The sequence below is a fragment of the Phyllostomus discolor genome, chromosome 8, assembly GCF_004126475.2.
Source record: "Phyllostomus discolor isolate MPI-MPIP mPhyDis1 chromosome 8, mPhyDis1.pri.v3, whole genome shotgun sequence".
Lineage (NCBI taxonomy): Eukaryota > Metazoa > Chordata > Mammalia > Chiroptera > Phyllostomidae > Phyllostomus > Phyllostomus discolor.
Window position 1 is genome coordinate 19,626,550 of NC_040910.2, and position 118,206 is coordinate 19,744,755.

Here is a 118,206-nt window from a genome sequence, read left to right on the forward strand (position 1 = left end):
ATCCCTATTACTGTTACCATAGAAGAAACGGAAGCTTGTGAGACAGTGAGAAAATGAGTCAATTCCATCCCTGAATGGAGCTAGCCATGGCGTTTCAGAGTATATCATTACCTTGGAGATTTTTGCCTACATAAGACCTGCTTAATAGCACAAACCTCATTTAATTGGACCTTTAAGTTTTAACGGGTTGGATGTGGGGGGTGGGAAGTGAGAACTGATTTTTGAGTATACTCAGAATAAATTTTGTACTAAATTGGTTAAAGTTCCTATGAAGCTAAAGTACTGTTAGAAAGTAAACCAAATAGTAAGTTAGGGGAGAAGTGATCTGCTCTTTCTTCAAACCCTTTCTTTCACGCCTCCTCTAAGTCCCCTTGCTGCTCCCAGGACCAGGAACAAGAAGTAGCCTGAGCCAGGTTACTTTCCAGCCACTCCTTGACATGCTTGGCATGAATGTCTGGCTCCCAAAGTATTTTCTCCGCCTCTGAGGCCTCGTGCTCTGTACAATCTGAACACAGCGCTCTTTTGGACTCTGCTGTCCACTGCTTGATCCTTTCAGCTTAGGCCTAACAGGCCTAATAGCAGGAATTATTACTTTAATCACTTTTTTAAGTTTCTTGTGAAGATCACACATACATTTGGGATGAAAGGGCATTTTCCCAGAGCTTTACACAAACAAGAGTCAGGTTTTGTGGATTTGTCTGCAATATGCACAAGCCCTGGGTGAAGCAATGGACTTGTCTTCTACAATCTACATTTGGAAATATTGTGAATGTACACTTTTTCCTCTTTATATACAGCACAGAAAATATCCCATGAAAAAGCATTTTATTGAGCATGGGCTGTGAACCAAAGTGTCGCAGGTTCAATTCCCAGTCAAGGTACATGCCTGGGTTGCAGGCCATGACCCCCAGCAACCACACATTGATGTTTCTCTCTCTGTCTCTCTTTCTCCCTCCCTTCCCTCTCTGAAAATAAATAAAATCTTTTTGGAAAAAAAAGCATTTTAGAATTTATGCCAACCTAGATATATTCCCTGCACTTCCCCTGCCCAGGTGTGGGACTCTCTGCATGAAACCTTCCTGATACAGCAGCTCGCAGCAAGCTCTGCCCTGCACTCTCGGAGGTCGTCTGCTGCACTGATTTGAAGCAGCACGTAATGGCTCCTGTCACCCACAGTGTTTGTCCTGTCTCTCCAACTAGATGCAGACTCCAAGGTACAGACCAGGCCTTTAACTCCTCGGTATCCCCCCTCCCTACGTAACACGATGCTCTGGCAGGGGAGGCTCTCAGAATCACATCTGCCCTCATGGGACGGTCTTCCTCGTTCTGAAGCAGCTTGACTAGTAATGATTGTGTGATTTTTTTTTTCCTCCAAAAACAGAAAACATGCCATTCCCAGGAGGTTGGGGCCTGTAATGCTCAGGGCTCAGACACTGTGTTTCCGAGGCTGCCCCAGAGTCTGGTATCGGAGAGTGTCGCAGTGAGCACATCCTGTTATAGAGAAGCAGCCTGGTCCCAATTCCAGGCTCTGTTCGGAGTTTAAAGAGCACACGGCCTCAGACAGTCCTATTTATTACTGGTAATTGGATTTGGCAAGGGGAGTTAATTCCTTGTAAAAATACACAGACAACCTATTAAAAGTAACACTCAAAGAAGAAAGTTAAAAATACATAATTTGCAAAAGGAGACTAAATTTCTCAATTCAAATACAAGATTTTTGTTTTTAATTCTATTTAAAAATTTTCCGCTGTTACCCATGTTTATTGGTAACATTGAGGTGGTTAAAAAAGAAGAGTCAGATGTGAAAGTTTAGCTCAATTGCCTCAGAGACTGAGTTTTTTTTTCTTTCTTAACCTTTTGTATAGCTTTTAATAATGAAGACTTCATAAATGGTAGAAAGATGAAGTAGGGTTTCCTAATAGTGAATATCCTGAAATTTTAAGCAAATTTTATATACACGTTCTTTGGAGAAAACCCAAAGCTGTATTTAGATTCTCAAAGGAGGCTGTTAATCAGGAGAGATTTTAAAACATAGGTGTTCTTCCTATCCACTACTTTGGTTTAACAAAAGAGATAGAGACACTTCCAAATTATTTTTATTCGAGGTCCATTTTACATGGCAATGCCTTTCTTCCTTATTTCATAGTAAACAACAACAACAACAAATCCCTCCATCTTCAACAGTCTCAAAATTTAAAAGGAGAAAAAGAAAAACCACAGGTAGCATTTATTCAAAGGCTAAACTTGTATAAAAACCCCAGGTACCTATGTGGAACTTGACAAGGGTTTCTAGACTTGCTCTTGAGAGCTTCGGCCATCTGGAGTCCTCAGAGGAGTGGGGCTGCTAAGTCATTAAAAAGTGTCCGGTTTTCATTTTGCCTGATTACAAATGCAGTTATCATCTCCCTTCCGTCCCACAAAACCCACAGAGCACTTAACTGACCCCCACCCACACAGCGAAAGCACTCACTGGAGGGTTCATTAGGAGCTGCGCCTCTTCTGGACTCGAAGCCATCTTCAGACTGCTCAGCACAGTGCGCCTATTACACTCATTAATGATAGCAAAAAAGAAGTCGGCTGAGCTTGTGGGAAAAGTTCTTACAGAAAATAAAAATCAGAAGAACCACCCTCTAGCAGGGGCATTGTGTGGGATAGCGTTCGTTTCTAAGAACTCTGGCTCGTTAATTAAGCAGGGTGGAGGACAGGCGGCCTGAGAAGAAAAACAGGTTTGCAGTGAAAGCAACTTTAGATTTTGCTCCTGCCGCTGTGCTCACCATTAAAGCAGCAGGCGACACTCCAGCTGAGAACAGTGGCCACCCCAGTGACAACAGCAGCGTTTGGAGAGCAAATAGTTCTAAAAATAGATTTTCTATCTTTTACGCTGAAGGTAGCTGCAGAGCACGATTAAAATCCCAAAGAAAATGGCCAAAATAAAAAAATTAAAGAGCCTCATCTGCTGTTGTTTACATGTGCTAAAATATACTTTGCCCCTTCCGTTTTGACATCCAAGCCCCAGTCTGTTACAGAGAACAACACATCTCATTACCATACTAGAGAAGAAAAAAAAAGAGAGGGAAATAACCTATTAGAGGAGCATTTATTCTTAAATAAACATTTGCTTTGCCTTTTGTCATGTTTTTCCTCCTTGTGTTTTTAAATCTCCCTCTTGTGGCTGAAACTTTAAACAATACGTAGCTTTCGGGTAGACTAGTTACTTCTTGTCCAGTGGCATTGGAAATGTTTCATTCCAAGTAGGATGTTAATTCCCCATAAGGCCTTTTGACAGCACTGGCCTAACATCATTCAAGCTGCCCCACACAAAACCACACCTGAAAACAGTGAGTTAGGAGAACCCCATTAATTATTCAACCTGTGCTTCTTCATGACCTATTGTAGTCATAGATATTTGTCGAGAAGTGGCAGGGAGGAAATCACAAATGCTAATATGAGACTTGAAATCTATCTTACTGTTTTCGTCAAGATGCATGTCTTATAGTACGACCTTCCTAAGAGTCCATATGTGCATATAGACTCTTCCTTTCCAGGTTTTGATTCATATTATTAGCATGAAGGAAGTGATTTCACCACCATGGGAGTGAGCGTGTGCTGGGAGGAGAGGGGTGTATTACAGGGATCCTAAGTGAGCTCAGTTCAGGTCTGTTTCTACCTTCAGGAATGGGAAGATTCCACCATCTCAAGAGGTGCCCACCCGCCCTTCTCCCGGGCAGTTAAAAGGTAGGTTGCTTACATAAGGAACTGGATAAGATCTGCCAAGGTCGTGGGGCTAGGACTGGAATCTTTCCTGCAAGGCAGAATCGTCAAGCAAAGTACTACAGGCTGCTGTTAAAATGAGAGTCCCCTGGGATAGCTGGGGCGGGGTGGGGGGAGGGGCGGGGAGTGGGGGGAAGGCGGCAGCTGATGCAGCCCCAGGCCCAGGCAATGCATGTTGTCCCTTGCAGTGCTCTTTCCGGGTCGGGGGTGCTGGGCCATCTGCAGAGCCAACTCAGCTCCCACAGTTCTTGGACCTTCCAACAATGTTCCCCTCAGTGACCTTGGCCGTAATCTTCCTGGTTAGTGTGTGGCCCCTGTGACCTCTGCTCTCAGGGCCTTTCTTTTCTCCTCACACCTTGGAGGGAATCATTTTTCACCTGGGCAGGAAACCCTGCTCTCCCCAAACTCAACTTTCTAACATTTTGTCTGTGTTCCAAATCCCATTATTCTGCTATGGTCCCAGCTTTGGAAAGCAAAGGTGAACAGGATTTACTTTCTTCCTGCACTGTTCTTCTTACAAATAAGATAGTTCATGCTTGCCTAACCCAAACTATAGGCCATCCTTGCAAGGCCTGGCCTCCACCGACCTCATCACACTTGTCCCCGTTCTCAATGTTTTCTTTAGGCTCCTTAACTGATTCATGTTCTTCCCCTCTCAGACGGAGCCTTTGTGCAGGATGGTGTCCTTTTATCTCCCCTGCCTGGTTAACTTCTATTTACCACTGGAACCTCAGGTCTCAGCTCCTGACGCTTCTTTAGTGACTCCTGCCCTGACCTTGAGACTAGGTCAGGTTCCCACCTTATATGATTTTATAGAAGCAGGTACTGCTGTTTCACAGGGTGGTTCGTGTCATCATGGAGTCATGTCTGCCTCCCCCTCTGGACTGCCAGTTCCATGAAGGCAGGGACTTTTTTTTCATTCTCACCATTAAATCCCTAGTGCCTAGGAGAGTGAGTGATATAGGCTCTCGTAGAGTGGAATCATTTTTTTTTTCACTACAATATTTAGAGTCATTAGGCTTGAGTCACTTCTATTTGGAAAACTCTGAATTAAAGAGGTAAGATAAATCTGGAGCTGCGAGGATTTCTCTAACTGAATAATGGAACTTGGCAGATATTGATCAAATTTGGAAGAAAAAGACTCAAAGTTGAAATTCCACAGCTAGGTTGATGTTGTGAAAAAGTTATTAGTCTCAGAGTAGACTTAAATTGTACATACTACATACAGTCCAGGAATGAAGAAATATACTTTTTAAAAAAATTAAACTCTACAATAACCACAACCCCCCATTTCCATTTAGTCCAGGAAAACAACAAACAGTATTTCCACTTAAATATAACTATCATTTGGTTTAAAACAATTTCTTCTTGTAATTATTCAGTCATTGTGGGAATTAAACTCTTCTCCAGCATTGCCTGTGGGTATAGGTGCAGCAACCTGTTACGAATAGAAAAGGCATTATGAAACAGTAAACTAGTCAATATATGGTGGTTACTTCCCCTATAGGAAGAATAAGATTAGACAGATTCTTGCCTCATGCTACACACAAAATAAATCTAAATAGGAAAACAAAACTTGTAAACTAGTAGAAGAAAATACAGAGGAATATTTCATGGCCTTCAGGTAGGGACATGAAGAAAATAATTAGTATAAATAAAAGAAATAGAGTTAAGTGATCTCTGTCTGTGAATGATTACAAAATGATCTGTATAGAAAACATACTCCAGTTACTAATAAGAAACTTTGGTGATGTGACTAGAAACAAAACAGTCAAAAATCATTTACTTGCCTCTACACTAGTAGTAACAAGAAAAAGGGAAAATATTCCATTTGCAGTAGCAAATAAACTATAAAATATTTAGGAATGAATTAAGAAGGTAAAGGGTATATATGGTAATCTGAAACAAATGTGATAATATCAACATTAATTATGTAAATTGGTAAATGTTTGTATTGCATATGCTTTCCTATACTTTTTAAAAATTAAAAATTTAAAGTGTGTCAAATTAATGGTTATTCTCCTGTAATACTACACATGAGCCTTCTTCTTCCACATTTATCATTGGCTGATTTTACAATAATTGTAAGGAATGAAAGTGGTGGCTATACATGGACTTGAGTGTTTTTATTAGTTGCTTGTGTTCCCTTACCTTTTGATAAGCAATCATTACATGAACAGTATGAAATTCTCTTAGACATTCACTTGAGAGTGGAGGGCTGAGGCAAACACCTGTCTGCAAACCCCTCCAAGAGCTGAGAGCTACAATTCTGGATCTTTGCAGGGAGTTGTCCCTCAATGGGGCAGGTAGAGACATGAAAACACCTCGCATCTCTATGCTGAGTTATCTCTTTTGCAATACAGAGAATAAGGGGTGGTACCAGCCAGGAACACAAACAATGACTTTGCGTTCACAACAAGGACAGTTTAGTGGCATACAGAGAGGAAGTTAGGGGAAAACGAAGGTCTGGTTTTTATTCCTAGTACAAGAAACACGACCAAACTTTTCATTGACTTCTTCATTCAACAACCTGCTTGTATTTAATAGGTACTATCAGGGAGCTATACAGCGTTTATACAACAGTCCTACCTTAAAAAAAATAAAAAAACCCACCACCTCATTAGGATTTAACAGCTAAGAAAAAAATAAAAGTGCAGTGAATCCTATCCTCTCCATTTTTCTTCCTGACACACTGGCCGAGACTTCTCTGATCAAAGAAGCTGGCTTCTTTGGACTTAAATTGGGCAAATGCATGAAGACCAACATGTCATTCATAGTACGTTAAACCAGCAAGGCTAGTTTTTCCCCAGTTCAAAACTATGCTATAGTTCCTGTTTTACTTGGCAAGAAAGTTTGTAGTTTTCATAGTGACGGTAAAGATGTTTAACAAAGAGAATCACCAGAGGAGGAGATTTTCGTTCCAGAATTTGAGGCCAAATTTAGAAAACAATCACTTCAGTTCAGACAGGAAAATTTGCATATACACCCATGTAAAAGATGTTTTTTAAAAAAGTTGGACTCTGACACTTCATTCAAACATGTATATTTAAAATCAATCCTCTAAAACATTCAACTAATATTCAGCCTTTTTATTTTGAGCTATTATTGGAGTGCAATCTTTTATCTGCATTCTGAAACATGAAAACTCTGAAAAGCTTTTTGTGAGCCATTTGGTGGCAAAAGCTGACCTGACATGAACTTATTTGACAATAAGCCTATGAAACTGTTCAGCTATTTAGATCCTTGACACATCTGAGTTCATGTGAATGTCTCCTGCAAAAACATTGATGTTTCCTTGTGCAATGCTGCCCTGGTTGCCTCTGGGGGTATTATGTAATTAGAGTACACACATACAGTTATCTTATTCAAATCTGAGAAACTCTGAATTCTGAACATGCTCCCGGGATTCTGGATAAGGGACAGTAGAAGTGTATTCAGTGGAACAAATGTCCTTGATATGTTTGTTTTGTTAGGGGAAATGTATACCTATGTTTAAGTCAGACTTTCTGGATTTGAATTCCAGTTCTGTCATTTGTCACATTTACCCATACTTAAATTTCCTCAGCAGTAACATGGGCGTGATGACAGTTGAAGTTATTCTGAGAATTAAGTGAGGTAACACATGCAAAACAGAACAGTGTCTGGTAATTAACATTTAATACATGTCAGCTATAATGATGAGTGTATTAATTTATATTCCTGACAACAGTGCACCTAGCTCTCTATGCTCTTGCCTGCTGTCATTCTCTATAATCTTGTCTACTGTGATAGACCCCCCAAAGATTTCTTTGTTTTGCTTGTATTTCTTTGATTTCTAGTGATATTGAAAACATTTTCATGCTTTCAGTATTTTTATTCTTAATGGTTTTCTTACTGCTTTTTAAAAGATCTTCCCTATTAAAATACTGAAATTTTTACATTTAAATATATTTTCCTAGCATTTGCAAGTTTCTTTCCTTTCTCTCCCTCTCCTTTTTTCCTCCCTCCCTCCCTTCCTCCCTTCCTTCCAGAGTCAAATGCCTTTAGGATTCATTTTGATGTATGACTCAAAAAAAAATCCTATAGTTAGCCAGTTATCCCAATACCAATTATTGAATAACTCACCTATTTAACCACTGATTAAAAACTGTTTTATTTGTTCTTTCATATCAAATTTATTGTTTTTCTAGACCTCATATATTATCCCTTTGATGATCTATTAATTCCCTTTCTTTTATATTTTATTTATTTATTTAATCCTCACCTGAGGATATTTTTTCATTGCTTTTAGAGAGGAAGGGGGGAGGGAAAGAGAGAAACACCAGTGTGAGAAACGTGGAGCAGCTGCCTCTTGTACATGCCTCGAGTGGGGACCAAACCCTCAACCCAGGCATGTGCCCTGACCAGGAACTGAACCTGCAACCTTTTGGTTTATGGGACGATGCTCTAAATAACTGAGCTTCACCTACCAGGTAATTCTGTTTGTTATACCATATTGTTTAAACTTATGTTAAATCAAATAGTACTTGTTTTCCTAAAAATTTTTAGATATTGATACATAGTATTTATTCTTCTAGGTCAAAATCAGAATTACTTTGCAAAATTTTCGACAAATCTGCATTAGGATTTTGATTGGGATTAAGGTGGAGGAAAGATATATTTCAATATTGAGTGTTCCCACTTATTCAAGGACATTGTATATTTCTACATTGCTTGTTGTTTCATAAACTTTAAAGTCCTTCCTAATAACCATAGCTGATTAACACATTCTGAAATAGGCATTCCCTTTTAGTTTGTAGCAACTGAATTAATATGTGAATAGCTTTATTGGTACTAGGTAGTTGTTATAAACTGAGTGTTTTTGTTCTCTTGAAAAATTCTTGTTGAAGCTGTAACTCCAGCCTCCCCCCCCACCCCCGACGTGTGTTCACCGGCCTGCAGTAAGCATGGAATGCTGTGGATGGCCCATCGAAACACAAGAAAAACATACACAAAGACAACCAGGTCCTGTGAGGAAATAGGGACGGAACGGCCACTCTCTCTAGTGGAGAGCACCCCTAAGGGAGAGCACCTCGTTCCCCTGCTTGAGCAGGCTTTTTATTGGGTTCGTTTGCACAGGAATTCAGGTAAAGCTCATTACTCATTGCCAGGAAGTAAGGATCAAATAACAAGGAACTCTGAGGGCCTATTCTGAGTCAGGGTCAAAGAGCTGTAAAAAAATTTGAAGGAACAAACTTACTTCTTCCTTGGACCCTTATCATTCAATTGAGAGCATTCTAAACAAAGCAGGTTTCACAGGATTTTACATATTCTTTCTTAGGCCTGATCACTCCAGGAACCTGCCCTTTCCAGCACAGGGCGGCACCACCCTGTCATTGTTTCATGCTTAGGTGGAGCAAGGGAAGTAAGGCAACTAAGAGATTAGGAGATTTTCTCGCAGACAATGAGGACTCAGGCTGTGTCAAAGCCAAGGGGCAAGGGTTCATCACCCTCTTTTGCTGTAGCCCCCAAAGTCCTTCCTTGGGGGCCTCCCACATGATCATGTGTCTTAGGTGGTTCTCCCCTTGGGGAATCTTACCCATCATTGGCTAACCGACCAAGCACTGGGGGCCAGTTATAGATGAAGTAAAAGGAGCAGAAGCGGTGCTCCTGCCAGGGAGATAAGCTTGTCTCCTTGGTGGCTTACGGTTCCAAGGTCATTCCTTTAGCCTTAGCCTTGGCGGGGTTACAGCTTCTGATACCAGGCAGGGTGGTTCCCAACACCTCCCCCAGTATGATGGTGTTTGATTCAGAGATAGGGCCTTTGGGAGCAAATTAGGATTAGAGAGGCCAGAGGGTGAAGCCTCTACCGTGGGATTTGTGCTCTTGTAAGACAAGACACTGGGACAGCCTGGTCTCTCTGTCTCCTCCTCCCTCTCTGTACTGCACAAAGAAGTCATGTGACTATCTACAAACCAAGGGGAGAAAGGAGAGCCCTCACTGTAACCTGACCATGCTGGCACCCTAATCTCAGAAATCAGCCTCCAGAACTATTAGAAAACAAATTTCTGTTGTTTGAGCCACTCAGTCTACATGGTATTTTGTGTTTGGTTATGGCAGCCCAAGCAGACTACTACGGGAGTGTTTATGTTACTTCATTTCCCCCCATACTCTGGATTACCATTGGCTTCACGGCCCAAGGAAATGGTGCAACTGAATGAAATAATGTCCTTACAGAAAGGGCTCCTTTGTGATGAGTACTTATTTTATTGAATTGCTTTGCACAAGGATCAATTCAAGACAAATGAAGATTTTTGAGTCACTTATTCCCTATTCAAAGTGAATAAATTTTTAGTTCTACAAATAAATTGCATATTTCTAGAAATGTTGACTTCCCTAATTTATCACACAGCAGAATGCCAAGAAAATTTGTCATTGAAGTTTAGTGACCACAGTGTTAATACTCAGGCATATCTGGAAGTAGTAACAAAAGCACCTTTCCAGTCATTCCTTATAGTTGTGAAAGTTTTTAGAATTTGCTAAATGTGTTAATATGCAAAATATTCTTTCCCCAAAAGAAATTCAAGTGAAGTGTCAGTCTCTTTTTATGGATGGAACAAACAGTTCAGAGAAATGAAATGTCTTTTGCAAGGTAGCATAAAACTAGGACTGAATTTAATGTATTCCATTGAATGAAATTATTTTCTGAGAACTTACTGGGTGCATACTATGGCTCCAACCTAGGCCTTTACCTCCTGTGGTGATAGGAACTCCCAGCAACTGGTGTAGTTTCTTGGCTGCCTTATGCTACCCCATCCTTAGCTCAGGTTAGCTCTTGGTGCCCGAAAAGACCCGCCTGCCACTGGACTCTGAACCTGCGGGCAGATGAGCGGTGATGCCTCCACTAAGGGGCACATTTCTCTCTGCCAGTGTCTATAAAGCGGCTACTGGGCCAGTAATTGAAAAGGGTATCTCTTGACATCTGAAGTGTTTGCTTGGGAAGCTCTCCTTCAACTCTTCCCTCCCCCAGTTCATCCCCCCACCAATTATTCTGCTTTGTACACAGTAAAAGGGATGTTTGACATCTGTTTTTAGGTTGAAACAAGAGGACAGGCAGGCAGCATGAAACCCACAGGCCTTGATTTACTCAGTGTCCTACTTTATCCTGAACCAAACCTTTCACTCACAGTTCAGTTTAGTCATTGGCAGTGAATCAATGTTCCAAGTTCAACATAGGATATGTTGTTCCATGAAGTGGAGAGAGGCAAAAACACAGAACAACAGGAATTTATAAGGCCAGAAACAATGAAAATAATACCACATTTAACTAAAGAACAGGTGAATTGTAAGTCAAGTTGTTTTTTGAAAAAACACGTGGCATTGAGTCCCAACTTGTACTGACCGCATAAACCAGGAGCAAGGTATGCGGTGCGATTTTCTATGTCCTGGACAAGTGAGTTTTTTAAATGTTTTGTTCTGAAAGTTATTTAAATCTGCATATCTTGTGAATTTAACACAAAAGTTCACAACATTGGCAACTTAAAGTTTATCTTTGAATTTAAATCCACAGGCATCTTTTTCTTATTCTTTATATAGCAACCTTGTCTTACTTGATCATCTTTAGATTCGTTGTGCCCCAGAAGTTAAAAAAGAATCATATCATATATATGTATGTATATATATATATATATATATATATAGGAAAAAGGAATAGATGCTTCTAGCACTTTGAAAATATTAAAGTTGTTTTAAATATTTTCAATCGAACTCCACTGGAACCTGTGTGTTAGAATGGTACAGCATTACCAAATCAAAAGATATCCCAGTATTTCATTATTAATAGTGCTCCCGGGAGAGATCTTGTGCTGGAGCCATCAGCATGGACTCAGCAAGCTCTCTTAAAATACTTCGCCCTCAGGCTCCTAAACTCAAAGGAAAAATACTAGAATTTTCTTTTACAGAGTATAGAAAAAAAGCATAAAGGTCTATAGATAGAATAACACAGGACTATGTATGTGACAGGGAATTACTGCATTTTAGTTTGGGCTCTGAGATTTTAACCAAATCATTTGGTATTTTCAGCTTTTAATTTCCTCATCTGTAAAAGTGAAGATAATAATTCTTACGTCATACGGTATCTGGAATGATTAGAATGGAAATATTTCACCCCCAAATGTTATGAAGTGGAAGAAGCGGGGAAACGATTGTGGAGGACTCAAAACGCACAGGCGCTACTGCTGCAGCTGTGGCTCTGAGGAGCCACTGCAGGTCCACGATCTGCTGCGCTAACCATTTAAATCAAATCATTAATAAGAATGCCTTTAATTCAATTTAAATAATCCACATTTCACTCTAAAAGAAACTCTCTTCATTTTAATACATTTTTAAGCCTCGCTATTATAAAATCTCAAAAGCAGAGTAAATCAACAGTGGAAAATAAAAACACTTTCTATAAATATTTCCTTCCAAATATGTCTTTTGTTGTCACACTAATAATAATTCATATTAAAAATAATCTGAATAACATTTTACATTGTTTCAAAATACTTTTCAAATGGAGCCCTGAATTAGCTCTAACTTAAATAAGCATACAATTTATAATTTAAAAATAGAAAAGTTTGACACATTGTTATATTTCTACTGTTTAAAACTTTTATAGATGAAGAGTAAATAATTTTATACAATATTTTTAAACATTTGGTAGACAAAGCTTCCTCAAACAGATTTTTAATCCAAAATATTACTATAGGGGTGGAGGGAGGGATTAAATACATTAGAATATGCTAAAAGGACAAGTCAGTTTTTCCTAAAAATAAAATTCAGTAAAATCAAGAAAACAATTAAATATTACAGATTATAAGCTTCAGCTGTTAAAATTAGAAAACTAAGAACCACATAAGTTATTTTCTTTTCTAGTAACAGCATATGTAACCTTCGTATTTACTTTTAAGAGTAGTCTTATTAAAATATAAATATCTTAAGAGCTTAATAAATGTTTCAATAATGTACTTTGCTATTAGACATACATACAAGTATTTAGGGAGAATCCATAGCATCTTCTGGTTATACATTTAAAGAATCTGACAAGGTCATAGTCTTTTGTTTGACCTTATGTAGAAATAACTTGAACATAATTAAGACAAATTTGAAATCATTTTGGTGTATAATTGGGTAAGATTTTATTTTTAGTAGTTTTTTATAATTTCTTAGGAGGATTAGCTAGTTGTGAGAAAAATTAAGTAATTTAAAATTAATACTTGATACTTAAGAGTCTAGTTATATGTGCATATATGTATTAAAATCAAATAACTAAGCAATAATAGATATTTTGTTTCTTAGGTGAGGTAGATAAATTAAAATATTCTGGAACATAATCTGAACATTAAAAAAAAGGAAATAGCAATCACTGAGTCAACCTGTATAAATCAGACAGCTGGAGAATTTTTTTATTTTTAGCATATATACTATATCTCTCAAGTACAAGGCCTCTGATACACATTTCTACTTTCCAAAAGCTTGCTAATTTGAAATTCAAGTTTTTCATTTACTTAATGATTATTTAATCTACCTAGGGAATTTTTCTATTCAGATCAAAGACATCTGCAAGTAAACCGAAGACTACTAATTTTTCATTTTTTATGTTTAAGTGGTATTTTCCTTTTCTATACCTCATATAGTAAAATACAGCAGGTAACGCTATTGCTCTTCAGATGTTATATAATAATTACTTAGATGACAAAGAGTTAATAAAAATTTCAAGGTCTGCTAAAGAATTATGAAGCTCATCATTCATATCTTGGCTTCTAAGAAAAATTTTAAGAGTATCTAAAGCAGTTACTGCCTCGGTTTTTGATGGTAAAGGGAGTTCAGTTCCCAGAGATCCACCGTCATCCTCTTCATCAGAAACATAAAATCCGGTTTCGTCTGATTCACTGTCTTTGGTCCATACCTCGTCACCATTCGGCGCTGCCTCACACGTCTCCAGATCATCGTCCAGCGCAGCGTACTCTTCTATAGATAAGCCTTCGGGAAATTCCACTCCTGCTGCCTGCGCGTGGGCAACCAAATCGAGACCGGTGTCAGTCTCTGCATTTGTCTTGTCGCTTTCTCCCTGTTGAGATTTGAATCCTGCCTCTTCATAGCTCTTGACAATAGTCTCAGGGGTTACAGCCCTCCAACAGAGATGCAAGGTATCCACTGCATCTAGCAGGGAAAATGTAAATTCTTTGCTGCCTTCAACAGAACTTAAAAATTTCTTGATAAGACAATGTCGATATTTGATTTTAAGGCTTTGAATAACACCTTGTTTCATAGCTATAAATTTGGAAGACAAGCATGATGGGAAAAATGCTAACTCAATGGACTTTAGGTTCTTGACCTCTGGATGTGCAGGAAAAGAATCAACAAAAATTACTACTCTTCGTTGCTGGGCTTGAAATTTCTCATCAAGCTTCCGCATCCACTCTTCAAATACATCTGAGGTCATCCATGCCATTTTGTTAGCTTCATAATGCACAGGCAATGATTTTATACCTTTGAAACAATGTGGATTTCTGTTTTTCCCAATGATAAGCAAAGGAAGTTTCTCTGAGCCATCCATGTTTGTCCCAACCACCAGAGTTATTCTGTCTTTGCATAACTTTCCAATTGAGCATGTTTCTCCTTTAAATGCAAATGTATTTGTAGGCAACATTCGATAAAGCAGCCCAGTCTCTTTTATATTAAAAACATTTTTAGGATGATAATCATTTAAATAATAAGGAAGTACATTTTGGTGCCAAACAGTTGAAGGGTCTGCTGATACACCTGTAGCTTCTACAGGTTGAGCTCTGAATACTAAGCCATACCTGGATTTAAAGCGATCCAGCCATCCATTACTGCACTTAAAATCATTATGTCCCAGTTTCTGGGCAAAATCGTTAGCTTTTAGACGCAACATTGGGCCATTAACTGGCACATTTAGACACTGAGCAATTCGATACCACCTCATTAATGCCTCTTCCAGATCTGTGTAGAAAGCAGTTCTCAGTCTTTTTCTCTTTGGATCAAATCTCAGAGACTCAAAAGCTTCTAGAACTTTGTCTTTATTCTTCATAATAGAAGACAAAGAATTTTTCTTTATTCCATATTCAGCTGCAATCTCTGCTTTTTTCTTGCCACTTTCTACTGCATTTATGATGTCAATCTTTTCTTCAATGGATAGACTTTTCTTTTTTTTCACTGTTACAGGCAGAGCTGAGGCATCTGCAGAAGCTTCTGCCATCTCACCCAGTGCTTATCCAGAGATTTCTCCTCTTCCTGGGGTCTGTTTCTTTAATTAAGTTGCTTTTCCAGTGTGACAGCAATTGCTGCCCTTTCTCCCACTTCATATATTAAAAAGTTAGTACTAAGTCTTATTCCTTAGGAAATTGATGACTAAATATATAGTATGCAATAATTTAGAAGAGAAACTTCCTTCCCCAAGACCTTGTGTAGCACAGTTTATAGTCTATTCAGAGTTCCAGAAGTAAGCGAAAATAGAAATCTCATTATGTCAGAGCTGTCCAGTCCTGCTGATGTATTTTTGGAACTTCAATCCTTTAAGATGATCCATTTTATCCATTCGGGCATTAAACCTCCTGTTAATTCTGCACAAAGGCCTCAGAGATAAGAGCAAACAGCGTTCAGAAATTTTTATGCAAAATGTTACCCTTTAATTTCCAAGTCTTCAGGGCAGAGAAGAAAACAGTGGAATCCTTCTAGGGCTTGACCACATATCTTCTGTCTCTTGAAAATGTAAAAAAACAAAAAAACAAAAAATAAACCCCAGCATTTTTAGCAATGATATGTCAATTGAATATCAAAAAGAATATTTATACTAATTAGTTATGCTTTTAATACTAAAAAAGAATGGGAGCACATTTCTGAAAACATAATAACCAAAGCAGGAGAAATGCTTACCTTTGGAAGGGCCTCTGTAACAAGCTCTTTAGCTCTGCTCTGTCATTTGAATTTTCACTTGCCTTTGCATGGTTTGTAATATATACTTCTGAAATAAACCAGACAAATTTAATCTGTTTTGAAAATGTGTGCTTACCAAAATTAAAGAACTAAAAATGATGCTGGATGTATCTTTGGCAGCTATTTTTTACATGCAGTCACAGACTGCCCCCTCTGACTTCTCTAAAAGAAAAACACAGTCAGACAGCAGTCACAAGGTCCAACTTTTAATAGCACACGGGAGATGGTGTCTCCTTTATCGGAATCTGGTAGAAAACGCTGCACTAGGCCCTGGCTGGGGAGCTCCATTGGTTAAGTGTTGCCCTGATACACCAAGGTGGCAGGTTTGATCTCTGCTCAGGGCACCTACAAGCAGCAATCAATGAAGGCATCAATAAGTCAAACAACAAAGCTGATGGGGTTTTTTTTCCTCTCTCTCTTTCCCTTTCTCTCTCTAAAAGCAATAAATAAAAACTTAAAAAAAGAAAATGTTTCGTTAAAAATCAAATCGTGATTTCATTAGTTTAAGAATCTAAATCTTATTCTATCTAAATGTGTGAAAACCTAACTTTATTTTATTGATTTGACACATTAGCCAGATGCACAGAGGCCAGACAAACTTGACAATGCATCGGAGTAAACAAATTATCAAGAGGACAATGCAGAAAAAGACCTAGACTAAGAATAAAAAGGACAGTGACCATGGGTCTTAACCTCCCCACTTCCTTACCTGAAAAATAAAGGGCCTGCTGTAGTGTAAAGATACAGGCTTTGGGGCTAGGCGCACCTGAGTTGACAGGTGACTCTACCACTTAGTACTTAATGAGATCCTGGGTGGTTTACTTAACCATTTGACCTCAGCTTTCTTATTTGTAAAATAGGGGTTAACTACAGCACCTGCCTCAAAGGGTTATTGAGCACTCAGTGAGATTCCGTGAGAGCATGTACAGCACTGAGCAGAATATTTAGCACCTTACAAGGTGTTCAATGAATGTTTGGTGATGATATCCTCATTCTCATCTTCTCTCTAATGTCCCTTTTGTTAGGTCAGTATATAAAATTCTGGAATCTTACTGTACAGGGGTCGGCAAAAGTAAGTTTACAATTTATTCTTATATCATCACTTATTATTGTATTATTTGTTTGTATTACTTGTCTTTTTCCATACAAACAACTATAAACCAACCTTTGCCCACCCCTCTATATACTGAAAGCAAAGTCTCTTAAACCAAACAGTACTGAATCTACAGGCTTCAGGCCTACTGCAGACCCAGGCAGCAAACCAATTTGACATGTGGGTGTTACTGCTGTGTGAAATCGTGTGGGTGCTCCATCCCTCTAGCTTTTCTCTCTGTCCTCCTGGATTTCAAGATGACACATGCATTTTTTTTACACAAAATTTATTTTTAAATTTTTTGAGAAAATTCTTCTGCCTTTGTTGTCCAAATCAAAAAAGGAATTTTTGCCATAGGAATTACAACCAGTAAAGAAGTTTGCTGTTGTTATTACAAGAAAGGCCTTAATAATTATTATGAGAGCCTAGGTTTTAGTTTCCAAACCACTTTGCTTCCTATATTCTGAACAACTCAGGAGGAAGGTGCAAGCGGACTTCAAAACTCATACAGTTATAATGGGCTCGAGTGCAGTCTGGAATCCAGGCTCTGTCTCGTGTCAGGTCAGCCATGCCTTTCACTATGTCACAGTGTCCCTGAGTCACACTGGGGGAGCCTCCTCTGATAACAGTTACACGTCCCATGCCCCCAGCACCAAGCCCAGTCGGCATTTCCAATGCCTATCCAAACTGAACGACAACCACAAAGGGCAGTATCAGACCCCACAGAACAGGCCATTGTGAGTTCCGTGAACACAAATAACCACCGAGGGAAGGATGTGACCATTCAATAAAAAACAAGTACTAATATATGGGATATCCCATACATTTTTGTGCAATTTCCTATACATCATCTACAATTATTTCAAAGTAAAAATTTAAAAATATCTTGCTCTTATTAGGAAGATACCAACCTTCAGAAACTGAGGTAGCAAGAACCGACTTTTAAAAAAGACAAAACCAAGGAAAACTACTCTTCAATCTGCCAACTTCACTCTCACTTTTCTTTTGTCCTTCCTCTTTTTCTTTCTGCCTTATTTCATTTGTCAGATAGAAACCCTACTATCCCAATTACAAGGATTACAGAAAAAGTAACTTGAATTTCCTCCCTTATACCATCTCAAATGAAGCAATATAATATATATATAATCAGAGGTTACTGGTTATCTTGATCAATTCGATAAGTGATATGTCTATTTAGGGAGATATTGATTATTTTTTCTTATAAGTAATAGTATGTATTTCCTTTCAAAACAGTAGTCAAAGCTACAATATTCCCTTGTAAGATACAATATATCTTTATTACTGAAATAACACATTTCTAATGCTAAATTGGAGAAGCTAGACCTTTTCCCTAGAAAAGAATAAGGCACCTAGTGCCTAATCAATGAAGCTGACATTTTGCATTCTCCCACAATATTACATCTGAGAGAATAGCAGCAGCAAATATTTCTCAGAATTGTTCATTCTCTCAGTTAGGCTCATTAATCATTCTACCCCTTGAAAATATTACAGCAGAGAAGTGCTGTACTACCCATTAGAGCCTATTTTCTCTTTGTGAACAATGGAGCTAACTAAAGAAAACAATGGTCAATTCTACTGGTAATAATGGAATTGTAAATCATCTTTCAAAATAGAAGATACCTATTTGGTTTTGGTTTTTGTCTGTCAGAATGGTAGTATCTAGTGTTCTCTTGGATGCTGTAACATAGGTTATTAGGAGGCATATAAATTGGTACAAAGCTCATGTAGGGCAAATTAGCAATAGGATACAAAAACCTTAACAATGCACATAACTTTTATTCAGCAAGTCCATTACTTAGGATTTTCCCCCCAAGTAATTATAGATATAAAAATAATCAAGTTTATAAATGTATTCGTTTTTGATTGTTGCATAACAAAATTACCACACATGTAGTGCTTAAAACAAGAGCCATTTATTATCTCACAGTTCTGTGGGTCCAGAAGTCCAGTGGGCTCAACTGGGTCCTCTGCTTAGGGTCTCATAAGGCAGAAATCCAGATGTCAGTCATTTGGGACTCTCATCTGGAGGCTCTGGGGAGTACACTGGCTTCCAAGCTCATTCAGGTCATTTGCAGACTTCAGCTCTTAGTGGCTGTAGGACTGACGTCCCTGGTTTTTTGTTGGCTGTCAGCAGAGACTGCTGTCAGCTCCTGGAGGCCTCTGTCAGGGGCTTGCCTGTGGCCTTCTTCATTTCAGCAACAGAGAACCTTCCTCATGTCAAATCTCGCTCACATTTCCAATCTCTCTGACTTCCTCTGCTGCCACCAACAGGAGAAAACTCTCTGCTCTTTAAAGGCCCATGTAATCGGTGCAGGCGCACCCAGATTAGTTCCCCTTTGATGAACTCAAAGTCAACTGATTAGTAACCTTAATTACTGTCTTTTGCCTTGTAAATGGCACATTTTTTGCCCAAATTTTTGAGGGAAAAATAAGGATGCAAATTATACATGGGTATAATGATTAATACCATGGGTAACAATAATCCCATGTATGCTGTGCACAGAAACGTGAGTGTGCATTATATATGGCGATATACGGTACATCTGCAAAATCCTTTTTGAATGTAATATAACATAATCATGGGAATGATATCCTCTCACATTCACAAGGGAGGGAATTATACAAGGTGAGGATCATTGGGAATCATCTTAGAATTCTGCCACACTATAATATTCCTCAGTTGTTTTATAATTACAGACAAGATTGGAAATAACCTAAATGTGCAACCAAAAGTATTACATAAATAAATTAAGGAAAATCTCTATGCTGAAATACTACTGAGCCACTAAACATTATTTGATGATATGAGGAAAACTGAATGCTTTATTAAGTGAAAGAAGCAAAATACAAAACTGTATACCAACAGATAAAACAGACACTGAAAGTGACGTAAAACCAGGGGCTCATGGCTATTCCTAGAGTGCTTAGTGCCAACAAAAAAAGGTTCTCACTAATGATTTGTTGAACAAATGAAGAAAAAATATATACACATAGAAAAAAGGCAACTAAAATGTTAAATGTTAACTCTGGGTAATGGAATTACGAATAACTTCAGTTTTTTTTCCCTTTGTAGTTAAAACCATGTCTACTCTTATGTTCTACTCATTCTACTGTTCAAGGGCTTCTTTAAATGTTCCATTGATCAACTGGGACTCAAATCAACAATGTGAACCAGAAGGAAGAAATTCAACTGGAATGAAGAAACAGAATTTAAAAAACAGAGAGGCTTAGGAACCTCCAGGACAACTTTAAGCACTCCAACATCCAAATCATAGGGGTGCCAGAAGGAGAAGAGGAAGACTAAGATATTGAAAACTTATTTGAAAACATAATGAAGGAGAACTTCCCCAATCTGGCAAAGGAAATAGACTTCCAGGAAGTCCAGGAAGCTTAGAGAGTCCCAAAGAAGTTGGACCAAGGAAGCACAGAGCAAGGCACATTATAATTATATTACCCAATATTAAAGATAAGGAGAGAGTCTTAAAAGCAGCAAGAGAAAAGGAGACAGTTACCTAAAAAGGAGTTCCCATTAGACTATCAGCTGATTTCTCAAAAGAAACCTTGTAGACAAGAAGGGGCTGGAAAGAAGTATTCAAAGTAATGAAAGGCAAGGATCTACATCCACGATTACTCTATCCAGCAGAGCTATTATTTAGAATGGAAGGACAAATAAAGTGCTTCCCAGAGAAGGTCAAGTTAAAGGAGTTCATCATCACCAAGCCCTTATTATATGAAATGTTAAAGGGACTTATCTAAGAAAAAGAAGATCAAAACTATGAGCAGTAAAATGGCCACAAACTCACAACTATCAACAACTGAACCTTAAAAAAACAAAAATAAACTAAGCAAACAACTAGAACAGGAACAGAACCACAGAAATGGAGATCACATGGAGGGTTATCAGTGGGAAGGAGGAGGGAGAGAATGGGGGAAAAGGTACAGGGAATAAAAAGCATAAATGGTAGGCACAAAATAGACAGGGTGAGGTTAAGAATAGTATGGGAAATGTAGAAGCCAAAGAACTTATATGTACAACCCATGGACATGAACTAAGGTGGGGGAATGCTGGTGGGACTGGGGGTTGCAAGGCAGAGGGGGATAGAGGGGGGGAAATGGGACAACTGCATTAACATAATCAATAAAATATATTTTTAGAAGTGTTCCATTAATCAGTATCCTCTAATAAAGAATTTGTTTCCAGAGAATTACACTGTGCAATCAGTAACTACGTATTTTTCCATGAAAAGGGAACTGTTAATAAAGTGATGAAATTATTACATTACCAGAATTCCCCTAAAAAAGATCTGAAGACAGTACCTCTTTCTTTTCTGTTGAGGAAATAATATTGATAAATAGTATACAGTATTCAAAATCTAAGGCAAAGAAACAAGGTTACATTCATATTTACTTCATTCATAAAGGAATAATAGCAATATCCTTTAACCTGTTGCCTCTTTCCTTCTGGTCAATAAATGAAAGGTAGGCTGCTAGAGTTCCTCACAAGCCAAATGAATAAATGGTACCTGGTTTTTGGAAAGCTGAATAATAGCCAATAATAGTACAAAGGTAAATAAGTAGAAAATCCCCCTGTCATAAGCATACACAGCAGGCAGCTATTCCCTTTTTTTTTTTTCTCTCCAAACATAATTGCCAACTGAGAGAAAAATAGTTGTCATCTATTCTTCCTGAAAACTGGCAAGTGGAACTCCCGAAGCTCTAGGGGAAAAGGGGGAGAGAGATGAGGGAGGGAGGGAGGCAAGGAAGGAAGGAAGGAAGGAAGGAAGGAGAGAGAGAGAAAGAGAGAAAGAAAAGGAAAAAAAGAAAAGAAAAAAGAAAGAGGAGGAAGGCAGGGAAGTGGTTAAGAAAGAAATAAAGGAAAAAAGGAAGAAAGGAGGGAGGAGCCCTGGCAGGCGGCGTAGCTCAGTGGATTGAGTGTGGGCTGGGAACCAAAGCATCACAGGTTCGATTCCCAGCCAGGGCACATGCCTGGGTTGCAGGTCATAGCCCCTGGCAACCACACATTGATGTTTCTCTCTCTCCTTCTCTCTCTCCCTACCTCCCTTTTCTCTCTAAAAATAAATAAATAAATCTTAAAAAAAAAAAAAGAAAGGAGGGAGGAAAGAAAGAGGAAGGGAAAAAATGTCTCCATCTAAGCAAGGCTACATTTAAAATAAGGTCTTTCCGGTAGTATGAAAAATTCCCCAAAGAAAGTACATAGACTTTCAGTTTTCCATCACCAGCTCAAGCAGCTTCCAGTGTTTTCTTCAAGCCAACCTGCCTTCTAATTCCCCTTGGAGCAGGAGAAATCATTGGTAAGATTAATCCTGTACATAGCCTTGCACAGCATTACACTATGTTATGAGGACTAATTATACACAGGGCCAGAATCACACTAGACTAAAAAGTACCTGACGTGAAGAATAACACCGTCACCAAGTAGAAGTTAGCATTAGTTCCAAGTGGGTTCAAATCCATCAGAATCTCTATCAAAACCATTAGCAGCTTCCAAGGACACCATCCAGCTAAGGAAAAATAACTAGAACAAGTGTCCATCTTTCTAACATACAAAAAACCTCTGAGTGTAACAGACTAATAGACTAACTGTAACGCAGCTACATGACCCCAAACTCAAGACAACTAGCGGGAATCCTTAGGGTACCAGCCAGCTCAAAACAGTTAAGTACGCGTCACTCAAGAACCGCCAGCACTGGCTTGCACCTCCTCCTCCTGGTCACCCTTTTGGGACTTCAGAACACTTGTGTTTAGCTACCAAATTCCATTCGGTTTCTATACAGTAAGAGCAGTAATTATTCTAATTGGGACCCTTTTCTTATAACTGAGAAGACTAACAAGATGGCTTTGAACAAAGAAGTCCAGAGTAAGCTATAGAACTTAAGTTACAGTTTGAGTGAACTGGCATATATTTGCTCTTTCCTTTTAAGAACAGAGCTATGTAAGATAAGAGTCCTTTACATACAAATTTATGTTTTGGAATTTCAGCGCTGTTTTTTGCCAGAGGAGGTGTCCTGGAGATTTCAGAACATGAATATTTTTTTTTTACCTTTGAAACATTTTTAGTGTCATGGGTATTTACTATTCATGGATATGGGGAAGATATCGGTACAGGGATATATTGTACTGTTCACTGTGTTGAAACTCCCTAGAAATTTGAAGAGGCAGAGTCTGCCTTTGGGCACTTATGAAATAAGTTATGAAGTACATCTTGTTAGTGAATGTGACAAGGAAAAGCAGGTGAGAAATATGGTCTAAAGAAGGATAAACCCCACGGAGTGCACTGTTACGTTTCGCCTTTCTACAAGTGAAATGGCGGTAAAAAAAAGAAAGAAAAAAAGAAAAAGAAAAAAAGTGGCCACGGCTGTCAAAGGAAAAGCAGTCCAGAACCTTGAAGGGAGACGTGTGTGGGCGAACCAACTGTGTGTACAGTATGTAAATGAGCTTCACGTATGTCTAGCACCATTGCGAGGCCATACATTCCCTCTAGTCAGCGCTGGAGCTAGGGAGAGTATCCCAAGTCCCGTTTGGGGCCTCAATTTAGGAAACTACAAAAAGATCTAAGAGAAGGGATTGTTGCGCGGTTTCTACAGACCGGGCAATGATCTTATGTAAAGGGCAAACAAAGAAAGGAGAAATCAGTGGTATGGATAAAGAAAGAGAAGCAGGAAAGAGCAGTATCGGGAATCCACTGTCAACGAGGGAGCAGTGCAGAAAGTGATCACAAAGACAGAGCAAGTAACAAGAACACAGGGATGGGGGGCGTGGGTGGTCTGGTCTTGCTGAAAGGCGTGAGCGTGAGTGACGTAGCGGGAGGGGGCTCTCCAGGCACTGAAGAAGCGGGGCGGGTGAGGCGCCTGCATCCCACCAGTTCTCTAACCCCGCATTCCCTCCACCCTCCCACCCTTCGCGGGGCTGGAACAACCTCCGTACTCTCCGGCAGCTGAGAAAGAAGCTTTGGCTTTCCGGTGATTTGCGTGGCGGTGAGCTACGTCCACTTCCACCCTCCCGCCACCAGCTCACCGTCAGTTGGGAGAGATGCCTAACGCGTGAAGCTGGGGTGTGTGAGTGAGAAAGAAGAATGCCGAGGACTCCTGGAGACCTCCGACCACTCAAGATCAGGCCCGCGCGCCCTTCCGCAAGCTCCCAGCTCTGCCCTGTGCCTCAGAACTCTCGTACACACCCCTCTGTGATCCCGCCGAAGCCAGAAAATTACCAGGGCAACGGCACCAGCGAAGCCCCGGATGTGGTTGCTAAGGCCGCAGCGAGAGGGGCGGGGCTAGCCTCCGGGAGAGGGGCGGAGGGGTCTCTTGGGAGACGCGCTGGCACCATAGAGACGTGGCCGGCTCTTGGAGATTGAGGGAGAGAGAGGACGTCCAGAGCCAAGGACAGCGTTACTTCCGGTTTCCTCACTTCCGGCTCCGCAGTTCGCGTCGTAGGCCGGGTTGGGAGGTCTCCCGTCTGTGTCCTCGTCGGTTGGTCAGTGAGAGGCTGTGACAGCTGCTTTAGCTTCCCGCCCCCGAGAAGCCGAGGTGCGTGGGGGGAGGGGAAGAAGGAAAAGGCCCAGGTCCCGTTTCCGCTCACTCCTTCCCAGGGTTAAGATCATTCCGGAGAGCAGCGGCAAGGATCTTCCTCGACGTGAGAGCTGCGGGGTTCCCAGCAGACAGGTGAGGGCGGAGCTGGCCCACCTGGAAGCAGGCGGAGGAAGGCTAGTCTGAGTGGTGGCTGTGGCGGACACGTTGCCTTTGGGGTTCCGGACATGCACAGGACACTTCTATGCTTAGTCTTTAGCATGTTTGCCCAAGTGTTCAGTTTTTGGTTTCTGCCCTTTCATTCCTCCAGTCCTCCCTGAGTGTGTCCCCCGAAATAGCTGGGTAAAGAGGGAGGCCTGGCCCTTACAGGGCGGCACCCTCTTGGCTTTGCATGCATTGGGTGGGAAGAGGGGTTGCAGGATCCAGGTCTTTCTCAATTAAGCCTCAGAGTGGGCCACCTTCAGGTTTGGTGTCCATACTTTATGTCTCTTCTCTCCCTGCATCCCCCACTTCCTTTCTCCCTCAGTGCGAGACGGGGGACAGTGATAGTCCCTCCGAGAGTTTCTCCGGGCAGTAGTGCAGGAGAAGCCTTGCTTAGGAAATGTCCCAAGCCCGACTGCTCGTGGGAACGTCCAAGGAATGCTGGAGTTTGGGAGGGAGGTTGTGCTGTCGTTCCTCTTTGCCAAGTTACTGCTGTTTACGTGTCTAGGAAAAGGAGAGATTTTTTTTTAAAGAACAGTTTCTAGATGCTTTTTCCTTTTACTTTATTGTTACTTCCTTTTTTTGTTCTTATCTTTCTCCAGCATTTTGATCTCAAAAAAGTGTGTAGTTTACACTTCCTGCAAATCCTTTAGCCACCTCCCTTTTTAGGATTTCTGTTCCTGTGCCTTAGTCATCTCCTAAAGTATATACTTTCTCTGACTTGGTTCTTATTTGATAAGGAAAAGTGGAAGATATGCAAGACTTTTCATAAACTTGTGCTTTGACCTGCAAGGGTGTGTTCACGTTTATCGCTTAATTAACTTCATTGGCATGGAAATGGGCACCAGAACTGGTTACTTTAAATGAGTCCTGTGTTAAGGCTGCAGGAATTGGCCATGGCATTGCTGCTCTCTCAGAGTGATTACAACACACTATATGTTAGTACTGTTTTAATCCACTTTTTTTCCCCGTTTGTCCTGTTTGTTTTCCTTGCCTAGCATGACCAACACCCTCTCCCAGCCACCACAGTCTGACGCTAGAAAGTATTTCTAATCTTATTTTATTTCCTAGATTAAAATCTCTGCCTCACTTTCATTATTTTTCAAAGTAATAAATTATCTTAATCTTGGGTTATGTCTGTGACTCAACCCCAACTCTGAAATTATGTGCAAAGTTTTGTGTGAGTGCATTTTGGCATCGGGGGAGGGTCCATTCTTTTTATCAAATTCTCAAAGGAGATATATAATCTCCAGATAGTGTGTGTATGTGTGTATATATACAACATATATGTATGCTGTATATATATATGATATATAACCCCCAGTTGTATAACCATGTCTTAGTGTCTTGTTGAAGTTAATGGAAACTTTTGTGGGGCTTTATTTTTCAAAATTTAAATAGCTTGTTTGGGGAGAGTAGAATGCAGAGATTCTAGCTTTATACTGAAATCTCTCTAACTACTTCAAAACATCACTGTTTCTAAATTCCTCCCTACACCTAGAGAAGGAAGTAAGTTGCCTACTTTAGTTCCTGATTTGTGGTTCTGAGGTTTCTTTTTAGGGATAGCTATTTGTGGCCAATGCCATGAAGATACAGTGTGTTTATAAATTAATGTGTTTATTAGTTTTTAAGTGCATATTATATATCACCAACCTAGATACAGTTCAGTGTAAAAAAATAAATTCTTATTGCACTTTGCACTCGTTTTCCCGTTTTTCACTTTAGGCATCCACTTTGGGCCTTGGCTTTGCCCAAAAGGATGGGCAAATAAGATGTTTCATAGTGTTGTCTATAAGCTTTCAATATACTTTTGCTTATCATAACATCCCCTTTCCCACCATTCTATAATAAGTATATTAGTGATTGTTCTCTCTTTTGAATAAGTTAGTACCCTTCCAAATCTAAAGCAAGTTTAGAGTGCATATTTGAACTTACTGATTTGGTTATGCAGTATGTGTTGATGAAGGATTAAAGTTCTAAATAGTTTACATTTGTTTCATAGAGTGTTAGAACTTGAAGAGACCTGTAAAGCTTATCATAGTCTGTATAGAGGAACCAGTTTCTTCTGCTCACAAAATAAAATAATTTTCTAACACCCTCACTTGAGGAGGAGCAGAAAACATAACTTTACAAAGAGTAAATTATACTATGTTAGTTTCCTTCTAATGTAATGACGGAATCAGGCAATGTGGTGTTATATCTAACACCATAACAACAATTAACATTCATTTGCTTACTGTGTGGCAGGCATTATGCTACATGCTTTGCACAATGATCTCATGTAATTTTCACAGCAGCCTCAGAAGACAGCTAAAATTCCCATGTTTATAGATGAAGAAACTAAATGATTACTATGAAACTAAATAATTAACTGAAGCTAAAGTAATCTGCTCAGGATTACACAGATGGAGCCAGAAGTGAACCTAGGCCGTCTGACTCCCGTTTGTGAGCCCTTAGCTACCGCTCTAGACAGTTTCTATCATATTTTCTTTACATCTTGTTTGGCCTGAGTTAGAGGTATCTCACCTGCTTTTTTGTCAGCCATTAAGAAAATAAGATATTTTCTTTTACTAATCTACAGTGGACAAACACCTGGTTGAAGTCATACCGAAAAGTAGGACAAAGAGAAATAAATTTGGAGTGTTATTTGATAGACTTTTGCCATGGGGATGGATATAAATGTGTGTGTGTGTGTGTGTGTGTGTGTGTGTTATGACATGAGGAGTAGAAAATGTGAAAATAAGGATTTTAAATAATAAACTCAGCATTGTGAGAGTTGAGAGGTACGTATACAGGGTCCGGCAGAAGTAACGCCTGCCTGAGTGGTTGGTAGGATAAGAACACGGGTGTAAGAATTTATAGCTTTGATTTGAACATTTTGGCTAAAATGTCATATGGTGTGCTTGATTGTGATATTGTTACAGAATTACATGCTTATGATTTTGAAACAAAGGTTTTGTAATAAAAAAAGGCATTATTTGTGCCAGACCCTGTATACTCCAGAATGATAGATTTGGGATAGAGTAAGCTATAAATTCAGGATGGAGGAAGGAGTAAAAAAACAGAGAATTTACGATGCTACTTCTATGGGTGAAGAACTAACAATATATGTACAGACTGGAAAGAGTGGTTGCACATAATATGGAAGATGACGACTTAGGGACCATGACAGTCTCAAAGTCAGATAAGTACCAGCATTAGTTCTAGCGTGTGTGAAGAATAGTGTAAAACAAAAGAATCTGCAAATAATCTTATCTTTGGTCTCAACTAGCTTTAGGCTGTCATGGAAGCCACTGAACAGCGCTTGCAGAGTCTCAGCTATTGGCTGCTAGACAAAAGTATATTTTTTTCCTTTATTCCTTTTCCCTTTGTTCCCTCTATCTTACTGTTATTCCCCTCTCCTCCATTACTTTTAAACCTTCATCTTCAGATGGTTATAGGCAGGTGTTGTTGGAAATTGCTCATATCTTTTGTGAAAATGTGGCAATATCATTGCCAGTTCTCACCAAAGAGTTTTTTTCTTTCATTTTTGTATATCTCTGACAGCTTTGGGCTAGCAGCTCTTCAGTGTTCAAGCTTTATCCTCTTTTACCCTTTGGAAAATTGTGACACACCATCTTTGGAGCAGGATCGTAAGAGTAGCAGAGTTGGATGGTGAACCCTAAATCATCCAGGGGAGAGAGTGAGTTCGCCAGCTCATTTCTGCTAGCATGAAATAGTGCTTCAGACAGGTTTTCCAAACTTTCCTGCATCGTGGCACTCATGGAAAATGGTTATATTTGTATGACAGGCTGAGCCAGGCCCTCCCTGGCTCGCTGGAGGCAGAGGGGGCAGGGAGAGAGGGTCAGGATTTCAGCACATCTGTGATCCATCCTCAGCACACTGAATGGAAGGAAAGCTTTGGCCTAAAGAGGAATCTGTTACTCTTTGTTTAATACCTTCTGTTTATTCAGCATATAATGATTTACAAAGCACTTTGACATACATTCTCATTTTATTTTTATTCCACTTATGTCAGGACATTATGTTATGTAGGTAGGACAGATAACATTACCATGTTACACATGAAGAAGTTGAGATTTTAGATCAAGTTCTTTGTATGAGGCCACACGTAATAGGGATGGGTCAGGTAGTCAAAACCCAGGTAGAAAGAGTCCTTGGGGGTTAAGCAGTGGCAAGTGACCTCCAGAATGGCCAGGATCCTGTCTGTTTGGTTTCGGAGTGCTACCTCCAGCATCTAGGACAGCTCTAGGCACGGAGAAGTTCATCATAGCTGTCATTCATTGAGTGCAACTCTGACTAGGCATTATGCTTTATAAATGCTATCTGTGTATTAGGAATTCTTACTTTCTGGGAACAAATGAAGGAATAGGTGTAAAAAGCAGCAGGAATATTCAGTCTGAGGTCACTCAAGTAGCAGAAGGAGAATTCAAGACTCGGTAACTGAAGTCGCTTGACTCCAAAGCTTGTACTCTTCTCACCGTAGTGACTAAATGATTTTAGGACATTGCAGAGTAGAGATTGGATTCTAATTAAAGGGTGTGACACTGGTGACAGGAGGGTGATGATGAAAGGAAGATAGGCAAGTGGACCGTTAAATGTGTATTTGTAGCAGTTTTGAGGTAGAATTCTAGAGATGAAGACTGCCTAATTGGATTTCCAGGGTATTTGAGGATGGGTGTGGAGCAGAAGAGAAATGTGCTAAAACTCAGAGAGTAACTTGGTCAGTGGTGCCATAGGCACTGCTAACTAAAGGCTTAAAAATCTAGATCCTCTTTATATTTGGCTAATGCTAATTGTAGATTATTTCCTAAAGGTAAGTTTACAGATTATTTTTATTTTCCTCTTTCTGTATTTCCTAATTTTTCTATATAGCACATTAGTTATACGAGTAACATATTCTTGAAATAAAAGTTCAAATAATATAATAAGCAGATGGAATGAGAATTTCTACTTCTCTGATCCCTCTAGGCCCCACACCCACTTCTAGTTAATTCACAGTGAAATACACGAGAAAGCACTAAACCCATGATAAGACCATATGCCTATTTAAATTAGTTAAAAATAGGATTTAAAAAACTCAGTTCCTTAGTCACACCAGGCACATTTCACGGGCTCAGTAGCCATATGTGTCTAGTGGCTGTTTTACTGGACAGTGCAGGTTTAGATCATTTGCAATAACACCGGCCAGTTCTGCTAAAACTTTAAAATACTGTGCAGTTAGTGACATAATTACTATACTTTTGAACCAAGATTTTAAAAATCTGTGTCTTGCATTTTTTGTATTAGCTGATAAAATATTGCCATGTTTTCTCTCAGCTTTCTGTTTTAATTAAATACAGCTGGTCAAAGTCTGATGTTTTTCTTGGATATTTGGGGCTATAGTTAGCTGCTTTTCTAGGATAAAGATGTCAGCTTTTTTAAGAGCCTAAGTGTTTTCTATCCCCTTGAACTCTAGAACTGTATCTTGCTTTGTAGTTGGCACCCTCTTGAATAAAGGCATCTCAAATACAGTATGTCTAAAACTAGATTGATTTCCCTCTCACTTCCCACCCCTCAGAAAACCCCAAATGTTGGTCCTCTGTCTTTGTTCCTTATTTCAGTGAATAGACTCCATTATCTTTCCTGTTGTAAAACTCAGAAAACTAGGAGTGATCCTTAATAACTGTCTCTCCCTGATATGTCCAGCCTGTCAGGTTTTATTAATCTTGAATCTGTCTATTTCTTCCCATTTCTACTGCTACCACTTTAGCTCATTACTGTCGTCTTGCCTAAAATTTGGACACTGGCCTGAATTCTTGTCTGCCTACTTCTGTTTTGGTTCCTCTCATCCGTTATCCATCCTGATGGCACAGTGATTTATTTTGGAACACACATCCGATTGCCACTCTCCACTCCTCTCCCCCAGTCTTTCTATGGTTTCCCATTGCTTCTAGGGTAACAATGACACTCCTCAACAGTGCCTGGGCCTCTAGCCCCATCTTTTCCCATGTTCTGTTTGACTCTCCACTTCAGCCAAGCCAGCCTTGTTTCAGTCCTTGTATCTGTCTTGCTCCTTACCATTCACCATTCCAAGGCCTTTGCTCGCATATACATTTCTCCCTGTCTGGACCACTCATTCTTTACTTTACCTTCACTTGTCCCCTGGCTGTCCTTCACGTCTCAGCTGAAGTTTTGCTTCCTTAGGGAATACTGGAACCTCCAGATCAGATAGTAACATCATACATTTACCACAGTTCCAGCTTCTATTTGCTTGTGTGACTACATGATTGTCTTTCTCTTCCACTGCCTCCAAACTCCGTGAAGACAGGAACCACATCTTATTTTCTTGTTTGGCCCATTGTTGAATCCCTAAAACCTAGCTGGGCTTAGTGCCCAACACCTAAATATTGATTGAATTTCCAAGCTGATATTATTAGAGGTTTCATTCCATGGATTTTTGTAATATAGGATTTTGAATATTAATATTTATAAATATAGTAGATAATAGAGTAGTGGTAAAACTGCCAGTTATACTACTTTTTTAAGTATGTGAAAGCAAATTAGTATTTTACTAATATAAACTTACATTATTATTGAAAACAGTTATAAAATATAGCACAGTATTCTTAGATTACTGTATAATAAACTCATATTTTAGAACAGTTTTAGATTTACAGAATTATTACAGAGATGGTGTATAGAGTCCCACATACACCAAGCCCAGTTTTCACTATTACTGACATATTACATTGGAATGATACATTTGTCATGATTCACAAACCGATATTTGTACATTATTACTAACTAACGTGTTCAGGTGGCCTTGGTTTTCTCCTAATGTTCCTATTCCAGGACCCCACACAGGCTCACACATTACATTTCGCTGTCATGGGTCCTCTTGTTTCTCAGATGCCTGGCTTTTGATGACGAGTTGATAGTTTTGAGGGTTGTTGGACCTGTATTTTGTAGACTGTTCCTCAGTTGGAATTGTCTGACGTTTTTCTCATAATTAGTCTGGGCAGTGAGTGTGTTTTCAGGAGGAAGACGACAGAGGTGAAGTGCCATTCAAGTCTCGCATCAAGAGTATATACTGTCAAAATGCCTTAGCACTGTTGATGTTAAACTTGATCACCTGGCCTGAGATATTGTTTATTAGGTTTATCTGTTGTAAAGTTACTTTTTCCCCCTCCTCTTTTTGCACATTGTGGTTTTAATAAGAAAGACACTACAGGAAATACACACTTAAGGAGTTGAGGGTTATGGTCCACCTCCTTAAGTGGAGTAGTACATAAACTTTTATGAATACTTCTGCAAAGGAGATTTGCCTCTTCCCCCCACTCATTAAATTAGTCATTTGTGTTTGTGTGTGTGTGTGTGTGTGTGTGGGTGTAAGTGTATATACACATCAGTATTGACCCATGGATATTTATTTTATACCTTGAGTTATAATCCAGTACTAGTGACCTATTTTGTTGCTCAGACTGTTCCAGCTTTGGCCGTCGGGAGCTCTTTCAGCTGGTTCTTTTAAGCAGCTTTCTACTTTCTGGCACTATGAGATCCTCCAAGCTCACCTTGTGTATTTCTTGCCCCAGTTCTAGAATCAGCCAGTTGTTCAAGGAGCGCTGATTCCCTTTACCAAAGGATGGTATAAGAAACCAAGACCTGGGCACTCTGTGTGCTTATTGTTGTTGGGGTTGCTGCTGGGAAATGTGAACTAATTCGTGTATGTGTGTGTGTGTGTGTGTGTGTATACGCACACATACATATCTATAAATACTTCTTCTATATGTAACTGTATCTGTATAAAGCTATATTCTTAGATTATTTGCTCTGAGCTTTTTCCACTGAAAAATTACCTGTGAATATTGACGGGTTTATTTTAGACAGTTTTGAGAATTTAGTAACAGAATTAAAGTAACTCTCCAGCTCTCATTCTTGGTTGGCTTCACTGCTAATGCTCTGGAATTTAGCTAGCCATCTATGAAGAATGAGGACACAGTACACTGAATAATTTAGAGTTTATTTACAGCTGGTTTTCTTTCAGGGAGTAATTTAGTTTTGAGAGTCTTATCATTTTACTTCTCATTAGTTTCTCTGTAACACAACCTGAATGGGGAAAATAAAAAGACTTTTCCAAACAGTTAATTTAGTTACTTGGTTAAAAGTTGGTAAAAATGGTAGGTGTGGGAATAATTGATTACCTGTTAGATTGATTTTTAAATTGTTTCCCATTACTAGATGTAATTGAGAATTATCTACATTTTGCTTAAACTTTCTACTTTAGAATTGTCTAGACTGATTTGCTTATCTTAATGAACAACCTGAATTTATCACTATCTTACACGCATGCAGTAAAATAGCTTTTGCAAATACCAAATAGTTGTTAACATAAAGGCAGCATGATGTGATTCTTTATTCTCTTATCTCTTTTTGTTTGAGTATTCTACTTATGAAAGAAAATGTAATGTACATTAAACATATTAATGTGGTAAATACCATTTTCAGTTCAACATCATTTGCATTGGACAGGGAAAAGGACTTTTTTCCTATTTTAAGAAAACTACCATCATAAAAAACAAAATTATTTTAAATTGTTTTGACTAAGAAAGCTTCTGTATTTTGGATATTATTTTTCAACTCTAAACGTGTAGTTATTTACTGTGGACACTGTGTGTTTAACTCTTTTTTTTTTTTTTTTTTTTACTGTAAACAAGTCAGTTCAATTTGAATTACAAAATTAAAACAAGCCTTCCCATTCTCTTCCTATGTATTCATGAGTGAGAAAAGGTAGACATGTTTCGATAGATTTCATTGGGAATGAAGGAAAGAGAGCCACTTTCGTTTGTCTCAGCCTGGTAGCCAGTAGGCAAGTTCAGATGCAAGCAGTCCCAAGTTCTGCAACTTTCTCCCCTAAGTTCCCTGTATTTACTACCTTAGCTTTGTCCTTGGCACAGCTCCTTGGTCCTATATGTTATATTCATAGCACTTCTTCAACTTTTTTACTGAAGGACCCCTGAAAGAACTCTTCAGAGGTTTCTTTGGAGACCCGTATTTTATCATAAAAATTCAAGGTATTTTGTAGAAGACATATATGTATTGTTTTATTTAAGTGAATTTTGCTTTAGATTCCATAATATCATACTTATTTTGATAAAAAGTGTAAATTCTCGTTCCAGTATGATGTACCATGTTTATCCTTTTGCTTTCTGCCCTGTTTATATCTGCCTTTGGGTGTTTTGAGAATAGCATTTCAGACCCTTGTGGTATGTGAGCCCCTTAATTTGAAAAAGTCATGTTATGATATCTGATCAATAACACTCATCCCTTAGTATTAATTTCTGAGTCTTTAACTCATTGGTATAGTGGAGACTCAAATGCAGTTTTTCATTTCTGGTATCCATGGAGTCTTTCATTTTCTCTTAACTCCCTGATCCTGGCAAATATAGTACCCCCTGCCGTCTCTTTCTTGGGTCCTAGGAATACCCTAAATGCATTTAAGAGTTTTAAGGTATAGAATACTTCCTCATTATAGTTTCCCTTTGGATAGATCTAGTGTGTTTAATTTGTAGAAAGCAGAATGTGATTTTGATTGTAAAATCAAAACAACCCCAAACAAATCTAAAGAACAAACTAAGCAAACAACCAGAACAGGAACAGAATTATAAATATAGAGATTATTTGGAGGGTTATCTTCTGGGAGGAGGGAGAATGGGGGAAAAGGTACAGGTATTAAAAAGCATAGTTGGTAGCCCTGGCTGGCATAGCTCAGTGGATTGAGCGTGGGCTGCGAACCAAAGTGTCACAGGTTCAATTCCCAGTCAGGGTACATACCTGGGTTGCAGGCCATGACCCCCAGCAACTGCACATTGATGTTTCTCTCTCTCTCTCTTTCTCCCTCCCTTCCCTCTCTAAAAATAAATAAATAAAATCTTTAAAAAAAAAAGCATAGTTGGTAGGTACAAAATAAACAGGGGGATGTCTAGAATAGTATAGGAAATGGAGAAGCCAAAGAACTTATATGCATGGCCCATGGACAAGAACTAGATGGGGGTGAGGGAGGATTGCTGGAGGGAAGGGGGATACTGGGTGCAGATGGGCAAAGGAGGAAAAATTGGGACAATTATAATAGCGTAATCAATAAAATATATTTAAAATAAAAAAACAACCCCAAACAGTTGGATGAATGATATGCTTCAGGTGACGTTATTGTTTATGCATTTTTTACAACTCCTAATTAGTAATTCATTTTATAGGTTATTGGTTCTTACACTCATTCGAGCATAAATACCTCTCACTGATTTAAAGAAGTGGAGCTCAGAGATGACTTCAGGCATCTTTGGCCTCCAGTACAGACGCGTCTATGCGGCCCGAACACGAATGGTAGTTTTGTAAGAGGAACTTACCATTCTCTTTTGAGGACAGTTTTTAAAAGATGACAGTGAATTTAGGTAAAGATCAGAAAACATTTTAAACAGCACAAATTATGTCATTAACTTTTTACCACTTGTCATTCCCTATGTATGTTAGTTATCAAAGTTATGAACTTCTGAAAAATAAATGTGAAGAAGGTCAGAGCCTTTAAAGAATATAAATAAAACACAGGTTTAGTACTTATCTCTGCTATTCTTAGAAATTTGATTCCCTGTTTCTCTGTCTGCCTGGGGTTATTTGGTCTTTTCTTGAGCCGGATGATAATATATTTTCCTAATTGGTGCAATTGTTTAGTGCGGAGGAGCAAATGATAACTTCTATGTCACAAGAAAATAGAAGGCAGCAAAAATGAACTTCCTGAACTTTCTTGTTTTCCATTCTACTCTTTGCTGTCTCCACGATTCCTTCCTCCTCTTCTCCCCTCAGTGGAAGACATTGCCTCCTGTCCAACGGTAATTTCTCTGCCTTTGCTCAGAATTCCTTATTGTTTTTAAAAGCTTTTTAAAAAATCTCATATTAGACTTGCAAAAATAGTACAGTTTCCTTATATTACTCACCCCTCCTCTCCTAATGCTGCATCTTATATAACCCTAATACAATTTTTATCAAGAATAGGATATATAGTTATATAATTATAAAATTATCAAGAATGAGAAATATCAGTACAATATAATTAACTAAACTATAGACCTTATTGGAATTTTACCAAATTTTCAACCAACTGTCCTTTTGCTGCTTTAGGATTCTATCTAGGAACTCCCACTGAGTTTAGTTATTTCTCTATAGTAACTTTTAAACTACTAAGTTTCTCAACACTTTTCTTATCTTTCATGACTACAACACGTTTGAAGAGTACTGATCAGTTATTTTGTAGAATGTTCCTCAATTTTGGTTTGTCAAACGTTTTCTCATGATTGGACTGCGCTTATGCATTTTTTGCAAGAATACCACAAAAAAAAAAAAAAAACAACGATGTTGCACCCTCAGTGCAGTATATCAAGGGGATGACAATGTTGACAGGTCTTCCTATTGGTGATTGCTTATCACTTGGTTAGGTTGGATCTGTTGAGTTTCTTCACTGCGAACTCCGAATTTCTTCATCGCCTCTCTCTCCTCTTCAGTAGACAAAGACCTTGTGGGAGATGCTTGGAAATTATGTAGTATAAATTCTGTTTGTCCTCAAAACTTTTGCCCTCTTATTGTAGTGTCGTCAGTGGATCTTCTTATCTGCAACATTTATTATTGTGATGTTTGCCTAATGGTGATTCTTTCCCTCTTTCTTTTCAATGTTGATTAATTGAGATTCTTTTGTAAGGAAGAATTGTCTCTTTACCCCCTTTTACTTATTTATTTGATTATTTATGTCAGCATGCACTCATTAATATTTGCCTCATTCTGTAGGTTTGAATTCAGAACTATCACTTATTTTGTTGCTCAGTTTCAGCATTGACCATGAGGGGCTCCTCCTCTGCTCTTTCTACAAGCCCCTCTCTTTTTTTAATTTACTTATCTTTAGAGAATAGGGAAGTGAAGGTAAACAAGAGGGAGAGAAACACCAATGAGCGAGAGAAACATCGATCTGCCTCTCGTACATGCTCCCGCCAGGAACTGAACCCACACCTAGACACGTCCCCCCACGGGAATCTAACTGGTGACCTTTTGCTTTGCAGGGTGATGCCCAACCAACTGATCCACACCAGTGACACCCTCCCTTTTTTAATTTAACTTTCCTTTTGATACAAGAAAATGTTCTACGCTTGTAATTTCCCTCCCGCAGCCTTAGAGTCAACCACTTCTCCTTAGAATGCTATGTAGAGGCCAAAGTCTGAGCACCAGTTATGCTCATTGGTGTGGGGTGTCACTACTTCTAGGCCCTCTCAGTGAACAAAGCTAGGAAACCTATACATATAAATACATTTGTGTGTTACATTTGTATATTACACACATACATTAAAAACCATGATTTTATACTGAAAATTGATTCCAGTCCAACACCACAGGTTTTGTTAGCATTTCTCCTTTTTTATTTATAATTTTTTTCTCCAACAGTGAGAAATCTAGTTCTCAGTATTTATATTCTATTTATTTATTCATTCAATTCTATTATATACATAATTTCAAAATTATTAATCTCTACCCCTGTGAAAAACTTTTACTAGTTAGATTAACAGTATTTATATATAGTTATGAATACAGTACATATTAATAGATCTTTTAAATTCTGCTTCATGTCTCAAATGATTTTATCAAATTATTTTTTAACATTGAGATATGTATTCTTACATTCTGCATACTTTTTCTGAACTTCCGGTTTTGTTTCTTTCACCTGTTATAATCAGTAGATACTCATATGATTGTAGATACTTTTACAAAGCAAATTATGACTGAAGTAGATATGTTGTAGGATATTTGTAAGGATGTTGATGAAGTGATACACCTTTTAACTAAGTGATTTAATGTGTGTTTAACACATTTTACTTTTAGGCATGTCTGACTGCAGCAATGGTACTGCTACTCTTGGTGCATCTAAACCAGCCACAGAAGAAGTCAAGTCTAATTCTGAGGTGATTGGGTGGCATTTATACTGCTTTTCAAAGACAGCCCATCGCAATCCGAGTTTTAGACTGTACACACGGACTTCATTGATCTGCACATGTATTGGTCCAAACAAACACACACACAAACCCAAGGAAGGAGTCGGGGGGCGGGGGGAGGTTCTTCATTATAGGAAGCAAGTTACCATTTGCCTTTCCACAATGAAATGAATGTAAAAGTTGGGTCAGGTTATAGTTTCTAGTTTAAATGTGAAATGAGGTTTCTGTTGAAATAATAGTAGTTAACGGTTCATGTTTGAATTCATCTACTCTAATACTCTTTCTAATTAGGTATGCTTCAGAATCCAAGCGTACAGTGTTTTTTTTTTTAATATTGAGTTCTGGATTTCAGACTCACTGAATCAGAATCTACAGAGATAAACACAGGGCCATGTATATTTTTCTGTTTATTTGCTTTTGGAAGTTCTACAAGTGATTCTAATACATACCACCTAAGTACTACTGTTCTAGTCCATTAGAATAAAGAAAAGCATATTAGGTTAATTTATAGTGCAGTCAAGTCACTAGATATTTTTAATACCATTACTAATACTAGTAATACCTCTCATATTTATAGTGCTTAAAGATTTACAGAGTAACACTTTCACATTGTCCCACCTAGGTCCTTAGGTCAATTTGATATTCGGTTAGGTAAGTAGAATAATTATTTTCCCCATTTATTTGTTGCACATATTTAACGTCCGGAGAAGTGGAGACTGACTTTTAGGAGTTGGCAGGGCTGGAGCACAGCACTGGGTCTTCTGACTCCAGTGCAGTGTTTCCAAGCCACTTTGCCACCTGTACATGGGGCACAGCGGTAGCCACAGCATTTTTTTTTCAATGACGTAAGGGTTGTTTTGTTTGTTTTATTTTGTTTTTTAATTAAGAAAAGAAGAAAACATGAGCTTGGCTTGCTTTGTATTCTAGTCCAGTCTTGATTCTAGCAGATAAAGGTAGATTCTATTCTTTGTATTTTTAATATTCAAACATTGTACTTTGAAATGTGTTTAAACTGCTGCTTCTATATCTGTGGAAGAAATAATAGCCTAATAGGCACCATTCACTGAGAGCCTGTTAGGTGCCAGGCTGGGTTTTACACGTATCTCACTCAGTGCTACAGTGACCCTGTTTGCATTGGAGGCAAACAGGAGGCTTTCTACGTCATTTTGTAGATTAGGCAGTGGAGACCTGGAAGAGTTAACCTAGCCAGTGAGGAGAAGGGCTGTGACATGAGCCCAAAGAAAGTAGAAAAGAGTAGTAAATGTAAAAAAACAATTAGGAAAAATATTACTTAAAGGTAGAAGTGAGCAAGTTTGGAAAACAAGCGAGTAAGTTGATTTTTAACAACAGAAAAGGAAAGCAAGCAAATTAATTGTGTTCGGTATTAATATATCCTGAGATTATTGATTGAATTTTTCTGTGTGCCCTTCAAAATAATAAATACACCAATTTCTAATATCCAAGAAAAATATACAGGTACTTTCATCCTTTTTTTTTTAAAGTAACCACCATATTTTTAAAGATTTTTTAAGTTTATTTTTAGAGAGGGGAAGGGAGGGAGAAAGAGAGGGAGAGAAACATCAGTGTGTGATTGCCTCTCACACGCCCCCAACTGGGGACCTGGCCCGTACCCCAGGCACGTGCCCTAGACTGGGAATTGAACTGGTGACTCTTTGGTTTATAGGCTGGCACTCAATCCACTAAGTCACACCAGCCAGGGCACTTTCATTCTTCTTTTATGTAACTCAGAGGTCTAAAAAGTGAATTAAGCCCTGGCTGGTGTGACTCAGTGGATTGAACATCAGCCTAGGAACCAAAAGGTCACAGGTTTGATTCCTAGTCAGGGCCCAAACCTTGGTTGCAGGCCAGGTCCCCAGTTAGGGATATTCAAGAGGTTACCAGTTGGTATTTCTCTCCTCCTCTTTCTCCCTCCCTCCCATCTCTCTAAAAATAAATTAATTTTTTTAAAAAAGTGACTTGGGTACAGATCCTACACTCAAGGTTTGTGTTGATTAACAGGGGATTTTGAATTAAATAAAATGTAGAGTAATAATACCTTAGAGTGGTACAGACGAAGAATTATAGCAGTTCAGTGGGGTATCAGCCAGGAATATCAGTGAAAGTGGCATTTAAACTGAGGGTCATAGTGTGGGTAGAATTTGAGCACGTGAGTGATGTTGGTCACTGTTTGAACAGAGACATAGAGAAAGGAAATTGAGAGACATGTATAAGAAAGTGTGAGTAGTTAAGTTTGATTTAGTAGGATCTGAAGAAGTATAATTTGTAGGTCATGGAAGGATTTTTTTTTTCATGGAAGGGTTTTGAGTGTTGGGAGGAGTTGGCTTTTATGTTGTAAACATTGGGGAAGGAGGCAGACATGTGAAACATATACATTATTTCATAAAATAATGTAAAGTAGTCCTACTACTATAAAGCAAGGTAAGGGACTAAAAGTATGTAGAAGGGTGCTGATTTATATCAGTTGGTTGAGCTTCCCTTTTTAGATAATATTTGAGCAGAAACCTGAATGATGTGAAGGGGAGAGTCTGCTGTGAAAATCTGGGAGTAAGAACCTTCAAGAAAGAGAAAACAGCAAGGGCGAAAATAAGATTTGGTGTGTTTGAGAAAGAGTGGTGAGGCATCTGGGGTTAGAACTAAAGGTTGGTGAGGAAAGAGTGGGAGGAAATGCAGGTTGGGGTAGCTGGCGGCTGAGATTGGTTTCGCATGGAAATGAGGATGTCAGGCAGGTGGTAAGAACGTCGGGAGATTTGAAATGTAGGTAGCACATGGTCGACAACAAACAAATTAGATGTCAACACTACTACAATTAAAATATTTGTTAAGAAAAATTTGCAACATGAAATGAAAGTTAAATAATAAATGCATTCCCACGTACGCATCATCCAAATTTAATAATTATCTGGATTTTACCACATTTGCTCTATCCATTCCTTTATAATAATACAGTAGGTTTGAGGGTCATCTTCCTTTTAAAACATAAAATTGCCTAGATAGAGCAAAGATAAAAAAAGAACAAGGCTACACACAATAGCATCTGTGACCGTGTTTCAACTCTGCATCAATATTGGCCTGTGTTAGAAGAGCGTAGTTAGGGCGCCCGTAGTGCCGGTTAGGAAGCGCCGCTGCACTGGAGACACCGGTGTGGAGGGAGCTGCTCCACTGTTTGTCCTGTTGGTCCTGAGCTGAAGTTAATGTGCTATAATTACAACATCTTCCTATGGCATTTTTAGTTTGCCAAGCAATTACGTATTTGATCCTTGTGGATAGCTGTAGGATGTATAGATGAGGCTAATAATCTTATTTTATAAATGAGGAAATTGAAACTTTCCTCCTTTAGGGAAGTGAAGTGACTTCTATAAAGTTACATAAAGGGGCAGAGGCTGGCCGTTAAATTCATGTCTTCTGATACCTTGGTTAGATCTCAGATTTCTTGCAGTAGGCTTGTTCACCTTATACTTTTGAACCATGTTGAATTAATGCTTTGTAATAAATACATTAACCATTTTTAAAGAAGGCCATATTTTACTAATACAGAAGGAATTTCAAAGACTATTTGAATTCTGAGTTCAATAGAATTGCTTTCTTTTTGTAGGCAAAGAAAAATCTAAATCCATCTGACACAGAGGGCATTTGTACTTTTTGGTACTGGAACAAAATATAGCCTCAGTTGACATGCATAATTAGTCCACTTAGTGCTGCGCCCTTCGTTGTCGAAAGCCACAATTACAGCAAATAGAGTTGAATATTTTTTACTTCTTTCTTCTTTACCACGGTTTACTTTCTTCACTGCACTTTTGTATAGAATTGACTGAAATTAAGAATATAGTCTTTTAAACTAGAAGAGAATGTAACTACCCTCTGAGAGCAGAACAAAATATCCACTGAGCATATGCAGTCAGTAAACAGCATTGGAAACATTTCACTGTATTTTTTAGTAAATTATCAAATAACATTTTAAAATGGCAGAGTTAAGCAATTGGATAAACTTTAAGCTTATTATTATATCACTTTATTTTTGCTTGTCCTCAGTGGTTAAAGAACAATGTTAAATGTGTTTTAGGAGATAAAATGCCTTGTACAATTTCAGAAGTCTAACTACTGCTAAGATCTTGGTATCAACGCTAATAACATTCTTTTACATCCTTTCTGGAAAGTTTCCTTTGTTTTATAAGTATTTTAGAAATTAGGTTTTACCATTAATATTTCCATATGCCCTCTCTTATATTGTTAAGATAGCTTTTTAGTGTTTGGATCAAATTTTGTTCATGTTACATTACATCTCTTTATTTTCCACGGGGTGTTCACCTGTAAATGCTGACTGTCAAGTGTAAAGCTTTTTAGAATATTACGTCAAGGTATACTCTCAGGATTTGAAAAACTTAAGTAGTGTCAGAGTCTTGGGCAGTTACAGAAAAGGTTATGGACTAGGAGATGAGTTGGCAGGGAGAGGAGTCACTGTGCATTGAGGGTGAAAATGAAGATAATAGACGTTCGGTTGCCTAATTGATCAGTATGGAGAGAATTAGGGGAAGCAGTTGGAGAAGTAGGTACAGGTCAGATTGTAAGAAGTTTACTAGCCATGTTGTAACTATTGAGAAAGTTGTTTGATGATCCGATATTTTGAACTTTTATGTAGTAAGATACTGGCCCTGCCTTTCCTCAGCCACATCTGGTGGAGGCTTTCCCCAGGATTGGAAGGGGGCTGTGGGTGGAGAGCCAAAAATTAAGATAGGTGTCATACTTGGCTAAAACCTGACTTGGCAAACCAAAAAGAGGGAATTTTGTCTTGCTGTTTTAAAAGATCTAGCATTTCATTCATATGTGGAATCGAATGAACAAACTGAACTATCCAGCAAAATAGAGACAGACTTATAGATGGAGAGCAGGATAACAGCTAAGCCTGTTTCTAAGCCAGATGCATTTTTATTATATTAATACCCTGTTTATTGTAAAGGTTTAGATGGGTTATAATTATTTTTTAAAATGCTATATTGGTGGCTTTTTAAGTACCATAAACATGAATATAGTCTTTTGAATTTCACCTTTTATGATTTGGTGTTTTTTTCTCTTTTTCAGGAGTCTACCATGGCTCAAGATTCTCCCAAAAATTCAGCAGCAGAGATCCCAGTGACCAGTAATGGGGAAGTTGATGACTCTCACGAACATGGCTTTAACAGGGTAAAACTTCTTCTCTTTCTCTTGATACAAAGAATCACAATAACCCCTTAAATGTTAAGACCAAAGTAATCAAGTTTATTGTAGGAATAGTTTCTTAGATGGACCAAAATGCCAGGAATCTAATGTATCACGTGGGCTAACTAGGTTGGTCATCTCAGTGATTTGTCAAGGTTCAGTGCCAGGTCGGGAAGCACTGAGACTTGGAAGTTGCTGTCAGTAATTCTATTGTACGACCAGGACAAGAGCGTGTCTCACAATTTTGGCTTATAACTTTACAAAGCTACTTAATTTTGTTTGTCATGAGAGAAAATATTAACTCTAGATTATTCTTTTAAACACTGGCACTGCCCAATCTCTTTTTTATGTGTCATTACTATGTAATTCTCAAGTAGTCTACTCCTGACTTGGCTGTTCAGTTTCAAAAGTGCTGTCCAATGCATACTCGACCCAAAGGAAGGTGAAGCTAGGGGTGCTTTTGATCTGCCTCTCATTTGAAATTGCCATTCAAGTGCATTTTAATGGGAACACCATGTGTTTGGACATAATCTGGGCTCAGACTTTAACTGTGTAATTTCTAGTGTTGTAACCTTGGGCAGGTATTTATTTAATCTCTTCTAGTTTTTGTTTTCTAATATCTATAAGTGAGAATCGTATTTACTTCTATGGGGATATGAATATTAAAAGGGATAAAATATGTAATATGCTGAATATAGCCCTAGAAATGATAGTGATGGATTTTTTCTGGCGATATTTTTATTAAACATTTGTTTTTATGATATGTGGTACATGTTTACAATTTTAAATAACTTTAAAAACACAGTTTTCATATTTTTAAAAATGGTTGGAAGATCAATTTTTTTACAGTTTAAATAGGACTCGCCCTGGCCATTGTGGCTCAGTTGTTTGGAGTGCTGTACCATAAACCCAAAGGTCACAGGTTTGATTCCTGGTCAGGACACAGGCCTAGGTCGCAGGTTCAGTCCCAGGCAGCATGAGAGGGGCCACCAACTGATGTTTCTCTTTCACATCTGTGTTTCTCTCCCACTCCCTCCCTTGCCCTCTCTCTAAAATCAGTAAGCATGTCCTTGGGTGAGGATAGATAAATAAATGGGGCTCTCTTTACTTCATATGTTTACGAATAAGATATTTTAGTTTAACAGAAGGTGATAGATCAGAATTTCTCAATCTCAGCACTATCGATGTTTTGGATCAGATAAATTCCTTGTTGTGGAGGGTTGTCCTGTGCATGTAGGATGGTTAGTAGCATCCCTGGCCTGTTCCTGCTAGATACCAGTAGTACCCTCTGGTTGTGACGAGCAAAGATGTCCCCCAGGCTGGGGCGGGGGGGACTCACCTCAGGTTGAGAACCACTGTTTTAGCTGCATCATTTTAATCAATTTTACTTATTTTTGCCTCGGCAGTCCTTTGGAGAGACCGAATGTGTCTTCAGGCTGAGGTTTCCTTAATTGCAAGTGCTTTAACTTGGTTTCCAAGCACAGCTTGTCCAGTATAGAGTGACTTTCAGAGAAGAAACAGACCCTTAGATTTTGAGCACAGGAAGGAAATTTTCATTTCAGGTTTAAGTCTTTCTGGTATTTGAAACACTAAGACACACCTGCATAATTAGAAAACTCAAGTTACTATCATTAGACTCTACCTATTTCTTTATAAACTTCTATTAATTCAAATAATTATACCAAGATTTTAGAGAATGATTGCTTTGTCTTATTTTTGGTAACACTTCCTTTTGCAATTTCATGCTGCAAATGCTTATTGTGTATATACTTATATACCAGATACTGGCAATATAACAGAGAATAAAAATACCTGCCATCAGGGAGTTGATACTATAATAGTGTAATGAAAGCTAAAGATCTTTGATTAAGAAAAGTGCAGTGCATATAAAATACTGCATTATTTTGGATATTCCCCTCCCCTCTTAAACCTCTTCTTCTTATTGTTGCTGCTAGGGGTTTTTTGTCTTGTCTTGTGTTTTAAGCTTTAGTTTACATATACTAAAAAGCATCAGTGTTAAGTAGCGTGCGGCTCAGTGGAACCACCACCCACATCAAGATGTAGACCATTTCCAGGACCTGAACCGGCTCTCTTGCCCTTTTCTGGGCCAGACACCTCCCTTCTTTCCAGGGTAATCACAACTCTTGCAGCTCTGTCCTTATAGATTGTTCTGGCTGTTTCTGCACTGCATATAGATGGAATCATATAGTATGTACTCTTTTCTGACTGGCTTTCACTCAGTGTTATGTCTGGGAAGTTTATCCATATTGTTTGTGGCAGTATTTAGTTCTTTTTCATTATAATATTAATTTTCCATTGTGTTAATAAACCACAATTTTCAGTTAGTGGATACCTTAGTTGGTTCCAGTCTGTTGCCATTATGAACAGAATTGCTGTGTCCGTTCCTGTACACATCTTTTGGCATACGGTCGCATATTTCTGTTGCTACCTAAAGGTGGAATTGCCAGGTCATGGGTACATGATGTTTGGGTTTGGTAGATAATGCCAACTGGTTTTCCAAAGCCGTTGAACCAGTTGATTCTAGTAATGAGTGAGAATTCTAGTTTTCCACATCCTTACCAATTCTTGGTAATGTCATACCTTTTAATTTTAGCCATTCTGGCGGAAGCATAAGGGTATTTCATTGTGGTTTTGATATGCATCTTAATGGCTCACTGATGATTAATGATGTTGAACATATTTTCATGTTCACATTGACCATTTGGATATTATCTTTTATGAAGGGCCTTTTCAAGTACTTGGGCCATTTTTCTATTGGATGTGTGTGCCTTTTCTAGTTCATTGTCAGAGTTCTTTACATATTCCAGGCATACGTCATTTGTTTGGAAGTGTGTGTTGCAGACATTTTCTTCCAGGCTGTAACTTGCTTTTGCACTCTGTTAGTGGTATCTTTTGATGAACAAAAGTTATTAATTATGATGAAATCCAGTTTACCAGTATTTCCTTTTAGCAATTTCTGTGACCTTTTTAGGATATCTTTGCCTGTCCCAGAATGATGAAGATACTGTTTTCTTCTAAAAAATTTATTGTTTTGCTTCTTGTGCTTAGATCTGTGATTTATCTGGAGTTAAAATTTGTGTATGGTGTGATGTAGGAGTTAAGGGTTTCTTTTTATCATATAAATATCTCATTGATATTCACGGTCTATTGAAAAGAGTCTGTTCTCCACAGGGGGCTTTTGGACTCTTATTTCTTGGTCTTTTTGTCTATCCTTGCACTAAAACTACACTATCTTTCTTACTATTGTAATTAAGTGTGGACCAAGTTATTAGCCATTAACCTTGGTACCTGGTACTTAATTCCTCTACCTTTATTTGCCTTTGGGTAGCATTTTGGGCAGCACTTTTTTTTATCCTTTCAAATTTTAATTTTAGAGAATCTTACTAGAGTGAAGTGCATTACAACATACTATATTTGTATGAGTTCTTGTGCAGTCAAAGCTGGTTAACTTTGTAAGTTTACTCTTTGGTGAATGTCAAATTCTATTTTTAGAGATTCTCCTGCATAGTTATTTCGCTTTCTGTTGAGAGGTAGAGAAGTTAAAAAGGAAATGTTGGCTCTTCCCTAAGTATATGTGAACTTCACCAATGGGAAAGGCTCCTTAGAAGAAATAAACTAGCATACCCCACTTCACTCCCTTAAAGAAATTCAACACCATAAAATGTTTCCATTTGCATCTGCTCTTATGAAAAATATATGCATGATGAAAGTTTCTTACATATTTAATATGCTTTAATTAAAATAAAAGTGGAATAAAAATTGGCTTTGTGAGCCCTTTCACCATGAGTAAAAAACAGTATTTCAAAAGCATCTTTTAACCGTTAGGAATAAATTACACTCAAGATCTATATTTCATTCACTATTAGGCATACTTAGAGGGTGGGGAAAATGTGGGTTTACAGTGGTTTGTATGCAAGATAATACAAAAATTAATGGATAATAATACAAGACTAAACTCTGTTTTGTGTACACACAACTATAAACCTACTTTTATCACACCCTTTATTTACCTAAATGTTAGCACTTTCTCTTCATTATTTCTGAGCAATAAAAGGGAAATTGACTTTAATCTCAAATCCATATTTCTATTTTAATACAGATAAAAGTTCCTAAAAGTGTTAAAATGTACTTCTTAGCATTAGACTGTTTTATAGACTAGGAAAGATCTCCTATAAAACTGGATGATACCCAGTTTTCTGAGATATTTTACATATATATATATCTTCCTTTTATACCTATTTGTTTGAAATTATTTAATGCCTTTTATTTAATGCATACTATATAATGCAGTTTAAAAAATATAATTTTGTATAAAATTAAGATGGTAGCTTAAGTTGTCATAACTCTGCCGGCCAGTTGGTGTCACTGTGACACAGGCAGTGAAATTACAAATGTTTTTGTGTCTCGTTGCAGATGTTTCGTTTCTCATTTGATTTTCCTTCCTCGTCTGTCCTTGGAGAGGCTCTGGTTAGACTTCACATTTCATGTAGAGATTTTAATGGAAGAACTTGTCACAGTGATCCTCTGGCAGCAGTGTTACATAGGTTAATGTTTGGAAGTTTATCACTTTTTATTAAGATGAAGGGCAACAGCTATATGTAGAAAGGATAGGATAATTATCTTAGTATTATCGCAGTTTGCAGCAAAAATGTCTTTGCTTCTAAATAAAAAGTAGTTCATATTTTTGAAAGATTAGTAAAGTTCATGGCTAAAGAATACAAATTACTCTTTGACTTGTAACCTACATATTATTTGTAATTTGTTATACTGCTGTCCAAATGTTAGATTAGAAATGTATAATGTGTGCCTTGGCTGGTGTGGCTCAGTGGACTGAGTGCCAGCCTATGAACCAAAAAGTTGCAGGTTCGATTTTCAGTCAGGGCACATGCCTCGGTTGCAGGTTTGCTCCTTGGTAGGCGGCATGTGAGAGGCATCCGATGGATATATCTCTGGCACATTGGTGTTTTTCTGCCTCTCTTTCTCCATCCCTTCCCTTCTCTCTAAATAAAAAAGTAAATAAAATCTTTAAAAAATTGTGAAAAATCATAATTTATTGAAAGGCTAAAGCCTTATTGATTTTAATTATAATCCATAGGCTGTGCTTTTATTTATAAACAAATGCTATCATGAATAAGTTTTTTAATCTGTAGAAAGACTTTTTTAAATGTGGATACATACAGATATTTCCACAGTGATGGTCTTTGAATGAATTCAGCATTTATTTACCTCTTACCAGACTTGACTACTACTTGGAATTTAGATTTAGGTGGTACAGGGGTAGGACGAGGCCAAGAGGTTAGGCAGTAAAACTCCAAAAGCTAGGGATGCTGCAGGTTCTTGTTAAATGTTTGTTAAATGAATGAGAGGGGACTGGGAGAGAGAGAAATATGGTTGAGCATGTGAAGGGGGGGTATTGATAAAATGAAGCAAATAGTTAGGTCAGGAGATTTACTATCTTGATCAAGTGGAAAAACAGATACAGGGTGAGATTGTGATCGAAGGTAAGTTATGAGACTTAAGACTCCAGAAGTGCAGCTTCCTGACTGACTGACGACACGGCCGGAGCGGCCACGGGAGTTCAGTCACCTAAGTAGAATGGGTCGTGAAAAGTGAGAGGCATTAGAGATGAAGAGGTTAATGCAACCTGAGACTGAAGTGTAGGCTGGGTTGTGCTACACTAGTCTAATACATCTTTTATCTGCCCCACTATGTTTGGCTCTTTATTCAACTACAAATTACCAAACCTGAATCAAACTACCATCTTTTGGTTTTTAGGGGGGAAAATCATATACCTTTACTAGTTGTTATTACTACAACCAGTCATTCTGTGTCAGCGTAGGTAGGCAGGCTCATGTGATAGATTTTATTTCATTTTAAATATTTCATAATTTGTATTAAAAAAATAAAGCAACAAGCCATATACCATGCCATTAGCAGACTGTTTTTGGTGAGCTATGAAAACTCAGCTTAGACACCTTGTATATCAGTTCGGAAGGAATTGCAAACTGAACATAAAATCATTGCCTGAAAGTGTGCCCAATGACATGCAAAAGGCTGGGAACACCCAGGATAATGGTTAGAGTTGGGGATGGAGCAGAAGACCTGGAGGTGCCAGAGCCCTCGATAAAGTGCCTGGGATTGACTGGGTGACCGTGTTAGGGTGGTGAAGAGGGCAGTAAGCTAGGGTGGCCGCCAAGGACGTGGGGGTTGGGGGACTGTATTGCACATGGGTAGGAAAGCAGTTCTCTTTGACTAGAATTCCTCGAAATGTGGACAAAGGATTGCCTGCATCAGAATCACCAGACTGACTGACTTGAAATTCTGACTCCGGGCTCCTTGCTTCAACTTAATGAGAATCACAACAGGCAGCTAAGAAGAATCTGCATTTTCAATAGGTTTCCCAGGTTATTCTTACCCAAACTAAAGTCTGAGAACTGGTAGTTTAGAAGTACCAGTGGAGGGCTGAGAAAATGCTGACCCTGCCTTCTACCCACGTGGTAAGTAGAGTGTTGAAGAGTAATCAGCTTTGACTCAAGATAATTGTGGAGAGGAGGCAGAGAAGCCGCTGTGAGCAGATTAAGGAGATTGCAGTACATTTACAGTAGAGTTGGGGGTGTGGAGGTCTGTTTGAATAAAAGCTGTGCTTCTGGCAGGTATTCTTTATAAGCAGCCAAACATTAAGCAATAAAGGGAAATTTTAAATTATCAAAATGCATAGAACATTTACCGTAAAGTTTTCCATTTGTTTCTTTAATGATTGTATGCTTTAGAATGTTTTATCCATTTTGAAGAATGAGAGAGGATGTTTAAATTGAGAAAATTTCTTAGTAAATGAAATATTAGTATTATATCTGATAGGTGCTAGTGATACTAAAGGGGAACAAGATTGATAAGCACCCTGGTCTCAGCAAGCTTGCAGCCAGCAGGGAGAGAGGATATAGACAAATGAATTTTAATACCATGTGAGAAGTGATATGCGAGGCCAAGCATAACAAGTGAAAACTGGTAGGAGGGGTATATGGAAAGATCTCTGGAGGAATTCCTATCCAAGCTGAATTGAAGGAGGAGCTAGCCCGATGAAGAAGGGTGCACAATATTCCCATCAGAGGAAGCTTTAAAAGCCCTGAAAAGATGTGACACCATAAAATTGAAAATTCACTGTTATTGAAGAGGAAAATGTGGGGGCAAACGTGTGAGAACTGAAGCTAGAGAGAAAAGTAAGGACTAGATCCTACAAAACCCCAAAACCATGTGGAGTAGTTTGGACTTTACCTAAAAGGCAGTGAAGAGTGGCGGCTAAGTGACAAAAATGGAAGTGTCTCGGTCTGATTCGCATTGTAGAAAGTTGTCTCTGCCTGCAACTGGAAGAATGAATTTCAGGAGTGGTAAGACTCACGACAAGGGGATCGATCAGACAGAAACTAAGAAGAGAGTTAGTGTGATTTATAGAATCCTTGCAGAACCTTACTGATTATTGGTAGTGCCATATATGTTTTGAGAACCACTCTTTCATTCAAGATTTCTCCTCACCCTAAGCTAAAGGGGAAAATTAACTAGTTCTGCTTATCTATTATAGTGTTGTGCATCTTCTTAAGGATGTGTATTTTCAAGCAGATTTGCTGAACATTTTGTGTTCTTTATGTGTTGGTCTTGCACTGACTAGTTCAAAAGTAGATTATCATGCTAAATCATAAATTCTAAACTTAACATTTTTCTTAACCTCACTTTTGTTCTTAACCTCAGTTAAGATATGCAAAATGGAGGCAAGTTATTTTGGTTGAAAATGAGCACCTCTCACAGCTTTATGAAAGTTGTTAACTACAAAATGTTATTTTGTATCCTTAGAAAAGGACTTAAAATATACATGAAACTCTTTTGCCAAAAGCATTATATTTTGTTTTAGCTTAATTATTTGAAAAATTATTTTTTAAAACTATTAAATACTGTGGCACCACCTTCATAGCTGGAATAAAAAGTTAATTTCAAATTCAGGTTTAGTCCATTTTACTATACAGTTAAACACAGCTTTGCAAAGCCTTAAATTTTGAGTTGAATGTCTGTGACATAAAAATTCAAATAAGGGATTTTATGTTATTGGTTATAAATGGACTCTTTGTCTCTCAAATGTATTCCAGAAACTATAGGAGTGAATGCAGGAACAGATATTTAAAATGTTACTAAGCTCGGCACAGCCTTATGATTGAGATGCTTCAAAAAAAATTTAAGGGTTAATATATAAAGGCACATTTTAACTTGTGCACTAGGAGACTTAATTACATTACTTAGAGAATATATATTTAGTGAGAAAATAGTCAGTAGGTTGGTGAAATACTGTTATCTGCAAGGCATACATTCCTCTCATATTGCACATGTCATTTGGTGCTTCACTTAGCTCCCAGACCACTATCAAAATGGTAATTCAGTTCAGGATATGAATGGATCCATTTGTGCCACTTTGAGTTAAACTCCTTCTGTTTGAAACAGTTTAGGCATAGGGAGGCCTTAGTGCTTTTCAAATTTTATGCCTGCTCTACATAAAGAACATGGGTGTTTTTCTGGAAGCACTTTTGTTTGTTGAATTAAGGACCCCTGGAAAACCACTGGGTGAGATGTAATATCCTCGGACAAGTGGAAGTTGTTTTTTATGGAGGCCATGTACGGCAAGATGGAAGGTGTCCCTGTAACTTTTTGAAATCGTAGGTAATCAGAGATAACCATTGTATTTACTGTTTAACCTATTACTAATTTCCTTCTTTCCAATACTGCTACTACTATGTATCTTTTCTGGAAATGTACACATTTTTGTGACAGGGCAGATGATTCAAATGAGTATTGTTCTCTCAGGCGAGTTTCAAGAATATAGTAAACATAGCTGTCTTGGACGTCTGTGCCCTTTGCATGTTGTTTGTATTGAGAACTAATGAGTTCAACAAAGTTGTGGAATATAAGAGTAATAGCAAAACTCAATTTTATTTTTATATACTAGGAATAACTAGTCTAAAAATAAGATTAAGAAAACAATTACATTTACAGTAGCAGCAAAAATAAGAATATACTCAGGAAAATGTGCAAGACTTTAGAACTGAAATCTATAGCACATTATCGAAAGAAGTTAAAGAAAATCTAAATAAATGGAAAGACTACATCTCATGTTCGTGGATCAGAAGACTTAATTTGTTAAGGTGGCAGTGTTTCCCAAATTGGTCAGATTCAGCAGAATCTCTATTAAAATCCCATTTGGCTTTTTTGTAGAAATTGACAAACTGATTATATGTAAATTGAATGGATCCAGAATAAAGAACAGAGTTGTAGGATGCACTACTTTTGATTTTAAAACTTCTACAAAGCTGTAATAATCAAAACAGTGTGGTACTGGCATAAGGAAGACATATAGATCAATGAAACAAAATTTGAGAGGACAGAAATAGCCCCTTACGTTTATGTTCAGTTGAGCTCTAACAAGGGTGCTGAGATAATTTTCAATATGGAAAGTATAGTCTTCAACAAATGGTGCTGCAACAATTTGCTACCCACATGTCCAGAATGAAGATGGACCCAAACCTCACACCATACTCAAAAATTAACTCAAGCCCTGAATATTGTGGCTTAGTGGATCTTAGTGGATTAAGCACTGGCCTGCATACCAGAGGGTCGCTGGTTTGGTTCCCAGTCAGGGCACTTGCCTGGGGTACAGTCCAGGTCCCCACTTGGGGGGCGTGTGAGAGGCAACCACACATTGAGGTTTCCCTCCCTCCCTTTCTCTCTTTCCCTCTGTCTAAAAGTAAATAAAATAAAATCTTAAAAAAATTAACTCAAAATGGATCAAAGATTTAAATGTTAAGCACTAAAATTACAAAATTCTTAGAAGAGAAGCATAAATGTGAATCTTAACGACCTTGGATTAGACCCTTGAGTTTCTTACATATGACACGGAAAGCACAAACAACAAAAAATAGATAAATTGGATGTTATCAACTCATAAAACTTTTGTGCTTCTAAGAATACCATGAAGAAGAAAGTGAAAAGGCATCCTGCAGAAAAAAGTAACAAGTCATATGTATGATAAAGTATTTGTTCCTTACATCTCAACAGTCAAATGACAAATGACCCAACCAAAACTAAAGCCAAATATTTGAATAGACACATTTCTCCCAGGAAGATACACAAATGGCCAATAAGAACGTGAAAAGATGCTGAGCATCATTGGTCTTCAGGGAAATGCAAATCAACACTGCATTGAGATACTACTTCTAGGATGGCTATAATTAAAAAGATAGTAAGCGTTGGTAAGGATATGGGGACATTACAACCCTCATGCACAGTGCATGTAAAATGGTGTAGCCATTTTGGAAAACAGACAATTCCTCAAAAGGTAAACATAGAATTACCGTACAAGTCAGCCACAAACATGTACACCTGACGTTCATAGCAACATTACTCATAACAGTCAAAACGTGGAAACAATCCAAGTGATGATCCATCAGCTGATGAATGGGTAAACAAAGTGTGCTATATCCATACAATGGAATATCATTCAGCCATAAAAAGAAATGGACTACTGACATGTGCCACAATATGAATAAACCTTGAACCCAGTATGCTGTAAGACTCATACTGTATGATTTCATTTATATGACTGTCCAGAGTAAAGAAGCCCATAGAAACAGAAAGTAGATTAGTGGTTCTCAGAGGCTGGAGAAAGGTAGGAACGGGAAGTGGCTTCTAATGGCTGCAAAGTTTGTTTTCGGCGATGATGAAAATGTTCTAAAATTGGTGGTGATGGCTGTACAACTCTGTAAATGAGTTTTACGACACGTGAATCATATATCAGTGAAGTGCATTTACAGTGAATACTACTTGTCCGTCATTCAGTTGAGAAGTACACCATCACTGTTACCTTTTAAGTCCTTGCTCCTTCCCCACAAAGGCACATGGTTCACTCCCTCACTTGGTCAGGATCCTGCCCACATTTTACCTCCTCAGAGACCTTCCCGGAGTACCCCACCTGAAGTAGCACTCTTTGCCCATCACTCTGTATCCCTATTATCCTGCCTTAAAAAAAACAAAACACCTTATAGTAAGTACTTACTACTTACTTCCAGCACTTTAGTCACCTGATGTGTCATTACCCATTGATTTGCGTCAGTCTCCTCTCTCCACCCCCAGGTGAGTGTGCCGCGGGCAGACCTTGTTTCCTACACTGCGCCAGTCTGTCGTGTCTGGAGCAGTGGCCGCCGGGAAGCCCGTGCTCACTAAATGTGGGTTCCCTCTGTAAACACGTCCTTGTTTCAGAGCTCAAGCAGTACTTTTGTCTTTCCCATTTAGTTCTCATGGACTTAGTCCCTGTTCTGAACTCCTCTGATGGTTATTGTCTTTGGTACTAATGTCAACTTTTATGTTAATGTTTGTATATCTTGTCTCTCCAGTCAGGAGAGACAAGACACTTTTTTTTCTTTTCCCAGAAAGTCTAGCATATAGTAGGATTAAGCAAATACTCATTAAATTTCAAAATAAACTATTGCTGTGGCAACTTCTTAATCTAATGGTGTTGAGTCATAAGTCCTTAGTTCACTCAACAAATACTTATTGAGCAGCTACTATATCTCAGGCACTACTTAAAGGTGTTAAATATATAGCAGTAAACAAAATAGGTGACCTTCTTGCTCTCGTGAAGCTTACAGTGTGGAGAGGGGAGACAAAAGTAAACAGATCTATGCAGACTATGTTACTTGGTGGTAACTGCTGTGAGAAGAATAAACAGGGCAAACAAAGCAGGGAATGCCAGTGCAGATGCTGTGGGAGCTGCTGTTTTACACGTTGAGGGAAAGCCTCTCTGGCTAAAGGAGCAGTCCTGTGGACTTCTGGTAGAAGAGCATTCCAGAAAGAAAATATAGTAAGTACTAAGGCCCTGAAATAGAGGTAGGTTTATTCTTTTTGAAGAAACTGTGACTGCAAGCCTGAGAAGCTAGGAGGAGGTGCAGTCGAATCATGTAGCCCTTCGAGACTGGGTTTTGTGTCACACGAGATTGGGGCTATTGGAGATTGGTGTAGGGGTTAACTTTGGTTGATGCGTGGAGTTAGAGGCTGGTGTCATGGACAGAAGCAAGAAGGCCAGTTGGGAGTCTCTTGGAATTATCTGGGTGAAATAGGATGCTAGCTTAAACCAGGGTGGTATCAGTGGAGGTGGGGAGAATTGATTTGATCCAGATCTAATAGCATCTGACAATGGTTTGGATGTGGGTATGAGAGAAAAAGAAGAGTGAAAAATAAGTCCTGCGATTTTTGACTAATATTTTGGTAATAGAGATGCCATTAACTGGAAGGAATAAAAGCTAGAGGTTATTTGGTTTTTTTCCCTCTTTTCGGGTGGTGTGGGTTTAGTATATAATCAATCAGTTTGGGACATAAAGTTTGAGATGCTTCTGTGAAATCCAAGTGGAAATGACAGGTGTGTGATTAGACATATTAGTTAAAAGGGAGACCCAGGTAAAACACAAAGCCAGAAGAAACAATATGATCACCCAAAACATGAGTCTAGGAGATCGAGTCCTCTGATGGAACCCTGGGGCACTGCAGGATTTGGAGGGTGAGGAGATGAGGGATCGGCAAAGGAGACAGTAGGACCTGTCAGATGCCCTCGGAGGAAGAGCAGGAGTGCCCTGCACTGGGGGTTGCAAGTGTACCCAGGAGAGAACGTCACGTGTGTCAGATGCTGTTTGATAAATCACCTGAGAATTGATCTCATTAGTTATTTAGGGCCCACCATCCCAATCAAGTAATTGCCTAGGCAAAATTAATGAGCTTCTCAAGAAAAGCCCTCTAAACATTTGTCAATTATGAGAGACTATATATATGTATTAAGCTTTAAATTTGCAAATTAGAAAACTCAAAGTGTTAGTTCTGAGTTTTCAAGTTGTAACTACATTATGTGTGGTAGGGTAAAGTATTAGGAAAGGGTTTTAAAGACATTTATCTTTTAGTGCATCCTAACTTGTTATTATTGTAGATCCTATTGGTTTTCCACAATAGTGACAAGTTCATGGTGCACTAAAAGGTAAGAAGACTCTGATTATGAAAATTAGATAATTCCTCATAGCCAAGTGAAAGGACTTGTAATTGACAATCTGTGTTTCCTGGTGCAGACGCGTGTGTGCTCTCTGTGTCTAAGGCTGAACGTCGACTATTACATTTCTTAGGTCAAGTTCCAACTGTAAGCAAGTTTACTTAATGTAAATTTAAAGAGCCTTTGAATTTATCTCATTCTTACCGAATTCAGAGAAGCCCTGTTTACTGAGCTAACCTTAAAATAAAAGGGAAATCAATATTGCAAGTGGATGATTTGTTTATACTGATCATTAGCCAGGCTCATTATGATTATATTACACATCTGTCAGTTTTTTAATATTAGATACGGCTTTTTAGCCATCTTAATTCTGTTCTTTAAAATGATTTTCCTGATGTATCAATAGATGAGAAATTTGAATTTTAATATCTACCTGCTTTTTTGTTCTAGAATAGTGAAAGTATTTTGCATTTGATGTACCCCGTACCTCTTAGTAGCAAATCTTGCTGAGTTTGCTGCCATTGTACATCATTATAGAATGCTGTGACGGCATAAGGAAATACTATATATTAGAGGAAAAAATAGTTTAAGATGTGATTAAACGGACACACTTATCCTGAACTGTTAATGTGATGTGAGGTTTTTTTTTTTACAAAGATTTTCTCTTTTATTCAAATGTTGCTAAGGATTTGAAGCGTTCATTACCAGCTGGACTTGGTCTCTCAGAAACCCAAATTACATCTCATGGCTTTGACAGTACCAAAGAGGGGGTTGTTGAAGCAGGAGCATTTCAAGGTAAGAGCCCATATGTTTTTAAAGATGGGTGGGGTGGATGATGGGAGTTCATCAAATGCTACCTTTATTAATAAAGCATAAGAATTGAGCCCTCTAATTCAGTGATAAAACACCAATTATAAACATAATCTTTTCTCTTCAATTTAAATGATTTAAGAATTGTTTCAGTAGTCTTCTTCATGTAAATAGATCAGTGTACATAATTTCACTGATTATTATATAGAAATTGGTTTTAAAATACTGAAATAAAAACTCAAGAATTAAATAATAATACAAATTTAAATGATTTTATCTAGTAACCACAAAATTTATAGCCATAAGTCAGTACTGATTTGTATGAATACATACTTCCTATTTCAAAGCATTGGAAAACAAAACTTACTTTTCTGACTATATATGCTCTATAGGAGGTCTCTAAGACCACCAGCATATTTAGTAATCTGCGAAGAGGACTCACAGGACTCAGTATATGTAGCAGAGGTGTCAAACTCATTTTCACCAGGGGCCACTTCAGCCTCGAGGTTGCCTTCAAAGGACTGAATGTAATTTTAAGACTGTATACATGTAACTACTCCAGGGGCAAGGAGCCAGGGGCAAGGAGCTTGGCACTGCCACTGGGTAGAAACAAGGTGCTAGGCGTTATAAAACAAGGTGGAGGGCCGGATTTGGCCTGCAGGCCTGTGTTTGCCACCTGTGATATGTAGTCATACTCACTGCTGTGATTACTTCAGCAGAAGTATACCAAGCACACTTAGCAAAGGTAAAGGATACCTGAGGTGCAGTCTGGGGGGAAGTAGGCATAAGCTTGAGAGGGTCTTCTTCCAGTTTAGACACACAGGACGTGCTTAATCACCCTCCCCCACCCCGGCAGAATTGTGACAAATGTGTGAAATGTGGCTAACCAGGGTTCTCATTGGAGAATGTTCACATGGACATCCTCTGCCCAGCGTGTACTAAGATTCCAGAGGGAAGGCAGGTATTTAGCGTAGACCACACTCTTCAGAGAACAGGTTAGGCACGGTGAGCCTGTCTTATCATTCTAGGAATGGGGAGAGTCCCACCAAAATTTAAGTTTCCAGACATCACCCAAGGGCCGGTCTTATTGGTTCTTTAAGAATAAGCAGTTGGACCTGCTACATCAGCTCTTCCGCACATATCCCATGTATATGTTTATTTCAGTATAAAGGACAAAGTTGCCCCCTTTTTAATGCTCTTGCCCCCTTTTTAAGGTTGCCTATTAACAACCTTTTAAAAGTGTTTTTTGTTTTCACATAAGCGAAAGAAAATAAAACCATATAAACATTTGATGTAAAAAATGGATTTTCTTGACAGCTATAGCTAAATTAGTAGCTGTAGATTATAGAATACTGAAGTATATTAATTTTAATAACTACATTATAACTTCACAAATGCAAAAGGGTTATCTCCATCCCTTGGCAGTCTGTGGCCCTCTTGCAGATAATAGTATTCTGTATTTGAGTGAACAAAATTGAGTGCTTGAAGATACAAGGCTCACTTTGTATAGTGTGACATCACCATTTTCGGATCAATCACCAATTTCCAAATTTAAATATCAATATAGAATAAAAATACTTTTATTATTAAGACATTTTAAGTATTTTCAATGAAATTATTTAGCTGACATTGGTTTAATCTTCTTCCCCTTAAGTGGAATTATATTGTACAATAATTGAAATCAACTATCCAATATAAACTGCTATACATGAGCCTGAGAATGCCAATTATTTTCACTTACTTATAGATACATCCATTTCCTTCAAATTGGAATAAAAATATGTTTCATGATAATTGGCAGTAATTTGTGTGTCTTTGAATTGAATTTATAAAACATTTTTTAACACAAACTGCATTTTTAATCAGTCTATTAAAAAGAGAATCATTCTGCCATACTCAGATTAACTAAGCATTTATTGGAAAGTTGGTTTAAAGTGTCGTTGCTTTAAGGCATCTAGGGGTACATTGGGTGAACATGAGAGAAAGCAGTATGGTTGAAATTGAGGCAATAGGTCCGAGGGGAAAACGTGAAAGGAGTTGGGGCCGTGTTAGCGCCCTGTAAAAATAATGGGTGACTTCCAAATGACCAGTGCTTGAACAGTTACTGCAGAAGAGGATTAGCCATTTACTTTTTCATCTCTAGAGCAAATTTAGAAGAAACTATACTTAAATTCAGCCTAACAGAAACAAATATTGAAATCTGCCTAACACATGTGTTGTGGAATCATTCATTATTAGTAGAAACCATGATTAAATCAAAGCTCATAAGAGTGAAGTAAGATTGCTTGGTACCCAAGTTTTGTTTTAATGATTTTTAAAAATATATATTTATTTATTTTTTAGAGAGAGGGGAAGGGAGGGAGAAGTAAAGGGAGAGAAACATGGGTGTGCAAGAGAAGCATCTATTGGTTGCCTCTCCTGCTCCCCCAGCAGGGGACCTGGCCCACAGCCCAGGCATGTGCCCTGACTGGGAATCAAACTGGCGACCTTTCCGTTTGTGGTACGATGCCCAACCCACTGAGCTACACCAGTCAGGGCTGTTGTAATGGGGTCTTGATCATTGTATACATATATTCATATCCTAGATTTCTCTTATTGAGATGAAACAGGTAATACCCTGAATATAGTCAATTAGAAATATCTTAGACTTTTAAGAGTTATTTTTATTGGGTATTAGTGAATGATTTTAGTAACTAGTCTAAATTAGTGATTTATAGGGTTGAAGATACACAGAAGTGATAATTACCCTTGAAAGTAAAGCAAACAAACAAAGCAGAACACTGGAAGGACTAGTTTCCTCAACACTTTATCTTTTTCTATTTTAGTCTGGCAAGTTCTTTATCACTGGTTACATGTATTAAACAGATCTCACGTTATCTCATGGGATCATTCCTTATACAAGATTAACAAACAGTAGTAACTAGAATAACAGCTCCGTTCCTGGACTCATCAAGAAACGGAAGTGCAGTGGTCGTTCTTATTTAACACTGAAATAATAGAAATCCCTGTGCCTTGGACAGTAGTGACACTGCCTTTGTTTAAAATGGTAACCTGGGAAACCTGGTCAAGTGTGTTCCACCTCAACGAGTAACTTATGGATTGGTGTTTTCTGTATCAGACTTAATAATGAGCGTGTTTTGGCGTGGATTCAGAACGTCTGAGGCTCTAATAAGAAGCTGTTTTAACCTCGCCGGGCCTTGTTTCTCTTACAGTTCAATGTCTGACTAGGTGATTCCCTCATCCCTTCCAGTTTTAAATTTTATGGTTTAACAGACTTAAAGAGACAGGTATTCCTCACTATGAAAAGTGACACCATTGTATTTAGGTCTATCGCATGTTTGGATTTTAAATGTTAGGTGCAGTCCAAATTAAGGTTTTCATGTGTTTAAGTGTCAGGGCCTTATTAAGCTCCGTAGAATTAAGGGACAGAGAATTTTGCATTCCTAATGGGCTTCCAGGTGATATAGTTGATAGGTCCCTTACATCCATAGTATGAATGGTAATGTGACCTACACTGTGTTACATTTGATTTATGATTTGAAAGTTGTGGCTACAGTGTCCTTTGAAGGCTATGATTCATTCACATTTCTGTAAATTGTAATTATAAATTTTGTACAGTATTACATGCCATTTGGATTTCTACTTGAGCTTTTTTTCATATGTAAGAGTAGCAAGTTATAAAATATTTACTTAATCTTTAAATAATTCAACTATAGCGCTTTAATCACATTCTAGTAATCGATGTTAACGTAGCAGAGTCTACGTAAAGTCCTGTTTAGACATGCTCTTGCCAAGTTTCTTCTTATGGTCATGTGTTCTGTTTGGTCTTAAGAATGTGATGGAAAATTTATACAAGAATTCAACCATATTAATTCCAGTTTTTAATCCTAGTTTTTGAATATTTTAAAGGCAATGTCAGTAAACCTATATTCAAAATGTACAATATGTGGAGGAGGGAAAAGATTTTCACAGTTAAATGTCTACCCTTTTCAGGTTCCTCAGCACCACCATTGCCATCTGTTATGTCTCCTAGCAGGGTTGCAGCTAGTCAACTGGCTCAGCAAGAAAGTGATGTAATTGTTCCCGCAGGTATTCACCGCACTGATTGGATAAAGGCCTTCTTGCTACTGCTGTAGCTAAACTAATTTACTCAATTTCATAATCACTTGCTTTATATTCTTAGGTGTGTGTTATTCTGGCTTTTTTAGTGGCTGCTGCTTCTTTTTTCTCTTTTTGTAATAATAAGGGAAATGATCTTTCTAGCCATACTTATCTTTCTAGCCATACTTATCTTTATTAACTGTATCTCAGACTTGAAATTTAATTCACTTTAAGATTTAAAAACATGGTAAATTTTTAATCTTTCTAAATCATCCTTTCTTTGTTCTGGGAAATGTAGGTTCACTTATTTGATCCTAACTCTCGGCTTTGCAGCTCTGCTCTCTGTTTTCAGTCGAACGAGGAAGGAGCCTTCAACGGTTGGGTGGTTCATTGTTTGGAATGGGTCATGTGGAAAAGGTTGTGTCTCCCTGTTTTCAACCTCAGCTTACAAATAGCAGACTGTAACAAAATACTATGAAATTTACCAATTCTGTCCAATGAGAATTGCTTGGGAGAAACTCCATTTCTTTGCATTGAATTTACCTCTGCACTTCAATATCACTGGATTATAAAAATAGGAAAAAACTGAACTCTGAATTTCTTTTAATATGAAACATCAACATTTTGTATTTTTTTCCTTTGAGAATTTTGTAAATTTTTTAATGTGTTTTGTTTTATATGTATATAATTTTTTATTTAGATTATGGTACAACTGTGGTAAAGGCTGATCTGGCTGTAGGAGCGAGAAAAGAAATTTTTGCCAACTTTTTAAAACCATTTGTTAGTACTTTTTCTCTTCTTATTTCTTTTTTTTTTTTCTTTTTTAAAAGATTTTATTTATTTATTTTAGACAGAGGGGAAAGGAGGGAGAAAGAGAGGGAGAGAAACATCAATGTGTGGTTGCCTCTCACACGGCCCCCACTGGGGACCTGATCTGGCCCCTAATGCAGGCACGTGCCCCAACTGGGAATTGAACCAGTGACCCCTTGGCTCGCAGGCCAGCACTCAATCCATTAAGCTCTACCAGGGCTCTCTTCTTATTTCATTATCCTTTTAAAATTATTATAAAGTTTCTATCCCAAGTCATTAATATCACAAGTGTTTATTAAATATTTTCTTCTGTAAAAAACATTTTACTGTTAGGAACTACGTAGCTGTAGAGCTGTTTTTATGTCAGGGCATCATACTGCCTTTATTAATTACAGCTTTTTTTGAGCTGGATCTTTTAAGAGAGGAGGTACAATGTAGGTCTTGTCTTAACCCAGCCTTTCGTACTGGTGGTAAAATATTTTTAATGACTGTTTGAAATTTGAATTGTATTTTTAAATCCTCCAAAATTATGGGAACATTCTGCTGTTGTTAGGTGAAAGTGCAGTACATAGTACAGCGAAGGGAAATCCCTGCACAGGAGTGTGTGGCCTTTCAGATTTTCCTGACACGGTTTCTTAGGATCAAAGCGTATAAGGTTAATTGTGGAAATATTTATTGTTCTTCAAGTAATCAGCACTTGTTTAGAAAACAAGGCTGATTGCAGCATTTTTTTTTTAAGAAGACAAATCACATGGCATTTCTGCTTAATGGAAATACTTTTTAAATTTAGGAAATTTTCTTCAATGATTCCAGGAAGTTGTATTCCTTCACTTTGTGGGAACCTTTTCATTTTTTAAATGCATGAGTAGTTTAATTTGAACAGCCTCAGTGTTTTGTTTTCTTTCCCCACTTGTCTTTATCTGGTTTGTGTTTTTATCTTTTGTGTTTATGATCGTGCAGGTGGCCAGAGAGCACAGACAAAAAGTGGACCAGTTGTTCTAGCAGACGAAATTAAAAATCCTGCAATGGAAAAGTTAGAACTTGTTAGAAAATGGAGTCTAAACACCTACAAGGTTTGTACTTGTTTAATGTTTCCACCCTAACTGGCTCAAAGAGCTTCTATTCGTATGTTACTCAAATTATTATTTTGCAATTATATGGACACATAAGGGCACAAGGCCATCTAAAATGTGAAAATACAATTAGTAAATGAAGCATTTTGTTTTATTATTGATTCTTACAAAAATGCAATTTAAAAAGCCAGTAGGAAGAGGGTTTTTAAAAAGCTACTAAAGTGCTTATTAATTGATAAATAACATATAATTGAAGAAGGAATATATTGCCTCGGAATACATTTAGCTGCAGAACTGCTATAGATGTGTTTGTCCCTATAGCCGTCCTTCTGATACTTTCTGTCAGTGAGTTTCAGCTTTTCTCTTCTCAAGACACACACAAACTAACTATTAAAATTCCGCGGCGTAACAAAAATATGTATTTTTTGCCAATCTGACAAAAAAATAGGTGTAATTTTGATTCATTCACTCCAGATGACTATTGTTGTGTTGGCTGTTGTTTTTTTATTTGACAATCTAAGGGGGAAAAGGCCCATGCCATGACTAAATGTCAGATGTTGCATGTTTCAAAAATTCTTGCCACACACCAGTTGAAAATCACTGCTTTATACCAACAAATGTCAAGAGACGTATGTTAGTTTTTCACACCCCTCTGATCGTATTGTAATAACTAAGCATTCACTATACAGATTGCACCATGTTGCAGATGAGTTGGATTTCAATAGTTTATTAACGTTGTTAGTTGAATTGCCTCATAGTATATAATTGGTGGCTATTTTTCTTAGGCTCTCCATTAAGCAAATAAGCCAATTAATCCATACTATATTTGATGTATTACAAAGAGCTCAAGCCCCAAATTCATTTATTATCTTTGATTCTTAATAAGGACAAGACAGTAGAAATTGTAGAGTAGTTAAGTGGATGAAAACCCTAGAGACTCAGGTTACAGCATTAGCCATAATGCTTTCTATCTTTGTGAGCTGTGGGTCTTCATAAATCAGGAATTGTCTGTGTTTTTATACAGAGCACATCTCTCTTATGTATGTTTTCAAGAGTAATACAGAAGTGAATTTATTCTTTTAGTTAAAATATCCAAAACCTCTACAAAAGTACAGATTTTCTTAAGGTAAAAGTGCCCTGAAACATCCCACATGAATCTTTCCAAAAATTACTTAGCTCATGTCGATGTAGAACGGAGAAACGCAGAGGTAAACACAGTACTCATCTCCTTCCATAATGACATCAGAATTACGGCTAAACTGCAGAACAACCACTATTGAGAACCTCCTGATGTTTGGCTGAACTAGAGAATTAAAGAAGCAGCCACTACGAGGCTGGTAGAAGGGGCGGAGATGCAGAACAGGCTGGTGCCACACCCCTGTGTGGAGGAGGAAAATTGGGAGGGATATCTCAGCTATAGCACTCCCCTCTGAGGAGCAGGGAATTCCAGCAACATACCAGGTCCCCCATCCCAGGATTCCAGTGCCAGAAAGAGAAATTCCCATAACTTCTGGCTGTAAAAACCAGTGAGGATTGAGGCTGAAGGAGATGGAATGCTCCTAGAATCCCAGGCAGTTCCTCTTAAAGGGCCCACACATTGAATTACTCACTCCCTCTGAGCTCCAGCTCTGGGACAGCACTTGAAGGGCACTAGAGACATAGGAGGAATGGAATTGTCTAGCATCAGGGCAAGAGCTGGGGGTGAGAGGGTGGACAGCTTTCTCTGGGATAGAAGCGCTTGCAGAGGCCATTGTTCCTTTGATGAACCCTTCCCCACAGAGCCAGTAGACAGGCACCATGTCTGAGATTCCATCAACCTGGCTTGTCCTGTTTGTCTTGCCCTACCCAGCTTTCAGACCCACCCAAGCTGTTTCCAGTGGCTTTTCCACACTAATGGCCTGTCTTGGCTCATGCTTCAGATTTTCCTAAAATCTCTCAAATAAGCGGTATCTGGCCTCAGCATGCCCTGTACCTCTCACTAAGTGGCCCCAGCCTGCACTAACAACAGCCAGCCTTGGTTCGCAGCCTTACCTGGGCACTCCAACCCCAGGGCAAGTAGCAGTCATCTGCAGATCACTTTCTACCTCCTGCTGGGTGGCCCCAGGCAGAACCCAGGTAGCAGCTGACTTGGCCTGCACTTCCCTCGAGGTCCCAGAGCCATTGCATCCAGCAGACTCCTTCAGACTACATTGAAGCATCTTCACCCAACCCCCTCCACGAGCTTCACACTCACGGGGGACTCAGCGGGCACCAGAGACTTGCTCTGTGGGGTGGGCCCCTGCATAATTGATCTTCCACGGTGGCCAGAGGTTGGTGGTTGCAGCCAATCCTTGCAGCTGATTGGCCTAGAGGTAAATCCCTCCCATTGACATGCCAACAGCAATTAAGGCTCAACTACAAAAGGGTGTACACAGTCCACATGAGGAGGTGTAACTCTTGTGCCCAGCTTGGGTGATCAGGAAGGCTGTGCCACTGGACCCTACAGGGAAGGCATCTACACATTGGGCCACTCTACCAAGCCCAGAGAGATAGAGGCTCTACCTAATACATAGAAACAAGCACATGGTGGTTGCCAAAATGAATAGACAAAGAAATATATCCCAAATGAAAGAGCAGAACAAAACTCTAGAAAAGAACTAAGCAAAATGGAAATAAGCAGTCTGCTAGATGCAGAATTCCAAACACTGGTTATAAGGATGCTAAATGAACTTAGAAAGAACTTCAGCATAAAAAAGGACCAGTCAGAAATGAAGGATGCACTAACTGAAATTAATAATAATTTATAGGGAATCAGTGGTACAGTAGATAAAGCCAAGAATCAAATCAGTGATTTGTAATGTAATGAAACAAAAAACACCCAATCAGAACAACAAAAAGAAAAAAGAATCCAAAAAAAATGAGGATAGTGTAAGGAGCCTCTGGGCTAACTTCAAGCATACCAACATTCACATCGTGGGTATGCTGGGAGAAGAGAGCAAGAAATTGCAAACCTGTTTGAAAAAATGACAGAAAACTTCCCTAACCTGGTGAAGGAAATAGGCATACAAGTTCAGGAGGCACAGAGAGTCCTAAGCAAGATGAACCTAAAAAAGCCCACATGTCATAATTAAAGTATCAAAGGTTAAAAGAATCAAAGGTTACAGAATCTTAAAAGCAGCAAAAGAAAAGCAGTTAGCTCCTGTGACTGTCAGCTGATTTCTCAACAGAAACTTTTCAGGTCAGAAAGGAGTGGCAACAAATACTCAAAGTGATAAAGAGGAAGGACCTACAAGCAAAATTATTGTACCCAGCAAAGCTATCATTTAGAACTGAAGGACTGACAAAAAGAAAAAAAAATGAATTCATCACCACCAAACCTGTCATCTTTAAGAAGAACAGGAAGAAGAAAAAGATCAAAAATATGAATAATGAAAGGACAATAAATGCATCTCTATCAACAGTTGAATCTAAAAAACAAAATAAATGAATAAGTGGAACAGAAACAGACTCATAGATATAGAGAACATTTTGATGGTTGCCGGATGGGAGGGGGCTTGATGGGTGGGGGAAAGGTGAAAGGATTAAGAAGTACGAATTGGTTGTTTCAGAATAACATTGAGAATATAGTCAGTAATATTCTCATAACTGTATATGGTGTTAGATGGGTATGAGATTTATCAGGATGATGACTTTGTAAGTTATGTAATGTCTAATTACTGGGGCGTGTACACTTGAAATTAATTATGTCAACTGTAATCAAAAAACAAAAATTATTTTAACATGGAAAAATGAGAAATGCCAGTAGTAGTTGCCAAAAATTGACTCCTACTTAACACTGTTCTCATTCGGGACATTCTGTTCAATCACTGCCGCTTTTGTTCTCAAGGGTATGGCTTCTCCCATTTCGTGTGTTGTTTTCCCTTTGTGTTCCCTCACATCACGGCAGTGCACTCAGATACTCAGATTCCACTTCATCTTCCCACTGATTTGATACACCTAGCTAGCCGTCAGATGAATTCTGCCTCTTTAATATTTTTCGACTTAATTCCTTTTTCTGCATTCTAGCCTTCCCAGCCATAGTTCATTCATGCCTTTATCACTCTCGAACGTTACTGTAATAGATTCTTAACAGATTCTTTTGGACTACATGTGCAACTCTGCCTGTGTGGTTCACTCTTGTTTAAAACCCATCCGTCGATCTCCACGGTCTTTACAATGGCAGGAATCTGACCCCCATCTGCCCTTCCACCTTCTTCTCCTGCTGCTCTTCCACCCATGGGTCCTCTGATCCCCACCAACTTGCCCAGAGACTTCCTCAACAAACTGTGCCTTCTCACGCCTCTAAATTTTGTTCATGGAGCTATTGTTGCCTGCTGCTTGAAATTCCCCTTTAGGCTCACTTTCATTTCACTTGTTTATCTTTCATACTAGACTTAGCTTCATTCACTTACTTACTAAATTTATTTACCCATCCCTCTGTGCATTTATTTATGAAATTTGCCTCTTAACTGGAAACATTCTATGTCCACACACTTTGAACCTAAGGAATACAGGTCTTATTTCTGAGTCAAATGCTAGTAATAACAAAGTTTAAGATTTTGTTTATTTGGTTCTTCCTCTCGTGTGTCATTTAGTTTGTCCTTGTTCCTTATCTTTTTTAAAAAAGATTTTATTTATTTGTTTTCAGAGAGAGAGGAAGGGAGGGAGAAAGAGAGAAACATCAGTGTGTGGTTGCCTCTCACACACCCCCTACAGGGGACCTGGCCTGCAACCCAGGCATGTGCCCTGACTGGGAATCAAACCATGACCTTTTGGTTCTCAGGGCTGCTACTCAGTCCACTGAGCCACACTGCTGTCCTTGTTCCTTATCTTTTTTTTCTGTTATATGTGTATTTTCTTTATCTGTTCCTTTTCTTCTGTCTTTTACCTCAATAATGTATAACCTCAGTTGAATCATTATTAAGATTCCATATTTATCTATCACATTCAGCCTTCCTTAAAATTTGTGTTAATGCAAATGACAAATCTTTAAAAATGTTATACACGTGGCATAATAACTATGTGAAGGAGTTATCATTCTCCTTAGAGTGATCACTTTATTTTTTACTGAAAATTTTTTTCATCAATGCTTAATTAGATATTTCACTCTAAGTCAAAGAGAAAAAGAAAGTTCAGAAATGATTTTAATGGAATTTGTAGCCTAATGTGTCTGTGCTGGCAGGTGCTTCTCATCTAAAAGAGCCTCAAAGTGTAATGTTCTTATTGGGTCTACATGACTCCCTTCCTGTGCCTTTTTTACCTTTTCTATCCAAATTGTGAGCTAATGTAGGGCATTCGTTGTCATTTAGATAATCCGTAATTATTAATTCTGATTTGATTGATTTAGGAGTGTGCTTCTTATTCATCTTACTCTTGAGTAACTTGACTGTGGCTATGACTTTGATCTTCTCTTTCTTGGACTTCAGCTTCTTCATGATTTCTACCTTTAATTTCTTCTGTTTCTGTTATCTAGAAAACACTTTAAGGCTTCTCCTCAAAGAATATTTAGCACTTCCTTTATTGGTTGTTAATTTAGGCTCCAAAACCAGTCTGATGATTGAAACCAAATACATAATAGGAATAGTTTTAAGTTTAGGCCTTGAACCCATCTCTTGAAATATTATTCTAATCTACCTGATTTTACCCACAAATTTTAATTCAAATTTTATTTATTTTCTTATTTATTTTCATCTGCAGGAATCGTTAATCAATAATGAGCTCTGGTTTATCTCTTTGGCTTGTTTTTGTATTTTCCTAATATGGAATAGAGTACTTTTAGAAGTCCTTATTCTTTTCAAGAATAACCTTGGTTTTACTGAGAGCTATTCGGCATCTTTTCCAAACATTAAGTGCTTTTTAATGTCTTTAAGACTTTGCCATCAATATTTACATCTTTATCAAATTAATCTTTGTTATCCCTAAGCCAATATATTTTAAATTTTTATTCCTATTTTTCTTGTCCTATTGCTTTATTCATTTACTGATTGACCTATTTCCCCTATTAAGTTTCTAACATTTCCTTTTATGCTCTCTCCCCTATCCTTCATCCTTAATGACTTTTCAGAAATCTATCAAATTGGCCCTGGCTGGTGTGGCTCAGTGGTTGAGTACCAGCCTGTGAACCAAAGGGTTGCTGGTTCAATTCCCAGTCAGGGTACATGCCTGGGTTGCAGGCCAGGCCCCCAGGAGGGGGTACACAAGAGGCAACCACACACTGATGTTTCTCTCCTTCTCTTTCTCCTTTCCCCTCTCTAAAAAATTAAATAAAATCTTTTAAAAAATCTATCAAACTGTTGCCATGAAATTATTATTTTCCTTGTATTTAAATGTTTTTATTCATTTTTTTTGGCATTACAAAAAAGCTCTTGGTGCTATTTAAATACTCAGGGTATACAATATCTCTCTTACAAAATTCATGACTGTGTGACAGTGATATGTGACTTTCTGTACACCATCCTGTTACTTTACTCTCATTTCTTCCAAGTTGAAGGTCTACATGGAGCAGTAATCTGCTTCTGCTGCTTCTTGCCCCTTTAACTTTCCTTTAATTGCCCTATTATCTTCAAAATTAATTTTTTTTTAAAGAAGGCTCTTTTTTAAAGATTTTATTTATTTATTTTTAGAAAGGGGAGGGAGGGAGGGAGGGAGAGAAAGAGAGCGAGAGACATCAATGTGCAGTTGCTGGGGGTTATGGCCTGCAACCCCGGAATGTACCCTGGCTGGGAATCGAACCTGGGACACTTTGGTTCCCAGCCTGCGCTCAATCCACTGAGCTACACCAGCCAGGCAAAATTAATTCTTAATTAATAAGTATGGAAAACCAAATAGGGCTGCCATCTCATTGTTAAATCATCTGTATCTTCAGGGACTTTGAAGATGGGTAAAGAACTGCCTTCTTCCCTGTTTTAAACTTAATGTATAATATATACAGCTCTCCAATTTTGCATTTTAATTTTAGTACATACCAGGACATTCAGATTTATCTGAATATGCCTCATATTCACTATTGCCTTACTATTCCCACTGCCGTAGCTTCCTGGAAACAAAAAACATTTCCTCATTAAACCTTTGACCCTACTGTCTGCTTATAACTGTTACTTCTCTGGGGGAAAAACGGGCAGTCTGACTAACAGTAAACATTTCTTTTGTCTTACCTAGTTTATCAAACTCCTTCAGTGACTATTTCTACTAATAGTGCTTGGGGGAAATCCTGGTGTGAGTGAACAGAGGGCATGCATGGTATATCTCCTTTATCTCATTACCATCTCAGATGTTATTTTTGTTGATGTTTTTCCTCATTGAAGTTACATCTGCAGTTAAACTTTTCTCTTGATGTGGTCTTCATCTTCCACGTGGATTTGTTGGTGTGTTTTCCATAGAAACAGTTTTATCTCCCTTCTGTGATTTGGCCTCTCACCTTTCCCCTCATATTCTATATAGATAATTTCTCTACTTTCTTAAAAAAGAACATTTTGAAAACAATCTATTCATAAAGATTCTTGATTCATGAGAATAAAGAATGTATTACAAAGATTTTTTTCACTTTTAATGGAAAAACATGAGTAGCATTTAATAGCATGACATTTAAAAGGGTAAAAAATACAGATTTATGTGTATTGACCAGGACAAGTCTCGAGATAATTTGTTCATAGAAGAGAAATGTCTAGATATTATGTATAGCATAGCTCTTAGGCTTACTTTAAACATGTTATATATGTGATTATATAGGTTTAAAGGAGAGTCTAGATTACCTATCAAACTGTTCATAGTAGTTTTCTACTATTTACTGGCATTAAAGAAAAGATGGAGAAATTTATCTTTTATTTCCTTCATTATTTAATTTTTGCAACAAATACTCTAACCAAAAATTTGAAAGAGATGGTAAAAGAGCAAATTTGCAATTTAAAAAATTGTAATACTTATTTACTACTTTTTTAGAACTTTTATGTTAACTTCAAATGATCAGGAGTAATTTAATGCCCTTTAAGTTATTCATAACGTATTATTAAGTAGTGAAGTTGTTTATAATTTCTAGCAAAAAACACTAGAAAATTTATTCCCACGTGGTCTGAAATTAGGTACTTTTAAAAAATTGTAAGTTCTTTTATCACTTCTGGGGCACAATGGAATAGCATAATTTAATACTATTTGAGCAAAATAAAAGAACTCAGAAATCTCTAGTCTCTACCTCTTCTCCTTCTCCCTCCCTCTTTTCCTCCACCGTTCTTTTCCCTGCTTACTCCCTTACTGCCCCTCTTCTTCTTTTTCCTTCCTTCCTTCTCTTCCGTTCCTCCCACTCACACATGCAGTGATTTAAGGGGAAGATAATAGGAAAAAAGGCACATGAAACCAGTAGGAAAGTACGATTTTGGTATGATTATTCCTGTGTTTATTAACAGTCCAATGCTGTTCTTAAATCAGTATTAAGTATTTCAGTTGTTTTAAATAATCTGCCAAGTAACATTAAGCCTTAAAGTATGATTTTGTGAGAGAGCTCATCTGGCAGTAACATAAATTAGCTAAATAAATCTTAAAACGTCCTCTAATTATTAATAGTTATTAGACATGTTTGGTAAATTTACTTTCTGAGTACTGATGAACTTGTAAAACAGGACTGACAATTTTCAGTTTGTTGCTAGCTTGTATGAAGCCAAAAATGGTTATATACCATATGCTCTAGCGTTTGCACTCAATTGGGATATTTTTGTTTGTTTGTTTTTCTGCTTAAACAAAGTGTATCTTTCCACTTTTAGTGCACTCGACAAATTATCTCTGAGAAGCTAGGCCGTGGATCAAGAACTGTGGACCTTGAACTTGAAGCTCAGATTGACATATTAAGAGACAACAAGAAAAAGTATGAAAATATTCTAAGACTGGCTCAGACATTGTCAAACCAGCTTTTCCAGATGGTGCATACCCAAAGGCAACTTGGAGATGCATTCGCTGACCTGAGTTTGAAGTCGCTAGAACTCCACGTAAGATTATTTTAAATAACTGTTGGTGGGTGAGGGGGAGGAGAAGGATGATAGGAGTATTCTGTTGATAAGAGGTAATTTGTTACGTTTCTGATTTGCTGAAGTCTTAATGAAATTGGAATCTTGAGCTGTTCTTTTAAGGTATTTAATGTAATTTTTAAGAAGGTCCTGTTGATTTCTGTTACCATAGTGAAACGGTATACTCCAGAGATGTCAGCTGGAGCTTCAGGGGAAGGGAACTTAATCAGAGGAAGGGAAAAAGAACACTCAGCCGGCTGCACCTAGGAAGAGTCATAGCCGCTTGCAGCGGGGCGTGGGTGAAACAAATCCGGGCTCCTGTCGGAAATGCACTCTTACCTGGTCTCCAGGTGTCTTTAACAAATAGTAGCTTGCTTGACTGGATTTGTGATATACTTTAGTGATGCCATTAATATAAATTGTGAATTTTAGAATAAAATTATTTTTTACATATATTCCTACAGTATTGGAATTTTAGAATGTAATTTTAGAATAATTTAGTAATTTTAGAATAAAATTATTTTTTGCATATGTTTCTACAGTATTGAACAGTATTGGACTGTTAATAAGTATTCAACAAAGCATTTCTGACAATTTCTTATGATGCCATGACGCCTTTTATGTCTTTTTTCTCACCTAAAAATATAGAACTCCCTTGCCTAAAGACTTCCAGCTTGAAAAGTTAGATAATTTAGAATATTAAATCATTTGACAATATCTAGAAACTTGGACAAAGACAGTTGGCTAGAAATCACAGTACTTATCATAAAAGTGAAAAATATAGTGAGCTTCAATTCTAGCTGAGTCATTAGGCGAAAAGAAGAACTAATTAATGTTTGGAAAGTAGAATAATCATAACAGCTGTAATTATTGAGTGTCCACAATTGCAGTGTAATGGACTGGATGCTTTATAGCCATTATATCATATCATGTAATTGTCTAACAACACTGCAAGAAATGTTATCTCCATTTTATGGATGAAAAAACGGAAGCCAAGAGAGATTAAGTAATTTTTATAAGATCGCAAAACAAATAAAAGGTAGAACTGGAATTTATATTCTGCCCTTTTTCTGTTTCTTCATGATTTCTTGCTATCTCTTTAAGAGGAATCTTTAGAGGGTCTATGACCCAGAGAAAAAACCCACAGCACAGAAAGAGGCAGCCAGGGTGTAGGATCCGGGGAAGCATTGCAGCAGGGTTTTCAGTGATGCTGCACACATAAACCCTGCTGATAATGATAGTCAGCACAGATTGGGGTTTTACTATATACCAGATACAGGTCTAAGTAGCTTATATGTAAATTAACTCAACTAATGCTCAGTGTTAGCTAACAAGTACTTTTATTATATTTCTTTATAAATGTGAAAAAAATTTTTACAGAACTAAAAGGTTAATAATTTTCAGTATCAAGTCTATTGGCCCCAGTTTTAATTTTTTAGTTTCCTGTTTGAGCATTTCTAACTCTTCATAAAGACTGATATTTCATGGCTTTTATTCTTTCTTTGAGGTCAAAGTTTTGGACAAGAATCTGGACCATCCTGTTTTGCTAAAAAAGATATGATATATTCTTCTTTTATGATGTTTGTGCACCAAGATGTACTTGATATGATTCATTAGTGAACAAATGCGGAAAGCAAGTGTGCATACAAAAGTGATTTGAAGGAAATAGATAGTTCATGGACTTGAACCATCTAATTGATGTTTATAAATGTAAAAATAATAGTGAAGTAGAACCTGTTAGAGGTGCATTTGAAATCTGAAATCAGTATTAACAGGATGGATGTTTTTGTACCAGGGTTTTCCAGAGAAGTAGAACCAGTAGGAGATAAGTGCATAATACACACGCACACACAGGTTTATTGTAAGGAGTCATCCGATGAGTGTGGGGGTTGGCAAGACTGAAATCTGTAGTGTGGGCTCGCAGGCTGGAAAGTCAAGCAGGATTTATGTTATGATCTTACAGCAGAACTTCTCCAGGAAGCCTCAACCATTTGTTCTTAAGGCCTTCGGCCCCTTGGGTGAGGCCATCCATATTCTGGAGGGACAACCTCCATAAAGTCGGCTGTAAATCACATCTACAGACAGCGTTTACAGTGTAAGTGTTGTTCACATCAACAAAACCTGTACCTTTGTAGCAACATCTAGACTGGTGTTTGACCAAACATATGTACACTGTAGTCTAAACGGCTTGACACAAAAATTAACCATCACAATCCTTCCTTTCAATCTAGCATGTAGAGATATCTTGTAAACCATACTTAATCTCTAAATAAGTCAATAACAAAGTCTTACTTCCACCTAACGTGATACAACTAACCCTTCCTCTCCCCAAGAGGATCAAGAGGACGCCAACTCCTTGAGTAACATCACTTTTTTCTTTGATACACTGTAACTTAAATACCATGGTGTAAAGTTAACAGCACTTAAATACTGTGATTAAGTTAATATATATTGTGTCACATGATAAAGGGATAAGAGAGGGAAGGAAAAACAAAGGTATTTATTTTATACACAGAAACGTATTTATGACAAAATAAGGAAGAAATGCTCATAAAAATTATAGTCCTCATGTCTACAAATGGTCACATGGCCAGAGCTGCTTCCACTACCCATTCCGTATTGCATTTGCCCTCACCCAGCCCCTCAGCTAGTCATGGTTCTTTGCCTGGTAGAGTGACCCAAATCGTTGGCGTTAGTCACCGGACATGGGAGGACTAAGGTGTCCTAAGGGACCACCTGTATTCCGGGCACCCTCTTCCTCACCTCCATCGCAGGGGAGCAGTCCAGCTGCCCCTGGTAGGCAGTGTCACTTGTGCCGGCCAGCATGCTAGTGCCCGTCTTCGCCTGTTGATTCTGGGGGAGGAGAACTTGGCGGAATGCAGTGGTGAGGAGCGGTGTCCACCGCCTCCCGCCTGAGGCTGTGTTAACTGAGGCCCGTGGGGAACACTTGGCACAGCGGCGCCGGGCGCGTAGTGGCACTGAAGAGATGAGGATGGTCGTGGTGGCTGCTGTTGGGACAGTGGCATTTGGGAGTTGAGGGAGAATTTTAACGAGTAGTCCAGTCTTTCCTTTTTTATAGAAACAATCAATATTTACCAGGGGGGGGAAAAAAAAGCAGATCTCCTGAAGGGGAATAGGGAATGATATTTTAACAAATACCTTCATCTGTTAGAACCTTTGTACAGGGTATCTCATTGCACGTCCTGTCAAGTTGATATGGGAATGATCCTCATTTTATTAGTAAGGCAACTGAAACACAAAGAATTGAAATTATTCATGAAAGACACAAATATAGTCAGTGGCAGAATCAAGATGTAAAGTTCCAAATTGTTTGAATCCCCAGACTAGACTTTTACCATTTTATCCATGCCTTCTGACTCCGAGTTCTGTTCATACCACAGCGCCTCATTAGACTGTATTTCCTCACTTTAGAGGGTGACATCTACATCAAGTTTAGGCAAGTTCACACAATCCACATTGCCATCAATTATCAACTAGTGTGTATGATTCTCTTTTTTTACTGCCCTGCATTATTGTTTAAAATAACTCATTTGTTATCAGCGAGGTAATAATTTATATTACTAAAACTTGGCATTTAGATCCAATCCTGTTTCTATTATTTGGTCCCAATGTATAAGTTTAATGGGAAGTGGTGGTTATTTACAGCTGGTAAATTTGCATCTGGTAGATGTTGTAAATGATGTAGGATCTGCTAAAGACTGAAAAAAAAATTCAAGTATTTTGAAACTTTGTGCTCTCTGTATAAAAAGCAAGCACATTTTTAGATCAGGGAACTGGATTGGCTTTCCTTCTCCGGAGTCAGGTTGGAAGCACAGCCCTGCTCTAGACGAGTGTGCCCTTGGGTCACTTGCTTTCGTTTGTGTACAGTTGCTGAGGTGATTCACAGCACTGTGTAAACTGCCCCTGTCTAACTGAGAATGCCAACTTCACTCACCAGCTTAATGAAGTTTAGGAACTATGTTTTTTTATTGTTTATGCATTTTGCATGAGAACAACATACCATGTCACAAACTCCCAAAACACTTAACATAGTTCTGTTTCATTCACGTGTGACGTGACTAAAGGACTGAGTTTGGACAAGGAATTATATCTTACCATATTTTCAGTGCCAAAACATACTTAGTTATGTATTTACTTATAATGCAAATACATACATTTATTCATTTCTTCCTAGTGTCCTAATTGTTTTATATCCTTGACTAGTATGGCTCTTGTAAAAATGCTTTTTTATTCTAGCCAGTTTTGAAATTATACATTAAAATCTTAAGTTCTATACACATTCCCTCCACAGAATTATAGGTGAAATTTGCAGTCATGAAACAGAATAGTGTCAGTTTACTCTTCCTGTCTGCCTCGAAGGTAGGCCTGCTTTTCTCATCTGTGAATAACAGGGTTCCAAATTCTGCTACATCACACTTCAATCTGCTGTTTCATCTTCCTATATTCTTTGGAAAAGAATACGTTTTTAGTAAAAGAGCAGCCTTCTAGGTTGTATAGATCTCCTGGAATGCAGAGTAAAGAGTTACTGAGCCTCTTTTGGAAATACTTTTAGCATAATAAAGATAATTTTACTTTCTTGCTATTTATTAATTATTGAATATTTTATCACCTAGAAATTTAATTATAGCTATAGCACTAGCATTAAATTTGTATCTTTGAAGACTCTAGTTCATTTAATTTTTTTTCAGCTATATTTAAAACCTTTATAACAAACTTCAGAATTCTCAAATTGAGTGACACACCTTACAGTATGGTGAAATTTCTTTTTTGGTAAGAGGTGTTTCTGATAATCTCTTAATTAGTCAAATTTGGACTGGAAGGCTTTCCCTGCCGAAAATAGAGAGTCAGCCCCAGCCATGTGTGAAAGAATCCTGTGTAATGTTCGCTAAGCCAAGATTCAGTTTATTCAGAGAAATGACCTGAAACTGGCGTTGAGTGATCCTTCCTCAGCTGTGTGCACAGACAGACCTGAGCTGGGCAGAGGCTGACTGGTCACCGCCTTTGCAAAGAAGTGTGTATTATTAATGTTTATACTTTAAGGAGATTTAGTCAAAACACAAAAATTGCAATCTATTTTATGTCTGAAAGTTTTAGCCAATTGTTACCTAATTTGGTTGTGAAAGTTATAGTTTCTCTGATTAATAATCTGCTATACTTTCTTTCTTAACAGCTGTGCTTACACTATAATCGAAACAAAATGGAGAAATGAAAATACTCTTTCTAGTACAAAGTAGTTTAACTTTTTAAAATTATTTATTTTGCTATGCCTCTGAGCTGATGACAATTTTGGTTTACTAGACTTTTCTGGTAATTACATAGCTAGTTGTGATTTAGATTTCTATTTACTTAAGCATTAAAAGAAAAAAGTTCTGTAGTTAGATTTCTAAATCAAATGCTTTCCCGTTAGTGATACTTGAGGATTTTTTCAGTCCACTGCCTCACTGATCCTCACTGATTTATTACTAGATAAGTTAAGGTGACTTTTTGTTTTAGGAAGAATTTGGCTATAACGCAGATACCCAGAAGCTGCTGGCTAAAAACGGAGAGACTCTTCTTGGAGCCATTAATTTTTTTATCGCCAGTGTGAACACTTTGGTGAATAAAACAATTGAAGATACATTAATGACTGTGAAACAGTATGAAAGTGCCAGGTTGGTATCAATTTCACTATATATTGTCTGTTTTACAGATGTTATGCAATTTAGTTAAGGTTTTTGGTTGCAAATAAGAGAAACCAACTCTGGCCAGTATGGGCAGAAAATAAATGTGTTAGGTTATAGGATAGCCTGTGGAACTATCAGAAAAGCAGGAGAACAGCTTCTAGAAACAAGCAAGAACCAAAGCCAAGATAATGCCTCAAGACTCTAATTAGGACCTTGATGCTGCCACAAGTACCAGAAGTAGTTTCCAAAAGGCCCCTGAGTACTTGCTTCATTGCCTTGAGTGTCCGATTGAATCTTAGCCATGTGCCCAAACCCTGCCTGCTAGGGAATAAGGAGGAAGGATCTCCCAGCTCCAGCTTCCTTAGAAGGGACCGGGCCTTGTGTTCTAGCTGGTTGACACTAAATGCCCTCTGTCACTTGGCCTAAGCCAACCTTTCCACCCTTTTTACCCCTGCTTCCCCCTGTAAGCAGTTCGCTGCTTCCACAGCAGCCAACTCATAGTTTCAGTTTCTCTGGATTTACAAGCTCATTTTGCCTTCACAATTGTGTTGGTGTTGTGGATATCAGCTCCCTTTTTATCCAGATTATAACCAGCCTTCAAACTCTTTCACATTTTGCCTTTACATAAATTGAATATTTGCCTTAATTTCCAAAGCTTTTTATAATGCAGTGTTTTCATACATTTTATACACACACGATTTCTCTCTCATTACCATCCCATTAAGTAAACAAAGTACATATTAATCAGTACTTACAAACGCTTAAGAAACAGCTGACCCGTGACCAGGGATGGCATTTTTCAACTCCTGATTCAGGTCCAGGCCCCCCGCCCCGCCTTTCTGGTCCGCTTGACGTCTTTTTCTTCTGACCCCTTGAAATCTTCATTTTCTGTTACACTTTTTGTAGCATAGTTGAAGTGTAAACTTTACCTTCTAGAAGTATAACTTTACTTTTTGGCTTTTTGCCCTAGTTTAATGATGTGAGAAATGCTTATGAAAACTATAAATTCATCTAGTCCTTTTTTGTTGTTGTTGCAATTGAGTGCTTATTCTTAAGTAGGTATTTTCTTATGCTTTTTTTACACAAGTTAAAAGCCCAAATCACTCGGAAAGTTAACTTTGACCTTTCCACAAGAAGAGATGCTTCTGTCATAGGCTATGTTTGTAATCTCCAGTTTAGTATTCACATATGAGATTCTTAATGACTTGAAAGTGAAGTTCAAGACACATAGCTGTGGCTGTCTGGTGGGAGAAGGGCAGAGACATGGCCGTATGCCACATTTGGGTATCGGACCTGGTTTTTTACTTTATTGTTTGAATTATTTACTAACGTAGTGTTAAAATCAGAAGGTGGAAAGGAGGAAGCAGAAGGAGTCCACCAACAGGATATTCCTCAGTCACCCTGAAGGAGTCTCTCGGGAAGACATCCCTCGGGGGGACACCTTCAGCAACGTTCCCCGTCGGCGGCTCTCCAGTTGCTGCTTGAGTCCTCTGGTGGCATTGGCTGTGTGTTGCAGAGGATTCATTTCTATGAATTTCACTTGATTCTTTTCCAATCTGTCTGTTCCTTATAATGCCCTAATGCGTTCATAATGAAGGCTTTTCTTTTTTAGTCTTATCTCCTTGATATTTTAAGCATTCTCGTTTGAATATTTGTGGGGTTTGAAGTTGAAAATTCTTTTGTTCAAAAAGTACCCCCAGTTAAGCACTACACAAATCTAGTTTCTGTTGTTCTACTTTATAATGTCCATCAATTCTGAAATATATATTTTAGGTACTAAAAAATATTTTTTTTAAATTTTATTTATTTTTAGAGAGAGGGGAAGAGAGGGAGAAAGAGAGGGAGAGAAACATCAGTGTGTGGTTGCCTCTCATGCACTCCCCACTGGGGACATAGCCCGCAACCCAGGCACATGCCCTGACTGGGAATCGAACCAATGATCCCTTGGTTCACAGGCTCTCACTCAGTCCACTGAGCTACACCAGCCAGGGCTCAAATTTCCACATCTTATTATAAAAATAACTTTCATATCTTACTATAAGAAATCTGACAAAGTATACTGTGATATAAGATCTCAGCTTATCCAATATATAGGTTTGTTTGAAACTTTTGAACAAAATTATGAATCAGGTTATATATACTTGGTAGCTGGTTGTCAGGAAACCTTTAGACGTCTTCTGTGTGTGCTTTGAAACCCACCACCAACATTGACTGCACCCTCATGATTTGTTCTTCTTATTGGAATTACAGTATATGATTGATTCATCAAGCTTTACTTGGGGTTTGACTTTCCTGTGCTTTTTATGAAGTAGCTAAGGGATTGACTAGTTGTAACACTAAAACATTGCCTACTGAGGGCTAATATTTTAAAAAGAATTCCAGATTAAAAGTTCCTCAGTAGCTGAATTTTCTTCTCTGTCAAAACTAGAATTTATTGACTTCTAGGGCAAGGGTCAGCTATTTGATCCAGCACAGAAAGTGGCAGTTTAGGCAAATGAACGGCGGCCTTTTAATGCTTCCCATTATGCATTGTGTACAAGTACTTCCTAGCCCTCTGGTGCTTCGTGTATAGAAAATCCTATAACAGCCCATTCAGCACTTCTCCACAGCAGCACCAACAAGGGAGTCAATTGTGGTTGAGGCTTTTCAGATGTGGACACCTGCTCTCTAGAAGTGTTACATAACCACAAAGTAACAACTATCACTGAACTTATTGGTACGGGCTCAGTTCAGAGTGGCAACCTTGAAGAGTTGCATTTTGAAAACTTGGTGGGCCTCTCTTTCGGGTTGTCATGAGCACTGGTAGAGAAGCTCTTATGGAAAGTTCTACTTTGAGGCCATTTACAAACTCTGGATGTAAAAATTAAGGGAGTATGAGGTCAGTATTATAACTTTGGTTATGTTTAAATTAATCACTGCTGTTTCAAAATGTGCTCCAAGGCTATCGAAGGATATTTGTCTTCACATTAAAAACCACCGTATATTACTGTTTATTTTTGTTCTACTCTTTTACTTTTTATTGTTTTTACTATGTTTGTTTCTGGCTATTGCTCTTCTAATTTGGCCATAATAATAAGCACTCTAAAGATACTAGTTAGGACCTGGTGTCCTAAGTACTTTATATAAGTGAATTTTTGTGGAGATGATTATTCCCACTTATCAGTGAAAAACTAGAGCAGGAAGGTAAAATAACTGGCCAAAGACGTTCGAGCCAGTAAAGGGCAGAGCTGCCGTTCAGGTGGCCCTAGGGGACCCGTGGAATTGAACTTAACTTGTTATTGTCACAAGTCAGTCCCTCTCCTAAATCTTTAGTATCCGTCCCCTTCTTAGCTCCACTGCCATTGTCCTAAGTGATTCATTTTTCTTTTGCCCATAGTCTTTAATTAGTTTTCTTGCTTCGGACTCCTCAGTCTTCAACTCCAGTTCATCCTCCATCCCTTCCACTACCACTGTAGCCACCTTTCTGTCCTGAACAAATGGAACGTGTCCCTTTGTAGGTCAGAGTTCTTCGGTGGCTTCCTGTCACTTGTCCTCCGGATTGAGTCTGATCTTTCAGCATGCTTCATCTCAGTCCTGCCTGCCTGTTTGACTTTACTTCTTCCATTATTGTGTTCCAACTTCAGGTGATAGCTTACTGAATTGTTTTCCAAATGTTTCGTGGTATCTTATGGTGGACTAATATGCCTTAGTACTACTCTCTTCTGGAACGTTCTAGCAATTTCCCTACCCCAATCTACCGTGTAAACTTTTACCATCCTTTAAATTTTAATTCTAGTGTTTTAGTTCTACTCTGAGATGGCTTTCAAATATCTAATTATGTATTTCTTCATCTTAATTTCCACCCGACCTTATCCCCTCTCCTGACAATTTCCATTATCTCATTCTGTTGTCGTTTAAGAACTTCTCTCCATCTAGACTGTAAGCTTCTCGAAGATAAACTTGATCCGTTCATCCTCATAGCTCTACTTTCCAGCACAGTGCCTGGAACACAGATGTGTTCTCTTAATATGTGTTGAATGAATCAGTGTATCAGTAAATGAGTGAATGATCTTTTAGCCCTGATAGATCAAGTTGGTTAAGTTCAGTACAAGTTAAATATAAATTAGGCTCAGTATGAGAGACTATATTTCTCAAGTCATACATACAGTATATTATGTCATTTAAAATATTTTGAATTCTCAGAATAGGAGATGAGACTTGTGCTGTAGAGATTTGAATAAAGAGCATTAGTTTTGGGGCATAAATTTAGTGGTGCGGATTTTGACTAAGCTAGAGGTCACTTTGCTTTTTCTTAGCTGAGTACTGAGTAATTGAGACTGCTGGATAAGTCACTGTTGAATAAGCAAGATCGTGTTAACTGTTTCAGTCAGTGGTGGGAGAATGTTAGGGAGGGGAGTCTCAGGAAACACAGGGTGTGAGCGCTCTGTAATAGATGCCGTGTCATGTTCTGAACACTGTTGTTACGGAACTCCATCCAGAGTTGTGCTGTCTCACACAGTAGCCACTGGCCATGTGTATCTGCTGAGCACTGTTGGCTGAATTGAGTGGTGATGAAAGTGTAAAATACACAAAGGATTTCAAAGACTCAGTATATTCCTCCCAAAGTAAAGTAGTCTATTAACAATTTTTTTACATTTATCACATGTTGTGAGGATAATGTTTTAGATTTTTTGATAAAATATGTTATTAAAAATGGGTGAAATTAATTTCTATTAATGTGATTACTAGAAAACTTTAAGTTACATATGTGGCTTGCATTGTATTTCTGTTGTGCATTGCTGACCTAGACAGTACTTTAAGGACTGCTGACCCTCAGTATAACTCCCCTTTATCCGTTCATCCAAGTGTGTCATTCTCAAGTCTGTCCTCACCTGCTTTGCCTTACCAGTATTAACCAGTTCACGTGGGGGATTGATTACTACAGTTGTTCTTGTGATCACTAGGTTTTGACACCTAGTTTTTTAACTGGTTTTTACTTTTTGAAAAGTTTACTTGTCGGTTAATACTGTATTTGGGGAGGAATAGTTAATGAATTTAAGGAGCAACTTGTTTCCCTCCATGCTTATATAAATAGTTCTTTGTGTTAAAGAAATGCATCATTTTAAAGGCATGAAGTATGAGTGTGCATGAGAATTATCATCTATTAAGGCATAATACGAGACTACCATGTATTTCTAGCTCACCTCTTGAACTCACTTCACTCTGTTTTGTAGTGTGCTTCACTTATTCTCTCCTTTCCAGGATCGAATATGATGCCTATCGCACTGATTTGGAAGAACTGAATCTCGGACCCCGTGATGCAAACACTCTGCCAAAGATTGAGCAGTCACAGCATCTGTTCCAAGCACATAAGGAGAAATATGACAAAATGCGCAATGATGTTTCTATCAAGTTGAAATTCCTAGAAGAAAATAAGGTGACTTTATTCTTTACTTCTGAGATCTTCCTGTAGACTTAAGTCTCCCTAAAGAGTGAAATAGAAAGTTTTTTGTTTCCATTAACTCTCCTCATTACAGTTACAAAATGGAATTTCCTCTATAATAAGTGTTTGAGTTTTCAGAACTACAAAAGTATATTTACCTTTCTGTCATAACAGTCATCATCAACTCTACTGTCCCAGTCTTTCACATATAACAATTGGCACAAAATACTTGATGTTCAGCTGTTGATCTTCAAAGTGGTATTGGTGTTTTAAAAGTTATATAATCATAGATTCTGCTCTGGATATTTTGAAACCTTTTTATTAATGGTAAGGACAGATTTCAGGAAGAGAAGAGCATTCACATTAACTGATAGACTAAAAAGTTCAGCTTAGGGCTTTAGTTGACCTGGAGGAAATGAACCAAGCAGTCAGTGTTTCACATTGTCCCCATGTAACATGAGCACATCTAAGTGTGTCATTCTCAAGGACGAGGACAGTGAAGGCTGAGACAGGCCTGCTGTGGGCTCCACTCGGAGATGGACTCATAGAATAGGCTCGTGAGTTTCGGTTGCAGTAAAGTAGAGGTTCCCAATTTAATGTTTTTTCCATTACATGCAGTCTCAATTTTGTGAGGGGGATTGCAGTTCCAGAAATGAGAGTCAGTAGTGAGCACGGTGCAGGGCAAGTGAGGTTCAGTCCTGTAGAGATGGGGGTCTTGGCAGTGCACATTCGTGGTCCCCTTCCCGTGCCTTTCACATCCTCCAAAGTCATGATGGGCCTTCAGCTCTTTCTTTCAGGTACCCTCTCAAAATGTTTCCTCCGTTCCAATTGTCGGTTGCTATCTTCCTGTTTGCCTTAACATTTCCTCAGAAACTCTTCTGCTTACCACCAAAGCTTCAGAATGATAAGTTGCCTGAGACCTGCTAAGTCCAGCACTGTCACTCCCCCTTGTTTAGCTACAGTGGGTGGAAAATATTCGCGTGAGCACATTACAGTGGCAGTAAAGGCAACTGCAGCAGAGTTATCAGGCAGGTTGCTCGGCATCGTTCACACAAGGGCCCAGAGCGGCCTGTTAGCTTCTCAGCTGCGCGCAGAAGATAGCACCGTGTTCGCCATTCGTATATCTGTCCACGTGTGGGCCAGTTACACGCGCAACATTTTAATGGGTAAGACGGCATCAATACTTAGATTAGATGTATCCTTTAAATAGGAAAATATCTTTTACGTACTGCCCTATCTATAATGGATTTGCACTAGACAGTGTGCTAGAATTTTTGGGACTCTATCCAAACCTAATTTGAAGGGAAAGAATTTGGGGGTTCACAACCTCTGCAAATAGAGAACATAGTTTTAGGAAATTTATAAAATGGTAATTGCATTCCATTGAGACCTAATGGTATTGTGTGCTATTCTCGGGATAGTGAAATTATAGGTAATTTTTGTTTTCTATAAATTTTTCTGTAGTTTAGACAATTTCTATGAAAGGTTGTGTTGCCTTTTTAGAAAGAAGGGAAAGTTATTTTGAAAGAATCATTACCTTTAAACCAGCTATGCTTATATGGGTTTTGCCAGAGTAAGTAAAAGTGAGCAGAGTACACAGGAATAACCTGGCCATTGGCTGCTACTTCTCTTGCCGTAACTCTAGGTGAAACTTGGCAGGAGAGCTCCAGATTCAGACATGAACCGGGGAAGCCACTCTTTGTGGGTCGCCGCTATGCAGTTTACATGTATCCTCTCACTCAGCCCTCCTAACAGCCTTCGTTTCAGTAGCTGCGGAAGGGAAAGGGTATGGTGACTTCAAGACTGCATGACAGGGACTGGGAAACCAACCTAGGACTCTGGTTTGGCTTGAAAGTTGGGAGGGAGGAGGGTTGGGAATTTGTTCTGTGTCCCCGTGTTTAGTTGGAGAGGATGACAAGTGTTCAAGTGGAAACTGCTGGTGGGAAGTCTGTGATGGGGTTTGGAGTTGAGATGAGCAGGGTGAAGGCCTCAGAGATAGAGGTTTAGAAGTCATGGCTTTGAAAACAGTGTCCTTGTCACGTCTTTTTGACCTTTCTTACTACAAAACAAGAAAATAAAACTGCCTTTATTCTCAAGGATTTTATGTTCTTAGGTAGCCTAGAGATATTCTTTGTTTTTAACTTTCTACGGTTGTTACCAAGCTAAGTTTCAATTTGAACTCAGTAATCAGGTATGTCTAAAATAGAATCTATAAAGAAACTCAAATCGTTTTATCTTTTTTATTCTTCAAAACTGTAAAGAGGTAATGTTGGTCTCTGTTATTTTAAGCAGTAAATAACTATAGTTTGGATGAAGATGGATCCGTAAGAAAACTCTTGTTTTTTTCTTGTTTTTGTTGAGCAACTTTTTTTTACCCTTTTAAAAAATTGTTTATGGCTCTGAAGGCAGGACAGAGCAAGCCAAAGGACTGTCTGTCTTCCGTGTCTGCTTTCGTGGCAGTTGGAAATTCCAGAAGTCTGGGGGGGTTTGTTCTTTTGTTAAACTACAGCCACATTTGTACCTTAGTCAGTCGCCTAGTGATCTGCTTAGCACTTGAATTTTAACAAAAGTCCATATATTCTTTCTGTCTCTTAAATATTGTATATTGAATTTTTTTAAACAAAGATAATCTGGAAGATCAGTGAGTGTGCTGTTTTGTAATTTGATGGTGTCGTAAAGGTTACTGCTATTTTTAAAAGCTGTTTTTGCAGCTTTCTGGCGGAGGCGTCGGGGCTCTCTCCTGGCTCTCAGACCGTGGCCGTTGGGGTGGCTTCCCACAGCAGCACCTCTCTTGGAAAACGAGATGCCGGAGAAGCAAACGACTGAGGAGGTCCACACAGGAGAAGCAAACAGTCATTGAGCGAAAGACTAGGGCCCATCCTATGGCTTTTATAATAAATTTTAGTGGCCAAACATTGTGAGAACGTTTTTGTTTATTTTGTCCTTAAAACTTTTTAAACATTTTTGCGAGGGATTGAAAAGTAGATTCTTAGCTATATTTTAGAAAAGCGAGGTGTTTATATGCAGTTAACCTAACTTTCCTTTCCTGGCAAAACCAAGGGAATAGGTATGTAAAATGCAGACAGCCCTGTGTGTGTGCATGCGTTAATGCTGAGTGATAGGTGCACGTACCTGCGTTTGTTACAGAGTTCTGACTATTTTTAGAAATAGTTTTATTCTTAATGGAAAACACTGAATTCTTCTACTGTTTACAGTCTGTGCTCTCTAGTCACCCATCCTCGTGTTACACTGTGCTTGTCTTTAACCTGAACAACCCTTATTAATCTCCTATACCCTCCTGTTTATTAAACAGCATTGAGTTGCATAGCATTAAGGACAGAGTTAATTAGGGTCTTCTAATGTTTGTCCTTTCATCAGTATTTCTCTCTTTCTAGACCTTAAATAATGTAACTTGAGCTGTCTTGTGGATTAAGTCAGTTTATTTATCTTTAATTGTTCCTTTCAAATTACAAAACACAACACAGGCTTCTTCAGTAAAGAGGAAAAAATAGACGTTTCTGTTTCGTAGACTTGGTGAGACTAGGTGCCAGGCCTTCTTTTGCGGAGCTCATGATGCCTAGCAGCGGTGTTAAATGTGTAGTAGTCGTTTAGCAAATGCGTGTTTGCATTTCCTCCAGAATTAGAGGTGCACTGAAGGCAAGCGAGAGAGATGGAAGTGAGTGAGAGTCGGCTGGCATGGGATGCGAGGGCGAGTCCTGGTCACCTCACCCTCTGCTTTCTTTAGTGAGGGCCAGGCATGCTCTCAGAAGGGCTTCTGTTGTCTGCAGGGTGTACTGTCTGCATAGAAAGAAGAAACAAAAAGTTAGAGAAAAATGTGCAGATTATTGTGAGCAACCCATGTTTATTTTTTTAAACAACTTTTATATGGCTTGGAATCACGTAGAATATGAAAACAGTAATCCAAGATTAATGTTTCCGGTTTCTATACTTTAACTCGGAGGTAGTAAATCTCTTTCCAGGGTTATTAGTGTATTAGAAAAAAAAAAAAGAAAACTCTGAATGTGTCAAAGATTTAACAAGGCATTTTAGGGTATAAATAAATAATAATAGTAATAGTAATAAACATTTATGGATTGACATATGTAAGTATAATAAGCAACCTCAACACTGTTCCAGATATAATTACCTACATTTGGGTCCTGTGAAACATTGCCTTACCCATGTAACTTCACTTCCAGACTTAATTCCTCAGGGTATTTCATCATGTAATCAATGTAATTTTATGTTTTTATTGTTCTTTTTCCCATTCATTTAACAAACCTTTTTTTCAGGTATATACCGTGTGCCAGTGTTGGGGGGAAAATAATTTCCTCCTGGCTTCTGGGTTCTTCTGGCTGGTCTAATTAAATTAACGTGATACAGAGTGACAGGAGAAAATGTCCAAAATTTATTATGGATGCATGTGCAGGGTGTGGTAAGAATATGAGGCCCAAGGGCATTGCGCGGTAGAGGTTTATAGGCCGTTTTGGACAAAGGAGATGGGGGCCAGGGGTCTGGGATTTCAGTGGCAAAGCAGGTAGTTTACAGGTAGATGAGAAGGAGCAAACGTGTGGTGAACGAAGTTTTACCTGGGCCACTCGGAAACAGTGAGACACGGAGGGAATTCCAACAAGCAAGCTCTGCAGGGCCCTCCCTCGGCCACATTTAGTTTGTGTTACGATGTTAAGGTCATGCTCCCCTTTAAGGTAAAGCAGGGTTTTCCGTCTGAATTTCTTTAGTCAGGTGAGGGGAGGGTCAACGTTTCTTTCTGAGTCTTTTGTTTCTTAGTAACCAGCCTGAAAACAATATCCCAAAAGATGTATTTTGGGGTGGCAAAACTTTAGTTCTGGCCACACCAAAGAAGTGGTCTGGATATTGGTGATACCCAGTGAGCAAAGTAAGAAACAAATTCTACTCTCGAAGAGCTTATAGGCTAGCAAAAAATAGGACATTGATCAAATCATACCCCCAAACGTGTGTAATTTTGGTTGTGACCAGTGCTTTCAAGTAGAGGCCCATCACCGGTTAAGAGCGCTCAGGGCAGGCTTCCAGGAGAAAGGAGTGTTGAGTATCAACCAGGTAAAGGGGGGAACAGAGAGTATTCCGGGTGGAAAGAGCAGCATGTGCCACAGCCCTCTGGCTGAGGCGGGCTGAGCGGCAGGGCGGCATGCTCACGGAGTGAATGAGTGTGACTAGAGCACGGAGAGGAGACTGGGAAGTGAGCAGGGGCCGGACTGTGCAGGCCTTGCTGACCACGTTCCGGAAAAGCCCGTTTGAATCCCCGTGGAGAGCCATTGAACGAATTCTTGGCAGCTGATAGGACTGCAATATGGAGCGTAGATGGTAGTAGAACCCAAGAATGAATATAGTGGTTTAGACGAGAGGAGGAGAGTTCGGATAAGGGTGGTGGAAATGGAGTGGACTAAAGGTGTCAACAGGTACTTTAAAGGTAAAATGAATACCACGTAAAATACTGAGAACAGACTGATGTATAATTGGCACCTTTGATATTTTATTTCTTTATTCAGCAAATATTCGTGGGTTGCTTTTTATGTACCAGTCACTGATTTGGGTAGCAGAAAGATAATGGTCTGGCCATCAAAGAGCTTATACTCAAGTAAGAGAAATAGGCATTAGCCAAATAATTACAAAATGCAAGTCTGATGTGTTGTGAAGGGAAGATAAAGCGTCCTGTGAGGACGGGGCAGTTGGCTGGGGGGATTGTGGAAGGCCAGCTATAGGAAGAAATTGCGGCTTAGACCCAAAGGAATGGGAAGGAGTTAACTAAAGGTGTGTACAAGGAGATTTTAAATAGAAGGAATAGGGTATGCCTGTGATTTTCAATCTTTTCCATCCCATAGCACACATACACTAGTTGCTAGAGTTCTGCGGTACACCAGGAATACATTTTTTGCCGACCTGACCAAAAAAGATAGGTGTAATTTTTGATTCATTCACATTGGACAGCTGTTGTTGTGTAGGCTGTTGTCATTTTTTTAATTTGACATCTAAGGGAAAAGAGATCCATGCCTCTGACTAAATAGTCAGGTATTGTGTGCTTTAAAAATTCTTGTGGTGCACCAGTTGAAAATTGCTGGAGTATGCAAAAGCCTGCTGATGGTCGGTGAGGCCACAGCCTGAGGACTGGGGAGAACAGCTGTGATGAAGCTGCCATGGTCAGTTAGGGCCTACGTAAGGAAGAAAATGACATATGTACATGGGTATTCGTTGCAGCATCTGGTACTATCAAAAGATGAGAAACAACCCAGCAGTTCACCAGGAAAGAACTAGTTGAATAAACTGTGCTTCATTATAGAATGGGATACTTTGCAGCTGTTTTAAAAAACTAATGTTATTGAGAAAAAGGTCCTCAGAACATAATATTAGATACCAAGAGCAAGGTGCAGAGCAGTGTACATGGTACAGTACCATTTGTATAAGAAAGGGAGAAAATAAGGATGTGTAATTATGTATTCTTGTGCTGGCATAAAGGAAAACCAAAATAATTGACTAATTAAAATTGGTTACCTATAAGGGGAAGAGAGTAGTTGGAGACAGGAGTGAAAAATGAGACTTCGCATTATATACTTTTTATATCCTTTAAATTTTGATTCTAACCTATTCAAAGAATAAGATTTGACTCTAAAAAGAAAGGAAGATAAGAACAGCTGGAAAATTTTTGTTTTTTATATAGTGTGCCCTATCTTTTTTCAAAATGAGAATTTATATTTCTATTTTCAAACATAGTCTAATATTTGTTTATGTAGTCTATAATTTTCCTCTTAGCTTTAAAATGAGCTGATCGATTATGTGTTAGAGAGGACAGAAAAACAGTTACCACATATTGCTGTGTATAATGCACTCCCACATTTTTGTGCTCATTATACATGGGATTACTATGTCCATATTATACCCATGGTATGTAATCATTTTACCCATGAATAATGTGTATCCTTATTTTCCCCTCAAAAATTTGGGCAAAAAAGTGCGCAAAATAGGCCAGAAAAAGTTTCCTCTGTTCTTAAGTAACAGATTCTAAATGGCGTGATATAGTACTTTTAATTTATGTCAAAATATTTTCATGTATGGTACCATGTTTGCTGCTGTTAGTAGTTTGGTGTGCAGAGCTTGAAAATTTTTCTAAACTCACATAGAGGAGGAAAATTTGCTCATGGTTCGCATTGCCTCCTTTCTCTGTGTAGTTAACAAGCAGAAATTAACTATCTGTTTCTAAACCGTGCAGCGGGAAATTGTGAGCTGTGGGTTGGCTTTGAAATGAGCACCACCAAGCCACAGTTATCCAGAGTCATTTCCGTAATTGCAGTCTCAGCCATATATGAGGGAGAGAGAGTTTTACAATCATGAATTGCTGTTTTTACAGGTTTAACTTGGTTCCCTTTTAGTTATAAGGTACTTCTGTTTTCTGATTCTTTTTGGTCAGAAGTGATTAACTCCTTTGGAGGGAAGGGTTTGGGTTTCATCGTTTCATTGTATCTGTTAAGAGGGGAGGGGGTTGTTCCATCACTTTGTGTGAATAGGATTCACTGGTAAAAATTTACTTCTTAACCGGCACTGCTGTGATGTATCTGTTCTACAAAATAGTTGATGTCTGTGTCCTCTTCGGGTCCAGGTTTCACTGATTTTGCCAACCTTGGGTACCACCCAAGTCAGTTTGCCAGGCTTTGCAGTAGGGCGGAGTTTTTAAGTGATCACTGCGAAACATGAACGGATCGCTGATAATCTGCACTGGTTTTAGCGACAGTGGCATGACAGTGCTTTTTTCAGTTCTTAGTAGTTACAGTCTCTTCAATTTACTTAAAAGTAGAACCTTTAATTAGTGTTTCTGAGTAAGATCTCAGAAGACACTGGCAGTGTTTAAGAATTTGACTTTTCGTTGTTCTTTTTAACCTTTCCTTAAAGTTGTCTCAGTAATGACTCAGCACTCTAATGTTGAATATATGTGTTTATATATTCCCTCCATGACTCATCTACACATTGCTTTTTGAGATTAAAAAAGTCATTTGATAACAAAGTTTATCCTTTATTGCTCTTAAACCTTATAACATTCTGATTTTCTGTCATTATTTCTGTCTTTAAGTTTTCAAAAGATGCTTTTCTAATATTCAACAGGTTTTTTAAGGTGCTTGTTTAGGGTTTATATTATAATGCCTAATCCTAAAAAAGATTGTATAAAAGTTCTGTGACAAACTCCCTGCTGACAAGCAGCTTACAGTCTAATGGAGAACATTTAGTAAAATGTGTTGTATGTACGACATGTAAAATGTACGAAATGCCGAGTTAAGCATGAAAAAGAAGAACAGAATTTGATGAAGAGACACATGAGTGCAGCTGGAAGTAGCTGCTGGGCCAAGGGGCAGTTGACTTAAGCAGGATCATGCAAGACTGAGTAACGTGAGCATTGGTGGGTAAAGGCCAGAAAAAAAAATTCTTGAAGAAACTGGATCATATGTTTAAATGATCCCGTAAACTTGGTTAAATTTTCTGTTCTCATCCTAAACCAGAGTATAGTATTACTGTTTATGGATTTCTTCAAGAGCAATAATGGCTTTATCATAAATTTTAACAAAGCTTTCCCATTAAGTTTATAAACAGTTGTTAGGTGCATAGGATCAGAATGTTGTAGGTTGTATGAGATAGGGTTCTTGGTCTTAAAATAAGAATTAGTTTTCCAAGCTATAATACAGAAAACCGTAGTTATGAAAGAAAACTACCTGTGAATGGAAGGATGAGTGCGAATGGACCACTGGTTCAACCATATGCCCCTGTTGGCCAGTGTCTAAAAGCCGGTGAAGACAGGGCCACCTGACTGGTGACGGGGAACACCCAGTTTCTCCCCTTCTCTTCTGACTCCAGTTAATTTTGAACTAGGAGCTCCCATGCTAACATTAATGATTTATCCTTCTTAATATTTCCTCTGGCATCTTGGAAGTTTCTTTCTTCCCCTGTGTATCACTCCGGTGCCCAGGGCCTCCTCCACTTACAGCACACACTGTACTGTGCGGGGGATGCCTGCTAGTCCGCGTCTTCCCCGGGGTGAGCTCCACCGACCGGCGCGTCTGCGGGGCGTCCCCTCCTCACAGTAAATGGATTCGCAGGCGCCGATCTCTGAGTGGGGCGTGTGTGGAGAAAGCTCTCCAAAAGATCGATGATGGCCAGAGAAAGCACATAATTATACATTTTTAAATAGTCAGGGGTAAAGAGAGGAGTTTAATACTTTACATATTAGTGGTTGGAGACATCTTACTAAAGAATGACTGTGTTCTAGCTTTTTCTCACGGCTACTACCCCAATATTGTTGTACATGTAATATACACCCCTACTTTATCAAATTTGGGGGAGAACCAGTAATTAATTGGCAGAACTTATCAACTATAAATATATTATAACTAATAAGTTTTAACTGGAAATTGCCTCTTTTTCTCAATTACTTCAGTATCTCTGATAAGGAGACATGTAATATAAATCGGATTTGGGGGAGAAGTCATTTTTATGATTTTGCTGCCTACAAAGTAATGCTTCTCTTCAGGTTGTTCAGGCAGTAGCTTTGTAAATGGCATTTATCTTCTGTTGATACGTGCTGTGTAGACAGGAGAGCAGTTTTCGGTGTGATCCACTTGGCATCCCCTATCAGTCCTGCTCTTAAATCCCTCTTACCCAGATTCTGCTTTAAACCCCAGCTTGTCGCTGCCTTAGTCGTCAGTGTTGAAGTTTGTTGTGCCCTTTAACAATTAAAGCATTGTATGCTATATTTTAGGTCATTCACCAGATGTTGCTGCAGTGGTTTTGCTTATGTCTGATCTGGGTTGCTCATTGTCTGGCAGATCTTTACGAAAGCTCTTTGTAATTGAGTTCACAGTGATTTAGTGTATTTCTAAATTACCATAATTGTTTCTGATGTTAGGTTTTGAAAATTTGTCAAATTTGTCGTCATCCTGCTTCTGCCTGGAATTGTTACCTCTGTCTTCTATTGCTCCTATTTTAAATCTCTGTTTTTCTGTTGTATTTTGTTTATCCTTGTAACCACTTTATAAATCTCTTCTAACTTAGGACATACATCACAAAATAGGTCATTGAAGACTTTTTCTTGCTCTGTAATTGTGAAACATTTAAGACTGCATTAATCTTCCTGATTTTAGAAAGAACTAACTTCTGTTTCTTTCATCTTCTCCAGCTCTTGTGTTAGATCCTTGTCCTGAGGATGTTTCTAAATGCAACTTCAGGGCCAGAGACAAAATTAGGAAGAAGGTTAAAGTATATCTTTTTTACGTTTCTACCCTTCTTTTAAGAGCTCTGGGATATCTCCTTTTGTTTGTTTTAAACTTTGTTTAAAAGCTTTCCCCAATGCTATTGCCTTACGAGTAGAGGCAGGTTAGCATAGGTGAATGAAAGAACACGGGCCAGTCTTGGAATAAGACATTCCCCGAGTTCCCCAAATCCCAGCCCCTCTGCTCCCTAGCTTTCTAACACAGTGAGGCAAGTTACTCAGCTTTATGAGTCTACTTTTTTAACTGTAACATGGAGAGAATACACTTGATCTTAGCCAAAAGGCTGAGAAGCAGTAAGAATAAAAGCCTGTACAGAGTAGATGTGAAGGTGACTTATTATCTGTCACACAGAAAGTGCCTCACAAAGTTGGTGCCACCCAGCATAGCAAACAACAGTCTACCCAAAGCCCTTGGCTATTGCTGCTTTGATTCTGGAAGCTCATCATTTTTCGTGATCTGTTCAAGCAAATTTAAAAGCTGTAATGACCATAAAATATTTCCTCAAACATTTTGGCTTTTTGCCCCATCTCCTAAAAGTAGGTTTGACCTTTCCCCCATCTCACTTTCTTCCTCTCGCCTTCGGCCGGTTCTGTTTGAGAAGCCAGGATCTTTCCCAGACTGACCTTTACCAGACCAAACAGCCTAGCAAAGTACACCTGATAAACACACCAAGTAACTTAAAGTAATGCTTTTAAGTCTTGTTGAAACTGCTTCTATACAGCGACAACAGCACAGCAATTACCAGGATTGCAAAATTTAGTTAACTTTAAAATTGTAACTACTTCTCTAATATTACTTCTTTCCTTTCATTAGGAATGATTTGTTTGTTTAATAACCAAAACATTATGAGGATTCCATGTAGCATGTCAGTCTGAACTGCACTGAAAACATTGTATGGATACATACTATACTGTAAATTGGTTAATCAAAAATAGCCAGAAAAGCAAAAATTTTTATTTTTTTATGTTTTTAACTAATTTCATTTAGAAAGTATAGTCACATTGAAAATTGGTTTATTCATTTATTTTAATTTCCCTTTATTTTTTATTGAGTGGTGGTTTGATTGGATAAAAGAGTCAATATCACTCTTGTTTAGACTCGTGTCTGATTTTGAAGACACACACCAAAACTGAAACTTGGGCTGGGACAACACTTACATAGTTAGCGCTGTTAGGAAAGTGAGGTAAGGTGTCTGTTTTGGTGTAAAAGAGCTTCTGAGATTAAAGTGACAGTGAAATTTTATCTTTATTTCCATAATTAAAACTAAAAACCTGTGAATCCTCCAAGGCTCCCTCTGCTCATGGGAACTGCCCTGAAGTGCTGTGTATACTTTTAAAAGCTTTACACATCAACCTTCTCACAGTTACTGGGGGAATGTTTTTGTGAAAATGGGTATTGTATCATTTTGTTGTGAAAACTAGAAGTCAGTCCTAAAAGCACCCTCTTTCCTTGGTTTCCCGTGGATTAAGTTTCATTGGGGGTGGGGGACTGTTTTGAACACAGGTAATGCACCCTGTTTGAGGTTTTGTTAATGCGCTACCCCGTCTTCCTCAGCCACGAGAAGAGGTGTGTCTGCGTGTTGGGTTTGTCAGCCACCCCAGGGAGAGGGGACCCAGACCTGTGTTGACATCTGTAGGCTTAGCTGACGGTTGTCTGCTGCTCTTCCCATTTCCTCTCTGGCTCTGATTTGCTAGGCTGTTGTAACAGCTCTCTGGAGATCGGGTGCCTCAGTCAAATCCTTTTATTGTCTCCTCTGATTCTAAAACGTTTTCAGGATGAAAATTCAATTAAAAAATTTGTGTGACCCAAAGAGTAATAAAGTAATTGACTAGAAGCTATTTCTGAAAATTCGAAGTTCACACTGACTGTACAAAAGCTCCTTATAATTCTGTAGAAGAGCCGAGGACCGTCCAAATAGGGAAACAAGAAAGGCCAAGTAGTAATAGAGCAAGCTAGAGAATTGCTTCGTGACGCAGGTAGGCTATTAGTGTGAAAGTCTTTTTAAAAATACCTCTGAATGGGGAAGAGTGATGAATTAATGGTGGGACATAAACTTTGAATTGAATTTAATCTCTGAAAGAGGAGCTACTTTCTATCCTTAAAAATAAGTAGGAATAATGTTTTTCTTTGAGTTTCCAGATATACATGTGTGCCTCTATTTAGGAAGCAATTATTTTTCTCAGAAAATTTTAGTAGAAAGGAACCATAAAAATTATCTTAATTCAGTTTTTTCATTATGCAAGTGAAAAGAGAGTTCATGTAGTGAACTTGGTGTAGAAATGGGAATGAACCCCATTTTCCTGGATCTTTTATTCTGCCTCAGCTGTGTGAGCTTTCTTCTGCAGCTAACAGGAGCCTCTAACAAGAGACAAAGAAAAAGATGATCTAACCAGTGGACATAATTAATAAATGGTTTACTTGTAATAAATTTGCTTTGTTTCTGATCCAAAAAATGTCATTTTTAGAGAAGGAAATTTTAAGTATAGTTTGCAAGAATTCAAAATGCACCACATATGAGTTCATGAGGATTGTAACATTGTGTTTTAGGGACAGATATGAGTTTTTGGCAATTCTCTGCGGTCCATTACTTTAGACACTATGAGCAAAGGTGAATTTCGTGACGGTAGACAATCGATTTATGCCTACAGAAAGGATTAGAATCGAAAAATTATTTGACACTTTCTAATTTATCTTCACTTTTATATCTGTTAACTCATATATATAGTCTTATTTTTAGCACTGTATCTGAAATGAATCATAACTTCATTACTTTTCTTTTTTCTTTATCTTCTTAAAAATAACACTTGACATACATAGAAAATAACATATATAATGCAGATTTCAGCTATAAAGCAAATAATATAATGAAAACCTGTGACCCCACCACCCAAACCAAGAACTTGAACATTCCCAATAATGTCACTATCTTCCTAGTCCTTCCCTAACCCACCCCTTCACCTCTCCCACCCCTGACATTGTGTTTATCCATTCTGCTGTTAAAGGACATTTGCACTGTTCCTGACTGCGCCTCATAGGGCACTCTGAGTGCCGCTTTGTAAAACAAAGCCACATTGTTTCCCAATGTGGATGCGCTGTCTCATTCCACCTCAGTGTACACAAGTTCCCTTTGATCCACAGTCTCTCCAGGCAAAGTGAGCAAAATGGTATTCTTTTGTGTGTTCTTCACTTTTATTTCCCTCACTATTTATTGACCACATGTATTTCTTCCAGCATAAAATACCAGTTCATTCCTTCGCCCACACTTCTGTTGGTTTGTCTGGTTGTTTTTAAGGAGTTTAAGGTATCTTTTATTTGTTAGTGGCCTTTGTGTCCTACTTAAGAAATCTTTTCAAACCCAAGGTTGTTGGATTTTTGGTTATATGTTCTAAACGTTTTAGATATTTTGTTTTTCACAATTCTAAATCCACCTGGAGCTGGTTAGTTACATTCATATTCTGTGAATTAGGAATCCAGTTTTCTCTCCAGGTGGTAGATAACCAGTTTTCTAAGCATCGTTGTTTTTTTCCCATAGCTTTATTGAAGTATCATTGACCTGAGTAGCCAGCTGCATGTAGTTAAGGTGCACAGTATGGCGAGTTGTGATATATACAGACACCTGTGAAACCACCACCAAAACTAGCGGTGTGTTCATCACCCCTGAAAGTTTTTTCCAGCCTCTTTGTAATTCAAGTCCTCATTACCAGGCAACCACTGATTTGCTTTCTGTTACTACACACTAGTATGCACATTCTAAATTTTATATAAATGGAATTAAACAGTTTATCTTTGTCTTCTGGGGTTTTTCACTGAGCATAACATTTTGCAATTCATTCATGTTGTGGGCGTCACTAGTTTATTTCTTTTTATTGCTGTGTAATATTACATTGTATGGAAATACTGCTGTTTATTCCCCTGTTGATAGACAGTTGAATTGTTTCCAGTTGTAGACTATTACAGCCAAAGCTCCTATGAACATTTATGTACAGGTGCTTGTGTGGACATACGCATTCATTCATTCCTCTCGGGTCAGGAGCTGGGGGTAGAATACCTACCTGGGTTGCATGTACACGTACATGTGGGAATAATAGGTTCATGTTTAACTTTGGAAGAAACTGGCAAGCTTTTCCAAGACAGTTGTGCCATTTACATTCCCACCATCAGTTTGTAAGAGATCCATTTGTCCCCATCCTCACAAATAAGGCATGGTCAGTCGTTAATTGTAACCATTCTGGTGGGTGTGTCAGCGGCATTTTGTTGTGGTCTTAGAATTTCGATAGTAATTAATGATGTCAAGTATCCGTGTTTTCATGTGCTTGTTTGCCATCGTATATTTTCTTTGGTGAAATGCCTGCTCAGATCTTTTCCCCATTTTATTCTTTTTCATCGTCTTATTCCATTTTAAGAATTCTTTTTTTTTTTAATAATTTTGTTTTGTTTTAAGATTTTGTTTTATTTTTAGAGAGAGGGAAAGGGAGGGAAAAGGAGGGGAAGAGAAACATCAGTGTGTGGTTGCCTCTTGCACATCCCCGCACTGGGGACCTGGCCTACAATCCAGGCATGTGCCCTGACTAGGAATTGAACCAGCAACCCTTTGGTTCACAAACCAGCACTCAATCCACTGAGCCATACCAGCCAGGGCAAGAATTCTTTATATATTATAGCATCAAGTTCTTTGTCCAATACATATTTTGCAAATATTGTCTCCTAGTATATGGCTTCCCCTTTCATTTTTATGTGTCTTTTGAAGAGAAAAATGTTTTAATTTTGATAAAATCCAATTTATTAATGTTTTCTTTTTACAGTTTATGTTTTGTATGTGCTATTTAGTAATCTTTGCCAAACCCAAGATCATTAAGATTTTTCTTGTAGGTGTTTTTCTAGAACCTCTATAGCTTCTAGCTTTGACGTTTAGGCCTTTGATCCATTTCAAGCTGAATTCTGGAGATGCGCGGTGTAAGGATCAAGGTTCGCTTTCCGTGACTCAGCCCCTGCTCCCTTTTCCGTCCGTCCACTCTCGTGAGGACGTATCTGACCATGCGCGTTCCAACAGCATTTGCACGTGCACTGACTCTGTGTGCGCCTGTGCAGCCCAGACTGCTGTCCTGAGCTCCGTTCAGCCTCAGAAATACAGTTACCTGTGCGGCATTTCCGTGGGTATGCCCGGAAGATCCACCTTTCCCCTCTTCCACGTCTGTCCCTTTTTTACTGTGCTAGGTGAACCTCACCTTTGCACAGGTTCTGTCTTTGAAAAGGAAACAACTCTGTATTTCTTCTTCCACACAACCCTTCTCAGACACTTCAGACACTAGATGGTTGATGTGTGGGTGTTTTCCCACGCTGACCAATCTGCTCTCTGATTCTCTGGACGCCTGCCGGGTGTCCTGCAGCCCAGTTCAGCTCTGACACCACAGACCCCCACCACCATCCCCTCCTCAGACCCAAAGAAAGACCAGGTTGTCACTTGTTCTCCTGGCCAACTGGCTGTAAATCAAAGGTCCCACAGTCCCCTCCTCAGAGTCAGTCATGTGCCAGAGTGGCTCACAGAACTCAGGAAAACAGTTTCCTTAGTAGATTACCAGCCTATTACAGATAGTAAAGGATAAATAAACAGCCAGATGAAGAGGCGCATAGGGCCAGGTCTGGGGGGGTGCTGAGCACGAGAGCTGCTGCCCCCCGGGCGTTTGGGGCGTACCACCCTCCCTGCATGCGGCTGTGTCACCAGCCCAGAAGCTCTCCAAACCCTGGACTTCAGGGAATTTTATGGTGTCTTCGTTCCACAGGCGTGATTGATTAAGTCATTGTCCATTGGTAATTAGTTCAGCCTGTAGCGCCTCTCACCTCCCCAGAGGTTTGGGTGGTAGAGGTGAACATTCCTGTCTCCTGATCACAATTTAGTTCCCTTGGCAACCAACCCCCATCCTGTGGTTATCCAGGGGCTTTCCAAAAATCTCATTAACCTAAAGTGGGGTATGGTTGAAAGGGCTTTTTTATGAGCAACAAAAATACTTTTACCTTTATAGCTCTGGAGTTGTTTCAAAAATAGGGCAAGAGACCAAGTATAACAAAAGATGTTCCCATCCTCTTATCATTTAGAAATTACAAGGATTTTAGGAGCTATATTCCAGGAATGAGTACGGAGATCTAGTCTATTTTCCTTACTATAAATCACAATATTACAGTCTTCTTACAAATTTCAAATTAGTGGATCTAAATACATGAAACTTTATTTCACTAAGGAAAGTCAGTATTTAAAGATTTGAGTGTCGGCTAGGTAAACTTAGATTCCCCTGAAATGGAATGAGTGCCGTTCTGTGTCAGACAGGGTGCTGGGCCGGATCTCATTTCCTGTAGCCCCTGCAACAGCACCGCGCCCTCAGTTAGTAACGCATCCCTGATACGCAGATACACACCTTGGCCAGTGAGGTGAGATGTAACTGTGCCTGGCATCACAAAACCACGAGAAAGTGGTACAACTAAGATTGGCGCACATGTATGCCTCCTGATTCCGCAGCTCTTTCTGGTCCTTTCTGTAAAGGAAGGGTGCTAGTAAGGGGGATATCTTCCTAGTGACCGAGGTGAGTACTGAGTCCAGACGTGGGGAGGCTGTGACCAGTTGCAGACTGTGCCTCATGCAGGTCTTCCAAGGAAGTTGGAAGTAAAAGTTTTCAAAGATGCTGTGGCATTTACTCCGGCACTGCAGTTAGACCTGGGGGCTGGCCTGTAGCAGCCTCGCCTCTCTTATTTGAATCTCGGTCCTCAGCTGCTTTCTCTCCTGATTTCTCTCACGGATCACAGCCACCCCAGCTTCTACCCTCTCCAGGTACATGGTTTTTTTACCTCATTTACTTTATCACCCAACTCAGCCTTTTCCCTTTCCAGGCCTGTCCTCTCCCTTTTGATTTTCCTCCTTCTCACAATGTTGTCTAAAACCTTCTTTGTTGCTAGGAAACTGCATTCTTAACCTTTTTCATAGATGTACCCTTTACCTTTTGCTTCATAATTGAAACACCAAAGCTCAGTGGCCTAGAACAACAGTGACTGACCATTTGCCACAACCGTGTGGGTCAGGTAGGTGGGTGCCTCCGGGTGCTGGGCACAGCCGGGTTGGCCAGCGCTCACTCTCCGAGAGCTTTCGTCCCCAAGGAGGCGGGGCTGGGTGTCCTCACGAGGTGGAGGCAGTGGCCCAGGAGGGCAAGCGCTTGCCTATCAGTCCTCATTTTCTAACATTGCATGGCCAACCTCACTTTTGTTTTGTAAAGAAACAAAATTAACTGATTGTATTTAGAGATCTAATGGGCCTGACTAAGCAGTTCCTGAATCAGGCAGCGTCCCATCTAGCAACTAGAAGGGCACCCCAGTGTGTTGTACAGAACAGGAGGTTTTTGTAGGCAGAAAGAGTTTGGGACTAAGAAGTTAAGAGTGGACTATTTCGGGCGAGGGCACTTACCCTTAGGGAAAGGCAGGGGGTCTCACCAGGCAGATCACCTCCCTAGTGTGGGTCTGGAAATTCAGGACTGACCAGCTTAGGATTCCATCCTGGGAGAGGCTGAGACTGTACTTAGGTTAGGTATCACATCTCGGACTGGTGTCCTGGGCTTTTAGGAACAGTCCCCAAGAGTGTGGACTTTGAGTGGGGTGATTTCCTGGGTCCATTATTGTAACCATCCACTATAATAGAATAATACTTCACTCATCTTCTAAATTGCCACCTAGGAACCCGCTTTTCCTGTGATTATCCCATTTCCTTAATAAGTGTCCCTAGGTGGAGGCCCGCCGTCCCTTGAAATACCCTCCACATCCCAGAGCCAGAGGGCAGGGCCGGCAGAGCGCTCCAGTCCTAACGCTCTCCTGCCCGTCTGGGGAGCCCCGGTCTCGCCACCAGTGCCTGCGCTGTTCTTTCTGCTTTTCTTTTTTTTCTTTTTTTTTTTTTAAGATTTTATTTATTTATTTTTAGAGAGGGAATGGAGGGAGAGAGAGAGAGAGAGAGAGAGAGAGAGAGAGAAACATCAATGTGCGGTTGCTAGGGGTCATGGCCTGCAACCCAGGCATGTGCCTTGACTGAGAATCGAACCTGCAACACTTTGGTTCTCAGCCTGAGCTCAATCCACTGAGCTATGCCAGCCAGGGCTCCTGCTTTTCTTGTTTAAGTTAAGCCAGTGCATTCCTGCTGCCCGTGAACCATGTTAATTATCATTTTCTGCTGCCGTGTGCCTTCGTTATGCTGGGATTCCCATATCCCAGAACAGTGCTTGACACAAACTGTATCACATGTTATTTTTATACTGTTTTAATTTTAAAAATAAAGACTTGGCAAATCAAAACTATCCAGTCTAAGTATGTTGTGTTGTTTTCTTTATAGAGGTAGATGGATAAAGAAATGGCCAAAGAGACTATGCATATTTGTGTGTATAAGATAGTAAATACAGGTGTCATAACATAAAATGTTATGTCCTATTTTTTCACTTAGCATCATCCATCAGGCATTTGTACATCATTAAAAATTATTAAAGCTCAGTTTTAATGAATATTTCATTGGATGGGTAAATCAGAGTGTGTTTTATACTTTCTACTTTTGAACATTTTGCAGTTATAAATAAGATCTCTGGGGAAAAAACTTTATTTAGAAATTTTTGTGATGCTTTGATGATTTCTTTAAGAAAGTGTAGAGGTAGTGTTACTTGGTTAAAACATACTTCTGATATCATTACAAGTAATATGTGTTTGAAAACAACTGAGAGTCTTGTGAACCTTAAATAAATTGGCTTTCTGGCAACACTTCGTGCCACTCACTTGATTCTTTGCAGCAGACCTCAGTGTTGAAAAATATCTGAGTTGTCCAGTTTTACGTAAAGTTTAGCCGTAATGATGCCTATACTTGGTATAGGGCTTATATCATATAGTTACTTACGTAATGCTTCCTCTTTGATATTTGGTTTTGAATATTCTTAGTTTGGCAGGGCATTTAATGGTATTTTTAATTAATGCTCTCAGTAATGCTTGACAACAGTTCAGAGACTCCGGGCGCGCCTCAGGTACTGCAGGTGCGGTTGCACACCACCACCACAGTAAGGCAGGTGGGGGTGTTGCTTTCAGTCTGCACAAAACCCCACATCTGGGAAGTGCAGTGGGGCTGACCACAGTAAAACAAGGTGTGCCTGCGCATGTTTAGCTTCTTAAACTGACCTGCCCCCTTCAGGGAAATTAAAAGTCATTAAAGATTGAAGGTTCAGTGACCCTGCAAAACCATGTACAGTTGCTGTGTGTGAACTACTTTGCGTTATTAAAACAGCTTTTCCTGAGGAGAGAGACGCTATTTAAGACCTGTGATAGCTCACCTTCTGTTTCATTGTCATCGGTGCTAATGCTTGGTCTCATGTCCTGCCCCGTTCACAGGTCAAAGTGCTGCACAACCAGCTGGTCCTTTTCCACAATGCCATTGCCGCTTACTTCGCTGGGAATCAGAAGCAGCTCGAACAGACCCTTAAACAGTTCCACATCAAATTGAAAACGCCTGGAGTGGATGCCCCATCTTGGCTTGAAGAACAGTAAAATCACTCCTGGAAACAAACAAACAAACAAACAAAAAGAAAGTCACATTGGTATATTTCTAAACAAGCCTAATTAAGCAGAGTTGGGAGAAGAGAAATGGGGCAAAAACTGTTGTAGAGATTCTCGCACAAACAGCTTTAATTTTTCCCTTTTTCCTACTTTAACAATTGAACTGTTAAATCTGATGGGAAGGCGGGTGGCTTTAATGTAAACATAGTTTCTATAATCTGAACACAGTAATTTTCCTTTTTCAGAAGTCCTTTTGTATTGTAAGGGTCGACGGCTATTTCTGTAGTTTGAAAACACCTAATATAGATTTGCACTGACCAGATAAAAATTCACGGTTCTTGGCCCTGGGAGTGAGGGCCAGTTGTAACTTTTCCAAAGGGAGGTTTACATGATTTGTATCAACATCAGATATTTTATATAAGAATGTATTAAACATCTTTAAGAGATTCATTTTCATGTATTATCTTAAAGAAAAAGGAAACTATTTTGCAGAGTAAAATTATTTGGGGTTCCTGCATCGTCCACACCTAGGTAGCTGCTCTAATGACTGACTGATTGGCTTGTGGAGTTTTGGCAAATACCTTTTTAAAAATTAATCTGTACCTTTGTAATTTTGTTTAGACTTTTTTTTAAGACGCAGGAATCACACTGTCATTTCTGTGAAGCTTTCGGGCTTATGAATATGCATCATCCAAAGTCATAGGTTGGTTATGTTAGCAGTCTTTTGATTCATAATGAAACCTGCTTAAGAGAATTTTTTGGACAGGCAGCCTTGGAAATAGAAATTTTCGATGATTTCTAAAGTAGAAATCTGTGCTCAGAAAGCTAGTTTTGGGGTAAAACTCATTTTGACAGATGTGAATCCCTAGACAGACTTCACTGACTTCCATATGTAACAATACCGGTTAAGCCTTAAATCACAGATATGTGCCTTCTCTTATGCAGTAATTCTCATTCAACCAATGTACATAATTCGTAAGGAAGCCCCTTTCCGATAATGTTTGACCTGTCTGCTCCTTCCCTGGGAAGGAGCGCTGTGTATTCGCGTTGGGTTTCTTTGTGTTTGCCGAACCACGTCTACGGTTTAAGGGGAGATCAGCTTTTGAATATACTGTTTGGTTTTTTTCATTCCTCTCACGAGATGGGAAGACGGGGGAGTCTCGTTCATCTTCGTGACGGGAAGGCAGCGTGGGCAGCGCGGCGGGGCGGGGCGAGGCGAGGAGGGGGCTGGAAGGGCCCGCTGCCCTAGCTGCTGAGCACTGTTGGTGCTGTGCTGCGCTGCGTGGTTGCGTGTCCGCTGTGTGGTTCAGGCAGTAATGTAACCCTGTTTGAATAGGCGTTCTCCTGATTTTTGTCATAGACATAAATTAATATTTTGAGAGGTATTTCTTCACCCGTTCATTTCTCTTGTGTTGAAATGAAGTACTTAAAATTACTGTTAGACATGAACTTTGTGGACTGTAAGATTTGTTATATATGTTCAAATGCCTTTAGCTGGCTTTTTAAATAATATGCCTGTTTTCAGTGCTTACTACAAATGTAATGTGATTGTAAATCATAAACCTATTTTAAATCATTCCCTCCTGTATATTTGTACTCTCAGAGAGCCTTATTTTATTCTTCCAGCAGAATTACTACTTGTGATAGTTCACTTAACATTCCCCAGAATGTGCCTCTGGTGTGAATTTTGTATTCTTATTAAAAGTGTTTGCTGTAGTACCTTGTTTCTCCGGCTCTTCATAAATTAAAACACAAAGCAACTATTTGGAAATTCTGAGGACATAACTTGTCATTTCTGAACTTCAGAAACAATGATAAAAAATGGTATTTCTGTCACTTGTAATTATTTTATCTTGGTATGGTGGTTTTTTTTCCCCCTCATCAGTTAGAATCTATTTTGGGAGAACATGTCTAGTCTTAACCACATTTCAATAACAATTGTAGTAGCTAAGTAAGTGATTTCATGGGTTGATGATTTTTCAGAACAAACTAAAGTATTAGTGATTCTGAGTCATGGGTACATGTACAAAAGAAATAAGTAAATTAACATATTAGCCAACGGTATATGTTGGGAGACACCCCCCAAAATATGGAATTATCTTCTGGAGGGCAGGCTCCCTGTAGTACAGGCTTCCCCCGTTCAGTGAGTATTCTAGGAACCCATCTGCATCAGTGTACCAGCTGGCGTTGCTGTGAGAGGCTGCGTTCAGCCTGAGTGAATTTTGTTTGGAAGATTCTTTCAGTGCATTGGCCCATTTCATGATGGGTGATTTATGAGCGCACCTGCCCACCCCATGCTGAGTGTTCAGCGTTTTTTGACCAAAATGGGCATGACTCCTGTGCCCCACCCTCCCTATTCATCCAGCATTGACCTGGGCATCTGTTTGTTTGTTTCTCATGGGGAAACATTTTGCCAGTGTGGAAGAGGTGAAACAAAAAATGGCAGAAGCACTAAGAGACATCAAAATCAACAAGTTCAAAACCTGTTTTTTTAAGATTTTATTTTTAGAGAGAGGGGAAGGCAAGGAAAAAAGGAAAGAAACATCAATGTGTGGTTGCATCTCACGCACACCTCTGCTGGGGACCTGGCCTGCAATCCAGACATGTGCCCTGATTGAGAATCAAACTGGGGACTCAATCCACTGAGCTACACCAGCCAGGGTTCAAAAACTGTTTTGAGCAGTGGAAAAAATGCCGCGATAGGTGTATTGCATCAAATGGAGAGTACTTTGAAGGTGACTGAAGTTTAAATGTGTAATAAATACACAATTTCATATAAATTCCTGTTTTTGAGTCCCCCACATATTTACTTGTAAGTATCAATAATTCATACTCATTGTAGAAAACAAGTTAATTTCTAAAAAGTTGAAGATAAATCATTTGCCAAGTTATAAATACTGCAGGAAACCACCTAACTCCCCTGAAGTTAGATGTTTTAGTTAACATTTATGTTACAAACTCTAGTTTGCACACCCTTGAACATCCATGCATGCATCTTTGTGCTCTTACCTGCTCCCTCCCTTGGGTTGGTTGCTTACAAGTAAAAGCCCTCAAAGTCAATACATACTTGTAAGACTTTATTACGTCTTGCCCATTGGCTTTTCAGAAAGATTTTGCCAATTCATAGCTCCAAGGGGGGGAAAAATATACATACACACACACACACACACACATTCATTCCAGTTTTGCATATTTTTACTTGGGCATAAAAGTATAATGCACATAATCAGCAAAACAACATTTTATAAATGTTTTAAGTGGAAAGGGAAAAACAGGAAGATAAAGGCTGAACAATCAGGATTTGAGAAATTGTGGGGTGTGGGGCAGAGAAATACCCAACTTTTCTGTTAAGATAGAAATTATTCAAGAAAAAAAGGCACTGAAGAGCAAGTCTGTGAAATTTGTCGTCATGCTGCTAAAAATAAACTGAGGCACAGTAAAAATTGTAAGAATTTATTTGAGCAACAACTGATCGGAATCAGGCAGTGCCAAACCAGAAAAGGCTGGGAGCCCTCCAGGACAGGAGCTAGGGGAGGAACTTCATAAAGAGGCAGAAGCGAAGCAAAGCAATCGTTTGGCCGGAGCTGAAGTGGTTGCCTTATTTGGGAAAGCCTAAATCGCCTGTTTGTGATTGGTTGTTTTTAGCTTTGATTTCTTAATCTTGAAGCATTTCAAGCTTACTGAACGACAAAAGTATTAAAGCCACCTCGATCTGGAGACTTCCTTGTCGAATTGATGTAACAGTCCCAAAGCTTCCAGATCTTAGGGCTCAAGAAGGACCTGGGCTTGAGGGGTAACTGAGCTGAAACCCAGAATTCAAGAACCATTTTCCCCATATTCAAAGTACACTGGTGTCAACTAGAGCTTATCCCATAGAGGACTGAGTTTCAACTAGAGCTCTGCAAGAATTTTTAAAATATGCAATAGCTGACTATCTAGTTAGGGGCACTGACCTCTTTCCCTTAGATTAGCCAGTTAAAAAAAAAAAAAAGAAAGACAACAGCCAACAACAATATCTGTCCAGTCATTGCGAATGAATCAAAACTACACCTATTTTTTGGTTAGATCAGCAAAAAATACATGTTTTGGTGTGCCGCAGAATTTTAGTAATTAGTGTGCCGTGAGGTGAAAAGTGTGCCGTGGGGTGAAAATTGCTGCCATAGAGTGTAAAATAGAAGGTTCCTTTAGAGGTTTGCTGTTTAACACCTTTTTTCACAGATATGCAAAGGCCCCCAACTTACTTAGCCATCCCCCAATTCCAAATGTAATACCAGATGAGTATTTGCAAGTAAATATATGAATTTCCCCTTTAAATCTTGCCATTTCAACTGCGTAATTAAATCAAAATGTTAAAAAGTTTCTTCTAAAATTAAGTACAGTGTGTACTCAGTGTCTTCTAAATTGTAAAAATAATAATCCATTAGCCTCCAAGTAGAATAATATTATTCACTGACCTTTAACTTAAGAGTATTATGAAAAAGAAATGTGAAGGGTGAAAAAGGTAAAGGGATTAAACAAAAACCAAAAAAACTCATAGACACAGACAGCAGTATGGTGATGACCAGATGGGAGGGTGGGGTGGGTAGAAGGGGGTGAAAGGGGGATAAATGGTGGCTGAAAGAGACTTGACCTTGGGTGGTGAGCACACAATACAATATACAGGTGATAAATTAGAGAATTGTACACCAAAAACCTATATAATTTTATTAACCAATGTCACTCCAGTAAACCAATAAAAAAATTTTTTAAAAATCTTCACAGTCTATGGATATGGGATATATCTCCATTTATTTCTCTGTACTTTAATTTCTTTCATCAGTATCTTATAGTGTTTATTGTACGGATCATTATGTTGGTTAAATTTATTTTCTAGTGTGTCATTGGTTTTGATATCATCATGAAGAGAACGGATTTTGTCTCAGATAGTGTGTTTGAAGCATGCAAGCACACAATTGACTTTTTGTTTCTTGATTTTGTATCCTACAACCTCATTGAACTTTTTTATTCTGAGGTCTTTTGGTGGGATCTTAGGGATTTTTTACATATACGATGAGTTCATCTGCAGAGAGATCATTGCAACCGCCCCTTTGCTTTTTCCATGCCGCTTCATCCTCTTACCTGTCCGCCCTCACTAGGACTCCCGGGGTGACATCACACAGCAGTGGGGAGAATGGTCACCCGCCCCGGTTCCTGACCTGAGCAGAACAGGCTTCGGCGTCCCACCTGGAGCGTGACGTGGCTGCGGGCTTTCACCTGTGACACCGTGTTAAGGTACTTACTGTCTTCACCCAGTTCGTGGAGAGTTTTATCCGGAAAGGATATTGAATTTTGTCAAATGGTTTTTTCTCCATCTTTTGAGATAATCGTATTTTTTTCTTTTATTCCATTATTGAGATTTATCTCATTGATTGATCTATGTATCTTAAATTACCCTTACATCCCAGGAAAGAACTCCATTTGATCCTGGGGCATGAGCCTATTAATGTGCTATTAAATTTGGCTTGCTAGTAACAAAGAAAACAAGAAAAGGAAACTTATGTATATTGAAAAGCTAAGGATAAATGTGCCCTAATCATGGGACTGTTAATTTGCAGAACAATGTGAGTGCTTCAGGATGCGCCCAGGCTCCTTCAGCCCTCCCTGGGGGTGACTCAGGGTGTGAAAAATACAAGCAAATCATTTAAATTGCTATTTCGGTGCGACATTTGTATGTAATTTGTACTAATTTTGGTAAAGTACTAAGAATGACTTATTTTGTAATAATATTCCTCAATATCTTTTGCTAGTAGCTCTTTTCTTGAAACTTCTAGGTTGCCTGGGAGAGTTGAGGCCATCTGAGAGCCTTCATCACTAATTCTAATCAGATTTAGGCATTTAAAAAAATCTGATTTCCTCTCTAATGTTACAGATTATTATATTGGCAAAGACTATCCAGTAGTAAAGCGGCAACTTTCTATGCCCTGGCTGGGGTAGCTCAGTGGACTGAGTGCGGGCTGCGAACCAAAGCATCACAGGTTTGATTCCCAGTCAGGGCACATGCCTGGGCTGCAGGCCATGGTCCCCAGCAACTGCACATTGATGTTTCTCTCTCTCTCTCTTTCTCCCTCCCTTCCCTCTCTAAAAATAAATAAATAAAATCTAAAAAAAAGAAAAGAGGCAACTTTCTGATCAAGAGGCCAGTTATATTTTGCACTAGTCCAAAGCTTTTCCAAGGGTCCTTTACAATCTCCAAGACCGACTAAATAGAATGACCATGCAAACGATTCTACTCCTCTGAGGACTTTCGCTAAATCCTGTCCTGTGTTCCCACTTGAAGGTTTCCTGGTCAGCAGGTTTCCCGGCACCGATGGGCCTTTATAGTACATTGCCAAGTGGTCCTCCTGACGTACAGCAAACTGTGAACTTCAGCTTTGTTCTTGTGCAACAGAGGTTGACTCTTAGTAGCTAAATAAACTGAGAGCTATTTGTTACTCTGGTGTTAGCTCTGGTAAGGAAAGAGGAGACTCTTCCTATGAGGAAGGGAAATGAGACCCAGTCTGAGAGAGATGACTCCATTTCTGTGCCCTTCATTGATTATTATACTGTCAGAGCTGGGAATTTCACTTACATTTTTCACACGTGGGGCTTCCACAAATGAACCAAAAAAAAGCCCTGTTTTGTGTGGGCCTAAGCTAGGCTGTGCCATCAGCATCCTCCATCAAAGACGGCGACCCTTCTGCAACTCTGGTGCATCATGAATTGGTAACTTGTCAGGAAGACCAAAGAGGAGCAAGATACCATTGTGTGGGTCCGAGACAAAAGTCACGATCCAGGACTCGAACTTCCGCCTTGCCTGCTGCGTCTGGCGCAGGCGTGAGTGCTCGTGTCAGTGTCCGAGGGGTGAAGTGCACACCTGCCGGCATGGGGGCCCGGCAGGAAGAGAAAGGTCACCAGGTTAGTCCTTACCTCGTCTTGGACCTTTGATTATTGAAGTTCAACTAAAAAAAGAGCAAGCTCTCACTGTAACACATTTTGTTTTTCAGATGGGAAGTATTATGAGATAGGGAGAAGGAAGCTAACTTTAATCTGGTTGATCTTGCTGAAAACGTTTAAAATTAAGTTTTCAGAATAATGAATCAAGTACTCAATTATTTACACCCGTGAACTTATTTTTATCCTTTTCTAAATGATTTCTAGTTGTATATTCGGAAACACAGGCCTGTGCCCTTCTGGCCTCTGCGAGAAATTGGTCTGTACTTGGAAACGCAGAGATTCAGGAGAGTGTCTGGTTGAGCCGTGTTCTGTTTTTCAGCAAAGATTGCAGAAACGGAAGAGGCCAAAGAAGCAGACGTAGCGTAGGGTGTGAGGCTGGTTAGAAAACAGAAATCACGCAGGAAAACACGTGTTCACCGAACCGGATTTTTTTCCTCTCTCTTTCCCCTCTCTTTCCCCCCAACTTTCTAAATAGCTACTGAAACTATAAGAGAAGTTGTACCCAAAAATAAAACACTAACTTTATTTCAGTTTAACACCAATGATTTCTTCTGTCTCGGTTTTGACCCTCTTTTCTTAAGTAAGCATGTACTACTATTTCGTACTTAGATTTCTTAAAACTTTAGCTGCTTATTGCTTCATTTATAGTCACTTAGATTGCTGACAATATGTTTGTACATTGGCAATTTTTAATAACTTATTCTCAATCTAAAAAAGCATTTTAGGAGTTGGCCAAATTTTCCTCAATTCGCACTTGTTAACTAAGTGAATGAGCTTCAATCTTTAAAGAACTCCCCAAATAAATAATGGATGTTTACATTGTTCTCAAATTCTCTGTTTCCTGTTCCCTCACCCCTGACTGAAGTCAGAAAACGGAAAACCTAGTGGATTAACATTTTCTAACTACTTTACATCCATAATAAAAGCAGCAGAGAAGACCAGACCGTGTTTGGAGAATTGAGTTTTCACCATGGCAATGGTTGCCGTGTAATCATTGGTACTATCGAGTGACTTGAAAAAAAACCCAGGTTTAAACAGTCATGAGTGTTTGCCGAATGACTGGTTATCTTGCCCATGTTGACTTTCATCACCTGATTCCACTGCACCCTCAAGGGGCTCGCATGGCCCCTGAAGTGGGTCCTACGGTTTCTTCTTGGGTTGGTAGTGGCCCCCGGAGAAGGCCAGGCCCTTTTTTTTTTTTTTTCAGTTGCAGTTGACATTCAATATTGTATTAGTTTCAGGTGTACGGAATAGTGGTTGGAGGTTTATATAACTTATGAAGTGATCCTCCCAATAGGTCCTAACACCCGCCCACCTGACACCATGCATTATCACAGTAGTATGGACTGTAGTCCCTGAGCTGCACTTTACTTCCCCAGGACTGTTCTGTAACTCATCGTTCATTCGCACGTCTTAATCCCTTCACCTTCCTCATTCAGCCTCCAGACCCCTGCCACCCGGCAACCCACCAGTTGGCTCTCTGTCTCTATGAGTCTGTTTTGTTTCTTGGTTTATTCTGTGTTTTAGACTCCACATATAAGTGAAATCAAGTGGCATGTGTCTTTGTCTGACTTTCTTCACTTAGCATAATTCTCTCCAGACCCATCCATGCTGTCCCAAATGGTAAGATTTCATTCTTTATATGGCCAAGTAATATTGCATCGTATGTATGCACTGTGTCTTCTTCCTAGCTCTTCCTCTTTTGATTGGAGCATTCAGTCCATTTACATTTAAATTATCAATAGGTGTGTCGTTATTGCCGTTTTACTGTTTTTGTAGTTCCCAGTTCCTTTCTTATTCTCCCGTTCTCTCCTCTTGTATTTTGATGACTTTCTATAATATTGTGTTTACATTCTTCTCTCTTTATATTTTGTATATCTCCCGTAAATTTTTGGTGGTGGTTCCCATGTGCTTCATACCTACCAAAGTGTTTACAGCAGCCTGTTTTAAGTTGATAGTTGCTCAACAGAAGGCCAGACCTTTACTTCATCCTTTGGATTTCCTGTGGTATTATGGTCTTTTAAAAAGTAATGTCTGTTATGTCACCTAAACTGTGCTTCTCTAAAAAGGCTCACTATATTTTAGCTGAAGTTTAGTTAGCATTTTTCCCAATTAAACAGCTGACGTCAAGTCAATCAGTTAGAAATTGCAGATGAACAGCTCTAAGTCTAACGACTATTTTTAAAACCAGGCGACCTTTCCTAGATTTACAAGGGGAGGGAAAGTAAAGTGTGTTCAATCTTCATAGCAGGCTGTGGCCCTGACTTGCCTTTTTGTCCTTTAAGAGCAGTGCAGTGGCATAGTAAGAGATCATTGTGCCGTCTTTGGGGTTTTGAGCTTTTGGAGTCACTCTTTGTGCTCGTGGCTAGAGCAATGAAGACAAGTCTTTTTTCCCCCAAGACACAAGTAGCTTCAGTTCAAGCCTCTCCAGACTTCCTTGCCAGTGACCTTGACACTGACCTCCACTTTCTCTGGGAAGAACACTGCCTGTTGAGCCCTTTTAACTCATTTTTTATGTGAATTTCTGTTCACTGGTGGCGAACTGACATCGCCCAATTAAGAAAACCTTCATTCATGATTTGTTTAATTTCCAGTGTGCTGACTGTTCATTATGCTAGTATCCTTCTTCCTTACAGCAGCCTCCTTGGCGTCTCGTGCACGTAGCCTGGGGAAGCGGTTCCCCCAAACCGTGACGGAGTCAGCTGCCCGTCTGACCGAGCACACGCTGAGTCTTTGAGGTCAGGAATCCTCATCCCTTCGATGTGGCCCCGAAAAGAAGTGGAGGAACCAGGCTACACGCTTTCAAGAGAGAAGCCAATCCCAGCCCCTCCGCTTCCCACGCCGTGTCAAAGCGGGAGGTGTTTCTCAGCCCAGCACCGGCCACCTTGCTTTGGGTCGCGTGTTGGCGTGACTTCTGAAATGCTTCCCTGCCTGCGTTCCTTCGGGTCACCGTAAAATGTTAGGCTGCCTGGCTCGTCTCTCGGATGCTCTTCCGTCTTGCTTCAAAGAGCTTGACGCTCAGCTGGTGGATTCTCTTCTGGCTCAGAGCAGCCTCCCGAGGGCAGAATTGTCGAGAGCATCCCTGTGGCCCTTCCTGTGCCGTGTGTGCGTGTAAAGGCATTCAGTTATGTCAGTAACGGTGCTCATCACTGCTTGTGCCTGTAGCTGTGAGGGACTAGAGGCCCCCTGGTGTCACTCGCTGGTGATGAGGACCAAGTTCAGCTGGCAGACACAGGGACTCACCAACCCTTGTCAGAACCCCGGGAGTAGACACCACTGAGACACGAAGAGGAATAAGACAGCCCTCAGACTTGCTGGTTTAATGGGAACAAAGGCTATGCCAGTCCTGGGAATGAATGGTTGAGGGGTGAGGAAGGACCAGTGTGCCAGACCTGCTGTTGGTGGTGGCGGAAACAGCCAGCCTTAAGCTCTGATTGGAAGGTCTTGCGTATGTGTGTTGGGTGTGGGGTGCAGAATGGCACGTTTTACCACCCTACCACGGCAGCTCTGCCTGCGGAAACGGCCCTCTCCACGTTGCGAAGCAGTGTGTCATAAGCCAAATCTCATTGTGCAATGAGATGTCATAGATATCATGCAATGGTATTTTTCATAGGCTTTGAGTCTTAACTTGCCCCCCTTGCCAGCAGCCTAACAGAATGTAGCACCAGCCATTTGGGCAAAGAGGCCAAATTTGTCCATAGCTTCTAGGTCATCTTGGGAAAGTTCCTGATCAGAAGATTCAGCAGTTTAGTGTGTGACCTTGGTTTCCCCTGGAGGTCAGCCCAGGTGCTCCCATTTCGGGGAAGGAAAAGAAGTGAGTGGCCTGCCCCAATGCGTGGGTTATACGCAGGTACCCGAGGACCCGGGTGCAGGAGTGCTTCAAGGTCGCCCAGGGGAGCCTTAGCACCTGCCAAAATGGCTTTCTGGAATTTGAAAACAATTCCTGTAGAGTCCTTTATCGCAGTTTTGATTATTTCAGGCTAATGAAATCAGCTTATTTTGACAGGGAAGACACACCATGAAAAAAATGAAAATGTCTGTACTGGTTATCACAAGAACTTTGCCTAAAGTAGAATAACTGTAACTTTAGTTAAAAGCCTGCATGTGAACAAACGTGGGGGTCTGTGTGAGTCATAGTCTCCATGACTCCCCCTTTTGTCCCCTGTGGCCCTGTTCCCACCCTAGCCTGCAGAATCAGCCCCTCTGGTTTCCTTACGGTGCCTCTACCCAGCCTGTCACACAGGACAAAGGCCTTGGAACCATCCGGTGACTTCTGTAGACCCTGTGCTGGAGCACACGGATCGCGGGGGCCCCTCCCCCACCCCCGTCTTTGTGAGGCTCCTGTGCAGCAGGGCTGCTGCAGGGCCCCCTCCCCTGCTCTCCCTCCTGCAGGTGCCCTGGGTGAGCAGCCTCCTCCCTGAGATACACTGAAAAGAGGGCTTGCTTATAGAGGGAAGAACGCAAAGCTAGAAAGCATGTTCAAATCTTTGATAGTGCGGGGTAGGGAGGAATGAAAATGTATGAACATCTAGTGTTTTCTCTGCTTCCCCTTATTTATACTTCTCTTAAATTACAAATGTGATATAACTTTGTGAGCCCAAACTTGGGGGAATAAGAATCCACAATGAGCCCTGGCTGGTGTGGCTCAGTGGTTGAGTGCCAGCCTGCGAACCAAAGGGTTGCTGGTTCAATTCCCGGTTGGGACACACGCCTGGATTGCCGGCCATGTCCCCAGTGGAGGGTGGATGAGAGGCAACCACACATTGATGTCTCTCTCCCTCTCTTTCTCCCTCTCTTCCCCTCTCTAAAAATAAATAAAAATAAAAGCTTGAAAAAAGAATTCACAGTGAAGGGGTGTTCAGTTTCCCTGGGAAGAGAAATTGCTTCCTGTGTGTCTGTGTGTGTGTGAAGCTGGTTGTAGCATAAAAATAATTCCATTGCACACAAAAAATAATACCGAGTGAATGAAAGTCCTGTGTTTAATTGTGTGTTTCCCTGCACCCCTTCCTTCCCGGAGTAAAACAGACACGTGGCGGGGGTGGGGGGGTGGGGTACTGCCCATCGCTCACCTCACAGGCCACAGTCCAGCACTCAGAACTCCCGAAACTGGTTACCCGTGCCTCCAACAAAGGGGCGTGGAGGACGTGGCAGGGAGCAAGCCCACGTTTTCACTTAGAAAACCGGGAACATTTTAAGACAAATTAGAAGTAAAGTCATTTGCTCTTTTCTCTAGCCTCATCCCAAGAAATCCCAACCAATAGAAAAATACTTTGTGTAGATAAATTTAATCTCTTTTAGGACCAAATACACAATTTAACACCAAAAGTTGAGCATAGGCACAAAAGTATTAGATAAAAGGAACTTAGATATGCGAAGGGAAAGTTTTTCCGCCCATTTTAAACCACAAATGGATGAATGGCCAACACCCCCTCCCTGAGTTAAGTACAGGAGGCTCTCCCCGCCCCCCCCCCCCCCCCAGGGGCCAGCCAGTTGGAAGTGACAGTGGAGAGAAGTCCTGGGTTTAACCGCAGCCTCCCGTCTTCCAGCTTCAGCCCGGTCAGGCCCACCGGGGGTGTAGCTGTGAGCTGACTGTGTGCTGCGTGTTCAGAGCGGGATCCTCTCTGCGACCCAGGCCCGGCAAAACTTGCATAATGCTACTCCCACCAAACGGCTTGCCCTCTTCACTTTTCCCAAAAGTGGTCCATGTTCATTGTTTCCATAAGTAATAGGCTCGAGAAATATTAAGAGGCTCATTTTTATGAGCTCGTTTTACTGTTTGCTATCATACCCAAACATACACCATCTCAATGCAAAGGGACTGTTCCTGACTGGGCCCCTAAACTGAGCACAGACTTCATTTCCAAGGAAAGCACAGAGGGCTTTACAAATTGCCAAGTCACCAGCTTGCCCTTGCACCTGTATCTGTGTGCCCTACGAAGCCTCCTTGCACGGGACGGGCACATCGCATTTCCCCAGAAACACACACACACACTGTGCCACACCACATACCAATGCGGTTGATCTGTTGATTCACTGGGTTTCTGTTTGCACACTGCCTGCGCTGCGTGTGTTATGACTTCAAAGTACTGTTTGCTTTTCTAACTGAGAAGGGTAAGCGATTCGAAAACAGTTAAAACCAGTAGCCAAAGAAAGTGACACCTGACATACTCTTGAACTTAATTCCTTTTATTGAGACACACACTTTTTTGGTGACAGATACTGGAAAGAAGTGCTACACTTCTGTGTTACATTTTAAAGCTGTTTTCCTCCTAAAAATTTGGATAACAGACAGACCCTTCATTTACATTGAACACCACTCCGTTCCCCAGGCGCTGTACTAATTGCAAACGGAGGAAAGGCCTGGCTGGGAAGGGTTTCTCGGCGACAAGCCAGTGGTCTACACGCACCGTGGGTGTGAACTGCGCGAGTTCACGGACATGCGGACTTTTTCCCCCAGTAAGTACTACAAATGCGTTTTCTCTTCTTTATGATTTTTGTAATAACATTTTCTCTCTCTAGCTTACTTTACTGTAAAAATACAGTATATAATACATATACAAAATACACGCTCATTGACTATTTTATCAGTGTGGCTTTTGGTCAACAGGAGGCTCTTCCTCAAGTTTTGAGGGAGTCAAAAGTTATATGTGGATTTTCACCTGTGTGGGGGTCTGTGCCCCTCACCCCTGTGTTCAGAGACCAACTGTGTTTCTCTTTCCTTGCTCTCCTCTTCCATCCCTGCCTTTAACACACACACACACACACACACACACACACCCCTTAGAGGGGAGAAAATGGGTACTTTGCTCTATGGAAAGGTAGGCAGGCAGGGACAAGGGTCATCAGGTGTCTACTTACACCTCACTCCTCTACATTGAGCACGGATTGTCTGTAATGCCCCCTGCCCTCACACAAATCAGGAGCTATTACAGGCAAAGGGCCTGCACTTACTTCTGGCAAGGGACCTGCCGTTGATGCTACAGGGACAGTAGCATGACGTGTGAGAGCATTTTCTATGTGAAACTTCCAGAAATTGCTGCATAGCATCTAGGAAAAAGTTTCTCCCCCTAATGACCAGAGCCTAGTCTTCTTAGTTTTTATTTATTTTTTTACTATATTTGAAGGCAACCTACTGTTTAAATGTCTTAGCCTGCAGAAATAAGATGTCATTTTGTCAGTCCAAAGTTGTTTGGAAAATTGTAGTAACACAGTGTCTGCATTTTGCCCATGAGATATGTGATGCAAGTTTGCATTCATAGTGACAGCAGTGATTCTACTTACTTTGTTTATTCTACAGCTTCCACCCTTTGACGGAAATAAGGTCTAGCAAGTTCTTGTAGAAATGGTTGTTGCTAGAAGGGTCAAATCTGTTTAACTATAGAGTTGGTAGTTTGTTTCTTCCGTGGTTTCCAATTTTAAGAGCCAAGACACAGCCTATAATCAAAATCTGAACAACTGGTCTCATCAGATATGTTTTAAGAAGAATAAAAATTAAGCAAGTGTTGCCCTGGCTGGCGTAGCTCAGTGGATTGAGCTCGGGCTGCAAACCAAAGTGTCGCAGGTTCGATTCCCAGTCAGGGCACATGCCTGGGTTGCAGGCCTCGGCCCCCAGCAAATGCACATTGATGTTTCTCTCTCTCTTTCTCCCTCCCTTCCCTCTCTAAAAATAAATAAATAAAATCTTTTTAAAAAAGATTAAGCAAGTGTCAATCTGTACGAGAGAGGGGGGCGCTAAAAATCAGTTTGATGCCATGGCTTCTCGGCCTTTTGGATACGATCAAGTATAAAAATCAGTTTGATGCCGCACTCCTACGCCAGAGGGATCATTTCAGTGTGTGCACTGTGGATCCGAGAGGGCCACCAGAGCCAGCTCATATCCTAGACTCGTTCCTTAAGCAAATAAGCCTATTTTAGAACCGTAAACCTGTTACCCTTCAGAGTGGATCCTGAAATTTGATTTGTTTTTGCTTGAGTCTTTGCTCAGTGGTTCCTAATGACAGATTGAAAATACTTGCTGCAGGAAACTGAAAGCTCCTTGGGGCTGAAGAGGTGAAGCTAGAAGAAAGAAAATGAATTGGGCAAAGGAAATGGAACGGTCTAGAAAAGTCAGCTGGGAGAGGGAAGAGCGAGCTGCAAACAGAATTCTTCTGCAGGCTTGGAGCTGGCACCTGCCAGGCCTGTTGCCTGGGCCACATGAAGCTGCTAACACAGTCCCTGAGAGGTGTGCCCACACTGACCGCTGCTCCAGAGTCCCACGGTAACAGCAGCAGCCACCTCCAAGCCACACATTCCAGAGGCTGGGCTGAATTTGGGCACCCTTGGCCTCAGAAGTCTCTCTAGCCCTCCTCCCAGACAAAGCGGCTAGCACATTGCTGGGAATGGCTGATCTGAACTCCCAAGCACAAACTTGGGTGAATTGAGGGTGTGGCTAACAATCCTGATACTAACAGATAAAGAATAAATTGTCCTTGAGATCTGCAGCCTTAGATCAATCCAGTGAGACACTAAGTCTATTTGAGAGTCATGTTCTGCTCTATTCAAGCACTTCTTGGCCACCAAACAGGCACAGCATAGAAAATAAGAGTC

General features: G+C 39.3%; 2 protein-coding genes across 10 annotated transcripts; one reads left to right on the top strand and one right to left on the bottom strand.

Annotated features, from left to right (window-relative positions):
- Positions 1-12,039: 12,039 nt before the first annotated feature.
- TIGD4 (tigger transposable element derived 4) lies at positions 12,040-24,175 on the bottom strand. 4 transcript variants are annotated; one of them, XM_036031906.1, is made up of 4 exons: positions 23,879-24,136; positions 18,769-18,967; positions 15,670-15,757; positions 12,040-15,495 (listed from the first exon to the last, which is right to left on the bottom strand). In XM_036031906.1, exon 4 carries the CDS (start codon positions 14,990-14,992, stop codon positions 13,454-13,456), a length of 1,539 nt encoding a protein of 512 aa, XP_035887799.1. In that variant the 5' UTR covers positions 14,993-15,495; positions 15,670-15,757; positions 18,769-18,967; positions 23,879-24,136; the 3' UTR covers positions 12,040-13,453. The 4 variants fall into 4 exon arrangements, with proteins under 4 accessions (XP_035887799.1, XP_035887800.1, XP_028375548.1 ...); XM_036031907.1 differs by lacking the exon at positions 18,769-18,967 and having other exon boundaries at positions 24,072-24,175; XM_028519747.2 differs by lacking the exon at positions 18,769-18,967.
- A 97-nt stretch (positions 24,176-24,272) lies between these two features.
- Positions 24,273-103,111, top strand: ARFIP1 (ADP ribosylation factor interacting protein 1). Of its 6 annotated transcripts, none has more exons than XM_036031909.1 (10): positions 24,293-24,387; positions 37,486-37,565; positions 42,693-42,794; positions 56,580-56,688; positions 60,697-60,792; positions 62,575-62,687; positions 71,459-71,680; positions 77,213-77,370; positions 82,624-82,798; positions 102,484-103,111. In XM_036031909.1, the coding sequence occupies exons 2-10, from the start codon at positions 37,488-37,490 to the stop codon at positions 102,637-102,639; spliced, it is 1,209 nt and encodes a 402-aa protein (XP_035887802.1). In that variant the 5' UTR covers positions 24,293-24,387; positions 37,486-37,487; the 3' UTR covers positions 102,640-103,111. The 6 variants fall into 6 exon arrangements, with proteins under 6 accessions (XP_035887803.1, XP_035887802.1, XP_035887801.1 ...); XM_036031908.1 differs by having other exon boundaries at positions 24,304-24,522; XM_036031910.1 differs by lacking the exon at positions 37,486-37,565 and having other exon boundaries at positions 24,273-24,387.
- The last annotated feature ends 15,095 nt before the right edge of the window (positions 103,112-118,206 follow it).

What these genes read in the sequence shown, in the direction of transcription:
- ARFIP1 (XM_036031909.1), top strand. Translation starts at nt 37,488, where the DNA reads ATGTCTGACTGCAGCAATGGTACTGCTACTCTTGGTGCATCTAAACCA. An exon ending in TGAAGCAGGAGCATTTCAAG is followed by an intron (nt 56,689 to 60,696) that starts GTAAGAGCCCAT and finishes TACCCTTTTCAG; the next exon opens with GTTCCTCAGCACCACCATTG. An exon ending in AATTCCTAGAAGAAAATAAG is followed by an intron (nt 82,799 to 102,483) that starts GTGACTTTATTC and finishes CCCCGTTCACAG; the next exon opens with GTCAAAGTGCTGCACAACCA.
- TIGD4 (XM_036031907.1), bottom strand. Translation starts at nt 14,992, where the DNA reads ATGGCAGAAGCTTCTGCAGATGCCTCAGCTCTGCCTGTAACAGTGAAA.